General features: G+C 40.2%; 3 protein-coding genes and 1 long non-coding RNA gene across 14 annotated transcripts in view; 2 read left to right on the top strand and 2 right to left on the bottom strand.

Annotated features, from left to right (window-relative positions):
* dusp14 (dual specificity phosphatase 14) overlaps nucleotides 1–2,173 on the top strand; it is a 17,155-nt gene extending 14,982 nt beyond the window's left edge. Inside the window, 2 exon segments of the mRNA XM_036149604.1 lie at nucleotides 671–1,112; nucleotides 1,115–2,173. Coding sequence (XP_036005497.1) covers nucleotides 774–1,112; nucleotides 1,115–1,402 — 627 coding nt within the window. The 5' untranslated portion in view covers nucleotides 671–773 and the 3' untranslated portion in view covers nucleotides 1,403–2,173.
* A 21,950-nt stretch (nucleotides 2,174–24,123) lies between these two features.
* synrg (synergin, gamma) lies at nucleotides 24,124–94,470 on the bottom strand. 11 transcript variants are annotated; one of them, XM_036150144.1, is made up of 24 exons: nucleotides 94,375–94,470; nucleotides 87,632–87,672; nucleotides 84,899–85,032; nucleotides 84,384–84,511; nucleotides 82,276–82,381; nucleotides 82,079–82,190; nucleotides 79,608–80,009; nucleotides 74,720–75,001; nucleotides 73,692–73,772; nucleotides 71,335–71,531; nucleotides 70,452–70,703; nucleotides 68,797–68,936; nucleotides 64,759–64,883; nucleotides 63,191–63,253; nucleotides 62,903–62,932; nucleotides 58,734–59,693; nucleotides 46,226–46,780; nucleotides 42,480–42,643; nucleotides 42,314–42,367; nucleotides 40,901–40,997; nucleotides 35,008–35,156; nucleotides 33,468–33,578; nucleotides 33,304–33,342; nucleotides 24,124–24,500 (listed from the first exon to the last, which is right to left on the bottom strand). In XM_036150144.1, the coding sequence occupies exons 1-24, from the start codon at nucleotides 94,407–94,409 to the stop codon at nucleotides 24,369–24,371; spliced, it is 4,389 nt and encodes a 1,462-aa protein (XP_036006037.1). In that variant the 5' UTR covers nucleotides 94,410–94,470; the 3' UTR covers nucleotides 24,124–24,368. The 11 variants fall into 11 exon arrangements, with proteins under 11 accessions (XP_036006037.1, XP_036006038.1, XP_036006040.1 ...); XM_036150145.1 differs by having other exon boundaries at nucleotides 73,692–73,769; XM_036150147.1 differs by lacking the exon at nucleotides 33,304–33,342.
* An 18,869-nt stretch (nucleotides 94,471–113,339) lies between these two features.
* On the bottom strand, nucleotides 113,340–140,559 carry hnf1ba (HNF1 homeobox Ba). Its single transcript, XM_012874584.3, has 10 exons — nucleotides 139,774–140,559; nucleotides 137,597–137,796; nucleotides 133,909–134,176; nucleotides 133,592–133,812; nucleotides 123,742–123,884; nucleotides 121,733–121,859; nucleotides 121,468–121,650; nucleotides 119,319–119,437; nucleotides 118,980–119,024; nucleotides 113,340–114,362 (listed from the first exon to the last, which is right to left on the bottom strand). Exons 1-10 carry the CDS (start codon nucleotides 140,145–140,147, stop codon nucleotides 114,342–114,344), a joined length of 1,701 nt encoding a protein of 566 aa, XP_012730038.2. The 5' UTR covers nucleotides 140,148–140,559; the 3' UTR covers nucleotides 113,340–114,341.
* Nucleotides 114,339–118,973, top strand: LOC110369284. The gene is made up of 3 exons (XR_004933239.1): nucleotides 114,339–114,398; nucleotides 116,731–116,880; nucleotides 118,405–118,973. It is a non-coding gene; the product is annotated as an uncharacterized LOC110369284 (long non-coding RNA).
* Nucleotides 140,560–144,179: the final 3,620 nt, after the last annotated feature.

Genomic DNA, 144,179 nt, shown 5'->3' with positions numbered 1-144,179 from the left:
CATGTAAACATCTACTTTCAACATACCTGGTGACTAAATGCCTGTGGTCATTAGACATGACATGAACACAGTCCCTCAGTTATTGTGCCTCACCATGTGCTATAATCTTAGCACATTACTTTTTGTTTCTACATTCTATCCCTACTTGCTTTTATTCTATTTTATTTTTCTATATCTTAATCATGTAAACACTTTGCATTGTCTCTGTACCTCTGTACTGAATTGTGCTATATAAATAAATTTGCCTTGCCTTGCCTTGCCTTGGAAATAAAGTGTCACAAGAATGGAGCCTTGAGGAACTCCACATGTAATGTTTGTCTGCTCCGATTTATAATTGCCATACAAAGTGTCCAGCTAAGATGAAGTTATGCCAAGGTGGAAATTTAAGACGTATCGCCATTAAGAGAGTCATGTACTTTAAAATGGAGTAGGGCTTTCTTATTGCTGTGATGCATTCAAAAGCCTGAAAAGCGATGCAGAGATTATTTTTCAATGATCTTTGCCAAAAAGGCCAGGATGTGTTTGTGATCATTTATTATTGGGGTGTCCAGAAGGAAAGACTTTTATTCTGTGCAGTTTTCAGAGCCTGTTGAAAATGACTTCCGTCTATGACAAAACGGAAAAACTTTAATTTGGAAGACTAGTAAAATTGGGTTTTCGTGTCTTTCAGGAGCTGTCTGGTGGGCCCTACTGTGCTATGATTCTGAGAACCTGAGATTTCTTCCCTGTTTGAGAGCTTTTACGTCCCGTCCTGAATCCTGCTTGATTCCTCGATGGGTTCCCGCAGCCAGAGCTTTTTCCACCACCACCACCATCGCACCTCCATGGTGCCGGCCACAGTGCCGAGGCTGCTGCAGGAGAGCGGGAGTCTGCTGGGGGGCATCGCTCAGATCACCCCGAACCTCTTCCTCAGCAGAGGGAACGTGGCGTCCAACCGCAGCCTGCTGCTCTCCAAAGGCATCACCTGCGTGGTCAACGCCACCATCGAGCTGCCCAACTTCAACTGGCCCCACATGGAGTACGTGAAGGTCCCCCTGGCGGACATGCCCCACTCCCCCATCTCCTTGTACTTCGACAGCGTGGCCGACAAGATCCACAGCGTGGGGCGCAAACGCGAGGGGCGGTGCTGGTGCACTGCGCGGCCGGGGTGAGCCGCTCGGCCTCGCTGTGCCTGGCGTACCTCATGAAGTACCACCGCGTGTCTTTGGCCGAAGCCCATGCTTGGGTCAAGGCCCGCCGTCCCGTCATCAGGCCCAACGGCGGCTTCTGGCGCCAGCTGATCGAGTACGAGAGGAAGCTGTTCGGCAGGAACTCTGTTAAGATGGTGCAGACGCCCTACGGGATCATACCTGATGTTTACGAGAGGGACCGCAGGACCCTCGCTCCCTACTGGGGCCTGTGAGCATCTGCGCTGACTGTCCTACGTCTACAGTGAGAGACCCCCCCCCTGGACTCCAAGTTCAGGCCTGTTCTTGTCAGGTTAAGTGAGATGCGTGACTGTAGATGTGTCTGAAGCGTATTTACTGAAAAAAAAAAATGAAACAGAGGAAAATTTAACCAAACGCTGTTTGTTGATGGTGCTGCTGTTTTAGTCTTTAAGTTGGAAGCAAAGCGACTTAAAGCCCAGAATCTGTCAAACCAGATGATCTGAGGATAACGTAGATGTACTGAACTTAAAACCCAGCGCTCGGAAGATGGTTCAGTGGTCTATTTCCTGGTGTGTTTTCCCGCCTCCAGAGGAGACGAGCGATCTGAGGGGGTGTTTAATGTGCTTGAGCCTCTGCAGCGCTGACAGTGATGTCCTTTTTCTGACGACGTGGTGTCATGTGGTGATATTGTGTCAGTTTCCCAGTAATATTTAATGTGAAGGGCAGCAGCATGCTCTGAATTTATGGTAGCATTAAAGAAAAGTCTGCAGAAAAACAACACATAGACAAACTATTTTATTGCAATGTACCGATGGGGGCGGGCTTTATGGTGCACTTTATCAGAATATTCAAAGATGTTAAATCTAGCTTTTTTTTGAAGGAGAAATTTCAAAACATGTAAGCTAGACGTTAAGGTTTAGTGAAAGCTCCTGTGTAACACAGGGTTGACCTTTCCATCGTGTGACCACACTATGTTATTGTAGTGCTACTTGATGCTGTAATAAAGAGAATATCTGCTGCTTTAATGGGGTGATATCTATGTGTTGAATGTTTCTAAACTAAAGGATCTGGGTCTACGTCCGTCTGTGTTTTTAGATTAAAGTGATAGAGGTGTAAAAAAAAAAAAAATCCCGTTTCTGCAGACAGACGATGAGTGAATCCTACTCTAAAAAACATGTAAGAAGCTTTCTACGTATAATAAAACATTTATCCTGTGCAAATTAACTGAAAGACAAACTCATCTGTTAGAGGCAGATAGCTAATTTGACATTATTTAATATTTTCTAAACTTTGTGTTAAGTATCCTGTACAATTTGAGTGAAAAGAAAGTAAAGAATACAATGCTGGATTAATTTGGTTGCATAAGTCTGCACACCCTTAAATTAATACTTTACTGAAGCACCCTCTGATTCACTTTCTGTTCTATTGGACCTAATTCATCTGAAACAGAGTTCAAACATGCTACTTGGATTTTCCTGACGCCAATGCCACAGTTTGCAGAAAGGTTACATAAGATCAAAATCGTGTCATATTACGAAGTATCAGCCATGAGAAAGAAAGGGGAAAAAAACATACACATGTCACAACAGTGAAGCTTGTTATCAATGATTGAACGGGACGACAGTGACTTTACTAAATTTCTCCGAAATTATGGAAAAGACAGGAAGGAGCTGCTGCCGAAAGAGCTGCAGGCGTCAGGTGCTGTTTTTTTGTTTTACTATAAGGATTAGGGATGGAAAATACAAGCCTTCCCTTCCAAAGAAAACATCAAGACCTAGTTATTCATCTGCCTAGATAAAAGCCCTAAATTGGAAGAATCTGACTGGATGAAGGTCACAAAAAGCGTTGAATTACCAGAGAGAATCTTCAACTAAATAGAGACCAGTTTAAAGTCACGTGGTCGGCAAAAGTGTTCAGACATGCATACACACTCATCTGTCCAGCGCCCCTCTACTTTGTAACATCAAAATTAGGAGGCCCACCAAAAAAACAAATCTAAAATGGAATGGGAATGCTAAAAACTCAAAAGTTGGACACGTTTTACAAGAGAATAGGTGGGATTATTACTTTTTATTTTGTAATTTATGTCTACCGTCTACACTTTTTCCAGCAACCCCTATTGACAAACCACCACTGGTCAATCATCTATTCAGCTTTTAGAGCCTCTGAGAAGCAACATTTTGTATTTGTCTAAAAATTCCAACTTTATTCTAGAAATCTAATTTTTATTTTCAACATTTCATCTTAATTCTATAACAGAAAAGAAAAAATCTACCAAATAGCATCCATTTTCTTCCCCTTCCAGCATAGCGTTTACATGTTCTCCCTGTGCATGTGTGACTTCATTCCAGGTACTTCAGTCTCATCAACTACAGATGGTCGCACAGACCATCAAACTATTTTAAGCATAGCTGACTAGTTTCTTCAATAATCTACAGTCCTAAGAGTAAAAACTCACCATGTCATACAAAAATAATGCATTTTTGTGTCTGTGAATCTGACGTAAGGAGCTGTTTATATACACTTCTTAACGTTTTCTTTTTTATTTCGGTGGCAACCTCCACTGACAGCTGCTTCAGTGTCAGGAGCATCAACTGCATATGAAGATGTTACATCACTTCCGCCCACCACTCAGAAATGAGGCCAAATGTGCTGAAAATGAGCTCCGTAATCTTTTGAGCCAGATCGTGCGCATCCTGGATCTCTTTTGAGGCGCTTGTCACTAAAATGCTACAGGGAGGAGTGTTGTTTTGATGCTCCCTGTGTGTTTGTAACCTGTGGCCCACCAGATAGATAAAGTGTCGAACTCTACGTTCTGCACATTACCAACCTGAAAATCAACTAGTTCTTTTCCATAGAATTTTTATTTGCTCTGAGATTTATAAACAACAACAAGTTATTGCAAAAACAAATGATCATCAAATGTATTAAAGTTTAATAAAGTATATAATTCAGGGGAAAAAGTATTTGCCCCCAAACAAATTTACTATGTTTTTTTTTTTTTTGTCACAATGAAATGCTTGAGATTAAACACATTTTTAAATCAAAGATTACCCCAGTAAGTAGAAATAAAAGTTTTTAAATGATGATTTAATTTATTAGGGGATAACAGCGATCCAGATCAATGTCGCCCTGTGTGAAAAAGTTCCAACCCCTTGTTAAATCATAAATAAATGTCATTAACCTTTTTTTTTTGGTGCAGTTTCACATGTTATACACTGCAAAAAGGGAACTAAAAGTAAGTACAATTTTCTTGAAATTAGTGTATTTTTCCTTGATTTGAACAGCTAAATAAGACCATTTGCCAATGGGATGAGTATTTTTATCCCTAAAATAAGATAATTAGACATCCTGCACTTGAAATAAGATGATGGAGATGAATTGTTCTTATTTTAAGTGCGAAAATCTCATTCCAATGGCAAATAGTCTTACTTACCTACTCAAATCAAGGAAAAATACACAAATTTCAAGAAACTTTTACTCACTTTGAGTTCACTTTTTGCAGTGTACACCCTGGCTTGATTAGTGCTAGACTTGTAGATTCAAGACAGCAGAACCTGTCCGACAACATGAAGTAGGCTAAAATATCTTAAACTGCAATACATCATAACCCCAATCTAAAGAAATCCAAGAACTCACTGACATTTATCCACCTGGAAAAGGTTACAAAATCATTTCCAAGGTTTTAGGACTCCTTTGAGCAACAGTGGGAGGTATTATCTACAAATTGAGGAAAAAATACAACAGTGGTGGACCTTCCTGGAGTGGACGGCCAACCAAAATTACTCCAAGGGAGCCCTTTTTTTTCATGCTTGTCTTAAAACATCTTGATAAATCCCAGAGAATTTGGGGGGAAATTCTGAGGAAGACGCTCACAGCTTAGTGTATTGGTGAGCGTCACTGCCTCTCATGCTGGAGGTGTGGGTTTGGATCCTGGCTATGCAGTATGGTTTGAGGGAATGGTAGTCTAGTGGTTAGCGCTTTGTGCTTGGGTCCTGCAGGTTCTGAGTTCAACTCCCACAGACTGCCACCCTGGGTCCCTGAGCAAGACCCTTAACCCCAGATTGCTCCCTGGGCGCCACACAATGGCAGCCCACTGCTCCCCAAGGGGATGGGTTAAATGCAGAGAACAAATTTTGTTGGAATGTATGTTGCAATGACAATAAAGATGATTATTATTAGATGTGCCTTCTGTTACATCTGGCATAAAACTAACACGCCTTTAATAGAAGCCTAATAACAAATGCAGGCTTGTAGCTTTTTTTTTTTTTTTTCCCCTATGGGATAATTGCATTCAATTTCCACAACAAAATGATGCTAAAAGTGCCAGCAATGTTTTTTTGTTTTTTTTTAGTTAAATTTGTCTGGTCATTGGGTTGGAAACTATTTGCTTCTTTTGCATCATTTCCCAAAATATCAACATCCCCTAGAACATTCAAGGAAATGTCTCCATCGTCTTTATGCTTTTCTTTAATTTAAAACCTAAAAACAGGTAAAAAAAAAATTGTGGTTCTTTAAAAATGACAACACATATTCACATTTGCAATAGCAGATATTTATAAATTGTCGTTTTCCAAAAGGTTGTGTAACATTTGTGGGTCTAAATGAGTTTTATTTATCTCAGCTGGGAGCAAAAATAGCTTGCTGAATTGGGTTGCAGACCCCTGAACCCCTGACTCATGTTGACCATATTTTGTAGAAAAATCGCTGTGACCATTTTTGAGATCATAGATCACTGCTCTTCTTGTTATTAACCTTTCAAATGCCACTCCATCTACAGCACACATCCCAGAGCTACGGAAGCCAATTTGGGCCACTTGCATTAGAAAAACTTCAGTGTGTTTTGTAATGAGTAAATGTCAAATTTTAATAACAAAATGTAAACAAATATTTTCAGGAGGGGAAAACAACTTTGTTTTCAAACTAACAAGGTGTTAACAGTGAAAAATACCTTGGCGGTTTTCCACCCTGTTTTTTGTTTCATTGTAGTTATTACAAAATAAAACTTGTTTTATTATTCTGAAAAAAATATCTCCTAGTCACCATTTTGAGTTTTCTTATATATAAAAAACCCCAATAAGATATTTTCTACTTACCTTCAAAAATAAATGAAAATTATTCATAGTAAAAAAAACAAGCATTTCTACCTTCTGTACAAAACAGAACCTGTCTCATCATTTGTGATAATTTGTTCTGCAACTGGTTGAAATCGATGGCACTGATCAGTGTGAAGGGATCTCTTCTGAATAACATTTCATTCATGGGCGAAAACTGGGCCCTGATAATGTAATTTCAAAGCATGTAATATCCCATCATCATTCTATTAAAATGGAAAAGTAAAGGTCATGTCCTGCCAAGAAAACACTTCCAGCACATCATGCAAGAATCGGTGAAACATGAAATGGCTCTTGCTGCTGTTATATGCATTCACAAGTCCACATATTGAAGCAGAAGCTAATGCACAGAAAAGAAAATCATTTTCCTCATTTAAATGAGAGCAATGCAAAGCAGGAATGTGGAAAACACTTATTCTTTATACAGATAAATAAATAAAAATCTATAGTTATATTTGCTTTCTTGTTGGCACTATAGTAAAATGAAAACGTGTTGATACCTTTTAAAAACATCCCTATTTTTACCATTTAAAAACAACCCTCAGTGTATTTCATTGGGATTTGATTCATATAATAAAAAGGCTACATAGTTTTCAATTGTTTTTACGTTTTGCTAATCTTAAAAGTGGGGCTTGCATTTGTAATAACCCCCTTTATGCTGATACCCCTGAATAAAGTCAGATTACTCTGTGAACTGAGACTATTTGTGTGTAATTTAATGTCAGTATAAATCCCACTGACCTGTGAAGGCCTCAGAAGTTTGTTGGAGAACAGACAGGGCAGGGTTGGGCTGTGAAGAAGCTGAAGAAAGATTTTTCAGTTGGTTTTGCTGGGTTTCATCAGTGCTATTAGATCAAAGGGTGCTTTATACAAAAGGGGACCCCATTGTTTAGAGTTTTATTTGAAAAAAAGGTTTAAAACCACCTATCATTTGTTCCCACTTCTTAGTTATGTCCTTCTTCATGTTGGTATATCAGATACAATCCAAATGCAACACATAACATGTGATAAATTTAAGTTTAATTTATTAGATTGGATTAGATTAGATTAGATTAGATTAGATTAGATTAGATTAGATTAGATTAGATTCAACTTTATTGTCATTACACAGGTACAGGTACAAGGCAACGAAATGCAGTTTAGGTCTAACCAGAAGTGCAATAGCAGCAAGTGCAGGATAAACAATGGTTCCATGAGTACAGGACATGGATGTGTACTGAATAAATATAGAGATGAATACTATTATAAACTGAATTTTACTGATAGATTTGTCCTATGAATATAATATATAGGTAACTAGTATTGTGAACTAAATTTACAGCTGGATATGTACCGAATATAATATACAGGTGGATATTACTATGAATAGAGTTTTACAGATATGTACAATAGCATAATATACAGATGATTGTTATTATAACAGTTTACATGTACTATGAATATATGTACAGGTGGCTATTACTATAAAATTAATAAATACAGTTTGGACAGAAGATATTTAAATTAAAGTGCAGTGGAAGGTAATTGCATATTACAGTTAAAGTACGGTATTGCATATGTATATGTTATTCATACCCCCTTTCAGACATAATCACTACATTTTACATATAAGATCTATCTATATCAATAATTTTTTACATAATTTTTGTATGTGTTAAATTTATAATTTCACTGGATTGTCTGAAATAAATGATTCATTCATTCATTCAATGCAAAAAGAAAAAAAAATGCAAAAAGTTTCAACATCACATTGTAATGGATTATGAGATAACAGAGGCAGGGCTGCGATGAACTCACGAAGCTAGGGATGTGCGGCATTCATAGACAAATGTACTCATCCTGTTATCACTGGACAGGGATATCCCTGGAGCCAAGCTCTCAGTCTAATGGTGACAACATGGGGGAATCGACCAATCCTGAGCAGGCTTTGGTCATCTATATAAGCTGACGTAACCGAGAGCGGGCCACTCTCGAGCGTCCGGAAATCTGCCCGTGTCGCATTGCTTTTGTATGAGAGTCCAGGACTGAAGCTGCAAACATCCCTCTGCTTTTTAGATTAAATGTGTTAAAATATTGTATTCGTTTTCGAGCGTCTAATGGAGTTTGCTCATGGGAAAAAGAATCAGAGGTCCACCAGGTTGTTCATCTGCCAGCGGGGTGTGGTAGCTTATAACAGCACTATATAATTATTCCCACAGGGATACACGGTGGTGGCAGCATCATACTGTGAGGATTATTTTCTTCAGTATATAGGGACAGGGATGTTGGTCAGGGTCGGTGGGAAGGTGGAAGAAGCTAAATACGGGAGAATCATAGGAGAAAACCTGTTAGTATGGAGGACTGGAACTGACAGAATAAAAAAACAAAACAAGCATTAATATATAAATGTCTCAATATATAAACTAAAAATTTTTTTATTAAAATGCACTCTGCAGTTATTTTTAATTTTCACAGTTTCAGTCCTCCATATTTGCATGTTGTGAAAGATTTGAGAGCGAGGTGGAGCTTCACCCTCCAGCAGGACAACAGCGTTAAACATCTAGAGCTACAATCAGTGGAGATTCAATTCAATTCAATTCAATTCAATTCAATTTTATGTATATAGTGGCAATTCATGAAACATGTCATCTCAAAGCACTTTCCAAAGTCAAATTCAATCAGATTATACAGATTGGTAAAAAATTTCCTATATAAGGAAACCAGTTGATTGCATCAAAGTCCCAACAAGCAGCATTCACTCCCGGAGAAGCGTAGAGCCACAGGGAGAGTCATCTGCATTGTCCATGGCTTTGCAGCAATCCCTCATACTGAGCAAGCATAAAGCGACAGTGGAAAGAAAAACTCCCCATTAACGGGAAGGAAAGCCTCCAGCAGAACCAGGCTCAGTGTGAACGGTCATCTGCCTCGACTGACTGGGGGTTAGAGAAGAATCACTCATAAGGGCTGAAAGGGTCCAGTCAAATCCCAGACCTAAGTACAATTAAGAGTGTGTTCAAAGACTTTCTATTGGATCTCACTGAGATTAAAAAGTTAAGAGGATGCAAATTTTTGTTTAGATGGAAAAAAGCTGTCAGAAACATGCTCCAAAAAACTTGCTGTAATTCCACCAAAAAGAAAGAAAGAAAGAAAGAAAAAGGATTTCTACAAAGTGTAACCTTCCTTTTATCTCAGTATTATACACTACTTTGTGTTGGACTGGCAAGTAAAATCCAAATAAAATTGTGTGAAGTTTGTGCTTGTGACATGACAAAATGTGAAAAAGTTCAAAGCACAATAAAACCAAGAAGAGCCGCAAATATGAGCTTTACTTCAAATTTACATGAGATAAAACATGAGTTACTTCTGCCTCCTGGAGCCACGGATGATCATCTATCTAAAAGCAGACTATGGCTGTGCTGTCATCCTCCCCCTTTTTTGTTTAAAACTCCGCTTGGAGGCGTCTCTGAGAGGTTTCCACATGAACAGATTGCCGTTATTTCCCTCTCCGAACGCCTCTCGGTGTCGACGCCGCACAGACGTTTCCCTCCCAGGAGAGGTCTCCGTGTGTCAAAGAGGTGTTCTGCCATTCGTTTTCGTTTGCTGTGGTTACCGAGCAGCGGGCACGGACTGATGAACGCCATCCGTCTTGTTCCCACACCTCTGAGAGACCTCTGGAGTGGCCTGCGCAAAGAAGTCCATCATCCACAGGGAGGAGGACCGTCTGATGATCTCCACAGAGATGGTCCAAGTGATGGCTCCACATCACACGCCTTTTTTTTTTGCCTCCAACACAATAATGAATCCTTCTCTGCTTCTGGCCGGTGTTAATGTGAGCGCAGGCAGGTGCTCCGAGTAAACATGTCCTTTGGCAGCGGAGGAAATATCATCTATCATTCAAGCAGCAAAAAAATAACCATTTATGGGATCCTGTAAACGGGGCGTGGGCCTGGACGCAGCGTTGCAGGCGGTGTGGAGCAAACGGCGCTGATGGAGTTTCTGAGGATGAGGGCAAATCAGCAGGAGGCATCGGACCAGCTGCAACACGCTGCTGCATGCGGCGGTATTCAGGTGGCTCCTGATGGCCTCTGGTCGGACTGCATTTCATTCATCGGTGTCGGAGTAAAAGGGAATGAACACATTTGCTTTTTCACATTTTCATCTTTTTTTTTTTACCTGTGCACAACTTTTGTTGCTCTGGCACATGTTGCCATGACTGTCCTGATTATTTTAGGTTATTTCAATTCAATTCAATTTTATTTATATAGCGCCAATTCATGAAACGTGTCATTTTGAGGCACTTTACAAAGTCAAGATCAATCATATTATACAGATTGGTCAAAAATTTCCTATATAAGGGAATCAGTTGATTGCTTCAAAGTCCCGACAAGCAGCATTCACTCCTGGAGAAGCGTAGAACCACAGGGAGAGTCGTCTGCATTGTCCATGGCTTTGCAGCAATCCCTCATACTGAGCAAGCATGAAGCGACAGTGGAAAGAAAAACCACCCAATAGCGGGAAGGAAAACTCCAGCAGAACCAGGCTCAGTATGAACGGCCATCTGCCTCGACTGACTGGGGGTTAGAGAAGAGCAGAGCAGAGACACAACAAGAGAGACAAACAAGCACAGAAGCACACAATGATCCAGTAAAGAGTAGAAATCAGTAAAGTGAGAAAAATAGGCCCTGATGTCCTCCAGCAGCCTAAGCCTATAGCAGCATAACAACAGAGGTAGCTCAGGGTAACATGAGCTACTCTAACTATAAGTTTTATCAAAAAGGAAAGTTTTAAGATTAGTCTTCAAAGTAGACAGGGTGTCTGCCTCACGGACCAAAACTGGGAGTTGGTTCCACAGGAGAGGAGCCTGATAGCTAAAGGATCTGCCTCCCATTCTACTTTTAGAGATAAGAAGTAATAAGTAAACGGATAAATAATAGAGGAAGGCACAGTTGGTAGAACTGTTGCGTTTCAGCAAGAGGGTCCTGGGTTCAAATCCCTGCCTGGGGTCTTCCTGCATGGAGTCTGGATGCCCTCCCTGTTCCTGCACGGCTTCTCTCCGGGTACCCCGACTTCCTCCCACAGTCCAGAAACCTGACTGTTTGGTTAATAATTGGTCTCTCCAAATTTTGCGTTGCCATGTGATCGACTGGAAACCCCTCCATGGTTGCACCCCGTCCCTTGCCCAATGACAATTTATTTTTTTCACTTCATACAATTTAATGTTTGTCACTGGTCTCACAACCAGTGACCGTTTCGAGGTGTTTATGATGTTTGTATGTTTTCATGATGTAAAGAACCGCCTTGCTGCTGAAATGTGCTATACAAATAACGACTGCTGGAGATAAGCACCAGCTGCAGTCTCTGCACTACCCTGCATGGATAAGCAAGTGTAGATGATGGATTGGTGGGAATGAATAACATGCTGTCTGAATACAAAGACAATTGAGAGGGATATTTTCTCACTAAAGCTCACAAACTATGTAGAGGTGGCATTGGTATGTATAAAATATCATCTAATTACATCTAGAAAATACATCTGAAGGGTAAATCCTCAATATCAGGGAGTTTAAACTGTACACAATAAAATTAAAGGAACACAATATAAAAACACATTTACACTCAGGAGCAATAATATTACACTCTAATTGCAAACCAAACAATTATATTGCCTCTAGTTTCTAAAATAATCTGTTAGAAATCTATTACTAGCCTAGTGGTGGCCCAGTGGTTAGAGAGCAGGGTGCTTGGTTTGAAAAAAGAAAAAACATAAATAAAAAAAGCAGGGTGTTCCAGGGTGCTGGAGAGGCTGCAAGGTTCTGGGTTCAAATCCCTCAGACTCTGGGTCCCTTAGCTGTTGTAACCCCACAAAGCTCTCCAGGTGCTGAACAATGGCAGCTCATTGCATGCCTAAGGGATGGATTAAATGAATGTATGTTGCAATGATGATGATAACAAGGACCATGCCATAAAAATATCATATTTATTGAAGGAAGGGATGAACAGGAAGTGAAGACTAAAAGGGGTTGAGTCTAACGTGTATGGAAGAAAAACAGTCTCATTGGAATCTGCCTTTTTTTAACAACAAATTTTTTGCAGCTGATTTTTTGCTGGCAAATTTTTTGCAGCTGATTTTTTGCTGGCAAATTTTTTGCAGCTGATTTTTTTTGCTGGTGAATTTTTACTAGATAAAAATTCAGTGTAAGGAATTCCACGTCTAAAAAAAATTCAGTGTTTAAAATTTGTTGTTAAAAAAAAAATCAGATTCCAATGAGACTGTTTTTCCTTCCATAAACGTGACACACTGTAGCAGTGGGCCGAACTGGAACAAGTCGACTGCCGGGTAATTAGACGTGTGGTTGTGGCGCGGCGTTGTTCCTGAGTAATTACCTAATCGCTATACAATCAGTCGGAGATGAAAGAAGACAAACAAATAAACCTGATATAGGATTAATTAAAGGGAATTCTAAAAGGGTTGGAAGATTTTCTCTTCAGATTTTCTCTAGCTGATAAAGATAATTATTTTTATGTTTGCAAGCAGAATGGTGCTCTGGCAGCAACCAAAAAATATTTGCTTCACCAAGGGAGGCTTTATATCTATAAATCCTCACTTGACACCCAACCCTTTAATGATTTTCTTTAGTGCAGCTGATAAAGAAGAAGAAGAAATCTTTATTTGTCATTGCAATTGTACCTTCCAATGAAATGTGTCTTCTGAAATTGCTCAAGGTTCAGTCAACTCTCTCTGCTGAAAAGGTTGTCAACAATGTAGCCACAGTGGTTCTGTCGACCCGGGTAGGTCTTGATTACTGATTACTGTTGGATGTTTGTATGGTCATGCCATTGTTTGCAATTATGAACCGAATTGTAAGCAATTTAAAAAAACAAAAAAACATGTTGGTCTGAAAGATTAAAGAGGATTAGAGGCGAATACAAACAATGCAATTGAAGTTTAACCAAGTTATCCGAGCTTTGTTGGTCCGATTGGGCACAACTTCTTGATGTTTTATGTCGATCGTTCACTCAACGATAATCTCCGTCTCTCAGTATTCCTTTTCAATCTGAGCTCACAAGAGTGGAGCCGTGCTTTCACACGTCTCCACTTTAGATTGGTGCAGGGAAAAGTAGATCCTTCGAGTTTTCAAAATCCTGGGTTCCCCTTTGGCTGAGAGAGAACCATCGATCTTCACAGCTTCGTATTCAAAAACATTGCATCTCAACAATCTGAAGAGCTCAGTCTGTGCAACAGAGGATTATTTATCTTCTTGCATTTAAATCTCTGTATACTAAAGAGGTTTCAAGGTGCTTTCCAGATGCTATATATATATATATATATATATATATATATATATATATATATATATATACATACATACATACATACATACATATATATATATACACACACACACACATATATATATATATATATATATATATATATATATATACACACACACGCACACACACATATATATATATATATATATATATACACACATATATACACACATATATACAGACAGACAGATAGATAGATAGATAGATAGATAGATAGATAGATAGATAGATAGATAGATAGATAGATAGATAGATAGATAGATAGATAGATAGATAGATAGATAGATAGATAGATAGATAGATAGATAGATAGATAAAAATTCTTGAAGTAAAAGCGACTATAGAAGGCGTTGCAGAATTTCCTCATCAAGACAATCTTTAGAATAATATGCATTAGCCGCAGTGAATTATTAAGTCACTGCTAACTGGCCTTCAATGATTCACTATAATCAGTGAGAGCTACAGCACAACTCCCACACCAGTCAGTTATAAATCCCACAGTACAACTTTAACAAGACCATGCTGCTTAGATTTCAGCTATTGCCCATGTTATACTTAGAATCTGACAACCTGATTTAGCCCCACTGCAACATATGCCTTAACTGTTGGACATGATTCATAGGCAGCACTTTTTTTTTATTCTCTGTACACTCACAAACATTAGGGGAGCTGCTGCTTCTGTGGCTGCCAGCAGCTTCAATAATGTTCCCTTGGGGCAGATTTAAATCCTGTTAGTGCTTCATGTAATGGTAATGAAAATGCATGATGGAAGCGGTTATGTAAAGGCTCCATAACGGAGCCTGTTAGACGGTATGAAAGAGGGCAAAAACAGCCTCGCAGCCAGCGGAGGCTAATCCTAAATGCGCCAGCAGAATTTGGTTTGTAATGAAACAAGTCCTTCTGTCTCAGTGGGCAGCTGAACGAGTGTTGTCTCTGTGGTGTAACAGTGACTCATCTCCCTGTCGTCTCTCGCTGCCTCAGTTGTCTGAACTGATCGATTGAACGCCGTTAGACCGAGAGGAATGAACTGTATTCAATTTTCACTGAACATCACAAAAGGAGGAAGAGTAACGTTTGTGTTGCGTCTGTTAAATGTCAAAGTGAGGCTTCAGAAATTGGCAACGTTCTGATTGTTCCGTTAGAGGTTAACAGCGCTCACATTTAGCCAATTTAGGGATTCCCCTCAAATGATAGGCTTCTCAAATTCTTGTAAATCTTGTGCTGAATCCAAGGTTGCTGTTGTTTTTTTAACAGTTTAAGGCTGATCTCAGTCTTTACATCAATTTCGGATGAATTTGTGAGTTTGCTAATCCTGTAGACCAGGAGTCACCGACCTTTTTGAAACAGAGCTACTTCAGGGTCCAAGCTCACCTTAACTTTACGTAATATAAACATATTTTTTATTACTTTCTCCATTTTAAATCTATGAAATACAAGGATGATTAAAAATGAAGAGCAACAGAATAAAATGGCATTTTAAATGCAGCTCACTGGAGGGTTGTGCTATTTCTTTGAACAGGCTTTGGAGGCACTCTGAATAATTTCAGTTTGGATAGATAGTTAATAGATAGTTAAACTCACCGGTCAACTAGTCTTTAACAACTGGTCAGAGCAGGACATGTTTAAACAACTCCAGTTTCATTGGTGTTTCAACGATTCATGTAAGGGGTTTTCACAGAGTTTTACACTAGCAACTTTTTTACACAATGTTTTTTTTTTTTTAACATACAAGTGTATGGTTTGTTACACAGAATCAGATGATGATTAATTAACTATGATGCTATGCCCTGATACCAGGTATCCAGTCATACTTGTAGATTGAAGATTTATTCTTCCTCTCTTGCAAGAGAGACTTTTTCCAGATTTAGGATTAAAGACTGAAGACTTGATTGGGGTCTAAGAGGGAAAAACTCAGGACTTGACTTTATTATTATTTACAATTGACATTGGACTGGATGAAATACTCAAGACTTGAATTTGGGATAAAAAAAAGAAAAAACCTTGAGACTTGTTTTGAGGTAACAAGACAACTCAAACTGAAGAAGGAACAGAAAACCCTGAGAGGGAGAACTTTGGACAAGGATTTTAAGTCAGGAATGCTTGAATCTTCATTCAAGAACTGGTACTTTAAGGGACCAACAGCCTTTTGTACTGGAGTGACGAGGAGCTTTCAAGAACTGAAGGACAAATGTGGACTTAGAAATCTTTACCTAGGAGAATATCTAAAATAAATGTGACAGGGAAAGTGAACTTAATGCAGTTCTGGAAATATAGCTGGCTACATAGAATCATAAAACATCAACGATTATTTCTAAATTGTACGCTTGTTTAATGGCCTGTCAGTAATGTACCACCGTGTATGTCGAAAATAAATGGGAAAAAGAAATCCCAATCACACTCTTGATGAAAAATGGTTACAGATGTACACGCTGGCTGACTGGGGAGGTGAAATCTCATTACCTGAGAATGAGTTTGTGCTAAAATAAAATGTAATGACCGTGTTTTTATAGCCCATAGACCCATCCTAACTAGTTTAAAAGGCAGCATAATAGGTCCCCTTTATTCTTGACTCGGACTTGGGACAAAATACTTGTTGAAAGAGTGAGAACTTGATTTGAAATTGGGATGAAATACTCTAGACTTGGCTTGAGCTTGGAATGAAGGAGCTTAAACTTGACATAGCCTTGAGATAAAAGGCCCAACGTGAATCTGGAAAAAAAATAAAAAATATGAATGTTCCCGGATTAGCTGTGATGAGGCCTTTTTTTTCTTCAATTGCAAGTTTTCCACACAGATTTCTGCTGCATATAAGATACTGACCTCTGATTACTCCACAGAACCCCATTGCTATAAATCAAAACTTTAATACGTAAAAAAAACGTATCTTAAAACAGACATATATACCTAACAATCCTATTTACCTAACATTAACATATTAAATAAAATCTATAGTTACCCTTCTAACCTTTTTCTGACATGAATATACTTGATCAAACATTATGTGGGTATTTTAAACCAAAGTAGCTGATCTGACGGTTTTATTGTTTTTTTTCTCGTTTTAATTTTTTTAAAACCTACTCAAGGCTAAAATGGTTTGATTAAAAAGTTAAAATCAGTGATGAATCTGAAATAATCATTATTTTTGAAAGTTTCCTATTCTAAAAGCAGCCTTTAAAAGCGACTCAGCCTCATTCAGACTTGGCTGACTGCTGCTCGGTCAGCTCATGCTGGGTAGAGAATGCGAGAAAGAAAATGGTCGCACACTAAAGATCTTCACACGCAAATGTAAAAATTAATTCACACAAACATGAGGGCTTCGCATGTCAAGAAGAACTCAAACGATAAGCAACAAACACAACAGCCCTCGCACGCCGACTAAAAGCAGATGACGTATAAGCAGCTCATCTTGTAAATGTTCTCTAAATAAAATAGTCTAAAGCTCAGCCGTTAATCTGCTTCACGTCAAAGACCTATTTTAGAAAGCCGTCAAATCACATTTTACAGCTTGTGTACCTTATTCAGCAAACAGCCTGCCAAGATTTGAGGTTTTATGTTAGTTAGAATTAGCGTACATCTCTGGTTATATGGATCTGTAAGAATCAAACTAGTCCAAGATGAAGAAAATGTTAATATGTGTTTAAAAAATAACTGGCAAGACAAAAGATCAAGTGAAGATGATAAAGTAATGTTCTACCTACATATTATAGCTATCTCTGTGTTTTCTGAGCTGCAGTAGTCACTATAATTTTAGTCTACTGGTGAAGATTCTCAGTCATCCAGGTCATGGTCATTCCAAAAAAAAGTAAAAAAACAAAGCAACTGGACTTGTTTTCCGTAGTTGAAGACGTTTCGCTTCCTCTCCAGGAAGCTTTCTCAATTCAAAAAGTCTGGAGTAATGTGGAGTACCAAGCTTTATACTACTGCCCAAACAAAGGCCTTGTAATGGCTTAGATAACACGCAAATTCAACCACTTTTTGAATTGAGAAAGCTTCCTGGAGAGGAAGCGAAACGTCTTCAACTACGAAAAACAAGTCCAGTTGCTTTGTTTTTTACTCTTTTTTTTTTTTGTAATTTTAGTCATACAAAAATAAAGAGATATTTATTTTTAAGTTAAGCATGATTCCCTTTGATGAAACTAAAAGGTCTCTGATATTGCTTGGAGAAAATATCACACAGGCCGTATTAGATTCATGTTATAATAACCTGTGATGAATCTGTTAGTAGAATATGCCTGTGCAAATTCTCAGTTATCTGGATCTTCGCAGCAGCAAACAGGCGTAAATAGGAGGCAACCGGACTTTCGTTCAGTTCTTTGTGAAAACGTTTCGACACCTATCCAGGAATCTTTGTCTATTTTGATGGCTCACACTTGAGCGACCTGCAGTTGGAGCGCTGCTGTCTTTAAAGAACATGGAGGCCCATCCTCCTAGGCGCATTCTAAGTCAGATGCAAATCAATGACCTGTTGGTCAAAAGAGAAAAGCCATCACTGACCAGACGGGGAGGATTTTGTTTCAAACTCCCCGATGTTTACAGCTCGGTCCTCCAACACTTTCCAAAGAGATTATATCAGCAGTCTCAACATCATTCAGGTGACCAAGACCTCCACTCACACCAAGCAATAGCTTCTAACGACCCAGGACAGTGAGAGCACTAGGAGGATGGGCCTCCATGTCCTTTAAAAACAGCAGTGCACCAACTACAGGTTGCTCAAGTGTGAGCCTTGACTCCTGGATAGGTGTTGATACGTTTTCAGAAAGAACTGAATGAAAGTCTGGTTACCTCTGATTTCAGCCTGTTTGCTGTTAGCAGAACCTCAGTCAACACCATGTTTTACTCCAGTCTCCACATTAACCTGACTCCGCCAGATGGATTTGCTCCGCATATCCATCTGGAAACCTTCCGTTGAAGTAATTTTGCGAAGGGGCGAAAATACTGGTTAGCTGATTGGCCTATGTTGGTGATAGACGGGCCAAATAAACCAATCAGATCAACGAAGCATATGACGTACTAACAGAGCGACGACGAAAACACAACCACAAGCTCTTGCCGAAACCAGTCAGGAGAAGAGCAAAAACATCTTTTCCTCTGAGAAAAGCCTCCAGAGCAGTGTTTTGCTCTTCTTTCAGTGAAGAAATACTCTGTAATTCCGATAAAACTTGCTCGATAGCCGCGCTAACGCTAGTTTCATCGGCTGAAGCCGCCATGTTCTTTAGACTGAACTGTCGGGCTTTTCGTTGCGTCACACCTCAACCCGCCTCAAAGCCAACGCTGATTGGACGTTCGTTTGGTGAACGGCTCCAAATTTTCTTTAACGGAAAGTAACCAGACTGATCTGCGAGTGAAACCTTGAAAGCTCGCGAGATCAGGATGGTCTCACGAGGCTATCTCCACATAGCATCTGGACAGAACTTTTTCAGATAGTTGTTTTACGGCATAAAAGCATCCATCCATCGTTTACATCTGCTTCTCCAGGCAGGGTGATGTGGGGCTGGTGCTTGGATGCAGGCTCCACCCTGGACAGGTCACCAGTCCGTCATTAAAATACACAGGACCACAAAAAAAATAAAAAATAAATAAATAAATCACACAACCACAATTTTTAGAGAGCTAAATAACACAACAGCCATGTTTTTTCAAACTCCGTGCAGAATGACCGCAGGCTGGGATTTGAACCCAGGACTTTCTTGATAAATCAAATGTTTATCTGGGGCAGATCATGAAAGGTTCTCAGCACACACTTTGACAACAAGTGCAAAATGGCCAAAAGCACAACTCCTGCTCATGGTGCTTTCAAAAACACACCGGAAAATACAGATTTTTACCCACCCAAAAATAACATATGAAATAAAATGAGCTGATATTTAGACGGTTTGACTCCAGAGTCACCATGACATCGAAACTGAAACATGTCCTTTGGTCTTTCTCATCAAACACAAGGGTGAAAGTGTTTGCCTCTCATCATAACGGCCGCCGCGCATTAATCCCTAAGAAGAGGGGCCGTAACAACGAGGGATCAACAAAAGAAGCAGCATCCATCCGTTGCATTATATCCCCTTTCAGGTGAATATCTGAGCATGATGTTGCAAACAATAGGTGTGAAAATGTCAAACACAAAAGCGTAGAAATACACGGCACATTTTGAATTCCGCAGCCCTGTTCGGTAATTGATTTCTGCTTTTGTAATTTTCTGTAATCCTCTCCCGGCGTTCGCTGCGAGAGGAGGGGAATTCATTTTCTGCGTGGAAATAAATTAGACAGCAGCGGAGGATAAAACGGATGTTTGAGGACACACCTGAAGAGTGCGAGGACCATAATGAGACAGGTCTCACGGCGCCCTGAGACATCTCATCTGATTGGCTGAGCTCGACCGCCAGCGAAAGGCCCGCCAGGCTTGTTGGAAGTGAATTTATTCCATTTTGTGGTAATGTGATGGAAATGACGAGGCCTTTTCTGGCCTTGGGGAGAGTGCATTATTGAGAAGGAAAAAAAGGTAGAGCAGCATGTGTGTGTTTGGCAAACAGAGAGAGAGAGAGAGAGAGAGAGAGAGAGAGTGAGCAGACAGAAAAAAAAAAAAAATAACAACACCTGAAAGCCATTTAATTAACTGACCATCTTACTTCGGGGGCTGAACTGGGCTTTTTGCTGAGCAAAAATACGGGCAAAATAAGTCTAGGAAACCATTTACGACACACAACATTAATACACTGCAAAACAAACATTTGCCTAGTTATTGCAACAAAATGCAGAGGCATTGGCACAACACTCAGTGTCAGGTTTGGTAAGATTTCTTTGGGACTCTAAAGAATATTTGTACAGATGTCAAATTGACTGAACTAATACAGCCTTTTCTAGTCATACTAACCACTAGCTTTACACTACACTGCAAAAAGAGAACTAAAAGTGAGTTCTCAAAAAAAAAGAAAAGATTTGCTTGAAATTAATGTATTTATCCTTGATTTAAGCAGGTAAATAAAATTATCTGCCAATAGAATAGGATTTTTGCACTTAAAATAGGAACAATTCATCTCCATTATCTTATTTCAAGTCCAGTATATCTAATGATCTTATTTTAAGGGTAAAAATACTCATTCCATTGGCAGATAATCTTATTTACCTGCTCAAATCAAGGACAAATACACTAATTTCGAGAAATTTTTACTTATTTTTAGTTCCGTTTTGCAGTGTATAACCACCCAATCGTACACCAATACGCAGATTAGTAGACAACTTGGTATTAAGTGCTTTGCCTGGAGGACTTGAACCTATAACCTTCCAAGTATAAGATGACTACTCTAGCCACTGAGCCATAGTGAAGCTCAAATGAAAATGTTGCTGATATAATAGTCGTTCTCTTGTGCATGCAGGTTTTTAGATTAAAAACTCAATTTAAGTATGAAGTTTCTTGTTCAGACGGGTTTGAAGCTGTAATGTCGGCTTCAGGATTGGCCTAAAATAGACTAGCCCTCGCTAAAAGGCTCTCAGAGCTCTCAGAATGTGAATGTTTGGGTTTTTTGCTTGTGTTCATGTTGTCAGAGGCTTGCTGTGGTTGCTACCGGTCCGCCACAAAGTACGACACTGATCGCAATATTCTGTTTTCCTTAATATGAACTAGTTATTACGTGTGTTTACTCAATAAAACAGACTTTGAAATGAGTTTTAGGGCTTTTAATACAAACGCTTAAAATGTCTGGAGTGTTTTTACTGTTCGGTACACAAAATGCCCAAAGCGCCACGGTAATCACGTCGGTTTTCAGTATTACTTAAGTGGAGTTGTAAAGCAAATATGCTGCTGTGACATAGTGTCTGGGCTTTCTCTTTCTGTCCTTGAGAAATCAAACCCTCAAACAATAAAACTGTGAGTCAGTTTAGTCTGACTGTAGACAGGATGCTTTTAAACTGGGATTCCATCACACTTATTAAGCTGCTTAAATACAGTGTTAGAAGAAGATTCCCATGAATCTTCTTTGGCTGCAATCTTCCATCTCTCCAGGACCTGTACGCCTCCAGGATTTTGAGGTGTGCAGGGAAGATTGTGGCTGATCCCTCGCACCCCAGTCACAGACTATTTTAGTTACTTCCCTCTGGCAGGAGGCTGCGGTCCATCAGGACCAGAACCTCACGCCACAAGAACAGTTTCTTCCCATCTGCTACCGGCCTTATGAACAAGACCAAGAGCTGCCTGTGAAACTGGACACGGTCTCTCTCCCCCGTTCAGTACTTACAAGCTTCTGCGTTACATTAACGCACAGTTTACTGAGTGTATACAGCTATGTATATATCCTTTTTGCTTCTTATTTTACTGTATTCTTATTTTTTGTCTGCGCCATCAATACCAAGTCAAATTCCTTGTAAGTGCAAACCTACTTGGCGATTAAACTTGATTCTGAATGTCAACACATTATTGCGCATCCTTGTTTAATTTTTTTTTATAGTTTTAGAGGTAAAGCAGGAGCTTGGTGCTGATAATCAAATGGACGCCATTCACCGATCATCAGGTTGACCAACTCTCTAAAAACAGGAGGTACGGCGGCTCGTGGAACAGTTATGGGTTAACACAATGCCAAGACAGAAACCAGGAATCTGGGAAGGTTTAAGACCTTGTCCAAACCAATCTTCCAACAAGTGGAATCTTATTGTTTGTCAGACATGCAATAATCAGTAAGAAACTATAAAAAATTCAGACGATAAAGAGCTCAGTTGACATGTTAACTGTGAAGGTACAATTAGACAGGTATGGCTTATAAGAAACAACAAATCTAATGCAACCATGTATTTTGGGTAGATGAGATCAAAGTTGAGATGTTTTAAAATCATGTCAGACCCCACTCATATTCTTTATTCAGAATATCAGTTCCTTCCATCAGGTCGACGTCTTAGGAGTCCCTGCCTGTAGATTAAACCGCTATAAGAACTCATTTGTTCTGCTTTCCATTAAAGCAACAAATAGCGTTAAGCAGTAAATTGTGGAATAGGCAACAGTACTCAACATTTAAACTGACACATGCTCTTTCTTTTTTTTTTGTATTCATTATCTCTTAAAACAGATTTTTTTAAAGAATGGTTTTTATACATCTTTATTTATTATCATTATTTTTATTTATTTTTTCTCTTCCTTCAAATTTTTATTGTGAATATAATGTAACATGCTCCTTTATGTATCTATTCATTGTCTTATAATGGAATTTTTATAGTAGTGTTTTATGTGTGAATGCAGTGTGACGCATAGTTTGGACTATGTAGCAGCCAGAGTCTGTAACCCAAATCAAATTTTCTTTGGGACAATAAAGTTAATCTAATCTAATCTAATCTAATCTAATCTAATTTTACCATCATGGTGGTAGAAAACCATCTTTTTCAACACCTGAGACCAACAGCCAACCACAGAGTTGGCCAAGTGATTATTTGGGAATGTTTTTAAAACCCAGGCACCCTACAGTCATTAACTTTTCTATATAACAAAATATTCCAAAGTCATTGGTGAGTTCATCTGCCCAACAACAAGCAACCAGCAAATTTACAAATGAATGTCTGAAAAAATAAAAGAAATGGGTCGTTACAATGATCCAAACTGGGCAAAATGCTGTGGTGGGAGCTTAACGAGGCTGTAGAGAAATAAATGTCTGCTATAAGCTAAAAAAAACAAAAAACAAAACATAAATATGAGAAGGAGAGAGGGCCAAACTTCAGCAGCAATTATATGAGACTCAAAGTTACAAAGAAATAAACTACTTCAAGTTAAGAGTCATAGTTCCCCACTGACTATTTGTTTTTTTACTCAACATCACGTTTCTGTTACTCAGGATGGATATGATGAATACAGGAATGAGCTGGATCTTTTTGCTTTTTTTTCATTTTCCAGCAGCCGTTTCCCGGTATCGAGTCCCAGTCTTCAGACTTGGACCAGAATAATCAACTCTGACTCGAACCTGTAAGCACTCTCATTTATTCACATTACACTCAGAGATAAATACAACGCTACAACATGACGACACAGAGGAATCAGCTGCTGTCTGACGTCACACACAATCAGTTCCTTCGAGACTCTCAAATATCCACACCAACAGAAAAAAACAGACACAAAACACAGCTTCCTTCAAGACGCCCCCGTTAGGTTCACTCCCATGCCATTAAATATTTATAAAATACTATTTAAATACCGTAAAGGTGCTGAAGGCTCCATTCGACAAAGACATTCAACGCAGCGCATAAAAAGAGAGACGGATGCCTTGTAGTACAGCGGTGCGTTTGAAGGATTTTCAAAGGCTTGCTTTAAAAAGGAGCCTGCTGCAACAAATGCAATTCAAGTAAAAGAGTTGACTTGTGATTAGGAGTCGTGGGTAAAATCAAACAGAACGGGGTGGAAAAAGGGACATTAAAAGCTCCAGATGTTTACGCACATCCGTTTTGCCAGTGTTTTTTAATCATATTGCACACCTAATCAATAAAATATGACTCTTTAGGTAATCATTTTTCATATCTTTATCTGCAGATAATCAGGTGAAATAAAGCAGCGTCCGCCACAGTTTTAAATACGCCCCCCCCCCCCCCCCCCCTCCACTGACCCAAGTGATTTGCATGAATGAGGAAAAACAAAAAAGAAAAGAAGATGTTAAAACAAACCCGGAGAGGATAAAAAAAATCTGAACTAAAAGCAGAAATAAAAGGTGGAAGAAGAAGAAAACAGCAGAATCCAGTGGCTCTAAACGTCCTCCGCTCGTTCTCGGCGCGAAGCGACTGACCGCTCCGCCTATTTGGAGTTAATTATTTCCCGCTCTGTTTCCATGGCAGCTCAGAGCAGGTCAGGCAGGATGAGGCCCGGAGGTTTCGGCTCCACGCAGTTGATCCAGAAATTGGCACAGCTGGCGTGGTACTGGTGGCCCCCGTACAGCAGCTTGAAGTTGTCCGTCTCCGAGTTGAAAGCCTGTTAGACAGAAAAAAGGGGTGAGGCTGTTAGAGACCCTGAGCCACAGGCACGAGGAGAGGAGGGGGGGGGGGTGGTCCGTCTCGTCCAGCTACACCCTCTACAGTGATAAAGGTAAGAGGATTTCATTTCACGGTCAGTCCACATGAAGGAAACCTCCGACGTGACGGCGGAAAGCGCATTTTCGTGGCAGTTTGTCAGCAGTGTGACGTGAAAACCAACCAGAAACAAAAGGAAGCCACTAAAGTTTGGGGTTAACGCTCACCGACAGCCCGTTAAAAGATGGAGGAAAGGGGAAAGAGCCCTGGTGAAGGACAGCACTCGACCGCTCTGATGCCATTTCATTTAACCGAGGCTGCATGCCGTTCCTGCTGTGCAGTTAGATCACAGAGATTTACAAACACAGACTTTGATCTAATCTAGGAACACCGCAAAGAGACGCAGCGATTAGATCACTGGTCTTTTTTTAATGATACAATGATTTTAATGAATTCTGTATCTCCTAAGTTTATGAGGCTTTTTTTTTTTTTTATCTGTGGATGTTGTACAGTTGCTTGTTTGGCCCCGATGTCAAAGACAAACCATCTCAAAAGGCAAGGCGAGTTTATTTTTTTAAGCACATTTTAGTAACGAGACGTTTCAAAGTGATGTGCATGAAGAGAAGATAAGAGAAGAAAACACACAGAGGAAAGAACGTTGCAGTGGAATAGTAGCAGTAGGTCGAGATAAGCTTTGAAATATTAGCGAAGAAGTTTGTTCCAGTGAAACAATGAAACAAAATCAGTTATTGTAGTTGTAGCTTTGGAAAAGTTGGACAAAATTACTTTAGATAAGAAACCCCAAAAGATTTACTTTGTTTATTTCTTATTATGAACAAAAACAATTAAGTACTGTAATTTTATGCTTTGTGTTTGTTGGTTGACGTACGAAAGAATTCTAGTCTAGGATTTATTTAGCTTATTCCTATGTTAATGTAATGATTTTCTGTTCATGTCCAGCACTTTGAATCATCCTGTTGCTGAAAAGTACTATATAAATAAACTTGCCTTAAGTAGGGCTTGATTTCTGTCATTTTTGAGCCTGTAGTTCAGTAAGCAACACAGCTGTAACACCCAGATTCCACATCCTTCGCTCCTGAACGTGTCCGTGAGTCCGTGAAAAGCATCGCCTGCTACATCTGTTACTCCGTCTTGCTCTGCTCTGAGTTCGGTGGAGCTCGATGAGAGCACGAGGCACGAGTTCACGCGATAAAAAAAGGATATAAAGGAGCCGGAAACAAAACAAACTGTTCATTGATCCTTTTAACAGTGTCCGAAAAGTTTTCTGTTGCTGATTATACATCGCGTGTTTTTACTTCCATTAAGTATGGCTGAGTACATTGGCGACCAAAAACTTTTATTTTTTTGTACTTATATACAAAGCCAAATATATATTAAATGACAAATCTGCTTCCGTGTTCGGTGAAAAACCTGTTTGCATTCAACATTTAGATAAAAGTCAACTTTATTCTGAATATTTTTAAAAAGTTGTTTTAATTTGTAGTTCCGATCTCTTGTTACCCTAATTGACCAGCCCGATGTTGTTGCCGTTCTTTTTTTCTGTTTGATACATTTGCAATTGCGGAGTTTGACCCGGCTGAAGTCCAAGGGACCGGAGCAGAAAATTGGACTTGTTCTGTATTTTGACGGTGAACGACAGAGAGCGTGTCCGCTGACGGTGACGTTCGGAGAACTCACGGAGAATGTAGAATGGTTCTCAATAATTAACGTTAGTTGCTCCGTCAGACGGACGAGAACGTACGTGAACAAAGGATGTGGAATTTGGGGGTTAAAGTATCTTGCAGACAGGGGAAAAGAAAAAAGACCCCTGAACTCAGAGGTCTGAAGACAGAAAGCATCTTCTCACAAGCTAAACTTGACTGGAAAGAACTGGATGAGATAATGAGGATGTATGATAAGTAGAGATCGAAGAAGTTAAAACAATGCAAATAATTTGGTTTTGATCAAATATCAATCAGATTCAATGCTGCTCCGTATTTCAGACACTCAGGACCTCCAAAACACTCAATAAAATGGGGTTGGACTCAAGGTAATAATGATATTCATAAAAAAAAGAAAGAGAATATGTTAATTCATAATATTTCTCATGGAAGCATTTATTTTTGTCCGAGGGACACAGGTGGAGCACAAAATGAGGAGATCCCAGTGGGTTAAGTAAGTGTTGCACAACCTGCTGTGAACATCTGACTGCATCTGCATCTGATTGTTTGAGTCTAAATAAATCCAAAGTGCTGTCAGAAGTGGTTTCAAAAGAATAAAAAAGGATTTGTCATGCTATGACATTTATAAATTTGTTGATAGAATCTTGTGGCGGCACCGCGGTCTTCAGATATTCAGCCGACTTCAGTGAATAAATGTGCGCCGCAGGAAACTCAGGTACACAAGATGCAGCCGAGGTACGTTTCTGAGGATCTCTTCATCCAGTAAACATTTAGTCAACATGCAGCAGCGCGGTGCTGGGAACGGCAGAGACTTAGGGTTAAATTTCCTTATGAAACCACATATAAGAAAAAAGGAGAAAGCATCATGATTGACGCCTTTTTTTTAGAAGTCTGAAAAACAAATTTGTGGTGATTTATCTCCATGGAGGCAGAAAAAAGGGGATGAATACAAGCTTAGCTTTGAGGCCGTTTGTCTCATACGATTAAGATGCTTTGGCAGCGATTCCTGTAAATGGGTTCTTCAGCAACAGTATCTTCCCACAGCTTTTTCTGTCTGCGTTTCTCAGACTTCATCTAAAGAAAAATAATAAAAAACGGGTCTGTTTCCCATCTTACATGCTTTTCTGACTTTGGCTGCATCTTTATAAATCAGAGTATAATGGAAATATTTCAATAATGTGCTTTAAAAAGAAACTCATAATATGGAGTCAGCACAACAGTTTCCCAGAAAATCTGAATAAGACCCATAAAAAAATGACTTTTAATAAAAGAAATGTTACGATCATAGTTGATGTTCTGAGGTCTTTTATGACTTGGTGGTGTTTGTCACACTTTTCTGACCAAACAGATTTTCATAATCAGACAAATATTAACCAAATAAATATAAAACTGTTCTTTTACATCACTGTGGAGAATTTCTGGTTAACTTTTTAACAACAAAATAAAATTTTAACAAAATAGTGTTAATTCAACCATATTTTACTTTTTAGGGATAAAAAGTCTATCTAAAGAGATTTTACAGCATCTCTGTCAGATTTAAATCTAAACTTTAACTAGGCCATATCTCAAAACCTTCATCTTAAGATCACAATGTGATGCCTGGACCTTTCCCTTCAGGAATTTCTGCTAGAGAGCCAGAATTCATGGATCCAATTACACCAAGCAGCCTCGTGGACAGCAGACCATGACACTACCACCACCATCGTCTCACACTAGATCTCATTTCATAAATGTTCCACTTTTAGAAACTTCTGGTCAGTCCACATAATATTTTCTCAGTAGTCTCGGGGATCATGAAGATGTTTTCGGGCAAACATGAGGCGGTCTTGTTTGTTGATCGGCTGTGGTTTTCACCTTGGAAATCTTCGCATGGAAGCCTTTTTTTTGTTTTTGTTTCAGCCGCTTTCTTATTGTTAAATCCTGAATGGCGAGCCTAATAAAAGGCCAGCGAGATGCACTGTGTTTCAGATTCTGGGTTCTTCTGTGATCTCCTGGATGAGTAGTCAGTATGCTACTGGAGTAATTTGGTAGGAAGCTTCTCCACTGTTCCGTATTTCATCTATTTGTGGATTACTGTCTCACACCCAAAGCTCTTGAGCTCCCTTAGATCGAGACATCACTACTTCATGGTGTCAGTCAGATTCTGGTTAAGTGATTCAATAAGTTTACAGGAGTGGCAGAAACCAGACCTGGTTGTGGCTCATAAAACTGAATTCAGCTTCATCAGAATAGATTTGTGATTTGGGAGGGGTGATTACTGTTATTTCTCTAGACATGGGAAAATTGGTTTGGATAGTTTTTTTCCCCTTTAAAAGATAAAATAATTGCAAAACGATTTTGTATTTGCTCTGGTTGTGTTTGTCTAATATTAGAATTGATCTGATAATCAGAAACATGTAAGTGTGACAAAAAATAAACTGGAGAAACATTTCGGTTTTCATTAGCTTTAAGGAATTATCACATAGAAACAATATCCTGAATAATTTTAAACTATTAGAAAACCACATAATACACGGATTTCACTTCTTTGTAGCTTGAAATAGTAGAAAAAAGTTTAATTATATTCTGATTAATTTAGATGAAAAACAAGCTTATTTTGGTTTGTTCACAGAGTCTTACTCCATTCTTTGACGTAGCAACATAGTCGGAGATCTAAACAGGCAAAAATGACTCAACTTCATTTACTTATTTGGATACAAAACAGCGACGGCCCCACAGTGAAAGCCCCCTCGCCTCATGGTGTGATCTGATTTGGTCTAAATGTAGCAATATGACCCCTGCTTGAGTCTGCATTTCCACTGGCCGCAGCTGTAGCTGTGTGTGTGCAATCAGTAGATGCTAATGTGTGTGATGTGCAGTTTAGGAGTTCGCCTCCCCAGTGGAATAATCCAGGCGAGGAATGACTCATGTGCAGTGAATCATAGAAGCAGAGAGAGAAAGAGAGAGAGAGACGCAAACGGAAAGCAACAACTGCATTTAAAGAATAAAATAAAATAAAATAAATCCGTCCCAGCGCTCAAAACACACCATTAAGTCAAATACGTCTCCACCTGCCTGAATGCAGTCTGCAGCTCAGATGCTCCGCTGCCTCCCTAATGCAGACTCAATGACATATTTTCCGCTCTTCACTTTTTCGCTCACATTTCACAAGCAGAGCGATTTCCTTTTTCCGAGCCCTTTGGTGCCCTGGCCTACTTGTTCCTGCAAAAACTACGCTCAGGAAAGCCGGAGCTGGTAGTCTTTGCAGGAAGAGAGCATGTAAGATGTAAAAAAAAAAGGAGAGAGTGGTCATCACACAGAGATGCTCTGTAGCGAATCTGCTTTCTTCTTTTCAACCGCGAAAGATTCTGCGAAGGCTTCATCTGCACAAACGTCAATCGGAGCTGATTATAAATGTTTTATTTTTAAACGGTCCACGTTTTTTTTTTTTTTTTTTACCACCGCTCTGAACTAACAATAACGAGACTTCTGTATTCAGACTGAAGTAGACGGATCAAATAGGGCATAATTATTTGTCTGACCTTTGCATCTGCTAATTAAAATTTGAGGTTCAGGACAGATGATTACCCATTTTGGCTAATCCCACCTAATTGCAAAGCTTGCTCTTTTTTTTTTTTTTTTTAATCATCATTATTTTTTGGTAGAATAAATCGAGCGGAGCAGCTGGTTGGCACAGTTCCACTGTTTTGATCTGAAGATGAAATGAGGATGGTTAGAAGAGATGCTAGCGTCATTGGCACCCCTTGAGAAACAAAACAAAAAAAGAAGTACGGTCTGTTCAAGGCTTAAAAAATAAATAAATAAAACAGAATAAAATCATCTTATCGTTTGAGAAATAAAGTTCAGAAGCCACTGGGCTCGTCGATTCCTTAAAGTCATTTCCAAAGACCGCCCCTTCTTTGTAATCTGACTAAAACAAACAAATCGGCACTCCTTCGCCAGAAGACAACGCACCAATCCGTGCCGTCTGCCGTCACTGGAGCCGTTCTTTTCACTTCATTGCAGACAAAGGGGAAGTCTGGCCTCCGTTCGGCTCTTATGCCTTCTTACCCAACGTGGCTCTGCCAAAATTGTAATTAAAAGATGCATTATTAATCTCGGGCTGGTGGCACACAGGCACAACAAATTGGTCTAAATGTCAGCTTAAGTCTGCGCACAGAGGTGAGAGACGGTGTGTGTGCGCAGGTCTATTATCCGCCTCACTCCTGACTAATGTTTAAGGCACATCTGCTCGCAGCCGAAGATGCCTCGCAGTCAGCCGTATCTCACCCGCACCATCCATCTGGCTCTGGCAGGAGCGGCAGAGGGATGACGAGAGACAATCAGCGCCGGCGTGCTGCCCTTTAAACCGAAGGCTCCGAGAACACCATTAATGGCCCGCACCGATAAAAATCACAGAGCTGGACACACACACACACACACACACACACACACACACACGCCGCGCCGTGCAGAGCAGAGCGCCCCAGCCAGAGAGCAGTTATTAGAAACAGCAATAGATGTGAGCTGGAAGGAGGGAGGAGCAGCTACCTCGAGGTGGAGGTGAGAAGAAAAAAATTTGAAACGAACCCTGTTACCTTGACGGAACCAATCCCAGAGTGCAAAAACGCACCCCGAGGAGCCAAAGTGACAGCTCTCCACTTACTCCAGAGTGTGTTGTTATCTTTTGATACTTTCTGGACATGCTTTGGTACAGAAGCTTTAGCAACAACAAGCGTATGAGTCCATCCAGACGTGAGCAGCAGCATTCACACAGGGCAGACCTGTCAGGCTTTTCAATCTCTGAATTTCTTTGGGCGGTAATATGACGGCGCTGTATCCACACAGCTTCTCTTTTAAATGGGATCCTGGATCTCATTAAGACTACTTGTGTAAATAATATGTTAAAAAAATGTGTGCAAAGCCTAAAATATCTCTTAATACCCTAATGTAAAAGTCTAACTTTTGAATTGATTTAAAAGCAGGAGTTGGATTTTATTAAGTAAACTACTGTAAAAGAGGGCTGAACAAATGTACATGCCGCACCTTTCAGAATTTGATTGCATTTTTTTCCCCTAATCACATAAAAATTACAACAAAATCCATTCAGTTTGAGGCTCTAAAGTGACAAAATGCGAACAAGTTCAAGGGGTAAAAAAAAACTTAATTTAGAGTCGAGTAGCTTAAAAAGCAAGACAAAGGGAACTGGAATGAAGTTTAATTAAAAAAGCAGCGAAATTACAATGAAAACCTTTGGAGAGGATTAATAAAAACTGGAGACGTATTGCACAAGACCACCTAGAAGTCTGGCTATTCAGACATATTCTTAATTTAAAAAAAGAAATACTTTAGTGTAGGGTTGGATAATAATTTTATTTCACTATATACTGAGCTATACCTTTATTCAATAAAGGTGATATGACATTTCCAGTCTATGATTACAGCATTTTTCACTGACTGACATTATGGGTTTTTTGTAATTGTATGTGTTTTATTTTTAAAGCAAAACATTTTTTAAATGTTGAAATGAAATGAAATGAAATTTTATTCGAACATGATACAAATAGAAAATACAGATTTTTTTTTGTTTCAGTTAACATATCATGCTCAAAATGGGGTAGGAAGAAGTGAGAACTTATAAACTCCTACCCCTAAACACTTGAGACTTTAGAGTCCTACTGTCATTAAAGAAAAAAAATCAAAATCAAAGTGGCAGTTAGAAGTAACAGTTACTAATATTTCCCTATACATTTTCCCATTTTATGCTGGTTTATCTTTCTAAACCCTTACACCAAGTTATTATCTTCAATACACACCTTATTGCTTTCTGTCCCCATGTGTGTATCTATTGAAAATTACCTCTTTGTACTTTCTTTTGAATTGTGTTAAACTATTGCTTTGTTTTAAATCTTCATGTAACTTATTCCAAAACTTTACACCTTTAATTGAAATACAGAAGCTTTTCCTTGTTGTTCTAAAATTGCGGATCTTGAAGATTGAGTGACCCCTTAAGTTATACCCCCCTTCTCTTTCAGAAAAGCAAGACACTTCTCCAATGTTATATTGGAGAAGTTTTATAAACATGGCAAAATAATTGTTATACATTTTTTACAGGCATCTGTTGTGGGCATTCTTTGCAGCCTTCCTGAGACTTTAATTTGTTTATATCGATATCATAATTATATTAGAAGTTTTGGCCATATCGTTAAGCCCTAACTTTGTATTTTTGGGACCCTCTACAAAAATACAATTGATGAACTCCTATGAGAAAAACTACTTATATTTGGCCCAAAAGTTTTTCTCTCCTTTTTTTCTCTATAAACTAAAACCTCCATAAAAAACATTTTTTTTATTCTGGCATTTAACTAAAAAAACATGAACCTAACTTCATAAAAAAAAGACACTAAAAAAAAAAAGTAAAAATAATTGAAGAAATGAGTTCACACGCACACTGACAGCCATGCAGTCGGGCTCCAGCAGCACAGAGAAAAAGCAAGCCCACCTGTTAACATCAGCCAGCCCTTTACTGAAGGGTAACATGTAGGTTTTTACAATTTCCAAGTGAAACAGGAAGAGAAGATCGCTGTTGCAGATAAGATGCGAAAATCAAACCAAGGTGGAAAAGCTGTTGAAGGATTTCCACAGTAGTGGATCTAATACCAGATCCTTCAGGTCACATGTGTGTGGCAGGGCTGATCTAACGAGACATCCTGTGTATTTATGTAGTCAATGTGCCCAGTGTTGTTTGCCTGAGAAGCAAAAGACGTGAAAGGAGGCTGTAATGAAGATGGTTTTATTCAGAAAGTCTCATAAAAGAGAAATCTGAAAACCCCTTTTTTGCACCGTTCACAGGAAAGTTCTCAGACGTCATTTTTTTTTTTTTTTAAATATTCTGCACAGTGAAAGGACTTTTATGTGAACGTGGCTGCTCTGTGTTGCTGTACTGTAATAGGGGAGGTGTGGAGAGATGGATCCTGTCACTTTGTCCTCCTCAGGGCCCGACCGTTAAGAGGAGAATACCCCCCCCCACCCCCTCCCCTGAGGACCCAAGAGACGTAAGAGAGAGAGGAATGAGACGTGGATGACAGGTTGACTGGTTCATACTCGTTTTAACAGACGTCCAATAGCGCTCCCCTCTTTGCTCTGCAAAAATGTTTCAAAGTCAAACAGACATCAGTCGTTACACGCTGCTGAGGGGAACGGCAACGTCTACGTGAAACTGTCTCTGCCACAGGTGTGTCTGCGTGTGCCCCGACGAGCGCACAAACCTTGCTGCGAGCGTCGACGTTCAGCAGACACACTCCGCAGGCCAGCTCCTTGGCGTTCTTGATGCCGGGCCTCAAAATGCAGGAGGAGAAATCCAGGGAGGTTTCGTCTGGCTACAAACATACAGAAAAAAACAAAAAACACAAACGTTGTTTATCTCTACCTGCAGGGCAACATGCAGTCGTATTTGTTTTATACGACCTGACTCAGAACGAATCCGATCAAGGAAAATCGTCTTCGTCCATTATCAGTTTCACTTTAAAGCAGGGGTGTCAAACATACGGCCCGCGGACCGGTTCCGGCCCGCCGAACTATTTAATCCGGCCCAGTGGCTAAATACATTATCATTTTTCAAAAAAAAAATTATTATTTATTTATTTTTCCCAGTGTCCTGTCTGGCAATGTGGCAATAAGAATTGTTGTCTTAATGCCAAAAACCGCTCATCAGATTTGACTTTCACAAGTGGAGCAGTATTGCTTTTGCCATAGTGCTCCGCTTGATTTATGAATGTGAATAATTTTATTATGATTCACGTGGGGATTATCTCAAATGATATGGACACTACAATGGGAAAGTAGGAGAGGAAAGGATGAACAAGAAGAAAATTATTCAATTATTGAAAAGAACATGTCGTTTAATTGAAAATCTGCAATTCCGATATTGTCCACGAGGGGCGCTGTGTTTTAATCAGCAGATGGTAGCACTGAGCTTCAGATGTGGAAAATTGATTTTAAATCATTTCTTAATTTTTATCTGTTTGATGTATTTTGTCAAGCAGGACAGTGTTTTAAGTTCCAAAAAATGTGAATAAATGTTTTCCAACATTGTACAATCACTGTGATCAGTTCTTATGCATAATGCACAAGTAAATGTTTAAATGAGTAAAAGTATTGTTGAAATTGCACATACTTTTCTTAAAACCGCTGAGGTTATTTATAATATATTGTGTAAAAGTGAAATTAATTTAATATAATAATCAACAACAAGTTTAATCTTGCAATGAGTTAACTCGTGTGGTCCTCTTGAGATCAGATTAAGCTGTATGCGGCCCCTCAACCAAAATGAGTTTGACACCCCTGCTTTATAGCAACCTTTCATCGTAAACATTTTGTTTGGGAAACTTGTTTTTCGGATTTACCGAGCTTTAAAATTCACTTGACATCCAACGGCTCAACTAGAAATAAAAACGTCTCTGATAAAAAGTAAAAAAACGTTGTTGTTCTGATGTTATTTTTAAAATAACCGACAAATAAATCCCTGCTGGTCATCTCTGTTGGTGTGAAAGTGAATCTGTCAGGAAACTCTGGCAGGGCTGCATCAAAACTGGAAAGTAAAATCAATAAAACCCTGATTTTACATCAACGGACCAGCAACACTAAGCGCGTCACTGGTGAAGTATTTTTGGCTCGACCTCCAACATTTAGTAGAAGGTCAACTAAATGTTGCACCGGTGAAGATAGGACTAAAGGAGCCTGAATTGGGATGTTTTATGTTAGTTACATGCTTTATTTCTCTGATCTGGATGTTTCTGTGCGACTTACGACGAGTTTGGCCAGCGACATGAAGCCAATGAGGTTGTTCCACACTCGGCTGATGTCCTTCATCAGCTGCTGCAGCTTCTCGGAGCACACCGCGGTCGCCTTGATGCCCAGCTCAACTCGTCTGGTCACCCGATACACCTCCACCACGCCTGGTTGACAAAATACAAAAACAAATACAACATTTTTTTTACAAAATAAAAAAATTTGCAAGCTTCACTTTAAAAAGCTTTAAAAAAAATGTGTTCCTCAGCCAGTTTGCAAAAAAAAGAAACTACATTGAGGGAGCTGGCCTCTATAAGAACAACCAGATTTTCTCCTTTCTGTTTCCATGTTTGTCAAAATGTGTCTGATTAAAAAAAAAAAAAGGATTGTACAGAGATGTTTACAGTATACTTTTCAAGATAAAACTTTAGTCGCTTTCCAATCAATACAAAAGGGCATCTTTTGCTGTGTTTCAGCTTAATTTCTACACTAAAAACAGGCCTTAGTTGCTTCATACAAATAATCTAAACTGCATTGGAGAAAGACAGAGGTGGGAAACAGGTCCCAGTTAACTCAAGAAGGTGTTTGGATGCCACTATAGAAAATAGAAGTTATTATCTGACAATTAAGATTCTGTGATTTCTCAAAAATTATGTGACAGAAAATGTAAGAAAATGCCCTTATATTTCTAAAATGTTCTTATATTTTTACCATTTATCTTTGTTCTTGAATGACAAAAACAAACTCAAAAGAACCCAGGATAGAAAATACAAGTGATTTTAGGAATGTGCTTTTATACCAGAAATAGGTGATGCTCCGGCTCCGCTGTCACTCGCCCGGACCTGCGCCCGAGGCACTCCACCTTCACCCGGACATCACCTTCCAGCCACGCCGGAGATACATCCACCGAGGATCTCGCCGGATTTCCCACCACAACGGTTCAACAGCAATAAAATCCATCTGGTCCAGCTCCCGACGGGGGATTCGTCGCCCTCCATGCTCCACCAGCCGGGCTGTCGACCACAGCGTGTTAGCCCGCCTAGCTCGGTCGGCTAGCACCACCACCAGCTGCAACAACACTGCACTCAACTTTGCTCTGCTTAACATCCGCTCACTGACAAGCAAGGGACATCTCATTCAGGACCTCATCACTGACCGTAAACTGGACTTTCTCTGTTTAACCGAGACCTGGCAACAGCCCCAAGAATACTCTCAGCTCAACGATTCCACTCCTAATGGGTTTGTTTACATCTCTCAACCCCGTGGTTCCTGGCGCGGAGGAGGTCTCGCGATAATTCATCGCGAGAATTGGAAAGTCTCGCCGGTATCTGCGCCAGTCTCAAGCACGTTTGAATCCACAGTCTGCAAGCTGTCTGGCCCAACTCCAACCATCATTGCTGCTGTCTACCGCCCCCCAAAACCGAATAGTGTCTTTTTAACAGAGTTTGCCGATTTTCTCACCCACCTATCCTCTCTATCACCAAACTTAATCCTACTGGGTGATTTCAATATCCACATGGACAATACCAATTTGCCTCTCACCAAAGACTTTACTTCCTGCCTAGAGAGTTTTGGATGTCAGCAATACACCACTACCCCCACACACTCCAAAGGACATATTCTGGATTTAATCTGCTGCTCTGGCGTCATCCCTCACAACATAACAGCTGATGAACTCCCCATAACTGACCATTTTCTCCTCTCATTTGAAGTGAATATTACCCTCTCTATCTCTAAAACATCCCGCCTCATATCCTTCCGGAACATAAAGAACATTGATCCCTCCACCCTTATCTCAAGTATCCACTCTTCCTGCCTCCTTGACTTCAATAATCTGCTAACCCCTGATGACCTGGTCATCCACTACAATACTGGTCTCCATAATATCCTTGACTCGCTTGCTCCACTAAAAAATAGATTTGTTTCTTTTTCCGTCTCCGCCCCCTGGTACACCCCAAATCTCCGACGCATGAAAACCAAAGGACGGCAACTCGAAAGACTTTATAGAAAAACTGGTCTCACTATACACAAAGAAATGTACAATAATCACATTATTCACTATAAGGACTCCATTGCCAGCACTAAATCACAGTATTACTCGAGCTTAATCACTGCCAATCAACATAACTCTAAGTCACTTTTCTCTATACTCAATAATACTATCAAACCCAAGGACTCTTTCCCCCCCGCACCTTTATACAACCTCCTTCTGCAATGACATCATGTCATACTTCACAGGAAAAATCAAGAACATTCACCAAAACCTTGGATCAACGGCTCATCTCAGCACCTCACCAGATCTTCCCTCGCCTACACAGTCGCTCTCCTCCTTCCATCTTCCCACTGTCTCGGAAATCACAGAGCTCATTCGGAAATCCAAACCATCCACCTGTCAACTGGACCCCTTCCCAACACAACTTGTCAAAACCTGCCTCCCCTCTCTGGTTCCCCTCATCTCCGCTATCATCCACACCTCCCTCACCACTGGAACTGTCCCTACACTTCTCAAAACTGCTGCCATCACTCCGATTGTAAAAAAACCTGGTGCCGACCCGATCAACTTCAACAACCTCCGTCCTATCTCCAATTTACCCTTCATTTCCAAAATTCTTGAAAAAACAGTTGCCTCCCAGCTCCATACTCACCTATCTGCCAACAGCCTGTATGAAGAATTTCAGTCTGGTTTCCGGCCACTCCATAGCACTGAAACAGCACTCATCAAAATCACCAATGACCTCCTCATGGCATCTGATTCTGGACTACTCACCATCCTCATCCTCCTCGACCTGAGTGCAGCCTTTGACACCATCTGTCACACCACTCTCCTCAGTAGGCTTTCTTCCATTGGCATCACTAACACTCCGTTGGACTGGTTTATTTCCTACTTCTCTGACCGCACTCAGTACATTCAACTGAAGACCCTCAAATCCACCCCCTCCCCCCTCACCTCAGGCGTGCCCCAGGGCTCTGTACTCGGGCCCCTCCTCTTCATCATCTACCTCCTTCCCCTTGGCAATATCTTCCGCAAATTTAACATCCAATTCCATTGCTATGCTGATGACACCCAGCTCTACCTCTCCACACAACCATCGTCCTCTCTTCCCCCCACCTCCCTCACAAATTGCATCTGTGAAATAAAAGCCTGGTTCACCAAAAACTTCCTTCAATTAAACAGTAGTAAAACTGAGGTTCTCCTCATCGGCACCAAATCAACTCTTTCCAAAACTGACAGTTTCCCACTTGTTATTGACAGTTCCTCCATCTCCCCCTCCCCCCAGGTTAAGAGTCTGGGTGTCATCCTCGATAGCACCCTATCTTTTCAATCCCATATCAATAACATTACCCGGTCTGCCTACTTTCACTTAAGAAACATCAACCGCCTCCGTCCCTCCCTTACCCCACACACTGCTGCCATACTTGTGCACAGCCTTGTCACCTCCCGACTGGATTACTGCAACTCTCTCCTCTTCGGCCTTCCTCAGAAATCACTCCATAAACTACAACTGGTCCAGAACTCAGCTGCTCGCATCATAACAAGAACTCCCTCTATCCACCACATCACCCCGGTCCTCCAACAGCTTCACTGGCTCCCCGTGCAGTTCCGCATTCAATATAAAATTCTCATGGTGACATTCAAGGCCCTTCACCACCTAGCCCCCCCTTATCTGTCAGGCCTCCTGCACATTCCCACCCCCTCCCCTGCTCTTAGATCCTCATCTGCTTTACACCTGTCTGTCCCTTCCGCCCGTCTCACCACCATGGGGAGCAGAGCATTCAGCCGCTCTGCCCCCCGCCTCTGGAACTCTCTACCACCCCTACTTAGAAACACGGACTCACTTCAAAATTTTAAATCACAACTCAAAACTCATCTGTTTAAGACCGCCTATTCTCTTTAATTATCAATTTCCCTGTCCCAGCCTCGGTATTTATTTATTTTTTATTTATTTTTTAAATGTTTTTTGTTTTGATTCTGTTCCTGACATTCTGTTTTTTACCCTTCTGTACGGCGACCTTGAGTGTCTAGAAAGGCGCCTTTTAAATAAAATGTATTATTATTATTATTATGCATTACTTACAGATCCATTAAGGCGAACATATTCAATCAGTATGGACGCGAATCAACTTTAAGATTAATTTAAACTGTGTTTTATTCCTTATATAAAACTGAACATATATATGACTTTAATGACTATAGTGTAAAGTGCTTTAAGTGGTCAGAATGACTAGAAATGTGCTTGATAAATTCAGTCCATTTACCATTAAAGTAATAATTTATGCTGCTAAACATCCAAGTCTATTCAATAAACTAGATTATTGAAAAGCAAATTTAATTCAGTAACTCCTTACTAAATTAATAAAACAGAGAGATGTTTTAATGTGTGAGAGCAGGACTAAATCCCTTCCTTTCGGTGTTAACGACAGAATTGGTCAGAGTTTTTACAGGCCTGCAGCTCCCACAATGATCAATCTTTTTAACCTCCTTTTTCTGAATACATAACGTGTTTACTACTTTCAGGATGGACCATTTCCACCACTACAACACTACAAGTGTTTCTGAACAGGATTACCAGCTATAGCTTTAAAGGAAACAAATGCTTTCAGTTCTTCCTTTTCAAATTGAAATCATTCAGTTACGGTCTATATAAAGTGGAACTGCGATGCTTTGGACTGAATTCCTTGTTGATTTAGCTCCGACTCTCAGGACCGGCCTGTTCTGAGGTTCGTCTGAGAGCAACTAGTTTTATGGTGTGGCCTCTTTAAATCTTAAAATTATTGTATTTGTCCTTGATTTGAGAAGGAAGAAAAGATGATTTGCCAATGGAATAAGATTTTTTCACTTAAAATTGGAACAACTCATCTCCATCATCTTATTTCAGGTGCAGGATGTCTAATTATCTTATTTTAGGGGTCAAAATACTCATTCCATTGGCAGATAATCTTCTTTACCTGCTCAAATCAAAGACAAGTACACTAACTTTAAGAACATTTTACTTATTTTTAGATCAGTTTTTGCAGTGCTGTCCATGGACAACAGATGAAAAATAACCTTTTGGCTAATTCTGGCGCATTTGCAGGACTGATAATTAATGTACACTGTCCCTGTCAAATAAAATTAATAAAAAAATTGCAGAGAGTCAAACTGGCGCTCCTGCAGTAACGCTCATGGCAGGCCTTGTTGGTTCTTGGGATGTTGCCCAACATCCCAACTTAAATTTTTGGTGATCTACTTCGATGTTCCATCAATTACATGATAAAAGCTGACTTGGTACTGGATATAGTAGTTTTCAGGAATGGACACCTTAAAGGGTTAAAAATGATTGGAAACCAGCGGATCTGAATGAGCTGCGCCGAGTCTGCAAAGAATAGTGCTGAAGCTTCCAGCCGACGTTATGCCAGACGCTTGTTGATGGCTACAAAAACCATGTGGTTGAGGTGCAGCTTCCTTTTTTTATTTGTTTGGAAAGGACAAAAAATAAATAAAAATAAAAAATAAAAAGCATGTGCTGACCATTTGAATGGCAGCCTTCAGCTGCACTAGATCACTAACAAGATGTTAATGGGCCGTTGTTGCTCAAGTCGGAGAACCTACCAGTGTTATCATCAAATAAAAATATTTAGGTAGAAATTAGACCCTTTTGTTTGAAGAAAATCAACAACACGCAGCCAAATTCTTTACCTTTAAACAACGATAACATTTTATGTTGTATATTCAATCCACAAAAAAAAAAAAAAAACATTTCTTGAATAAATACTTTAAAGCCCCTAATCAAAACGAAATGCATCGTCATGGGAATATGGTCAGCGGCTTTCACGCTGCTTCCTTCTTCCGTCTTTTAAAACTATAAAATACATTTAAAACCAAGGCCCCTGATGTTTTTACAGTGTGTGCGCATGGAGTGTGGTTCCTCACCCAGCAGGTACTCCATGCCCTGAGCAGACTGGATGACCTCGGTGCAGACAGACGAGCTGCTGATGCCGTTCAGGGTGTTGTTGGCCTTGGTGATGACCTTAACGTGCAGCGACAGAAAGCCAGCGTTGTGTCACACATGCTATTTCTGTTCGTCACAATCATCATTAGTGAGAGTAACATGACCAGCTTTATGACACAATAACCTTTGATGCCGACTGTGGATTATTTTTTGACATCAACCAATAAAATGAATGTTCACCACAATCTCACAAATGCAAACCTGTCGGCTGAGACATACCTCTTTTTATGTATTTATTCTAGCAGTAAGACTTTCGCTTTGCTGGAGTATTTTCCAAGACATTTTGGATTCCTCAGAAATGTTAAAACATTACTAAAGCTGTCAAATATGCTTTTACACTGCAAAAAGGGAACTCAAAGTAAGTAAATTTTTCTTGGAATTTGTGTATTTATCCTAGATTTGAGCAGCTAAATAAAACTATTTGCCAATGGAATAAGATTTTTGCACTTAAAATAGGGCTGGGCGATATGGATTAAAAAATACATCTTTTATTAATTTTATCATACCAAATCCGATTAATCGATCTTTTTCCTCCTTTTTGTTTCATAAAAAGAAACTAAAGAAATTATTTTAAAACCTTGCTTTTATGTCAAGGATTTCGTCAGGGAGTTTACCTGAATTCAAAGTGCAACTAAAAACAAGCTGTGAAATATGTTTGTAAAACAAGATGGCAGCCGTGCCATTATAAACAATGAAAATATAACAAAACATTTGCTGCTAGTGGTATTACACATTGAGCTAAAAACAGGCTTCACTGCACTTGTGAACTTCAAACTAAGTTAAAAAAAAAAGTAAATAGGTAAATGAAGTACCTCGTATTATGGTAAAAAAAAGTTTCCACTTAACAATATTTTGACAATACATTTGCCTAAACATATATTCAGCATCACATGCTGTTCTCTTCATGGAAACCCAATGAGTGTATTGGCAAAATAAAATCCAGATTTTCCAAAAATGAAATCTTAAAGAATTGTAAATTCAAATTAATCGATTAAATCGATTTATCGCCCAGCCCTAACTTAAAATAAGAACAATTCATCTACATCATCTTATTTCAAGAGCAGGATATCTATTTATCTTATTTTTGGTGTAAAAATACTCATTCCATTAGCAAATAGTCTTATTTAGCTGCTCAAATGAAGGAAAAATACACTAATTTCAAGAAAATTTGACTTACTTTGAGTTCCCTTTTTGCAGTGTAAGTCCCAGGAAATAACATCTCAGAACATCTTTAAATTAGTTTTGGACTTATTGGAGAAAATATTTTCCCATTGGGTGTACACAAGAGAAGATCTGGGAGAAAAAAAAACACTAACAAAAAGTTGGACACAAACCTCCAGAGCACTTTCCAGACACCTCTGCCACTCGAAGGCGTACCGCTCGCTTTCCTGCAACCAACCCAGAGCAGAATTATCTCACATAAACAAGAAGGAGCACAGTTTCTTTCGCAGCTTCTAACAGCCGGAGAAAAGAGCTGGAGCAAATTGAGGCGCTGCTCACCTCCACCTCGCCTGTCAGGTCCTTGTACTTGTCCCGGATGACAGGCAGGGTGGGCTTCTCGTTCAGCGTGTTGGATCGATCTCTGAAGGGCTGCTCCGGAGCTGGAGACGGAGGCGACCGCCCGATCTCCTTCTCGCCTAAGCTGTGACTGCGTTTGTGAGAGCCTGGGTGCCGCGGCAGGAGAGAGGATAGCAGATAAAAGACGTTACAAAATAAAAAGGATGACTACAGAATGCAGACAGGGCGCTTCCCAAAAAGTATTCATACCCCTTTAAATCCTCCACCTGTTGCCATGTAACAACCACAGGATTCAGCATATTCTACTGGGATTTTATGCAATATAGCAACATAAAGTAGGACATAAATATGATGGAGACGGGATTCAGGGTTCCTAAACTTTCTTAAAAACAAATAAAAAAAAAAAAAATCAGCCACTCTAAAGTCAACACTGCAAAAACGGATCTAAAATAAGTAAAATGTTCTTAAAGTGAGTGCATTTGTCCTTGATTTGAGCAGGTAAATAAGATTATTTGTCAATGGAATGAGTATTTTGACCACTAAAATAAGATAATTAAACATCCTGCACTTGAAACAAGATGATGGAGATAAGTTGCTGCTATTTTAATTGCAAAACTCTTATTCCATTGGCAAATCATCTTATTTACCTGCTCAAATCAGGGACAAATACACTAATTTTAAGAACATTTTACTTATTTCAAGTTCCGTTTTTGCAGTGAATACTTTGTAGAAGCATCTTTTGCTGCAGTATTCTGGGGTACATATCTGCCAGCTTTGCAGATTTTAAATGTTCTTTTCTAATCTTAATTTTAAATAGCTCAAGTTAGTTCAGTTTCTGTAAAGATTGATATTTAGTTTGCTGCATTCGGAATAACCTGTGTTGTAGCTCCAGCTGTATGTTAACGGTTGTTGTCCTGCTGGAAAGTAAACCTCTGCGTCTCCCAGATTTTCTTCAAGGATCGCCCTGCTCTGAGCATATTTGCTGTTGCTGCTGAGGTAAATCACCCCCCACAGCATGATGCTGCCACTTCCCTGCTTCCTCGTGTGGATCTCACGCTCAGAGTGACGGGCTATGTTATATTGTTATATTTACTCCAAGCATAACTTTTCATTGCTGGGCATAAAGTTCAATTTTAGTCTCATCTGAACAGAGCATCTTCTTCCAGAGGTTAGCCACTTCCCTTACAAGGCAGATGACAAAAAATGTCTTTGGTTTAGGCAATTTTCTTTAAAAGCCATATTTGTGGAGTAAAAATAGCCGAGATATTCTTTGCTACAATTGAGGACCTCTATATATAGCTCCTCTAATCAGAATCAAGTTTATTGGCAAGTAGGTTTGCACTTACAAGGAATTTGACTTGGTGTTAATGGTGCAGACAAAATAAAAATAAAAAAAATAAATAAAAAAGTGCGCACCAACACACCGTGGCTGCCGTCCGCGGCGCCTAATGTTGCAGAGGTGGGTAAATAATCCAAACATTTAACTCGTTGTAGTGTCAATTCAAAACAGTATTGCAAAAAAAAAAGTAAAAAATTACAGAACAGGAAAGCTACCCATAGAGGTAAAAGTTACTGCAGTAAGCGACGTAAATGATCACTACCCACCTCTGGTCTCCTTGGCTGCTTCACAGATTAACGACCTGACCGCCTGGCCGGTCATCGGAGCCAGACGAGCGATTTCTTTCCGTTTTCACATCATGAATTAACCAGCGATCTGTGAGATCTTCAAAGCTGGTTATATAAACTGAACCTACTTTAAAACGTCTCCAAAATTCTCTGCCTGACCTGTCTGCTGGGTTCCTTGATCTTCCTGATTCTGTTTGTTCCCGACACTGGTTTGTTTATTTATTTAGGAGCATTTGCGTGCATAGGAGAATACCTATGCACACAACACTTTCCAGATGTTTTTAGTAAAAAAAAAAAAATGTATCATGTTCCACCCATTTCATAATTATGCACTGCCTGGTGCTGGTTTATCATGCAAAAAATCCCATTCAAATGTGCAAAAGTGTGTTTGTAATGTCACAAACGAGGAAAGTTTCATTAGGTATGAATATTTTCTGGAGCTCTGCACATTAAAACAACTTGCAGTGGTTTGCTTGCATCAGTATACTCTCTCTCTCTCTCTCTCTCTTTCGCTCTGTGCGGCCAAACTCCCTTAAGACCATTATGGTGGAAACAAATGCTTCATTTTTGACAAATCATAATTAGGTACAAAACAAAAGCCACAAATATGCAAATAGGAACAATTGACAGCAAAACAAATCCTGGCAACGGCCCACAACAAACAAGTCCAGGCTATTGTAACGGGAGCTGAAGCTTGTGTGTTTGTGGACCGTCCAGGGTCAGGTAATCCACCCCTCACTCCTCCACAACCCACAGAGGGACGTGTCATCTTCCCTACAGCCACTCATCCCGGCACAAAGCCCCGCTGTGATCAGATTACTGCTTCACGGGGCCAAGAGACGTTAGCGAGGGCCCTCCACTTCAGACAAATTAAATCCAGTCCAGGGAGAGGAATCCGTGGGGGCTTTTATCTCGGTGCGGGAAAAGTGTAATTAATTATTTGTGGAACATAACACCGACAAACAGCAGTTAAAGAAATGAACAGCCTCAAAGTGGTTCCGGTTAATTTCAGCTCATGGATTTTCCGGCCTCCGATAATCCATCTCAGCGGTCGGTGCCATTAGAGCGGGACTGTTATGGCAACACCACCATCTAATGTCTGACGGCTCCATTACAGATCAGGAAAAGGGACGGCGAGCTGGAGGAGCTGGAAGGTGCAGGATCACCTTCAGCTGCTCCCCCTCCCAAATCTTAAAACCGTCTGCTTTCATTTGCTTCATATGGCACTCAGAAAAAGTAAAAAAAAAAAAAAAAATCTGTTGTCTGTGTTTATCCGTTTCTTTGATCATATCATGGTTATAGTGGCCCTAAGAGGGACCGCTGGTAAAATGCTAGATGGTTTCTAACCTGAAACATGAGACCGTGCTCATATCTCCAAACTTTGTTGAAGCGCCTTTTTGATTCAGGTTGGGTGTTTATTCCTCTTTGATAGGAGTCTAAAGGAGACCATTTCCTGACTTGGCAGTATTAACCCATTCTCTAGTGTAAAAGTTCTATAAGATAGTGTGGAGCCTTTGGTGGATACCAAATGATCACTTTAACAAAGAGTTCTTAAAAAAAATACTACTTAATTGTTGTAATTTTATGACTTCATTCTTATAATCCCTGTCAAAAATTAAAAAAAATTAAAAAGCCCACCCGCTAAAAGAGGGGCGCCAGTCTTCAAAACTGTAATTTTGAAGCCTGGTGGGCCGCTTATAATATGGTGGAGGAAACCTTGGCTTAACTTGGAAAGTTAATCTATACATAAGAATATTCAGTTTAAAAAGAAAAACGTGTCTAGGTGAGGATGGGGAACTGCTTCTTTGAAAAGATTGTGCAAATTGAGGCGAGACTCAATTTAAGCGCACAAACAAAAGGGCAACACACGAAGGACTGCCCCCTGAGCTTCATTGGTGTTTCAGCCTCTTAATTGCAAAAATAAAAATATCCTTCTGATCTAGGGCAAATCTAATTTTACAACAACACTAAAGAAGATAATAAAGTAAAGATTGTCGGTAAAATCCTCCAAAATCTCAGAAGCAAACAATAAAACTAAAACTCTCCATCCAAATACATCATTCATTTTGCTCACATGTGGTCGAACGGTCACGAAGGCTCACCTTGAACGGACAGGTCAAACGTTGCGAGCTCGTTCTTGATCATCTCCTCGCTGGATTTGACTTTGGTTTGAGCGCTGGCTTTCAGGAAGTCAAACTTGCCGAATTTGGGCTTGTCCCCTTGGAAGATGCCAAATTCTTCTAAGGTCTCGTTTTGGTTTCCCTCTGAGCCCGCCTCAGCGGTGACAGCGGGCGAGTCTGATTTTTCGGAAACGGTACTAGCAAAGTCTCCAAAGTCGTCGTCGTCGTCGTTGTCAGCAGGCCGGTCACAGGAACCGAAGTCAGCGAAGGCCTCGAACCTGTCACCGCCAGAAGACCCAGTCTCTGTGGTTAAAGAGGTGGTGATCTTTGCCAGGGAACCGCCTGAGATGTTTTCAGTGCTGCCAAAGCTGAGTTCGTTCTTCTGTGACGGTACTAAAGATGACAAAGAAGGCCCTTCGGAGCCCTGAGGCCTTCTCAGCTCACTGGCCAGACCTTCATCCTGAACTGACCAGTCGTAGTTGGACAAGGTGCTGAGGGCTGACGTCCCAAATGGGTCAAATTTCATGTCGTCTCTTTCTGTAACGACAACACAGACATGACAGGTGGTTCATGGGAATAGCACAGATGTGATCAAGAGACAAGGACGTTGTTGCGTTACTTACATTAATAAAAAGTGTTGCCTTTGAATGATGCCCAAACAACTTTGACTTTTAAGACTTGAGTTCAGTGCACAAGCACAAATTTAATGCTATATTACTTTAAATAATAATATATTCATGCTCAAATAATATAAGTATACCCCTAAAAACATTTGGTTAAATGTCTTTTAGCAAGTTGGAGACAAACCACAGTTTTATGTAGCCTTCAAAAAGCTTCTGCCATTATTCTGGATGCATGTTTGAGCACTCAGGACTTATTGCAGATCCGGCCTTTAATCCTGGTTTTTATTATCTACATGGAAGAGAGTTTAACATCAGCACAGAGACAGAAATTGGCCAAAACCCAAATGCCATCAGAAGAATAATTAACTTGATACGGTAATATTTATCCCAACATTAGTGAACCGTCTGATTCCGACCAAAATAAATTCACCGATGAAACCGGTTCTTGTTTTCAGAAATCATTTAAGCGGTATGCTGTATAATTATAGTGGCCTAAAAAAAAAAAAGACAATGGGTCAAATAAATTATTAAAATCCTGTTGGGGAAACTTTACTTCAAAAAGGGTTAAGACTCTCCGACACCACAAAACATTTTCCCCTTTAGTCCTCGTGATTTCAGAGCCACTGATTCAGTTTAGCGTACAAAATACTCCTTTCATTGAGTTTTAATATAGTTTTAAAACAAGGGCTGGACAAATAAATCGCATTTGCAATATAATTGCAATTATTTAATAAAAATGCAGTTCCCTATGGTCTGCAATTTTTGGCTATGTAACAATAAATGGACATGTCCTTTAGGTGTCGGTAACATCTTTAAAGTGGGTTTGCTTCACATGGAAGGAAAGAGCGTTGCAGCAGTGAGATAATCTAATCTTATTATTTGTTTTAGAGTTTATATAATCATACTTTTTAACCACAAGCTTTCAGGAATCTCACCATAGCATTAAGTACTTGTTTGTTGGTTGCACTTTGCAATATATTTTCTATAGGCCATTTTTGTTGCTTGTGGTTAATGCAGAGAAAAATCGAAATTAAATCGCAATTGCAATTTATTTATTTTTTTGGGAAAATCGTACGTCCTTAGATAAAATCCAGTTTTCACTCCTTCAACCATCCTTTCCCTGCCATGGAGATCAGCGAGGCACCGTGGAAAGCAGCACAGCATGCAAAACATTTGCTGTTACAGTGAGCAGATGTTCCATTTAGCTGCCTTATTCTCTTTTCTGCTGACCCATATGCTACCTTTAAAAAAAACCTACCAATATTCAGCTTACAGACATGGAAAAAAGAAAGTGCACCTTATTTCTAGTTTCTTTTTTTTTGTTTTTTTTTTTTGCTTTCCAGCATAATAGAGATGGCCTTTTTTTAATTAAATCCCACGTGCACAAACAGCAGATTCCACACCGTCAGTGTTGTTCAGTAAATAAAGATGCGACTTAAATCTAAAAGTGATGTGAGGGAAAATTCCCAACACCCTGTGTTTCAACAAAATATAAAAACACCTTAAGCACGAAGAAGTTCAAGTACGTTGCAGAGCTGGAGAGCTCTTTCGGTGACAGACTGCTGCATCGCAGATGCACTAAGGAGCGCTTCCGCAGGTCCTTCCTCCCAGTTGCTGTAAAACTTTAGAATCTCTGCTGCTCACAACAGACTCAATAATTGTTTACAACATGTTAATGGTTGCACGGTTTCTGATCTGATCATCAACGCTTAACACTGTCTCCCAGATGCTAAGGTAACTTGCATACGCCTAGCTACTTCGGGATGCTGCTGCACTATCATGCAAAAAGCTGGTAAATAAATTGATTTAATCGATTAATTCAAATTTATGATTTCTTAAGATTTCATTTTTGGAAAATCTGGATTTTTTTCTTTTGCCAGTGCACTCATTGGGCTTCCATGAGGAGAATGCAATGCTGAATATATGTGTAGGCAAATATTTATTGTGACAATATTGTAAAGAGGAAACTTTTTTACCATAAAACGAGGCACTTTAATTTACTAATTGTGTAACACCACCAGCAGCAAACATTTTGTTACACTTTCATTGTTTCCAATGGCAGGGCCTGCCATCTTGCTTTACAGCTTGTATTTAGTTGCACTTTGAATTCAGGTTAACTCTCAGACAAAATACTTAACATAAAAGCAAGTTTTTAAAGTAATTGCTTTAATTTTTTGTGAAACAAAACGAGGGGGAAAAAAACGATTAATCAAATTTGGTAGAATCAAATCGGAGATTTTATTTTTAAGCCATATATCACATATTGCATATTATGTTATCGTGTTTTCTGTAAATAGGCTGGAGTCTTTTCCACTGTTAAACTTAAATATTTCATCAGATTTTTTGCCATATCAATAACTGTGCAATATTTACTCTGTTATTTATTTATCTTCTATTCTTGGCTGTTCTTTGGAGCTAATTTGTTATTTTCATTGCTAATAATCGTGTATAACTGTTAGTCACGGTCACACCCGAATTTCCCCAATAAGAGACAATAAAGGAACTCTTATCATGATCTTCTGTTTGACATTAAGACTCTGACATTATTGTGAAATAATAATAATAATAACCGATTCTTCTACACAACGTTTCTTCAATAAATACGCAAACTGGTTTCTATCTATCTTCATATGGCAGACAGATGGTCTCAAATTAAATCTACAATGCTTTGATAAACAGATGAGTTCATGGTCAACTCTATGACTGCAAACATGGCGTTTTAAAGTGGATTAGTGGCAAACACTTTATTTTGGTCCTATTTGTCCACAGGATATTGTTCCAGAAGCTTAGCGGGTTATTCAGATGTAACTATACGAATCTGAGTCGTGCTGATCGTTGTGTTGTTGCGTAATACCACTCGCAAACCTTTCCAAATAAGTCATACATGTTTAGTGGGTTTCTAACTGAGCAGTCGTGAACTTTAACATTTCGCATGCCAAGCGAGGGCTGTGGAGTTTCAGATGCGGTTCTTGGTTGTTTTCCTAGTTTCCCCTGGAGGCTGTACGGTTTGTTCAGGAGGAAATTGGCTCCGACGGCCACAACGGGGAAGATTGGCAACTGGCTCAAATCTTTTTTTTATATTTTACTCCTGAACAACCTTCCTTACTGTAGAACCGGTTGCCTCTGATTGCCTGGAAACGATTCTTCCCAGACTGATAAGCAGCAACAGTTACGTCTCTGCGGTCAATGCTGACGCCGGTCCTTCCAGGCTATATAGTGTTAACACTTATCTAAACGCTCCGGAGCAGCAGACCGCCAAGAGCCCCCTGTTATAGAGGTGGGCACACCTGCTGATGATCAGTTTTTCCAAGTGCATTTGATTAGCGCCAGCTTTAATCTCAGACCTTTTCCATTTTAATTTAGCTCGACATAATGAGTTAGTAGAATCTCAATATGTTTTTTCTACACTTGAGGTTTGAGCCGTATGATATTTGGTAAAGGGCACGTTGAGATTTATTATCATAATGTCCTGATGTATAAAACCCTTTGGATTGAAGGAAGGCGTCTTCTCCAAGTACCATAATTTTACCTGCGGACCTGGTAAGAGCACAGTGGTTATGAACGAGCCTCAGCTCCTGTTGCTAAGGCGCTGAAAACAGAGCTATTTTCACATCAGACTTTCTGCACCTTTGTGTCCTAGACAGACGCTTCCTGAGGATCCCCTTTCCTTTCCTTTCCTTTCCAGCTGTTCGAAAAACGCACGCGAAGCCAAACTGTGAAGCTCTCTGATCCAAACGGGCCACGCATTTCACTTTCACATCTTTTTAGCTGTGAGAGCAACAATAAAACCGTCAAACGTTTTGCACTCTCAATAGGGGGAGACGGCATAATTTAGATTGTAGCGCACAACACCTCATTTGTAAAAGACATGCTCCCTTCCCACACAGCAGAGAATTATTCTTAATAAAATGTGTTATTTAGATCATTTTAAGGCATGAGTTGGATCATAACAGCGACCAGCCACAATTGTTGTGGCTGGTGCTCTTTATAATAACTCATAGTTGCTACAGCTACTAAAATCCTGCAGAATTTTTAGATGAAAGCAAACCTTCAATTTAATTAAATTTATTAAAGGTGGAAGAATTATGGTTTCGAACGAAATCCCAGGTGGCACTAGGGCTGAACGATTTTGGAAAATAATCTAATTGCGATTTTTTTTCTTAAAATTGCGATTTAACACGATTTTTTTCCCCAGTTTGATTTATCATGTCTTTTTAAACATATACAAACAACAAATCAATTTGTTGCCTCGCTGTGCAGATTAGGTGCTAAAAGACCCACAGCATCTAAACTCAGAGCAGAAATGATTGCGTTCTGCCTACAATATATTTCAACCAAAATTGCAATTTTGACTTTTCTCCGCATTAACCACAAGCAACAAAAATGGCCTCTAGATAAAGATGTTTGTAAACAAGGACTATTTAAAACAAGAACTTTTGATGTTTCTATTAATTAGAATATTGTTCAAGAGAACAGCTTTTAGTTGATTTGGACATCAATCCTTGTTGAACATAAAGTGCAACCAACAAGCAAGTCTATGTATTAAACTGATTGACCTGAACTTAATGCTATGTATGATTATATAAACTCTAAAACAAGTAATACAATTAGATTATCTCACTGCTGCAACTGTCTTCCCTTCCATGTGGAGGCAAACCCACTTCAAACATTTTACCGACACCTAATGGACGTGTCTAATTCCCTAATTGTTACATAGCCAAAAATTGCAGACCCTGCGATTTGGAAATTGCGTTTTTTTAAATCGCGATTATATTGAAAATGCGATTAATTGTTCAGCCCTAGGTGGCACTATAGTTTGTATCCATGCTGCTACAAACTATTACTACTACTCTGTAGAGTCACCTTTTACCAACAGGACAGCACCTAATGTCCTCTCCTATAATCAGATAATCCGATTTAAAATATTTTGTTGTTTTCAAAGATTTCATTAGTAATGCCATGATCTCTTAGAAGCTTCCCATGAACCTTGAAAGAGCAACAGGCCCACAGCATCACAGATCCTCCACACACTGGACAGTGAGCACCAGGTGTTCTTCCAAGTATTCATCTACTGTACATTCAGGTTTGTTGGTCCAAAGCCCAATTTCAGTCTGCAGAACGTACCAGGTGGTAGTTGAAGACCCAGTAGCACACGGCATACTTCGTGTTTCTTTGTTATGGCAGCAGAAGAGGCTTATTGCTCGCCCCAGGATGCTACTCTTTCCTGCAATTTCAAACAGCAATCTTGTTTTTACGTTCCATACTGTAGTGCGTACTGTGTGTGGGTCCCCACCACGCCTAGAGGCCAGTGGCCAATAGAAGTAAAGACTCTGTGTCACATCATATGTATATGCCAGGGAAACAAAGTGCTATGGGTTATTAATAAAACAAGGTTTCTACTATTTCAAGTCTTTTTAAGCAGCATCACAAGGATTGGCAGTAAATGGGACCAGCACCATGTTCATCCAACGGTTCCACTAAAGCAGCGATTTGTCTTCTTTTTTTTTTTTTTCTTTTTTTTAATCCCTCTGGCTTTAATACAACATGGACTCTGTTCTCACTGGTGACAAACAGCTTTGCCGGCAATAACCAATTGCTTTGCAACGGATGGTTTAAGGTCATCGGAGTGTCCCTGTACTCAGTTTCAGAGAAGTGTACAGCTGCTGCTCTCAGGTATCCCCCATACTTAACTATTTTCCCTTCTGCTACAATGAAAACAGTGTCGCAACTTCAAATGAAGTATTTTCCGCAAACTATGCCCTTCAGATCTTTCCAGAGGTTTTGAATTGGATTTAAGCTGGGTGGTAGATTGAGCCATGCTAGCAGCTCTGTTTCCTTTCTTTGAACCCAGTTGAGTTTCCTTTTGTCGTATGTTTGCGATCACCGTCTTGCTGGAAAATCCAATTCTGATTAAAAAATGTCCCAGTGGAATTTTCTGTACATTTTCCTCAATTTCAATCAGTTCTCATCTCCAAATTTCACTCTTTGTACGGTGCTTTGGGTGATGAGGAGGGCCATTTTCGCCTCCAACATAGTCTGTGCAATCACATCTAAATAATTCAATTCTGGTCTCATTTTACCAGACCAATCTCACATTATTTCAGTGACTTAACCAAAGATTAAACGAGTTTCAGCTTGCTTTTTCTTCAACAGTGGAGTTTTGTGCAGTGAGCTGGAATAGAGGCCATACTAGTTGAGAGCATTACCAATTGTTTAAAGTAAATAAACAATGTTTTCTTCTAATTCCAGGTCTTTCAGAAGCTCTGGACAAGTGGTCCTAGGCTCCTGGAAAACCATGCTCGTATTTGTTTGAATACTAGCCCGGAAAGCAATCAGCACCTGGTCATGGATGGTTAAAGGCTGGTTCACACGGCAGAAATTTTGGCCCAATTTTTGCCCCGATCCTCCCCTTCTGAGAGGCGGCGACTATCGTGTCTCTTAAAATAAGCTTCAGAGATAATCCTGCTGTGTGTGGTGCGTTAACAGTGATCTGGTCCGCTTGGTGGAACCTTAAATCAGGGATATTCAATATGTTGGATGTGTGGTGTCCTCCGAGGACAAATGAGTACCCAGCCCGTTAAATGTGACGTCTAGCCAATCAAAAAAGTACGGTGAGGGAAACCCAGAGAGCTAAAAACCCAACTCACCTCCTTATATTAGTGCAGCAAACATAGAGCCCCCCGGTCACATTGTCTCCGCTTCTTTAACTAACGGAGTTTCTTTTTGTTATGTTTTTTTCCTCCGTTAAAATCAGTCCACAAACTTTTAATAAACCATTATTCTTCCCCGCCGTCCATGTTTATTTACTCTGAACTCACGTTTGATCTTGAGAGGATTCGCAAGATTTCGCGTCTGATATCTGAAGGATCCTGTTTTAACTAAGATTTTTAGCGACTTTTAAAACCCTGCAGTGTGAACCAGCCTTTATGGTGATGATATTCTCTTCTATTCCATTCAAATTCTTCTCACTGGAACATCCACAATTTTAAAAATATAGCTCTAACCAAAACATGTCTAACAAGGTTTTGAAGGTCTTGAGATTGCTCTTTGCTTTTGCCCATCATGACATGCTTTTTGTGTGATATTTTGGTACTGAAAACCCTTTTTATTAGGCCATCAATGCAGACTAAAGCAGATGATATTGATTTGCACAAACAGAGGATAGAATTGGTTTCTAAATCCTGACAAATTTCAGCCAGTTTCTTGGCTTTATTTGACTAGCTGCAATTATTTTTCTCCATATATTCAACACTTACTCCCTGTCAATCTACTTTGTTACACATAACTTAATTTACGGATCATCTGTTGTCATTTCTTTGCAGGTGTACATAAATTAGTTTGTTATCGACATCAAGCCTCAATTCCATTTCTAAAACCCCGCTAGAAACATCTTTCCTGCGAAAAACATTGAAAAGTTAAATACTTTTCCCCTTTGCTAACCAAAATTGTCTTGTTTTGTTGTATGCTATTAGCTACATGAGGAAAGAACAAAACTGATATTATTGACTAGTCTTATGCGCTGTGAAGGATTTCTATTTAAAAATGACATCAATCAAAACATCTGTGTCTGTGGATCTCACGTGTTTCTTTAAAGCTAATTTTAACTGACGCCTCCACAGCTTGCAGACATCTGTCAACAATTTTTCCCTTCATTTGCACAAGCAAACACTTCCACCTTGTTGAACCCTTGCTATTTTTTGCATAACAGGGCCAGAAGTGCACCAAGCAATTTGTGAAATTGACAAGGACCCATTTAATACTCGTAGTAGCAACAAGTTACGCCTCTCAAAGAAGGAAAGAGGGAGAAATAATAAGACGGTACGCGTTTTAGCAATACCAACAGTAAAGTTTATTACGACAACATCAGTAGAGAGAAAGAGAGAAAAGATCACAAAGTACTGTGTGAAAGAAGTCTATCAATACAAGAGGTTCGTCAAACTAACACTTGTAAAATTGGATTTTAGTAATTTCTGATTACAGGAGCATGCAGAGTCAGGAGAAGAGGCAGAAAAGAAACAACAAGAAGGTGAAACGAACAAACAAAGATCCAAAGATAAAGAAGCAGAAACCAGAAAGAGAAGGCACATTCACAGACTAGAATCAGCAGTTTTTAGGGAGTTGACAAACTTTGTTCGACTACTAAGAAGTTAAGCAACATGAGATTTTGGAAAACGATTTGAATACAGAACATTTGGAAAGCCTGGTTGAGAAGATAGTCCAAAGAACAAGGCAGGAAGCAATATAACCCTTTGAGGCCCTGATCAGGGGGGGGGGGGGGAATGGCAGAGGAGTCCAATTCACCTCATATGAGGAGGGAGCAAAAAGAAAAGCTACAATTTGGTTAAATGTGAACCAAGATAATTCAAACAAGTGGAGGAGAAATCACGTTACAATATCTGCCTCAATCAGCTTGGAAATGTGAGGAAGTTCAAGCACTCAAAGGGTTACAGAAAACAAAGAGGGCCAACTTGCACCTGAAATCCCAGAGAGGGCCTGAATTACATCCAATCAGACAGATTTAAAGAGACAGTATCCTTTTTCTCTTGCTACAGTGATCGTTTATCAGAAATACCTCTATATTAGGGTGTGAAAACACTAAAATCCATTACTAAATACTTATTTTAACATTAATAGTTTGCATCACAGCTAGACCAAGGAGTCTCTCTAGCCTCAAAATAAGCCATTTCCTATTCCTGTAAGAAAAATACACTACTATATCTTTATGTATACATTTCTTCTTGGATAAAAACAGCTTGCAATTATTTTATGCATAAAATGCTCATCATCTTTTATGTTCTTGTCAATTTCACAAATTGAAAAAAGCAGGCACACTGCAGCAAAAAAGCAAGGCAGGAAGGGTAATGCTAACTTCATTATATTCTCAGAGAGCCAGACCGCAGGAGCCACGAGTGATAAATTCATGCGGCGATCAAAGTAAAACCAAAGAAACAAAAAGAATAAACGACCATCTGAGTCCTTTTGGGACTCACACGGTTAACTCGCAAAAGAAATACTGTCTCTTTAAGAACACAAACAGTTCCTAAAACACAGTGCAAAGCTTAGAGAGAGCAGCTCAAAATGCTTGGCCTGCTACATTTAACAACAGGTTAGTCCCAAAGCTCTCCAAGAACAGTAGAGAAATAAGAATGATTTTACAGAAGCATAAAGTTTCTGAGGAATGTATCAATGCATCTATGGACCAGGTTTTTTGAGATATGTGAGCTCGTTTGGATTAGCCAAGATGGCTTATCGGGGCCGTTAGCATGTTTCACATTTCTGTTTTTTTTTTCCTCTCTCAAGTGAAACGGAGCCTGGATGAAATCATTTTCGTTGCTGAATTGTATTTAGTTGCAAATGTATTCATAGCCCCTGAACTGTTCCGCACGTCGTCACATTACAGCCACAAACTTCGGTGTATTTATAGGGATTTTATGTGCCAGACCAACGGGACATAGCTGTGAAGTGGAAGGAAACGTGTGTTTTGACTGGAGAGTGTCCAGTGGGGCTGGACGATATGGCCAAAAATCAGTATTACGATATATTGAGCTGTTCCTCGATAACGATAAATGGACGATAACATTTAACAGCTGCTCCTCTTCCTCCTGGAGCAGCACTAACGGCGCTTAAACATTTGAAATTTCCTCCATTTCCTCAACCTTCCCGTCTCCTTCGCTTCTTGTTTCAGACTGGACGGAGTGGAGTCACATGACCACAGACTGTTCATGTAGCGAAGCGTCTTAAAGGGACAGGAGCACAGCCTAGCTTTACCTATAAAAACAACTTTTTTCTTGAATTTTTTTTTAAATACTGTAAATATTAACTTGGGCAAAATGACGTTGGTTATAGTCGTAAATTTTGGGCCTAGTGTCCAGAAGAGAGACGGCGGTGAAAGAAAGCCACGAGGATTCCCGTGTCAAGTTAGCCACATGCAGTGTGAGGTGCTAACGTGAAGAAGGTGGTCAGATGAGGCTAAAAATTTAAATTTTCTGGTCTACTACTAAAAATCTAAGGCTGTTTTTTGAGGAAAAACTAAGGCAGCACTAAAAACAAGGTGGTGAAGATGCTGTGGGGATGGTTTTCTTTACCGCTTGAATATCCGGACATGGTCAGAGTTACTGGAACAATGCACGGAGCTAAAGACAGGAGTACTAGAAGAAAACCTGATGGATTCACCTTCTAGTAGGAGGACACCAAACGTTCATCCAGATTTACAGATTAACGATTTAGATCAGAAGTGACCAGCTCCAGTCCTCGATAAGCGGTGTATTAGATAAATGGTTCATTACGCCGCATTCGAACTGGATTACGTACTAAGGAGATATTTAATTCAGATGTGTTGGGGCAGCAGACTGACTCTTGACTCTGACTGGAGTTTAAACCATGTGTATGTGTTCAAATGGCCTATCCAAAGTAAAGACCTAAATCTTACAGAGAATCTGTGGCAAGGCCTCAACACCTTCAGCCAAGCTTAGTTTAACTTGAGCTATTTGGCAAAAAATAGAAAAAACGGACAAAAATAAGAGATCTGTAATACCTAAAGACTTGCACCTGTAACTGCGACAGAAGGTATTTCTAAGAGGTACTTAAGAAATGAAAAACTTTGCCCTATTTCCCTTCCACTTCACCATTATGTGGTGCGTTATTGTTGGTCTTTTGCAAAAATTTCCAGTCAAACAGTGACGCTTGTGGTTGTTCAAAGGTAAAAATACATTTGCAAGGCACGGTATTTGGAATTACTGACAGCTGATGGCATAAAACAGTGCCATTGTGAAGCATTCGTCCAAGCACGATTACTTAAAATCTCAGATTACCCAGCTGAATCAGGTGAGATGCAATGAAACGTGAGCCGTGGTGTGGAAGTGAGAAGCTCGATGAATAAATAATGAGCTCTGGTGGGGATGAAGAGCAGGAAATGCTGACCTGTAAGACTACCTGAATATTAAGGAAACTGGGTTGATTTCCCTTGAACACGTCGACCACGACAACAAGCTTTGGGTGGATTTTAACTCCACTTTTGTTGACATGAGGTAGGGACTAAAACACCTCGGAGTCAGAGGATCATTCGATCTTAAAACACTGCACGGTGGGACTGGAAATACTGCAGAGTAATACAATATTTGAGACATAAATAGAGGAACCACATGCACTCACATTCAAGCACTCAGATCTGAAGTCTATATTGCATCCAGCAATAATGTTACTTTAATATAAAAGAATCACTCCCAGTTTGCTGCATGCAAAAAAAAATCTCCCATTTAAAAGGAAGGAGCTTTCATTCCCACCTGATCCAAACTGTATTTTCTTGCATGCCTTCAGCGTACGGCAGCTGAAGCGATACCCCTTCAGGTAATGCTTTTGGGAACGTTGCAGTCTATTGTGCAAAAAAAAAAAAAAAAAACCCTGTGAGCTGAATAATTCAGAGGATCATGGCCCTCCTGTACTCATCTGTATTCCACTGAACCGCCTGTTGCCCGGCGCGCGACACGGCAGCGGTGCACGGACGCCACACAGCGAGTCTGCTGCTGCCTCGGCGCGGACACGACGGGGAGCTTATTCGCTTTAAAATAAATAAGGTATGGGGCCAGGAGCTTATGCCAGCATATACAGGGCAAAGGAGGGGGAGGGGTATAAATAAATTGAATAAATAAACAATAAATAAATGAGATGGATGGCGAAATGTAACATGGAGATAATGGATCTACTCTGATATGTTATAGGAGTATTTGAGCACGTTCAATTCAGCAGAGGCCTCATTTAGTCGCTCTTTCACTCCGTGTTTGGTGATTTTTTTTAAGTGGCTGGCCTCTGAACTAGCACTATGTGTGACTGGGCGGAGCCTCACCAGAGCAGACGCACTAGTTCCTCACCTGTGGCGGGGGGCTGGTGGGCCGAGAGGCCCGGCAAATCCAGGGAGCTGTCTGACATGCCGTGCTTCAGGTCTCCGCCCATGTCCGACAGCTTCATGTCCAGCTGCACGGAGAGCGCGTCCTCCGAGTCGTCCTTCCCCACGCTGCTCCCGCCGATGGACGGCAGGTCCAGGGACTTGACGGACGCCGAGTCCTCCTTGCCGTGTTTGAACGCGGCCACCTTGTCCACCAGCGTCTTCTCCGAGGCGCCGAGCGCCGTGCAGAACTTGGACGACTGGAAGTCGGCGAAGTCGTCGGCGTCGCTCTTGAGGGAGGAGAAGGACCCGCCGCCGCTCTCTTTCGTGTCGTCGTAGGAGAGGCCTCCCTCCAGGGACAGCTGCTTGAACACGTCGTACTTGTCCGAGCTCTGCTGAGGCTGCTTGGCTGAGGAGTCCGCCCGGCTCACCGTGCCGCTTTCGCCTTTCGGCTCGCCGCCAGAACTCCCGAACGCCATGAAATCTGCGAAGTCGTCCTGAGGGGCTGCTGCAGCGCCTCCTGCTGCTGCTGCTGCTGGAGTCTGAGTGGAGTCAGAAGAGGCGCCGAAGAGCGCAAAGTCACCAAAGTCGTCGGCGCCTCCCCCCGGAGGTTTAGCTCCACCGGGCATGGCGCTTAAAGACGGGGGAACAGATACAGGTGGGAATGTGCTGAGCTTCTTCTCGGTGGAGGGAGGAACAGAGGGAGCTGCGGAAGAGAAAAGGTCCAAGTCGGTCATGTTGAGAGGATTTTTGGGCTGGGGAAGAGACGCTGCCGGCTGCTGCGGAAGTTGCTGTAAAGTCTGAGAGTTCGGGAAAGCAGAGGGGAAGGCGGGTTGAAAGATCTTGGTCTGATCTGACGGGTCTAGTGGAGAGACGCTGTCGGCGGTTTTAAAGTCTGTGAAGCTGTCGTCGGCGTTGACAGACTTGAAATCTGCAAATCCTTCCCCTGGAAAAAAAAAGAGAAAAAGACACAAGATCAGTAATAGAAATGGCAAAGACACAAAGACAATAATCTTCACTGCGACAGCCAACGATTCAGTTTAAAATCCTGTGAGAGAGGAAGCCTGTGGATTAGTTCCAGTATGCCTCCAGTCCACGGAGGACGGTAAACTTCCAGGTCCTGTGACGAGCCGTGGACAGCATGTCGGAAACACAGCACACATCACTGCACAAAGCTTTGCTACACCATTCCAGCCAGAAGTTTAGATTCACACATAAATGTAAACAGCATGAACGCCATTGATTTTGAGCTGGAATTCCAACAAATAACTTTAATGAGATGAAATGTACAACTAAACTGGTCGGACAAGTGTGACTGAAATGCAGGTTTTCTCTAATCTCAACACGGGGGTCAAAATCAAACGTACGGACTGAAATATATGCAGACAGTTCCAGAGATTTTTGGACAACAGAGAAAGTTGCGCACACTTTTTTCAACAAGGTTCAAGGCATAATTCTGGCTGAATGTTCGACCGCTCGTCTTGGCAGAAACGGTAGAGCTAATCTACCTTGGTTGGTTGCCTGGAAAAGGCCAGACCTTTGAACACATTTAGGTAATTATCAATAGCGTTTGAAGAAAAAGCTTAATCAAAAGCCTGATTTATCCCTCTCACCGCCAGTTCGGATGTCTGACTGAGATCACAACACCCAATTGTGTCCAGGTTTTAACGATCTGGCCCACAGTTAAAAACAAATTCATTAGATTGTTCGAGAGCAACCCAGGAACACCCAGAGGGGCAAGACTATAAGAATGAGGAAGACGCTGGAACACCAGTGTTGTTTTCTGAAGCTCGATTGGGAAAATGCTTAATGATCAGATATAGCACATCAAATATAACAAAATTACTAAAAAGGAGTTAAGGTAAGGCTTTCAATTTTAGGAAAATTGTATCAGGTAGGGTGTTGGTAACATGCGGAGGGTGTGTTTTCACCGCTAGTTGTACTGGTGCAATACAAAAAGTAGGAAGGATAACAAGCATTGAAAATTATGGATCAGAAACCAAATAGATGGCATCACTGTTTGATTGTACAGAAATATAAGCTTTTAGATTTTGATAGTTTTATTAAGTTTTCTTTTCTTAAGATGATTTTTAAATGCACAAACAATATAGCTCCAGCCGTACTCTGTCCTTTTGTGACAAAAATAAATACACGGAGAGTTAACACTAGGAGAGCAGCGGGTGGCAACTGTATAGCAGAGGGGCGCAAAACCACTTTTGGACAGTCAAGTTTCTCAGTGATAGGGATCCATTTTTGGAATGATTTACCAACGGAAATAAAAATAGAAACTGACCTGAAAACATTTAATAGAAAGGTGAAACATTGGCCGAAAGAAAATCAAATATGTGAACATTGAGTCATTATGATTATGTTGGATGTGAGGTGTTGTTTTGTGTAATGTTGTTAGCATTGTGTAAAATGTTAATGGTTGTCTTTTATAATGTATTTTATATATGATTGTGCAATGTGAGCTACGTTTTAGGAAAATGTATTTTATAAAGGCCTGACTGGGGACTGGGGTTGCAAATTAGCCTATAGGCTAGAAACCTTTCATGCAACACATTTACACATTTTGTTATGGCTCTGCCTATTACAATTATGAACGTAATAATGTGCGCTGCATTGTCCCTGACAAATAAACTAATAAAAAAAATAAATAAAAAAATAACCGATTCTTCCTACTTCCCTTGAATTAACAGCTAAATGTTTGAAACGTGAACACTTTTTGGTGCTCCAGCAGCACAATGATCTAAAAAGCACATCATAACTGGTTTAGAAATGGAATAATGCTGAAATAAACCCTGTTAAAATCTGAACGAGTACGTTTAAAAAGTAGAATAAGAAGAATCATTTGAATTTCATTTGTAGAAACTGTCTCTGTGGCGGCTGGTTTAAGAAAACAGCTCTCTATAGCGCCGACATGAAGGTAAAGGCACAAACAGTTTGTGTGCAGGATGTGTGCGGTCTGCTGAGAGGTTGGCTGACATTTTCCTGACCCTAGACCTGCACAAGTCTTGTCAGCTCTGACGATGCTCTCTCCAGACCTGATTGTTCACTGTAGTTTTGATCTCTCCTTTTGACCGCGCCAGTGGATCAGCCCATCCACGTTCTGTCTGTATGCAGACTCTTCATTGTGCTCATTCAGACCAATCACAGCGCTGTCATCTAAAAAAAAACTAGATTTACAACTGGAAGCCAACCAGTGTGTATGACATTCACCATTTCTGTACAGAAGAGTGGTCAATTAGCCAGAATTGTGCCAAAGTCCTGATTATAGTGACAAAGAGTGAATGGACGCTGTTGCTGAGGGATATTTAACAAAATATTAGTTGGAGTGTGTCGTCATATTTAAGCCTGTATGTCAAGGCTCTTAAGTTTGAGTCCTCCTGGGCCAGTGTGCTGCAACCTGTGGATGCGTCTCTGCTTCAGCACGCCTGACTCAAACATCCGTGCAGAAGCCGAGGTCTGCACAGATTGACTGCACTGACTTTGGTTTGGCCATTTGATTCAGGCGTGTAGGGCATGGAAACATCTAAACGTTGCTGGACACCAGCCCTCTGGGATTTGAGTTTGAGACCACTGCTGTGTGCAAGACTTTGACCGTTTTAAAAAGAGATAAAAACCACAATCAAATCAAATTAACTCGCATAACTGTAGGATTTTGTGTAAGCCTTACACCACTTTCAAAAAATCAATTTGAATTTATGAAAAAATGTCATAAAACCTCATATTAATGTCGTTTTCATTCCAGTGCTGTATGTAAACTTCTGACCCAACACTCTAAACACTAGGTCCATACAATCATGCCAAGAGGAAATCAAAATTTCATAAATTACTTATTTTGCATCAGATGAACAAAAAATAATGATCAAGAAGGGCCTTTTCTGCACTGACAAAACCAACTAAACAATATAAAAATGCCATTTTTGCTTTGCAAAAACCACAGCATGATGCTGATTTAAAGCACAAACCAAAACTCAGAATGCATCGATTTTCAGCATCTCTCCACACACTGTGTAGTAATATATGCACGGGCTGAAACAGAGAATCTGTTCACACCACTGGTGCACGGTGGAAGAGAGAAAACTAATGGGCTCATTAGAGAAGACGGAGCCTGACAATGCCAAAGAAAGGTCACAGCAAAGCATGACTTACTGGAGATGTAAGAGCAGCCCCCATCAGAAACTGTTCTAATGAAAAACGGGTGGGAAACAGACTCGGGTCAACACGGAACAGTGTAAACACAGAATAATGGTGTCATGGCGGTCTGACAGCTTTACCCAAGTAACAACTAAATGTTTAATTAGAGGGAATCTGGCCCTGCCCCCCCCCCTTACTGCACCAGGATCATTTCTTTCCCAAGGAAAATATGAAACTAGTCCTCTTTAACAGCTAGCAAAACAGAGAAATAAGCTTGCAGCACAGAGAATTTGAGCTTCTTACCAACTGTTTTCTTGTCAGCAGGCTGTTCGAGCTGCCTGAATACGCTGTATTTGTCCCCAGAATCTAAACAACGGGAAAAAAAGAACGGAAAAATGAGCAGAGAGGCAACAAGAAAACCAGCTGGTGACGAGCTCTACCAGGTCACACTGACAACACTCTTCAGTGTGGACGCTGTTACTAAAGGAAAAATACACAATGTTAGCTATTTTCTTGGTTGAGTGAGGTGTTTAAAATAAAGTCAAAGCAATCAGAGAATCCCTCCTATGACACGGCGAGACATATATGTGGTTCTTTAAGGCAGCCAGAGAGTTCAAGACTTTCAGAGGGTAACGATAAGGCTCATCGGAGGAAAACAAATGTTGATCCGCTTTATGCTTTTGAGCTTTAAAACTGCTTTTTTGTTTTGGGGAACATGCTGGATTTGGAAATGTCACCATTTTAAAAACTTCATGGTAAGATACGACATGGATTAGCAATGGAGACTGATGTTTAGTAATACTAACCACGCTAACTGCTAATATAAATTGCTCAGTCGCTCACATACTGATGTCTGCTCCTATATGTTGGTTCTTAAAGGGGACATATTATGCAAAACTCCATTTTTGCACATTTTTGTACTTCCATTTGGGTCTCTACTGCTTCTAGAAACAGTCCAAGGGCTACAAAAAAAAAAAAATCCATTCAGTTGTTTTTTGGCAACAAGTAGATGTTTTGTTGGTGTCTGAAAAACGAGCCGTTTCAAAAACCTCCCAATAATTGCCCCCACTGCCCCTCACCCAGCAACACAAGTGGAGCTCCACGCACCTCATCAGCTGCTTTTACCTCTCTATACGCTATACAACATGAACATGATTAGCCATTTAACACAAGCTAACGTTAACAATAGGCTACTGATGGCCCTGTGTCCATTTAGAAATTGTTGCTGCAACCTTGCTGCTTCTCCAAGAGGCTCCACTTACGCTTCTGGGTCTGACTCAGGGTCAATGATTTATGGTTGTACCATTGAGCGTCTGTTTGCAGCTATTTTTACGTGTATAAAGTGCGAGTGTAAATATTGAGATGGGAGGGGGGGGGCACGGCCAGCTACAGCTTATTTGCATAAAAGTGTTAGAACCCTAAAACAGCTCATTCTGAAAGGTGCTCAAACTACGCAGAACTGAGGAGGATTTTGTGCAGAAAATGTAATGAATACTTTGTATAGCACATCTATCTTAACTTGTTTAAAAGGAAGCATTATAAGTGTCTTTAAAGAAAAAATGTAACGCGCTAAACTCTGTATCAACAGGCCAAATCTTTACAATGACCAAAAATCGGCCACGAAATTCAGATCGGTGCATCTTTCAAGAGTGGAAATTAGACTACATTCAGACAAAGCCATACATTTTCTTTATGCCATGGCAAACAGTCATTTAAAATATAAACAGCTTTATTGACTCCGTCACTTTAGGATAATATTTTGTAACTGTTAAATGTCTTTATTTTTCTATGTGGCTGTATCTGTGGGGAATATTTTACACAGGACAGAGAATGCTGTAAGCATTAAACCCAAAATGAGGGGCAGACGGTACCTGAGACAGTGGGTGTGGGCTCTGCAGGCTGATCCACAGACAGCTGCTTGAACACGGCGTACTTATCGGAGGACATGACGGAGGAAGAGGACGTACCGGACACTGGAGTCAACATGGCCGGCGTGCTGCAGGGATACAGAAGCTTTGTTTAGACGTCATGAAGTTTGAACACCAATAACAGGACTTTAGGTCTTTTTTGATTAGTTCAAAGAGTTGTTTTTAGTAAAACACAATTAGGCTCCAAAAGAAAAACACCTTTTCCCCCCAAAGCCGTACATTCAATCGTTTGATGGAAGTGATCGAAGAGTAATGACGCATAATGTCATTGTAATTTTAGTTTGCGCAATATTCATATCACTCAGGACTGTTTGGAGAGCAATAATTGCTGGCTAATATATTCCACACTGCAAAAACGGATCTAAAAATAAGTAAAATGTTCTTAAAATTAGTGTATTTGTCCTTGATTTGAGCAGGTAAATAAGATTAGCTGCCAATGGAATTAGTATTTTTACCCCTAAAATAAGATAATTAGATATACTGCACTTGTAATAAGATGATGGAGATGAATTGTTCCTATTTTAGGTGCAAAAATCTTATTCCATTGGCAAATCATCTTATTTACCTGCTCAAATAAAGAACTAATACACTAATTTCAAGAACATTTTACTTATTTTTAGTTCCGTTTTTGCAGTGCAAGTGTTATGAACTTCCATTTCAAATGCTAATGTAATATTTATCCAGTTGGACAGATGTTCACAAAGGATACAAATGACCTTGTCCAAAATACTAAAGATCACGGCATTTAGGAAGCTTAGATAAGAAAGAGGAAAGAAAATATCGCTATATTGTGATAAGATTATTGCAATCTTTACCAATTATAGCCACTGCATGATTTTCTAATAATAACAAAAATGTACTTTATTTGAAAGCTTCGTTCAGAGCACTAAAGGACACTGTAGAAATCCAACAATATATCACTAATAAATCAAGATAAAATCAGCACATTAAAAAGTTTTAATGAACAGGATATTACAGTAAGCATTTTAAAACAGATGTTTTATTGAGTTTGGTCCTGAAGCGGCAAAAGGCATCAATATTGTGGATGTCTGGAGAGAGAGGGATCCAGAGTTTGGGAGCAGAGCTGGAAAAAGCTCAGCACCCCATGGTGCTGAGGAGGAACTGTAAGGTGAATCTAAGGATGCGGGAAGGAGTAGTGATGTGAAGGAGATCAGAAAGGAAGGAAGAAGTGAGGTTGTGGATGACTTTGAATGTGTACAGAACATTCTTAATCCTATTATGAATCTAACCACACTGCAAAAAGGGAACTAGAAGTAAGTAAAAATTTCTTGAAATTAGTATATTTTTCATTGGTTTGAGCTGGTATATAAGACTATTTGCCAGTGGAATAAGATTTATGCACTTAAAATAAGAACATTTCATCTCCATCATCTTATTTCAAGTGCAGGGTATCTAATTATCTTATTGGCAAATAGTCTTATTTACATGCTTAAATGAAGGAAAAATATACTAATTTTAAGAACATTTTACTTACTTTTAGTTCCTTTTTGCAGTGCAAAGTTCTGTCACTGTTTAGTTTTAAGATAGTGCTGAAGAATTTTATTTTTATTTTGGATAGGTAGGAGGTGAGGTTGGAGGGTAGGAGTATAGAATTTGGTTTACTAGATAAATAGAGCTGTGTGTCATCTGTATAGCAGTGAAAATGGATGTTAAATTTCGGGAAGATATTACCAAGGGGAAGAAGGTAAGTAATGAAATGTAGGGGTCCCAGTACAGAGGCTTGGGGGACGCCGGTTGTAACGGGATGGATGGGAACTAAAGGACTTTAGCTGAATGAACTTTATGTGACCAGATGGGTAAGAATGAAACCAGTCAAGGGGGTGTCAGTGATGCCAATTAAAGATAATATGTAGAGAAGGATGGAGTGAGAAATTGTATCAAAGGCTGCACTCAAGTGCAGAAGAATGAGAATAGAAAGTAAATCAGAATCAGCTGTTATCAGGAGGTTGTTGGTGAGTTTTATTGGAATTGCTCAGAGGCCATTGTGGGTTAAGTGGGAGTAAAGTTGAGAGGTGATTGTTTTTTCTAGTATTTTGGAGATAAAAGGTCAAGTAGAAATGGGGTGGAGGCTATTCAAAGTTTTTTGGATACGAGCCAGTTTTAAAGAGAGCAGGAACAATTCCAGTTGTAAGTGATGAGTGAATGGTGGCTGCTGTGGAGCGAAGAAGAGCCTGGAGACAAGATCAGGGTTGTGGAGATTGGATCAAGGCTGCAGGAAAGGGATTTAGATTTACACATAATCTCAGAGATATCAGAAATGTTTGGAAGTAGAAAAACTGGAAAATGGCTGACAGACAGGCAGAATTTCAGAAGAAAACAGTGGCGACACATTAGGATGCAGAAACTGCAGAATCCTTTGAATTTTCTCAATTGCAGCAGTCTGTAGATACATTTGGCGGGGGGGGGGGGGGGTGCATGCAGAGGTTGGTTGTAAAATATTAATTAACAACGAAAACAAGGTCCTGGAGTTACCTTCATTACAACAGATCAAGTTAGAATAATAACGTTCATGCAGCCCCATTTAACCGGTCAAATATGTTTATGACATGGAGAATTTGCAAGCATGGCCCTTGAGGGGGAAAAAAAATCCAATAAAATATCGCATCCCAGCAGTCCTTTGCAACAACAATATTTCACACATTGATAATCAGATGACTACAGTGATTTGATATGCCATGCAGCTCTACAGTTACCTGACTCCGCCAGATAGATTTGCTCCGCATATCCATCTGGAAACCTTCCGTTGAAGTAATTTTGGGAAGGGGCGAAAATACTGGTTAGCTGATTGGCCTATGTTGGTGATAGACGGGCCAAATAAACCAATCAGATTCGTCGTCGCTCGTAAACACAACCACAAGCCAAGCTACTCTTGCTGCTGCAGGTAAAGGCTCGTTAGCTCAGCAAAGAAATACTCTGTAATGCCGATAAAACTTGCTCGATAGCCGCGCTAACGCTAGTTTCATCGGCTGAAGCCGCCATGCTGTTAAGACTGAACTGACGCGCTTCCCGTTGCGTCACACCTCAAGCCGCCTCAAAGCCAACGCTGATTGGACGTTCGTTTGGTGAACGGCTCCAAATTTTCTTTAACGGAGGGTAGCCAGACTGATCTGCGAGTGAAACCTTGAAAGCTCGCGAGATCAGGATGGTCTCACGAGGCTAGCTCTACAGAGCAATAAATTAAAATCCATCTGACCACTCAACACAATCATCCAAAAAGCTGTGTAAAGCCACAAAGTTTGTTCAGAAACAATAGAACCTGCAAGTTGAATCTCAGCCGAACAAAAAAGAAATGCCATAGTCTTAACATAACTAAAAGTAAATGACTTTACCAGTGCCAGTAAATTTTCTCAGATATTTAGGATGTAAATGAGCTAACTTGGAAAGAATAGCAGAGTTCTTTGCAGCCTGATTTCTGCAGTACATTTGGCAGGTCGTTATAGATACCGGTTGAACTCTAGAAGACAGAAAGATCGTCTATTTGAACAAATATCTTTCCTTGCACTCCGTCTCTCTGTAGATAACTGCGTGGCAGAGCTGTCTCAATGAAAGAACAGTCTGTTGGAAAGGGCCTAGAAAGTAATAGAGAGAAATGAGCGTCTACTGTCCACTGAAATGAATTCATTAAGACGTAACCCGAGCTCATTGCTATTCTGAGGAGGTTATTACAAGACATTAAGACGGTGTAAGGCAGACAATGAGAGATGCAATTATTATGCAAAATAACTCGGCTATAAATAACCATCAGGGGCTGAATATTTGACACTTGTCTCTGCATATAATCACAGCTCTTCTTCAGAGAAGATAGTTTCAATGCAGAAAAGGAACACTAAGTATGCCATATATTAGTACTGCAGAAAGTTAAGCTCCACATTAGTCAAGTGCTTTGTAAAAACACTTAAAAGTTATTACATTTTAACTGTCGAGACAAAAAAAATGCTTTTACAAGAGCCTCGTCCGCACCTGTTTGGATGCTGATGTGAAACAGCGGTGGGAAAACTTCCCCCTGATTCCCCCTGGAAATCGGCGAAGCCCTGGTCTGCTGCTCCGGCCTTCGGAGCCTCCTGGAAGTCCTGGAATTCGTCCTCCTCGGCTTTGGTCCCCTACATGACAACATTGTTCTTCGTCAAGATGCGTGATGCGATCCGCAGCTCAAAAAAAGGCTTTACAGAGACGTGCAAAATAACCCAAACTTCTGGGTACTTTGTGGGGGGCTTTTATGACGGACCAGCATATAGAAGTGCGTAGTTCTGAAGAGGAAGATAATTGAAACATGTTTTTTTAATGCTTACAAATAAAAAATAAAAAAACCTTACCAACTATGCTTATCTCTAGAGACTTTCATTTCAATATCTTTCTTTTTTATATATACCTTAAGATCAGCCAGATTGGATGAAGAACATCTGACGCTTTGTTTTCAGATCTTGCCACCGATTCTATTAGAGTTTGTTGTGGCCTTTGACTAGGCCACTCTTACACATGAATCAGCTTTGAGCTAAACATATTATTTTGACTGGCTGAAATTTCAAACCGTTCTAAAGCCTGTAGCAGACTCTCTTCCAGGATGTCCCTGGATGTTGCTCAATCCATCTTCTCTTCAACTCTGACTAGCTTCCCTGTCCCTGGTAAAAAAGGCTACAGAATGATGCTGCCAGGACCTTCTTCTTAATCGGGTGTTCAGGTTGTTATGCAGTCAAAAATTGAGTTTTTGTTTTTTTTTAAACTCTTCCATCAATGTTAGACTTGAGAATAGCATAACTAATGGTTGTCTTTTTGACAGATCCTGTGCTGCAGCTCCTCCAGAGTTACCACGGGTCTCCCCCCCTCTTTTCCTTATTGCCTGGCTTCTCAGTTTTGGTGTCATGCTTTAGAAAGTTTGCAGCTGTCCCACTATGGCCATTTTTGGATGCTAAACTGAATAATGTCAATCCATCCATCCATTTTCCAAACCGCTTAATCCCTCATGGGGTCACGGGGGTGGCTGGTGCCTATCTCCAGCGTTCACTGGGCGAGGGGCGGGGTACACCCTGGACAGGTCGCCAGTCTGTCGCAGGGCAACACATAGACAGACAGGACAAACAACCATTCAAGCACACACTCACACCTAAGGAGAATTTGGAGAAGCCAATTAACCTAACAGTCATGGTTTTTTTTTTGGACTGTGGGAGGAAGTCGGAGTACCCGGAGAGAACCCACGCATGCACAGGGAGAACATGCAAACTCCATGCAGAAAGACCCAGGGTTGGACTCAAACCCAGGACCTTCTTGCTGCAAGGCAACAGCGCTACCCACTGCGCCACTGTGCCGCCCGAACAATGTCAATCTCAAAGCTTATTTATTTAAACTTCTAAACATACAGGTAAAGACTGCTACATGTTGTTTAAAGGCAATGAGCTGCACTGTATTTTATTTCATAGTATCAGAGTAAAAGGGATGGCAACATACACTTCTCAGATTTTTTCTGGAAAAACAGAATAATTTATGATTTTCTGTCCATTTTAGTGTTGTTCAATACTTTGTTTGGCTCTAACATTACATTCCTATAAAACTACATTAAAGTCTTTGGCTGTAATGAGCGAAAACCTGTAGAAGATCCAGTCCTCAAACACGTGCTGTACCTGTGTTGCTGGTGCAGGTGGGAAGCTGGCGATGAAGTTTGCGTTTTGCGGCTGAGCCGGTGCAGTGGGAGCCATGGCCATGACCGGTGCTGCTGGTGTGGCCATGGACATGGAGACGGGCGGCTGGGTCATCATCGGCTGCTGGTGCTGGGGGATGACGGGGGCCATGGCCATAGCCAGGGCCGGCAGGTTGGGCACGGGCGGAGACGGAAACTGACTCAGTATTTCCACGTTTAATACTGGGAGGCCGGTCTGAAATAAAGACATTTCTCCCTTAATTCAATTCAAAATGTCTTTCCCAAAACAACCTGATAAATTAATAATTTAATATAAACAATATATTAACTATTCATCTTTAGTACATTCATTTATTACAGTGGCAAAGAGGTATCTGTCTTTAACCGGTAGCTTGAGAAATAAGGGCACTCTGACAGTAAACTGTTGCTCTTGGCCAGTAAACATGTTTTCCATAGAAAATATTCAACGAAGCCAGCTTCTTTTCGGAACAGATTTGCTGCGGCACGCTCCACAGAATGCACCTTGTTTGGTTTGTATTATAAGGCCGTTGCAGATTTACATCACCAGAGGTGTCTTATTATTCTTCGGATGGAAGCGGTGGCATGCAGCGTTTCGTGAGCTGCCTGCAGATTTGCATCCTCCCAGGGGGTATGCGACAGGCTCGGGCTGAGGATGATAAGAAGCATCCTGCCAAACCCATCTGATGGGGACAGAGCTAGATATTGGGCTCACGGCTCTTTACAAGCCTGGAGCTGTCGGCTTTCTTCTTTTGTTTTTAACAAAGGTTTCACGGAGGCATGCGGGGAGAATTATCCCTGAAGTCATTATAAGGGGATCGCCTGTTGTGATCAAGAGTTATTATTACCTGTGCCACACCAATTAGTGAAAGTACAGTATAGAGCTCCTCCTTGGTCAGCATGCCAGGTGTTGTGCGATTGGCCGACGCCCAGATTTGCCCCAGCGCTTCCCTGGGCAGGCCTGACGACATCAATATCGGGTAGAGCTTCGCTGTGTCTATCCCCGACGGAGTCATCGTGATTTCAAGAACCTTCTTAAACATGTCTGTAGGAAAGAAAATGATAAACATTCGTTGCACAAAGTGACTTAATCATGTTAGCATTCATATTCATTGAACCTTTTTGACAATTTTCACATATTGCAACCTCAAAGTATAATGTACAGGACTGTCTCAGAAAATTTGAATATTGTGGTAAAGTTCTTTATTTTCTGTAATGCAATTAAAAAACATGAAATGTCATACATTCTGAATTCATTACAAATCAACTGAAATATCGCAAGCCTTTTATTGTTTTAATATTGCTGATTATGACTTACAGCTTAAGAAACCCAAAAATATTTCAGTTGATTTGTAAAGAATCCAGAATGTATGACATTTCATGTTTTTTAATTGCATTACAGAAAATAAAGAACTTTATCACAATATTCAAATTTTCTGAGACAGTCCTGTACTTCCTAAGGCTCTTATATAAACCAACACACAGCGGTAAATAGCTGGTTTTCAACATTTAAATACCATAAAAATACCCCCCCCAATACTTTGTAGAGCCACCTCTTATTGCCATTACATCAGATGGTCTTCTGCACATGTCTCTCCCTGCTTTGCACCAATATTTACTCCTTCACTGCTTTAGCTAAAGATCGGACAGAGTTGCCAAACATTCTCAGTTAGGTCAGGACTTTGATTAGGCCATTCTAATCTGTGAATGTGGTTTGACTCAAACCACTCACTGCATTGCAGCTCAGGTTGTATGGTTGGGCCACTGTGAGAAACCTTAATCAGTCAGTCAGCTGACTGGCCGTCCACAGCAACAGGTGGAGGAGGGGAGACGCTGCGCTCCATCATGCCAGAGAAAACTTTGGATACTCCAGCTTATTCTGTTCCATCTTAGGAAAAGGACTTTAAGTAGTGAAGTAGATATTACTAATGTAATTTAAAGGTAAATGTAATTTAAAACTGAAATTTAATGATACCGGTAGGCAGCTCATGTCTTGTTTAGGGTGGTCATCCTGCTGGATGGTAAGCCTCCTCCACCGTTTTAAGTCTTTTGCATCTTCTCACAGGCTTTCTCTCGTAAATTCTTCCCCTGCCCAGCTTGGTGGTTTAGGTCAGGGGTGCCTAAACTTTTCGGTGCATGGGCCAAAATTGTCAAGTCAAAGGAACTCGAGGGACAAAAAGTTAACATAAACCAAAAAAATTGTAAATTTTTTTTTTTACCTGCTCTACAAAATATAATAAAAAAAAAAATTGTCAGATTTTCTGTAGGAAATGAATGTGTAAATCATTGTAGATCCAACATTTAAAAAAAGGGTTTTGCTCATTTAAAGATGGTCATACAGTTTGCAAATTATTTTAAATAATTTAATTTGACCCTTTAACAATAATAAACTTTACTCTCTTTGGTCTAACAATATAACAGCAGTATTTGGGTCGGTTGTTCTTCGAAAACACTTGCAGCAATTAGCCGGTTTTAATAATTGAATTCAAGGCTAATTTTAATGCACCTTAGGATAGATGTTAGGATAGATGTTACTATGAAATTAGAGAGAATGTCAAAACTGTGTTTATTAAAAGATGAATACTTTGTGTTGTACTTAACATTTTTAATTGTAGGATTTTAACTTTTCTGTAATAAGTTTGCCCTAACAAAAACTAAAATCTTCTATCTGCATCAGCCACCTGTGGTGGGGGGGGGGGGGGGGGGGGGTCGCCCAGAATCAGTACAGGGGCCACAAATGGCCCCCGGGCCGCACTTTGGGCACGCCTGGTTTAGGTGGATGGTTTACAGATGTACCCCATCATCCCATCTTCAGATAAATCTTCGAAGAACAGTATTGTTTTACACCCAAACCTTTCTTTAAAACTACTTCCAACCTTTAACCATGTTCCTTACTCTGTTTGTTCATTAATAATCTCCAACAAACCTGTGAGACCCTTACAGAACAGCTGCAGTTCTAATGAGATTAAATTAAAAACACGGGCGGACACTAACAGATGACTTTTGAAGGCAAGTCACCCCTCTGAAATTTATGGCATGAAAGTAAAAAGGGGGGTGAATGCAATTACTTTACACTCTTTTTAGATTTTTATTCATAAAATAAATAAATAAATAAATAAAATAGATTTAAAAATGAAAGTACCAATTCACTCAGCAAAAAAAAAAATAAACGATCCAGTGGTGGTGTCCTTGAGGAAACGCTCACCTGGGACGAGGCTGTCGTTGTACACCCAGGCGGGGAGAATGGACTGGATGTGCTCTTGTTGTGGATACACAGCAACACCTGCTGTCACAAGCAGACAAACACACAGACCGGGGAGACAGCCGGTTAGTCTTTACGACTATCGTCTCGTCCACGCCTCCTGACACCTGAGCCCCCCCTCCCTCCCGCTCGCATCAAACTCAAAAAAATCATCCACTCGACGTCTGCGGGGCTTGCTGCCAATGAATCACAAGCGTCCCGCTACTTCAGGCGCAGATAAATCAGCCTGTGAGTCATCTCCATCTTCGGAGGAAGAGCAGAGACTTACCATGTGGCAAAAAAATCTAAATTCAACACCGACCGTTATCAGGTTTCTTTCTGGAGAGAGACTAGCACAACATTTCAGTGAAATATTTATCCGCTTCTCTCGTTTACTCTGACAAGTGGTTCAAAGCTAACGGCGGCTAAGACCAAACGTCCCTGACCTGCCACTACATTCCCCATCGATGACACAAGGAAACAAACAACATTTCAGTAGCAAAGTAGCATGCACATTCAGCCCCGGGTCACGTGGGCTCCCCGCGTCCCTGTTAGAATCAAGGCAGCAGGCGGAGGCCGTTGTCTGGGAAGGAAATACGCGGCGAAGAGGCAGACGTCCGTTTATTAGTCAGCAGGTATTACCCAGAGGCCTCGGCAGACAGTCCATCACCGCGAGCAGAGGAAGAGCCGCCGAAGGAGGCGTAAAGTATGCGGAGGTAAGAGCAGAAATCTAGGGAAGGCAGGAGGGAAACCGCTCCATGATAATCCCAGCGACGAAGAGAATCAGTCGGCTTGATTCGTTTAGGAGCTAAAAAAAAAAAAAGAGTCCCCGCTGAATTTCATATAAGCCGATTGAGTAAAAAGAGAAAAATAAGAGTAATAGAAAATGTCAGTGTTCAAATGAAGATATTTATTGTTATTTGTTAATGCTGCAGCAAAGCAAGGGCGAGTAGAAGCAGCGAGCGAGTCCGGTAAACAGGCACTTCTCTCACCGCTGTCCCCACCGCTTTGAGCGGACGGGCTGTCGGCCGATGGGAGCTGGTGGTGGGGCGAAGAGGCCGAGGCTTCCTGGGCCTTCTCCGCGACGAAGACGCAGCTCAAGTCCTCCGTGGCCGCGGCCCAGTTCCTGGCCTTGGGGCTGGCCGAGAACTGGGACGCCACTTTGGCTCTCGGGGCCATCTGAGCCAGACTTTGCTTGGATCTAAAGCTAACGTGGGCGGATTTATCGGCGGTAAGATCGCACGAGGAGAACAGCTTCTCTTCCAGCGAGGGGCCTGGAGGGGAGGGGGGGGGGGAACGAGGCATAAGCTCCTTTAACAATGCCCAGACTCTGCATCTCTTTTAGGAAAATAGCCCAAAATGTAAGTTTCACAAAAGTTGCTTAGTTTAATCCACATCGACTCAGTTACAGCTCTACTTTTAGCTAAATAAATTGGCCTTGCCAGCACATAATAACAGCTCCAAAATAGAATTTGTGCTCAATAGTTCCATCATTCAGCTTGATTCATTAACAGAGCTCCTACTTATATTCAATTAAAAAAAAAAATGTATTCACTGTCTTGATAACATTGGTGACATTTAAGGAGCATTTACCTTGGCATTGTTTGAACAGTAGTCAGTAATTATTAACTGTCTGTTCTACAAATCATTGGGCGAAAAAACTCAAGTTGTCTTCTGATTGAGTTGTAAAGAGCGATTTCACAGCTTTTTTTGCCGTTTTGATCAATCCGGATCAGTTTTATTTCAAGATCTCAATCTGATTGCTAAGATTATTTGTACTACTAGCCCTTCTGCAATCTAGAGCTGTCAAATTTCCTGATTATCTTATGTGTCTTGTGAACAGTAATTACTCCTTTGGCTCACATACTTTTTTGCCCCTATTGAGGATCAGATCTCAAAAACAAGCAAAATATCAAAATAACACCAGATATACCTCAATGAAAAACTACTTTAATACATTTAAATTGTATTTGAGTATCTGACTGCAGGTACACTTAAACATGTCCAACTGTTATAGGAACTTGGCACAAATGGTAAGGAAATTTGTGTTTGGTTAAATATATCTTTGTTTAAACTCTGTTTTTGGTAATAAATCCTGGCAGGACTTGGTAACTTCCATGGGGAGAACTTAAACTCAACTTTGCTGCTCAATCAACTAAATCGTACAAATGTGCACCATTTAAGGGGAAATAAACAGGCTTTCCTTAGACATGACAGTCACTTCCCCTAAAAACATGTTAACCCAAAAAAAAAAAAAAAAAAAAAAACATTATATATATATATATATATATATATATATATATATATATATATATATATATATATATATATATATATATATATATATATTACTAAACACGTTTCTTTACTACATTTAAGCCTTTTATTTTGAACTTTTAACACATCTAAATAGATCCCACAAGACACTGCAGAGGTTTTTAGGTTTTTGCCTAGTTAACTTATAAGAAGCAGAAATACTATTTCTTTCTTATAAATAAATAAAATACATTAAACTACACATTAATGGTTTTTGTAATACTAAAAATGTCTTTGCGTTTATTTTTAATTAACAATGATCTAAATTACATCAGAGGATACGGTATTGTGTTTTTTTATGTGTCTACAAATATGTTAACAGAACATATTAACATTTGTGAGATGATTTGGAAGAGCAGCTGTTTCCAAGCTTGCCCACTGAAAACCTCAGATGAGAAATGCCTTCTTCTTCCCCTTGTCAACAGGATTATGACCAACTCTAGATCCTGTAAACCACAGTTTGTGATCTTTCACACCTTTAATCAATTTGCACTTGGCATCTAACTCAATTGATAAGGCACCAAAACTGATTTAAATTTGTCTAAAGGCTAAAAAAAAAAAAAGCAGTGAAACAGCTCTTTCTATTTTGCGATTAGTGCATACTTATCGTTAGCTTATCAGTAACTCAAAACATGAAATATTGATCACAAACCAAATAAATGTAATTTGTATATATATCTATAAAAACAACCATTTAATGAAATCTAAATCTCTATCCTGAAAGTCTGGAAATGATTGATGTTTTAGACACTATTTTCTGTTTTCCATGCCTATCCATACTCAAACCAAGGCTTGGGCAAATTTCAGACTTTTTCAGTTTGTAGGAATCCTGCACGTTTCACACAATGCTTCATTTGACCTTTCTTATTCTAGCTACAGTGTCAAAAGAAAAAAAAACACAACAAAGCCCTGAAATCATTCATGGCTCGAGTCTTCTGTCAGTAGCCAACCTTCCTTATCCCAGGCGATGAATAAGTACTGAAGTTAGACCCGAGTCATAGATCAGAGATTTCACTGGACAGAGGCTTCATTCCCCTGATGTTTTGACATCCACAGCACATAAAGTAATTTATGAGATAATAAATGATCTTCTCGGTTAGGGTAGGAACTGATTTTTAACATCTCATCAGTAACAAAAAAACAAAAACAAAAACATTTTCAGCCTTTCTGGGGATACAGCATGCAAATCTATTTTTTGCTCACTACAAATGCAGCTCTACCCACCCTTTTAAAACGTTATCACATTACAAACGCAAACTTAAATGCGCACCATTAGGACTTCAGTTATTAGACCAACAAAAAGTAGAACATAATTGCTGATTGGAAAGAGAGAAAAAAAAATCTGCTTTTCCTGTAGAAGCAAAGTAGACCCGCATCATGACGTCGGCCACCGCTTTGTTTCACCGCAGCGATGCATAATGTTGAAACTGAGCAACAACAAAGACCTACACAGAACAGCTGTATTTATAATAAGATTCAGTGACTAAACACTTTGAATCTATTTACATTAGGGCTGAACAATTAATCGCATTTTCAATATAATCGTGATCGAAAATAACGCAATTTCCAAATCGCAGAGGTCTGCAATTTTTGACTATGTAACAATTAAGGAATTAGACACGTCCATAGGTGTCGGTAAAATGTTTGAAGTGGGTTTGCCTCCACATGGAAGGGAAGACAGTTGCAGCAGTGAGATAATCTAATTTAATTACTTGTTTTAGAGTTTATATAATCATACATAGCATTAAGTACTTGTCAATCAGTTTAATACATAGACTTGCTTGTTGGTTGCACTTTATGCACTGCAAAAACGGATCTAAAAATAAAGTAAAATGTTCTTAAAGTTAGTGTATTTGTCCTTGATTTAAGCAGGTAAAAAAGATTATTTGCCAATGGAATGAGTATTTTTACCCCTAAAATGAGATAATTAGACATCCTGTACTTGAAATAAGGTGATGGAGATGACTTGTTCCTATTTTAAGTGCAAAAATCTTATTCCATTGGCAAATAATCTTATTTACCTGCTCAAATCAAGGACAACTACACTAATTTTAAGAATATTTTACTTATTTTAAGTTCTGTTTTTGCAGTGTGTCCAACAAGGATTGATGTCCAATTAAATTAAAAGCTGTTCTCTTGAATAATATTCTGATCAATAGAAACATTAAAAGTTCATATTTAAAATAGTTCTTGTTTACAAACATCTTTATTTAGAGGCCATTTTTGTTGCTTGTGGTTAATGCGGAGAAAAGTCAAAATTGCAATTTTGGTTGAAATATATTGTAGGCAGAAGACAACCATTTCTGCTCCGAGTTTAGACGCTGTAGGTCTTTTAGCAACTAATCCACACGGCGAGGAAACAAATTGATTTGTTGTTTGTATATATTTTGAAACACATGATAAATTAAACTGGATAAAAAAATAAATAATCGCATTAAATCACAATATTAAGAAAAAAAATCGCAATTACATTATTTTACAAAATCGTTCAGCCCTAATTTAAAACTCAGGTTACTCTGATACCCCTAAATAATGGGACTATATGTCATTACTAATGCCGCTTTTTATTTGTGAAAGAAGAAAAAGAGGAAAACCGCACTTTTTTAAAACTTTTCTCTTCAGTTATGCTCTACTTTGTGTTGGTCTATCACGTAGAATCCTGTTAAAGGCATACTGTGCAACATTTTTCAGTTAATTAATGTGTTCCATATCGTTTTGGATGATTAAATGAGTCATTTCAGGTCGAACAAAGGTTTTCTCGGCTGCCCTGGGGGTCTGTGGGGGAAATAACGTACTTGCAATTGCAAGAGCTCTCGGCCCGCACACACAGAAGTCTCGCTTTACGGCGAGAACTCCATGTGTTTTTGCCCTGCCATTCACTATATGCACGCGCGAAAGCAACAACAAAGAACCGCGTGTTAACGTCAAATAAACATGCAAGCATATCGAGTTTTATTATTATTATTATTATTTTATTTATTTATTTATTTATTTTTATGTTGGCGAGACGCTACCGCGGCAGCCGCGGCTTGGCGAGGCGGCGGCGGTAGCGTCTTGCCAACATAAACAAAAAAAAAAAATAATAATAATAATAATAATAATAATAATAATAATAATAATAAAACTGGCGAGGCGGCCGCCAAGATAGAGCTGCGGGAAGCTTGATGTTCATACCTTCACTGTGTTAGTCATTGTTTGTACTGCCGTTTTTTCCACTTTTCGTTGCGTTCGCCTGTCTGCTAAGCTCAAAACAACCGCGCCTGGCTTGACGGAGAAACCAGAACAGCTGAGCATCTTTATGACAGTGCACATTTACTTTCGCCCTCTGAGGGGAGCCTCGCTGGAAAATCAACCCCGGTTGCATAGTATACCTTTAAAAATGTGTCTGTTTGCGGTTGCAATGTGACAAAACGTGGTTTAAATGCTTTCTGAACGCACTGACCCACTAAGAAGCTCAAGCGTCTGAGGACGACAAAATTAAACAGAACTACATGGGCTGGGAGGACATAGCTGAGCGCCAATGGCGGGGAGAGGGGGTTGTGAACAAAGGTGAAGAAGAGTTACCTTGAAATGAAGATTGTGAACTGGTGTTGACAGCAGAGTGTTGGGAAGCAGTGGGAATGGACACAGAGGCGGGGAGGGATTGCGAGGGAGTGAATGGCGGCTGAACTTGGCCTTGAGAGGTGAGGTGCAAACCGGAGGAAGGGAAAGCGTTTACGGGGCCCTGAACAAAGTCGCTAAACTCCTCATCGTCATCCTCGGCAAAACCACCAGTGGCGGAGGATGAAGGCTGCGTGTGGGCCTGGGAGGAGAGACTAAATGTGGAGGCGGAAGAGGAGGAGGAGGATGGAGGGAAGGAGGCGGGGGCGTCTACAGGCCCCTGAAAGTCACTAAACTCGTCATTATCCTCGGAGGAAGCAGGGGGGAGGGAATGAGCGGTGACAGGCGGGTGTGATGGCGATGAGTCTGTAAAAACGAAGACATAATGAAGACGGCAGAGAAACACAACGGTGGAGAATGAATTAAGGGCTGTGAGGGTGGATTCAATGGTTTGTGATGTAGGAAAACTGCAAAGTCAAGCAAATCTTGTCAACATAACTTAGTCTTACATTGTTTTTAGATCAGATGCAATGATTTTCTATACAAAAAAAAGGGATATGATGTGTTTGTCTTAAATGCACAGAAATAAAATGCTGGTTCAAATTTCTATAGAGTGAATTTTGTTCCATTATTGTTGCAAAGAACACATTTTGTAAATGGAAATCTGAAAAAAAAAAAGAAAAAAAAACGCAATCCAGAAATTAAACTTGTAAAAAAATGTAAATAAATAAAAAGTAGTGAGAGTAACTGTTGTTTTCTCAGATGTAATTCTTTTTTAAAACTTTATTAAAATTATTTTTCATATTTTATTTTTTCAAGAAAAGAATTCAGATTTTAGATTTTTACATTTTATTTTTTCAGTTCGAGTTTTACGAATTGCATTCTTTTCAAATTGCTCACATTCTCGTCCGTGCAGACCAATAGAAATGTGTCTTCGCTTGAAAATATAAAACCTGTAAAAAAAATATAATTTTAAAAATAAATTATGGGGAAACAGCAAATTTACTCTCAAAACCTTTTTTTTTTTTTTTTTTGACTGGCAAGTTTTTAAAAGTTTAATTTCTGGATTGCATTCTTTTTAAATGTCCATTTACAAAACGTGTTTTTTTGCCTGTAACACTAATTGAAAAAAAAACCTCACTCCATAACTTTGGGTTCATACTGACTTGGTATTAATCCTACATCCATTTTTTGGACTTTTATTGATTTTTCACATGCATCTCATAATAAAACAACTTCAATGATTCTCACACCAACAATCAGGTACACAAGTCAAGAACTTTTTCTAATCCAAACAGGTTCAAAATTATATAGCCATCCTCAAATGCAGGCATATATGAACGCTAATATTTGTATAAGTTTACTTTAGCAAGTTGTGCCTCGACCACAGGCTTTCTGCAGCCACCCACAAGCTTCTGGCATAAACTCTGGGTGGATTTCTGACCACTCTTCCCAACGCAAGTAAGTTGAGTTAAAAAAAGTTGAGGTCATGTTCCTTTTAACCTAACAAAAAAAGCCCCTGCTTCAAAATGAAACCTTCAAGCTTTGCTGAAATTACTCCACTTTCACTCTAAAGCTGAACCCTGGACACAATCAGGTTCCCCAACAGGACAACGATGTGGCTCGGGGTTCCCAGTCAGAGGTACTGGAGTATTCCACAAAGCAGATTAAACTAGGAAGGACTACTTCTAATGTTCAGCTTAATCTGAAATCAACAACAAGACGATTAAAACTGGAAGGAACATGTGATGATCTGAAAAACAGCAGATAATAATTAACCTTTTGGAATGGCCCTGGCCTAAAACCATTAATGCACGCCAGGAAACCTTCTAATTTAAACTGCCTCAACCCTTCTGATAACAAAGGTTCAAAGACGCCACAGGAATTATGCACGTAGCGTATCAATGGCTACAAGAGGAGTTTGGTTTCTCCACCTCTGCCTTGTAACTATTAATCAGAATATAAGTGGGGTTGTATGTATAATTCTTACCCTGTATGCAAATTCAAACCTGTGTACCCAATTCCTATTTTTACAAATCACTGAAGAAGTTGTAAACCTCAAAAACAAAAGCCCTAAAACATTAAAAGCCCCAAAATAACAGGACTTTCTGATCAGAACTGAATGGGTTTACTTAAGCAGGATGAAGTAGAGATGTAAAAACAGATGTTTGCCGTAACAACCCAATACTTACAGGGCTACTGGTCATAGAAAATGTGAATAAGGTGTTAAATGTGGTGCTTTTTGTTATGCGTGGTAGTTTCAGACTGAAAATCCTCTCAGCAGCAGCCACGTCCTGGCTAATGTCCCTGCCAGCTGACCTGTCTCCAACAAATCACCGCTTCTTTTCACACTGAGGTGCTTCGCCAAAGCTACGAGGGAAAGATGAGCGTGAAGTGGCAGGAATTACAACCAGAGAGATTCACGGTGAAGGTACCTGGCTTCTTGGTCTGTGACGAAGGAGTCGGGTGCATTTTAGCGTCCCTGCTAAATCCGTCCAAGTTGCCTTTGATCGCCTCCAAGGCGTCGTCCCGACTCTTCTCCCCTGTCTGAGTGCACCCCAGCAGAGAGTTACAAAAGGCAATCTGTGGCTGAACGACTGGGGAATAACCATGACATGAATAGAGGAATCACCTTGGGTTTGACACTGCTCAGCAGCCTCAGCTTCTGTTTTTGCTCTTCAAATTGTCTCCTTTTCCGGTCCTCATCCAGCATCTTTTGCTGCTGCTCCAGACGCTTTCTAAAACAACAAAAAGGGCACATGATTTACTGAAAAACTTAGGTTACATAAAGAACGCAAGGAGACACTGAGAGTGAAATTAAATACATAAAAGAATAGCTGGATCTAGCTGATGCGTACTAATTGACCAAACACGACTGATTAAAAGGCAGATGCATCCATAGGCAGCAGTGCTGTTAAAATATGCTCTTATTTCAAAGAGCTTTCATGGAGTCTGAGAATGGCAGACTGAGGATTGTTATGCTCCTGTATTTAAGAGGAAGAATTGTAAGAGCTTTGTATCTTCCAGAATCTTCTATGGCTAAGACAGCTTTATTAGTTTTACAAAGACATTCATGGCAATTTTAAGCTTGGAAATCCATTCATGGCAAGCCTAAACCAGTGGTTCTGAAAATGTAGAGGTATGAGGGCACGGGACACAAGAACAGCCTTGCCTTTCGTTTTTTCCCATAAAACAAAGCGCAGGTGGAACAATTAAAAAAAAGGGTCCATGGACATTATAGATATAAATCCTGCTAAATGGCACAACAGCGCCATCTGCTGCTTGGTCTGTAACTGCAGTCAGTAACATAAGTTGCTACGAATGTCTGGACAAATATCTCCAATGAGCTCCTGAAAGAGTATAAAACTTAATGAAACTGTTTTGTCTTTGATGTTGTTTTCGTCATATTTTCAGCAAGTCTAGTTAAAGGAGCAATAAGTGAAATTTCACCACGAGGCGGGCCGCTCTGTCTGTAGACCAAAACAAGACGTGTGGCAAGCCATGCCTCTCTCTCCCTCCACACACACACACCTCTCTCCACCTCTTGCCTCCCATGTGCATAGTTGCCAGGATAAATACAGAGAACAACGGCATCATCTTTCGGAGGAGCATGTCTAATGAGGAAGTAGGTAACTTTATACTAGAGTAGGTGAGAGAACGTGTCGATCCGCTGGACGTGCTCTGCGTCATTTAGCCCCTACGCTACGCTGCTCTGACGGTGGCATTTTATGGGGAGGGAGCGGCTACGCCCTGAGTGGCAGCTCCTCCCGTGGACGTACGCCCACGCCCGGCCAGCCTGGCTTTGTAAACGAGAAACTAGGGAACAAAACAGATAGACGGTGTTTTTTTAGTTCTGTCTAAAACAGGGGTGTCAAACATACGGCCCACGGGCCGGTTCCGGCCCGCCGAACAATTTAGTCCGGCCCGGTGGCTAAATGCATTATCATTATTCAACAACAACAAAAAAATGTCTTAATGCCAAAAAGAGCTTATCAGATTTGACTTTCACAAGTGGAGCTGTACTGCTTTTGCCATAGTGCTCCGCTTGATTTAGGAATGTGAATAATTTAAATATAATTCATGCGGGGAATATCTCAAATGATATGGACACTACAATGGAAAAGTCAGGAAAGTGAGCTTCATATGTAGAAAATTGATTTTAAACCATTTCTTAATTTTTATCTGTTTGATGTATTTTGTCATGCAGGACAGTGCTTTTAAGTTCAAAAAAATGTGAATAAATGTTTTTCAACATTGTATAATCACTGTGATCAGTTCTTATGCATAATACACAAGTAAATGTTTAACTGAGTAAAAGTATTGTTGAAATTGTACATGCTTTTCTTAAAAACGCGGAGGTTATTCATAATATATTGTGTAAAAGTGAAATTCATTTAATATAAAAATCAACAAGTTCACTTTTATTAGTTCTATTTAATCTTGCAAAGAGTTTACGCGTGTGAACCTCTTGAGATCAGATTAAGCTGTATGCGGCCCCTAAACCAAAACGAGTTTGACACCCCTGGTCTAAAATAACGAATCATTGCATATTGCTCCATTAATCTTCTGTTCTTTTTGTCTTTTATTTGATTTCCTGTAAAGGACTTTGGGTCTCCTTGTGAATGAACAGTAAATAAACATCCATTCAAGTCTTTTCCATCAGGCTGCCTGGAACAAAAATAAAAACACACACACAAAACAGATGAGAGAGCAGAAAGAACATATTAGCATGTAGCTTACTGGTGCTCCTCTGCCATCTGTTTCTGCATGTCAGCTGTGTACTGGGGTCCTGCAGGTCTCATGCCCATGAACTGTGGTTGACCTAAATATGGCATCCCGGGCGTCTGCATCCCCATTGCCATCCCACCCTTCACGATAACAGAGAGAGAGAGAGAGAGAGAGAGAGAGAGAGAGAGAGAGAGAGAGAGAGAGAGAGAAAGCAGTTGAGAAATCGCATTAGTATTCCTACTGTCACAGCCTTTTTCCTTGACATTAAATGGTCTCATTGAGATAAAACTGAATGACATTAACGGCCTGCGGTCTTGTTTAAAGTTTTAATGCTGTGAATTCTTGCAAATGTGTGCAGCAGCTTGGGAAGATTGTTAATGCACAATTAAGTGGCGATAAGAGGAGTAATAAATGCACCGGGGGGAAAAAAATATATATATATAGTTGTACAAATTTATCAGACAGAATATTAGTCTGTTAAAAAAAGAAAACAAAGTTTCCTAAATACAATATGAAGGGAGGCTTACCTGCATTTGAATGGGGCCGGGGGGCATCTGCCCCCCAAAGTTCATCCCCATCATTCCCTGCATGTTGGGCTGCATGACGGGGACCATCGGGAAGCCCTGCTGCTGCTGCGGCTGCTGCTGCATCGGGACCATTCCTGCAGAGACACACGCAAACCATGCCATCGGCTGCAGACGTGTTGCAGAAGACCGTGTTCAATTGCTATTTGTGGCCCGGCCCCCCAAATTACACGACGTGACGGATAATAGAAAACCAGAGTTAAAAAAAAAAAAAAAAAAAAAACACAAACAAACTATAATTTAAAGTCTGGCATACTTGAACATGATTCAATCTTGCAAAACAGTTTTCTGAACAGCTGAGAACACACAAATAGACACAAGGACAATCAAATCAGATATTCTGGTGACAGCTTGGAGCAAAACGAGAGGAATGAAAAGGGGGGGTTGGAAAAGTGTGCGTTCATGTTCACAGATGCTGTGCAAGCTGACACACAGAGCTGAGCAGTCAGCTCCTGCAGGAGCCTCCTGGTGATTCACCATGTCAGGGCTGGATAAATGGCTCGCTTTAGAGGCTGCTCACATTCTAATTTGCCTGACTAAAATGACATCGCTAAAGGGAGCATGCAAAGACCCCACCAGAGACCCCCGTCCCAACGGAGCGTGACGGCGTCTCCGGAGGTTTACATCATCATCGACCGTCTAAATAACCTGAGCGTGTACGGTTAAGTGACCGTCCGTCTGATTATTCATGGATAAGTGCCAACATTAATGCTCTGTGGTGAGGTTAAACTTTTTTTAAAACACAGACGTGTATTGTTACTCTTTAATTACAACACTGTGGGTAAAAAAAAAAATATATACAAACATAAATGTAAAAATTATTTATATACATAACTATAATCCGGCTCACCAAAATTTAATCAAGATCACTCCAATTCCTTTCAACGCAATCCAATTGTGTGCATTAAATCTAGATTATTGTACAATTGCCTCAAGTCAGTTTAAACAAATTAGAAACAGAAGCCAGCAAACGGCCACTGACACTCTAAATAAGGGACTATGCATCTGTTAAAGAAGCAGACTATTCACACACGGCTGTGTCACTACCCGATCCGTACCGGTAGCACGATCCGTACCATCAGCTCATTTGCGCGTGCGCGAATAGAATAACTTCCGGTAGGAAATATTTCGTTTTTTCTTACATTTTTATTCTTTTGTATTTTTTCGAGGCAGGGGGTTCTTTTTATATATCTTTGTATTTGCGGCAATAATGCATATTCTAAAAAATAAACAACAAATACATAAAAAATACATTGTTTTTTTAATAGCAAAAATGTTTCCCAGTTGTGGTTAGGGAAATACAAATATATAAACCATTTCTTAAAGTACATAAACCCCAAGCTATAAACACATATAGGAGTACAGAGATGTATTTGATTTTGTTTTTTTTTTAAGTTTGTTTTTAATCATTTATTTGATTTGCATATATCTATTTTGTGCTTAATAAATGTATTTTAATAAGGTATGCCTTCGCTTTGTGTGTGTTCTTTGTTCTATTCCCTGTTCGTTTTTGTAAAAAAACAAAAAAACAAAAACAATGCGGCCACAATAATCATGAGGTCTTCTCTAGTTTATGATGTGTACACCAGAGGGCGCTAATTTCTCAATCGATAATTTTAACTTTCTAATAAAATAAATGTTTAGAACAAGATTATTTGTATAACGAAATTCACCGTATAATTAAGGATTATTATTTTTTTCCAGTCCTGTTTGAACAAGCAATAAAACTAACAGAGTGCATTCAGACAATACAGATAAACAATATGCAATGATTCCCAGACTGGAGTATGCTGGAGCATATCTGATGATGACGTCAAGCAATACTATGGAGAGAATGTAAAACGTATAAATTTCTTTCAGAAAAGTATTCAATGCCTTATTTACGATATAGTTTAGCATTATTTAATGATTTAAGTATAGAAATAAGTATTTTCAGTACCGTAATTAAATTATTTTTTTGGCGACCCGGAAGTTATTCTGTTCGCGCTTGCGCAAATGAGCTGATGGTACGGATCGTGCTACCGGTACGGATCGGGTAGTGACAGCCTGTGTTCAAACATAATCATGGAAGGTTGAGTGGAAGGAAAATACGGAAGAGGATAAGGGCCATTCAAAAAAAAAAAAGTTTATTCAATTCTGACTTTTTTCTCTGTATTCTGCGATTAAAGTCCGAATTCTGAGAGAAAAAAAAGTCAAAATTCTGATATTAAAGTCAGAATTGAATAGACTTTTATTTTTTTCAATGGCCCTAAACCATTGAAGTGTGGAAGAAAAAGGAGCAAAAGCGATGGGCATAACTGCAGCTGTGAGAGGACAGTGAAAAATATCAGACTAGACTTCATGTATCTTGTAGAAATATGTGGCTAAAGAATGACTTATTTATTATTTATATTAATAATAAAAATAATAATGATGATGGCTGTAGCTGCTTAGTAAAGTTATTTCGTTATTGACTAGGGGCAGACAAAATAAGATTTTATCTTCTTTCTGATCCTTTTTGCTCATGGGAAAAGTAAGACAGAAAGGGACTGTTTTTGTATTTTTTTGCCATGAAGCAATAAATAATAATAATAATAATAATAATAATAATAATAATAATAATAATAATAATAATAGCATAAGAATTCAAATAAAATAATTCCAAAATAATGATAAAAAAGCTTTTGAATGACTTACCTTGTGGCGGTCCCAGGCCCCCACTGACAGGATACATAAAGCTAGAGAAATAAAGAAGGAAAAAAAAACAATTCAATAATTTGGGTACAGAAGCATTGTGACTAAGCTTTCTACATACATTGTGTTTAGGTAATTATTGGTATCAGAGTCCATAGCTAAGTCGTTTTGAAGCAAGCTACACTACTCCCAACAACTTGTACAGCCACGTTAAACATAGTTGGTTCTTCAAAATCACCGCCTGCTTTTATTTAAATGGCAGAAGAAGAAAAAAAACTATATTACAGGGGAGACAAGAATCAGAGACGCCATTCAAAGCAAAGCACGGAGATGATGAAACTAGAATCACGCTGAAATATGCCACAAGACTTGCTGCTAATGACTCATATCAAAACAGAGAGGAAATATGCTAGTGTTAGCTTAGCGCTCCATCAAATACAGCAGCTCCTTAACTTAATTAAAGTCTGGAGCTGTAATTGTAGAGTCAGATACTAGTTTAGAAACAGGCCATGCAAGTTCTAGGTGATTATCAGAACATTATAGCAGGATTTGTATTAAATTGTCTACATCATTAAATAGGACAGCTTCAGAATAATCTTAAATGGCTTAGACTAGTTTAAAGGCTTAGATCTTAACCCAGTAACTCCAAATGTATCATTTTTGATACAAATATTCCTGAGACTTCTACCTCTTCAACAAAATCAGTATTTTTCTGAACATAAAAATGAATATATTTTACACAACTCTATAAACAAATGCAAAAAACATGAGGAAAATTATTTTTTTTGTTCTAACGTCTCCGTTACGATACAAAGAAAATTGGAAAGCCTTACGGGGTTGTTATTTTTTTTTAAAAGCAACCAAAAAATATTTTCTTTTTTAAAAATTCTAAGTTTCTGCACAATTACCGGTATCAGGTTTTAAAGGGTTAAAGTGGCAAAACAAACTGCATTAAATGATGGCGTCCATCTCTGCCAACCACTTTACAGTTTTTTTTCGATTGCTTACACACATTTTCTGAAAGAATGCCTCATATTCTCAGAACTCTACACACAAATCGAAAAAACACACACAGACAATGGGCAAAACCCCTTAATTCTCCTGCAGAATTAGCTTAAATTTTACATTCAAAACAATGTCATTTCTACTCAAAGTGGTATTTTGTTTTCAAATGACACACACCAACCATCATATGAATAGACATTCATAAGAACCAGTTGAACACTGATGTGCTCAATGCAAAACAATATGATGACTAGAAAACACTTCTCCATTCATTATAATGCCTTTTTTTGTTCAGTGTTATACTTACTACAGACAGTACATACATAAGTGTGTTGTAAAATATATTTTATTTGTCCCACAAAATAATGTACACCAGTGTACATCCCATTCCCATCCAACACAAAGTTGCACATACAAAACAGAAGAATTTACTGTACACAGAGTAAAAAAAAAAAAAAGAAAGAAAATACTATGCTGCATCCTCTCTTCTGTTGTGGTCTGGCCACAGCATCTCATCCACATCACAAGCAATGTTTTCCCAGGCCAAGATGTGGGGGAAATATCCCCTGCATGGTGACTCCAGCCATGAAAAGCATCAGCAGCTACACCTGTTGCCCTTTTATGCTAAAGCTCTGATTTCTAATTGGAAAACTGTGTGACGGGTGTTTGTCCTTGTGATGAGTCAGTGTGCATATTTGAATGGCTGCGTGTTCCTCGTGAAAACAAGATATTTTCTGCATGAAACTTGTGCCAAAAGCTGAGAATTTGTGTGTAGTGTTTTGAAAAAAAACAACTGTGTTTTAGAACTGCAATTTGAGTGCAAAAGCAGGAATTGTGCTTGTAGTGCAGCAGAATCGGTCCAGTGGTTTGGTGAATGAGTTACATGTTGTGGTATTTGTGTCTCAAGTAGCAGAATTTGTGTGTAAACAATTGAGAAAAACTGTAAAAAGCAACGCGTCTAGAGACTAGAAGACATGTGTCCGCTTAAATTCGAGCAAACCTGCTTAACGTCTTCTTAGACACAAGAAAGAAATCAAGGAAACACCTTGATTCGTTTTGATCGATACAACTTTCACAACGAGAAATAGTTCTTCTCGCTAGTTATGGATTTCATCTTGCCTTCTAACGACAGAGCGAGGCCGGCCACAGCCGACTCGAACGCCAATGAGCATCTGTAGCTCCCTGCTGGTGCTTTACTGAGTGAAACCTGATCAGAAAAATGCACCTGGTCGGATCTCGCCGCACAAACCCAAAACCGCACATAATGAATTCTCCAACAGCAGGCCCGGGGTGAGAGTTTTCACATTTAAAGCCTTTTAAACTGTAAACGGCTTCACCAGAAAATACAGAGCAGGGGGAACAAGCGCGATGGGGGATCTCTGCAGCCTGGCTGTCTCCTCGTGTCCCCGGGCCTCTTGGAGTCTGGGCGCTGGCGGGGTTTGTTTTTTTTTGGGCTGACAAACAAACCCTTCAAGAAATAATCAGCGGAAATCGCTCCAAGTCGGCTAAGCGTCCCACTTTGCCGGAGCCAAACTAAACAAGCCTTCGGCTATTTGTCGAAGAACTTATTCCCACTCAGTTGTACAAGCTGAACGCAACAAGCCAGGAAGGAAAATGAAGAGAGAGAACCAGGAGGCTCCCTGCTTCAACCAAACCTCCATCTACGTTTGAACGGTGCGCTTACTAGGGCTGGGCGATATGGATTAAAAAATAAATCTCCGATTTTATCATACCAAATCCGATTAATCGATTTTTTCCTCCTTTTTTGTTTCATAAAAAGAAATTAAAGAAATTATTTTAAAACCTTGCTTTTTATGTCAAGTATTTCGTCAGGGAGTTGACCTGAATTCAAAGTGCAACTAAAAACTAGCTGTGAAATATGTTTGTAAAACATGATGGTAGCCGTGCCATTATAAACAATGAAAATATAACAAAACATTTGCTGCTAGTGGTATTACACATTGAGCTAAGAACAGGCTTCACTGCACTTGTGAACTTCAAACTAAGTAAAAAAAAAAAAGTAAATAAGTAAATGAAGTACCTCGTATTATGGTAAAAAAAAGTTTCCACTTAACAATATTTTGACAGTTATTTTGCCTAAACATATATTCAGCATCGCATGCTGTTCTCTTCATGGAAACCCAATGAGTGTATTTGCAAAATAAAATCCAGATTTTCCAAAAATGAAATCTTAAAGAATTGTAAATTCGAATTAATCGATTAAATCGATTTATCACCCAGCCCTAACGCTTACTTCGCCTTTCATTGGAACTAAATCACACACGTGTTAAATACAGATTAAAAGTAAAAAGAAAGCATGAGAATAGCTGTAAAAGGTGACCTAAAAGCAGGCGGCCTGACTCGGAAAACCTCTGAGTTTGTTTTGTTTTTTCCGCAGAGTCAGGCGTCTGCTCCCTGTAAGCTTTGCAGCTGGAAGAAGCTTTTTATAAGAGCACAACAGCCCCGCCGGCCGCCGGCCTGCGGCAGATAAAAGGTCACGGCTGCGCAGATTAACGTGGCAGGGGATAAGCAGCTCCAGCAGCTGTGGACACTGAGCAGCTCCGTGTCTTGGGAAGAAAAAAATAACAGAGGTTGTTTCATTCTCCAGCCACCATCGTACCCATGTGATGAAAGGAAGACGGGGCTAACATAGGCTGAAACAATCAAAAACCTTTTGCCTCGGCTTTAGTCAACGATTCCTAATAAATAAATGCTTTAGAATGAGAGCCACTTGTTGTCCAACAAACACAAGCTACGTCTTGCACATACAAATGCAATCGCAAAAACGACGAAAAGTCTGCAAGTAAAGACAGGCGTGTACCTTGATAGCGTGAACCCTTTCATCTAAATTTAACTACGATGCTTAAAAACAAGATGAAACATGCCATTCTCGGCAGTTTAGGATTAAATCAGAGGAAACACATAGGTATAAGAAGCTATTTTAAAGGGCAAGCGCATCTTCTTCTCTCTAGGAGATGATTGGGGGTTCATTCAGGGTGCAAGAGAGCAGGAGAGAGCAAGACATTTTAGCAGATAACAGGAAGGCTGGACAGACTACAGCAAAGCACGATAACCCCAAGAGTGGGTGGTTTATCAGGCTGCTGAAAAAAGAACAAACTTTTACTCAACAATGTGGTGTTTCTACTGTAGACCTCTTTAGGAGTAAAAAGACTCATGAAAATATAATTATATCTACCATATTTAATCTAAAAGGCAGAGAAAGGCTTCAGTTCAGTACTATTTGTTGACGAGTACATGTTGACGAAGTAGCGTCGGTCTACAGCTGCTGTTTTGCAATCAAACGGCTTCATTGTAGTTTCTTCATTATTTTTAGCGGAACATTTGTATGGTCTTCCAAACAAATTCAATTAATACTTCTGGTGACATTTGTTTGTTTAATATGCAATAATAATAATAAAAAAGTTTGATACAGGTAAAGAGGTGGTAACGTTGATAAGAAACTACTGCCAAGTTGTTTCACTGCCAACACATCACAAGTCGCACAGAGGCAACCTTTTCAGTAAAACCTTCTGTTTGAGGTGCAAATGATGGATGTTTTTGGGTTTTTTAGGAGCTGAATATACTACTCACTATCTCGGGTCGATATTTGCTATGACTCTCAAGCAGAACGTTTTCTTTTCTTCATTTATTGCAAGCTATATCATCGTTATTGCGACATTTAATGAAATTATTGCATACTGCTACTTTTCCTATTATCGTGCAACCCCAGAGCACATATTGCAACAACGACACATTTGTGATTTATTGTTTGGGCCCAAGTGAGTTTTAACCTGGCCAGCCGGACTGATCATGTGTAGCACTCTCCCTTCTGCACATTATCCATCAGGGAGTGCTCTTATTAAATCCGTTTGGGGGGAAAGGAGGGACCTTCAGCAGAACTCTCCGAGCTGATTGGGTGAAGCGACAGCTAGCAATGGCTGGTTTTAGCCAATCACGGTGTCAAATTAAAAACGTAAGCAGCAGCTGCTATGGCAAGACGGTGAGCTAGTCAAGACGCTTCTCGCTGTTCCTTCTTTCGAAGAAGAAATTGTGGATTCCTACAGATGTGATAGCAGCAGCTACAGCTTGTTTATGTTTGTTCAACTATGGACTCAGCAGCTCTCGCTTTCGTCACACCGGTACACGCAGTGCGTCTTTGGTTCGTTCACAGACGTCTACACTGCAAAAACAGAACTAGAAATAAGTAAAATGTTCTTAAAATGTATGTATTTGTCCTTGATTTGCACTTAAAATAAGAACAATTCATCTCAATCATCTTATTTCAAGTGCAGGATGTCTAATTATCTTATTTTAAGGGTCAAAATACTCATTCCATTGGCAGATAATCTTATTTACCTGCTCAAATCAAGGATAGATACACTAACTTTAGGAACATTTTACTTATTTTTAGAGCCGTTTTTGCAGTGTGAAGCAGTACAAAATGTATTCCCGTGTGTTTGTGAGTGCGCAAACGCCGCAGGAATTCGGCTTGTAGGCGAGGTTAGACTGAGATCATTGTTGTTTTGTCTTAACGCCATCCGACTGAACAGTGGCAAATCCCTGTTTTACACCAAGGCTGTCTCATACATCTGCGTGGTGTCACCTTGTAGCAAATGATTGATGAAAAGCTGCAGCAGAAAGGCCAGATGTTTTCCAGTACACCTTCTCAAATGAAAGCTCTTGGTTGGATTTGCTACGAGCCGGTCCAAGCATTGCAAAGATCTCAGACTGGAAAGGAGGAGGATGCCGTTTGCCGTTCCACCTGAGATTACCTGATCGGTCGTTAAAGTGAACCGCTTAGGTGCTTTTGGAGGTGATTAAGACTTTTATTTTTGTTGTAAGGTGACTCAAAGGGACGTTGCCCGCTCTTTACTGAAGAGAAAACACATTACTTGCCTAATTCAATACATATTCATCGGCGTTAACCACATTATTATAGTGGAGATTTGGCTCCTTTCTGACCACTTCCAGTGTTGAAGTCTTTGGTTTCACAGCTTGGATCGGTGTCACCTGGCTAGTTGAGATGCTCGTAGCCAGAGCACATTTATTATTCAAGCTGCTTCTTATGAATAAATCATAAGAGTGGCCCTTATTCATCCCCCGCCACAGAACATCCTAACACCAGTTTTAAACAGACTTTTAGGGTTTCCTTGTTATCCCGTAGCCGCTGTACAGGAGATTTATGTGGGAAGCTGTGGCATATAAATTAAAGTAATTACCCCGGTTTTATGAGAGGCCGGAATAGAAACGTTATACGCTGCCTCGTCGAAAATACTCCAATAGTTTCAATGGAAGGCGTCATAAAAAGTGACAATATGTGCAAACAGGCCTGTCAACATACCTGTGGGAAGCTAGAGGCTACAAGGGATTAATGTGGATATCTCCTACAAACATGGCGTCATATGCCCGGATCCTACAACGTCAGGGCTGATAACCCATACAGACATGATTAAATCTGTAAAATATATATATTTATATACATACATCTAAAACTGGGGTGTTGTTTTGTTCATCTCTTGACTACAGCCAGACAAGAGGCAGAAGGCTAACGCTAGCTGTGACACCTGACAACCAGCCATCTCATCTCACCCCACTGCCTCGACAACAAAAAACGCCGCCGCCCCCGCAGACACGTCCACGGGCCGCGACACATAAAGTTTAGCGACACGCAGCAGAGCGTGTTTTTACAAAGATAGCATTTCCCCCGTTCGTAGGGTTCTGTTTCCAAAAGGCTAAAATACCTGCTGCCTCCCCCAGATCCTGGCCGCAGCGCCATCTTGATAACAGCAGTCACTACTGAGGGAATGACGTCAGCGCTGACGAAGGCGGAACTGGCTGGTGCCCTGGGCACTGTCTGACAGGCACAGCTGGACGAACAAAGAGGAGGAAATAAACCCAATGCTTAGGCTGACAGGCTAGGCCAGGTGAATGGATCCTGATCAGTTCTGCACCAGTTTCATAGCATGAAAATAAGCGTATGCACGCAGAAGAATACTAACAACATTTTTGTTTGGGTTCAGAATAATAGAATAAAGGGTATAATTAAACAAAAAGCCAAAGATAAGTGGCAAAAGTTATGGAATGAAGAAAAGAAAGGAATGTGGCTTTATAAAATACAAAAGAGAATTGGACAAATGAGAATAACAGAAAGGAACAGGAGAGAAGAGATAATTATTTCACGGCTTAGAATGGGACACACTGGATTGAATAGATCATTATTTTTGATAGGTAAGCATCAGACAGGGAAATGTGAACGTGGGGAAGATGAGACTGTGGAACATGTCATTTTGAATTGTAATAAATATTGGATTCAGAGAAAGAGGTTGACAAGTAAACTTAGTAACATGAAAATTGAACTTGATATTGTTGATTTATTGCAAAAGGAATAAGGAAGCAGAGGATACCAGGTCATATTTGAGTTTTTGAAACAGAGTAGGTTGTAAAATAGGATATAGGTTGTTGTTTTTTTTAAAACTTTTGTCAACCGCCAATAAAATTAAAGAAGAAGAAGAAGAAGAATACTAAAAAAGCAGAAAACATCCTGAAATAATTTGTTAGATGTGGGGTTGGGTGAGGCTATTTGTGTTTTTCCAAAGAATTTGTATTAAAATCCATCCTCCTTACAACTGCTATTGAGCATTTTTCTCACGGATAAACCTTTCATACACAAGCACACTCTCACAAACACCTACATGTGCTTGGATTCAGGTACTTACAGACTCACTTCCGTACAGAAAACTCCTATTATTATCTTCTCCTGTCACTTTATACATATTGTATTGACTAACACTGTATATTCTTCAGTTATCATATCAAGGCTTTGGTTGATTGTATCTTTAATACTTTATCGGCTGGTTGTGCTGTTCTTTTTACATCTCTCTTTGCAGGTGGAGAAGCAGATTGAGGAAGTTGTATCGTTCTCTACCTTTTTTGTCCTCTTTCACCTTTTCTCCTTTTTTTCTCTTCTACCTGCTTGTTTTAGTGTCCATATGATATGAAATATTCCCTGCATAAATTCTAATAAAGCTTCTTGCATATATAAATCAAGCGGAGCACTATGGCGAAAGCAGTAATGCTCCACTTGTGAAAGTAAAATCTGTTGGGCTCTTTTTGGCATTAAGACAACAAATTTTATTGCCATATTGCTGGACAGGACACTATTAAAAATAAATAGATTAATAAATAAAAAAATAAAAATAAAATCCATCCACTGTCTTCCCTTTGGTATGTTTTGTATGTTGTCCAACAGGACGACAAATTGACATGGGAGGAAGACGAAGTACCTGGAGAGAGCCCATTCCTGGAAAGAATATATTACAGATTATAAAATTCTCCTCAGAGAATATTATAATCTATATAAAAAAGTCAATTCTGGAATTAAAATCCATAACCTTCTTGCTACACAGCAACAGTGCTAACAAATGTGCCGCAATGTAGCTCCCATTAAAACGATGACTGAAAATATTCTGTGCGGAATCAAAACGACAATTGGCTTGAATTACTTTTCAAAGTAAAGCTTACATATAAATTCTAAGATTACGCTGCAAAAGCTTTTCAACTTTTGATGGGAACTGAGTTTTGCCTGGGCCAATTAAGCATGTTCTCATTTATGCAATCAGTTTATTGTCACCATACGTGTGCATGAAAACATCCACTAACAGTCTGTTTGGTAGTTTTAAAATATTCCACTCCTCTCCGTCAGAATAAAATTTCAACAATATACTTCCCCAGCTATGTCATTAAAATAACGTAAACCAAAAAAGGTAACATCTGAAAATCTCAAAGCCCCAGCCCACACCAGCAAATAACAATATAGCAGGTTATCAGGTCCAGGAGGCAAACCCAGAAGTTCTTGTTCTCAGTTACACTCTCCGGGTAATTGTTGGGGTGCAAAGAAATCCCCAGGCCAGAGTGGATTTATGTTGTCCCTCAAGGGGATCCTGGTTATGCCCCAGAGTCTTCAGCCCAAGATTTGTTTCTTGACAAACATCAAATTGAGGTGTCCATGAAGCATCCCGATCAAATGCCAGACAACCCTTGACTGACTGCTTTCAAAGCAGAGGAGCAGTGGCTCTACTCTGAGCTCCCCTCAGATGACGGAGCCCCGTGACTACCTGTGGAGAAAAGTAATTTTTATCAAGAATGTAGTTGTTAAAATTATGATTCATATCTCAGGACAAAACGTGTGGGTGGGAACATAGAGAAAACAGCAAACTGAGAGCTTTGCTATTAGGTTAGCTATGTTTCACCACAAAAGACAGGAGGAGACAGAATGAAAATCCCACTGCAATGAATACTAGACTGGATGCTCTAGTTACTAAAGAAAAAAAGATTTAAAAAAAAAAACAAAACGAAAGAAAGAAAGAAAGACACAAACAAACAAACAAACAAACAAGGAAAGAAACAAAGAAAGAAATTGACTGGATTCACCGTCAGCAGTATTTGCAGTACATAGTGTCACCAGCAGATGTCAGTGTTTATCTGTCTTTGCTGGTTTGGTCATGAGTTATCGCCTCTCATCTACTTATGTGAAGATCTCTATTTTTTATTTGTCTCGCTGATTTTTTTATGTTTTTGTTGAAATAACGAGTTTAGCAATAAATATCATTCATTTAGAAGGCCTGTTGCTTTTCTGTTAAAAATTACTACATTTATAAGAACAATGCATTTGTGGGTTGAGCAGCAATCATGAGCATGGGCAATACCCAAGAGAAATAAAAAATAATCTCTGATCATTTCAAAACAGTGTGAGGCAGAGGCAGTGCTAGTATTGAAGGCAATCTTGATGCATAGTGATATACTTGTGAGATTCTACAACTAGTGCGAAGTCCATAAAGGATTTTCACTTCTGGGTACTAAACTCTATCCTCCAAGATGTTAGTAGAGGTAGTCTGTGATAAGCCTGCAGGATTTGGTAGTGGAGAAGATGGATCGGGCTTCCTGGAGTCCTGGCCTCCTTATATCAAATTTCTTCAAACTGAAATCATCCAATATAAGACAAAAAACATGAGTCAATAGCAGACCTTAGCTTTTTTTGCAATGGCAGAGAGCATTGGGCAAGGTTTTCACTTACTCAACTCTAGTGTTCAGTTTACAAATGTATTTTCCTAACAAATGTGGCATAATTTACAGTTAATTTATCAAATTTTGCAACAGTAAAATGTGTATTGCCAATAAACCGTGTTCCAATAAATAGTCAACATAACACAAACTTCAGTAGTTTTTGGCCTCCACAGGCACAGGATCTCCATCCAACAGAGCGACTTTGGGATGTGGTGGAAAGGAGGATATGCATCATGGAGGTACAGATAACAAACCTGCACAAATTGTAGAACACTAGCAATATGGCCAAAAAATTCAGAGGTTTTCCGTAACTTTGTCGAATCAAAAGGAATGAGGAAGCTCTGAAAGTAAAAAAGGTGTCCAACTCAGAGCCAGTCAAAAACAAAAACACAGCAGTTTCTTTTGCTTACAGGTGCACCTTTTGTGTGTGTGGCTGTAAATAATTTATCCTTTTATCCTGTGAACAAATTCCTGCAGGGAAAAAAAAAAAAAACGTGTTGCAGTCGGTTCATGCAGGCCTACGGTTCTGCAGACCAGTCTTCGTATCCAAGCGCGAGACTTTTACAGCGCCCACAGTCGGCCAGTTTACCCAGATGGTGGACTCTTTGGGAGCCGGTTATTTAAAAATAATAATAAAAAAAATCCTACAGCAAGAGAGGTGTAAGCAGTCTTATTTTTATGATTCATTTCATCATGTTTTCTTGTCAGACATTGCAGTAAAATCCTTTTTCCTCACTTGTATATGAGCAGATCTCGCTTAAATTATTATAACTTTCTTTATTTCAGCTCGGCATTTGCATCTATCTGCTTGTGGCTCCCACAGCCCTGCAGCTTGAAGTATTTGGGGCTTTGTGAGTCATGATGAAGTGATTGAGTTTCATTGTCACACTGATGACAAGGTGGAGCAACGAGGAGCAGCCTCTCTGGCTTTGTCTTAGTGGGTCTTGTTGCTGTGAAGGATTTACAGCTTAATCCATCACATCATCTGCCCTTAGACTTTCCTCCGCCTTGGCACCAACTATTTAGAGTCCATATGCATCACAGAGGAAGATATTTGGACTTAATTGTGACAATTAAATAGAATGAACCTAAGCAAGCTTTTAGTTTTAGACTTATGTAATAAGTTGGAAAATGTTTCTAGGGCGCCACACAGTGGCAGCTCACTGCTCGCCAAGGGATGGAATCGATCTAGAGGGAAAATTTAATTTGAATGTATGTTGCAATGAGAAATAAAGCTAATATACTTAATAACGTGATTCTATCCATGAAATTTATCCTAGAATCAAATGTATGTCAGGCATCGATGTATGAAATTTGCAACTTGAATAAAATTGAATTCATACATAACAAGGAAAAATGTGTTGCATACAGTGCTTTGTAAAAATTTTCACACCCTTTTAAGTTTATCTCATTTTGTCACATTACAGGCACAAACTTCAACGTATTTTATTGCGATAGACCAAAGACTGCATAAGTCAAGGAAAGAGATGCATGTTTTTCAAACTTTTACAATGAAAAACCTGGAAGGTTTTTCAGCGATCAGCCAATAAACTGTACAACCGTATCGTTGCTGCGATTAGAGCTGCCGGTGTTTTGTGCTCGAGCTCAGTCTGATCCAGCTCCGTAGGAATGAGTTTATCACTAGGGCAGACACATATTGGAAACCTGAAAGATCTGTAAATGGTGCAAGCAGAAATATGCATCATGGAACAGCAGTGTAGTGCACACCTATATGTATATACAGTACATGTATAATACATGTATGTATGTTTTATGAGCTTAAGACGTGGGCAAACCAAGCAGAAAAAAAAACACTTCTCCCTCTTCCTCTTGAACAAAAAGCCTCGAGTCTTTAATCACACATAATGATTATGTCATTTCAGGACTGTGGCTTACTTTATCAGGCTGCAGCTCTGGTAATAGCGAGCTAAATATTTCAGTAGCACAAAGACAATTTAGTAGCACACACAGGTGCAAAGTTTAATGTGTTCAATTAGTCGAAATCCATTCGAGATCGGTAAAAAAAATGCATTAACATAGGTTGACTGCCAACGGAACTGGTCCTTTACATAACTTTGTGATATGAAAAAAACCCACAAATAATGGCAAAAACAAATGATTAAGTTTTTAATTTCAAATTGAAACACAAAACTGCTATGTTGTAACATTATATGAGGATACTCCTCCTTAGTGTTATCACTCTTGCTAAAAACCTTCAGCATGAAACAACTAGTAAAATAGACCTTCTCAATTTGAGACGCAGCAAATTGGCCAATGAAAAAATTTATAATAAACAAACTTGGTTCTTTTATAACAACTTCAGGTGGTTCAGTGCAGCAGTTTTGCCAACAAAAATAAATAAAAGTGATACCTCCACATCTAATAGACAAGCTTAGCGCCTCACTTAGAACTCAGTGTGCTGCTGCATTTTAAAGCCCTGCATTCCTGTTAATTGCAGCCACTACTGCTTGTGAATTGACGCTTCGTTCATTAAGTTACGTTTATTCCGATGGACGTGACACACAGCAACATTGTTCAATTCAATTAAATTCAATTAAATTGTATTTATATAGCGCCAATTCATGAAACATGTCATCTCAAGGCACTTTCCAAAGTCAAATTCAATCAGATTATACAGATTGGGTCAGATTATACAGATTGGTCAAAAGACTTTCCTATATAAGGGAACCCACTTGATTGCATCAAAGTCTCAATTTAGCATGGTTAAGTCTGTTTTGAGTAATTGTTGACCAGATTCAAGTTTTGAGCCTGCGGAGGGTAAAACGTCTCTCTGCCTCAGGGGATGAAACAGGAACTACCAAAAGCAACCTGACCAGGTCTACGCATCTCTACATGTAATCCACCAGCAATCTGATGTGGAGCATCTGTGAACATTTTGAGATGTTGCCAGTGGTTCAAAATTAAAGTTAGTACTGGACTTTTACAGGGTCATTCTGACATATAAATATGGTTAGATCTCAGTCATTCCAGGGCAGCTCTGGCTGGATGTTTAGTGCCACTGTAGAAGCTCTCTCAAGTCTTTTTCAGCTTCTAACATGTTTTCTTTAGGATTATTCTGCATTTAGCTACTGTACATCCGTCTTCATACTAAATCTGTCCAGCTTCTTTGGCATAGTGGGAAAAATGCAAATCTCTGATTTAAACCTCTCTACAACCCCTGACCTGTCTGCTGGGTCCTTCGGTCTTTATGATGCTGTTTGTTCACTAATAATCTCTGACAAACTTCTGAGGCCTTTAAGAAATAGCTATTTTTACAATGAAATTAAGTTATATTATTTAACAAAAACTGTACATACTAAGTTTGATGTGTATGTGTGTCATGTTATTTGTGTACATCCCAAGCCGGCGTCAGCCTCGAAGGTAATTTTACCGTGGTAAAACACGGTGACAATAAAAGATTCTTCATTCTTGATAATTTTGTGTCTTCTGAAGGGAATTCTTTGCATTGGATTTCATTTAGGTAATAATAATAATAATAATACATTTTATTTAAAAGGCGCCTTTCTAGACACTCAAGGTCGCCGTACAGAAGGGTAAAAAACAGAATGTCAGGAACAGAATCAAAACAAAAAACATTTAAAAAATAAATAAAAAATAAATAAATACCGAGGCTGGGACAGGGAAATTGATAATTAAAGAGAATAGGCGGTCTTAAACAGATGAGTTTTGAGTTGTGATTTAAAATTTTGAAGTGAGTCCGTGTTTCTAAGTAGGGGTGGTAGAGAGTTCCAGAGGTGGGGGGCAGAGCGGCTGAATGCTCTGCTCCCCATGGTGGTGAGACGGGCGGAAGGGACAGACAGGTGTAAAGCAGATGAGGATCTAAGAGCACAGGAGGGGGTGGGAATGTGCAGGAGGCCTGACAGATAAGGGGGGGCTAGGTGGTGAAGGGCCTTGAATGTCACCATGAGAATTTTATATTGAATGCGGAACTGCACGGGGAGCCAGTGAAGCTGTTGGAGGACCGGGGTGATGTGGTGGATAGAGGGAGTTCTTGTTATGATGCGAGCAGCTGAGTTCTGGACCAGTTGTAGTTTATGGAGTGATTTCTGAGGAAGGCCGAAGAGGAGAGAGTTGCAGTAATCCAGTCGGGAGGTGACAAGGCTGTGCACAAGTATGGCAGCAGTGTGTGGGGTAAGGGAGGGACGGAGGCGGTTGATGTTTCTTAAGTGAAAGTAGGCAGACCGGGTAATGTTATTGATATGGGATTGAAAAGATAGGGTGCTATCGAGGATGACACCCAGACTCTTAACCTGGGGGGAGGGGGAGATGGAGGAACTGTCAATAACAAGTGGGAAACTGTCAGTTTTGGAAAGAGTTGATTTGGTGCCGATGAGGAGAACCTCAGTTTTACTACTGTTTAATTGAAGGAAGTTTTTGGTGAACCAGGCTTTTATTTCACAGATGCAATTTGTGAGGGAGGTGGGGGGAAGAGAGGACGATGGTTGTGTGGAGAGGTAGAGCTGGGTGTCATCAGCATAGCAATGGAATTGGATGTTAAATTTAGGTGTATTAGAGCAAATGATGCTGGATACAAATCCACCCTTTTGAAGATTTTAATTGTTTTGTCTTGGGGCTGGGTACATAGCAACTCAATAAAACACGTTTTAAGTTCAAGAGATTTGAATGCGTTTGCAAGACACTGCAACACGTCTCCTGTTTGGTCTTATCAACGTGATAAAGGAGACGCCCAGAAAAGAGAAAGAGGTGACTCATACAGCTCTTTCTATAAAACAAAGGAGATTATTGTCACATTTCAGAGAGCTCACGCCCATCTTTGTTCCCTGATCATTTAAGACGCTCTCAGCAATACGTTGATGTGCAGAAATGAAACAGGTGATCTTTCCTGGAAACCAGTGCCACACGAACGACAGAACCAGGAAGGCTCACCAGTGTCTGTTTCTACATATTACGTTGTGTGTTTGTCTAAAAACTGTTCATCTATATGAATGTGGAAACTGAAATGCATAAGCTGAATTTAAGTCAGCTCTAGGCCCTGCCAAAATTAACTATAAAGAAACTACCTGTTCCTGCTCATACACCCAAAACAAGACCTGAACGCGTAAGGAGACAACAAACAAGAAGGGCACATTTTGCAGTCTGGGAGCTCACTACAACTGCTTAGTGTTTTTCTTTTCTTTCATTTTTTTCTTCTTTTGACAAGCAATTAAAAGACACGATTGGGCTCATCAGTCTCCCTTTTTCTCCTCCTCTGAGGCCTCCCTCCCTGCCGTGAGTGCCGGGTTTAGCTGGAGGCCGGTCGAATCGGTCCGTCCGTCAGCTCCAACTCGACGGTTAGTCTGAGCTGAATGTGGGCAGTCCCCACCACCACCCAGAGAGGAGGTCCAGCCACAAGGTGAACATTAACCCGTTTTTTTTTTTTTTTTATTTCAGTTTTTTTTTTCCGGGTATCCCACTATTCCCCATAAATCATTAACCTGTCCAGCATCAGGCCAGTAAAGGCATCAGCATGACAACAACAATCCATCAGGACTCCTGTGAACCCGGGACTCTTACAGTTTGCTTCAGCCTCAGATGCAAATGGGCATCTGAGAACAGACTCAGGCAGATCTCCCCCAAAGCATAAAACCCTGATCATAAGTTTAGTGCTTCTTTATTCTGTTTGCTACCTAAAATCCATGTGTTCATGTTACAGAAATAAATCGGGTCCAACAAGATTGCAAAAAGAACTAGAAAGAAAATGTAAAGATTTCAATGAATAATCAGTGAGGGTAATATTTACATTACTTTTAAAGTCACTAATAGTTGTGTAGCTTAATTACCCTGGTAAATTGGACTGAAGTTATATCAATCAGTCTTAAAACCCTTTAGAAATCACACTAATAGCAATCAGTTCCTTAGCAATTAATAGTTTTTTCCTTAATTGGTTAACACTAATTGCCAGCTTTATAGAAAGGAATGTGATTAACATATTATTTAAAGAAAAATTATACTCGGAGTTAAAATGCGGACACTTTGAATCCAAAATGAAAGATTATATTGGAAAAAAACATCTATAGATTTAAAAAAATATCTCATTAGTCATCACAGTTATATGTAAAGAAGCAAAAACATTACAGAAGCAAACAAACGTGATTCCTGGTCAAATGAATGAACATCCATCCATTGTCTATATCTGCTTATTTTTGCAGGGTTGATGCCTATCTCCAGTGATCATTGGGTGAGGAGTAGGGTACACCTTGGAGAGGTCAAGCCACACATGCACAGGGAAAACATGAAAACTCCATGCAGAAAGACCTCAGATTGGGATTTGAACCCAGCCCAGGAACTTCTTGATGCAAGGCAGACACCAGTGCTACCAGATATACCACTGTGCAGCCAACAGGCCTTCCCTGCCTCGGTTAATTTCAAAGTTAATGATTCAACAAGATGGAAGATTCTGTAAAAAAAAAAAAAAAAAAGATTCTTATATGGAGGTTCTGGGAAAAAGTCCCTGTTGATCATAACAGAAAACAGAGGCACATCTCACTTACCAAAAACATGTTGATGATCCCAAAGACATTAGGAAAATATTCTGTAGGCTGATGAAAAAAAGGGGGGAGGTTTGTCCAGGTACGTCTGGGGTCAAACTAACAGCATTGTGGTGTAACTGTCAAGCATGGTGATGGTAGTGTGGTGATCTGGGGTTGCAAGACATCCATTGACAGACCAAAGAGTTGTGCTCTCTTTCAGAAAATCCCAAGGCCATCAGTGTGTGACCTTAAACTGAAGCGCACTTGGGTCATGCAGCAAAACAAAGATCCAAAACACACCAGCTGGTCCAACTCAGAATAGCTAAAAAAACAAAAAAAACAACAACAACAACAAAAAACAGACTGAATGAATGTTTTGGAACGGCTTTGTCAAAATTCTGGACAGAAAGCCCATTGAGATGCTGTTGCATGACCTTCAACAGTGTGATACTGAAAAGACTGAAATTGTGACTGAAATAAAGTTATTCTATAAAGAAGAGTGGACTACAGTTAGAGATTAAAAAGACTAATTGGTTATGATAAATGCTTGATAGCAGTCATTTCTGCCCAGGGAGGCACAACCAATTATCAGCGTCAGGAAGGAATTACTATTCACATATAGGACCAAGTTGTTTTTCAAAAGGTGTTTCATCCTAAATAAATGAAGCCATCATTTGAAAAGCTGCTTTTTTTGCATTTACTACACCATCCATATCAGTAGAGGTGGCCTAGTGGGCAGAGTGTTGCGCTGGCGTTCTGAGAAGGCTCCGAGTCCCTGGTTTGAACGCTGCAGACTGCTGCTACGGGTCTCTGAGCAAGACCCTTAGCCCCAGATTGCTGCCCACTCTCCCTAAGTAATGGTTTGAATGCAGAAGACAAATTATTTTTGGAAAGTGCAATTGCAATGACAAATAAAGATTTCTTTCTGTGCGTAAATTTATCTGATCATCTCAAAAATGACAGAAAAAAAGACAAAAAAGAAAAAAATCAGTAAGAAAGCAAACACCTTTTCACGTCTCTCTGTATAACATCCTCAAGAAAAGAAAAACCTTTTATTGAAAAAGGGAAATGTTAATGAATAGCAGAGAGCTGACAAATAGGATAAGTGAAGCTCAAAAGCCACCAAGCTGTCACCGTAGGTGGTATCGCGGTGGATGTACGGCGAAGGCCGCTGACTGATTTCCCTGCCTGTTGCAGGACACAACAGAGTCCTTCTTGATCAGAGCTTTTGATGGAGGAGTCCTGTCGGAGTGACTCCATACATGTGTATGTATTTCTCCACAGAGAGGTTGGAGAAAACTCTGGTCCAATTAGGCCCGCAGAGAGCGGCCTCTCGACCCCTGCCGCCTGCTGGGTAGTCTTATCCATTAACCCTTTTGGGCTCAGCTGGAGTTGATGTAGCGTCCTTTCTTCTGCCGCTGCTAAACACACGGCTACATTCAGCCTGTAGCTTCCACTTTCTGTCTCTTTGTCCTCGTCCCTCTGTCTCCTCGGTTCTCACGTTTACCTCACAGATAAGGCTGATCAGCTTCCAGCTTGGCAGCAGAAAAAAAAATCTGATCTTCTAATGTAGGGCTGTGTAACTTGTGGCTCTGGAGCCAGATGTGGCTCTTTATGGGAACGTATCATGCAACACTCACTGTTTTAGCAATTAAATACAAATTGTTGCGTACTTGGGAGTCTCAAGGAGTGCAGAAATGTACAAATGTAGTCTGTCCAGGTGCTGCGTTGATATCTTTATATTCTTTTGGGGTCATATTTTTTAAGCCACTTAGTTTTTTCTGTTTTCCATTACGTTTTCTGAACTATTGCGTCACAGTATTTGCTGCAGATCTGCTAAACAAGGTCATGGATTTCTAGCTTTACCTGTCTCACATATCTGCCATTTTCATGTCTTAGAGTGATTTTGTAGTCCAAGATTAAGGGTGCTGAAGCTACAAGTGAAAATGTTCGGTTGTTGGGTATCTTGACCCACATAACTTATAACACCGTTTCCCTGCTTTCTACAAAACTGGCCAAAGGGGGGTGGAATGCCCTGCAACCTGGAGGTAGGATGCAGGGTGTGAAGTCCTTTAGATTTAAAGAAACAGCACCAAAATGAGTTGCTCTCAGACAAACCTCAAAACACGGGTAAAAAGGAGGAACGTAAAGGTAAACAGACGAGGAGTTCGGAACAAAGTATTGCAGGTTCTTTTTATACAATTCAATTCAAGATTCAAATTCAAAAATAGTTTATTTAACTCAGATGGGAAATTAAATGTTGATGTAATTCATTTGGTCCAGGAGTTGTTATAGATGGTGATGGCTGTGGGCAGGAAAGATCTCCCGTAGCGGTCCGTTTTACAACCAATCTGACCAAGTCTTTGACTGAAGAGTCTCTCTTTTCCAATGACAATGTCATGAAGAGGATGTTGAAGATTGTCCATAATTTTCTTGATTTTATGCAAAAGCCTTCTTTGCATCATCGTCTCCACTGAACAGAACCAGCCTTCTTCATCAGGTTGTTGAGCCTTTTCTGGTCCCTGGCTCTGATGCTGCTGCCCCAACAGATGATGGCAGAGGAGATGACGCTCTCAACACACAGACTTATAGAAGACATGGAGCATATTGTTGCAAACCTTGAAGGATCTTAGCTTCCTCAAAAATTACAGTCTGCTCTGTCCTTTCTTGTAGACGGCTTCACTGTTGTGTCTCCTGCCCAGTTTGTTGTCCAGATGAACACCAAGGTATTTACATCCCTCAACCACCTCCACTTCTTCTCCCATGGTGAAAATTGGGTTTGACCTAACCCCGTTTTTCCTGAAATCTACAATCATCTCCTTTGTTTTGTTCACATTCAAGATGAGATGATTGCTTCCACACCATGCCACAAAGAACCACAAACTAAATTCAATGTGGAAAAGAAAAACTGAAAAACATAATAAGTCCCTTTTAATGCCTACCTCAGTGGCCCTTAATAAATGTAGCCAAAATAAGGAAGTACTGGCCAGTGTCTTTAAATATTAACCCTTATTGGTTTCTGAATAACTTTGCGATAAAATTGTCATTGACTGTTCTTTTGAGAAACCTTACTTGAGAACAAAGACAGCCAGTGTTACAATACATTCATAATTATCAGGAAAAACATTTTACAACGTTTTTGTACACAGTATTTAGCACAATAGGCTCAAACAGGTACAGAATTATCCTAACAATTGCTACTGTATGTTCAAGAATTACCTTTAACCTCAAAAGACTTAGGCCTATCAACTTAATGATCATGACTGAATGTAGCTGGTAGCACTGAAAGGATTAATTTGGCAGCACTAGTTGGATCCGGACAGCAATTGGAGTGTCAGAGGTTCATAAGGAAAATCTAATAGGGAGAACATCAGATTTATGAGCTGAGAAGTCTTTGGAGGTTGTAGCTACCCATGTGGAGAAGCTAAATGCCTTCTGGATACAAGGACAGCTGAGAGAAAAAAGGGTGGGCTATTTAAAATCACAGGAAGTCTTTTTGGAGGGGTCAGTGTCATGCTTTCAAATCTAAGAACGTTTTACCAAGCTGTTCAAATTCCTGACATTATCCTTCAAATCAGTGGCTACATTGTTGAAACCTGGACAGCAGTGGATGTTCCAACGGGGCAACAATCCCAAAAACATCACAACCCTGTTAACATTGGTGCACTAAACTTTACTAGCCTGGCCAGCCAGGCTGACTTACGCCATGTGTATTTATTCACAGTTTATCAGTCGGAGCAGGCTTGGACTCTCTGGTCTAAAACTGAGTGGACCAATCACAGCGCAGGAGGCCGGTGTTTACAATGTGTCACTCTTTACCCATAATGCAGCAGCGATTTTCTGTAACCATAACAATCAAGATGGCGGCCCCAATGGAGCAATGTTTTCATGATGCCCTTTATCATGTGCTGAATGAACTGGATATATCTTTAAAAACTCAACAACTGGCTGTTCTAAGAGCTAAAACAGAATGTGCTTAGAGTTACATCCGTAGTTATCTGATTGGTTCTGTTTCCACTGACTCTGCCAGTCCCACCTTTGAAATCAGGCTCTACCGGCAGCTTTCTAGACTGATCTGCCGTGTTTGTGGTGTAAGTCAGTCTGGCTGGCTAGGCTTAAGCTTTTCAGTCAGGTTTGTGTCAGGAAACCAACTCTACTATTCCTGCCAAGAAAGGAGACTAAGAAGTGTCTGGTCTGGACAGTTGATAAAATAGAAGAGGGGGAGTATGTGTGGTCCTGACACTGAGATATGTGCAATAGGGCCTTTGGGTAAATTAGAAGTAAAAAAATAATTCAAAACAGGAAGTTCTTTCAATGTGGAAACATATGTACTTTTACCTCTGATTTACACATTTAATCAGATCCTCTGTGATTTGTTTTCACAATTTCTTTGCTTTTTCTCCATGGTTTGCATGTTGCACTTTAGAAAATAAAGGCCAGTTGAGTCGTTTAAATACAAATTACTATTCATGAGGTGCTTTGAACTGACCATTTATGGTTGAATATGGGCGTGTAGAGGGCTGAACCTGAGGCGGAACGTGGTACCCAAACGATCAGGTGCAACTATGATCTATAAAGGAAAGTTGCATGCTGGTGTGCACATGGTTTTATAAATCTGAATTCTTTTTGGCATACGTACATTTTAGTATGGATTCTGTGGTATGTTTTATAAATGAGACCCATGGATCCTACAGTGGTTGCACAGGCAGTCCAACTGCATGAGGATGGCACATCAATACGAACCATTGGCAGAAGGTTTGCATTGCCTCACAGAACATTTAAGAGAGCATTGAAGAGATTCCAGGAGACAGGCAGGAGAGCTGGACAGGGCCATCAGAGGTCCTTACCCCATCTTCAGGACTGGTATTGCTCTTTTGTGCAAGGAGGAACAGGGTGAGTACTGTCAGAGCTCTACAAAGTGACTTCCAGTGGGTCAGTGGTGTGAATGTCTCTGGCCAAACTATTAGAAACAGACATTAATGCACAGAGGTCACTACAATGTACAGCTGTGAAAAGTATGTTTTTCTCTATGTATGCCTGCAAATTTGGCCACTCTAGTGGAAGCTATTGCATCATCCCATTCAAAAAATCCCATTGGCTGGTCATAGCAAGTAATTTTTCAAAACGATTATTTAGCAACATTTAGAGCAAAACATTTAGTGTCATGATGAGTGTGTTACATGTAATCCTGACTATCGCTACCCTTAAAATATATATATATATATATATATATATATATATATATATATATACACACACACACATGAAGTCAAGTGATTGCACTGAACAAGCACACTTCCTGAGAGGCTTAAAGAGTGATGATAGGCTTTAGGGTCGGATGACACTCGTACTTAGCCGGTCCCTTTGCGAACGATATGAATTACTGTGTAGTTGCATAAATGAATCCTTCAATGCTCCCTCAATGATACACTCCTGCCTATGATGAATCAGATGGGATGTTTAGAAACTCTAACAGATGCAAACAAGGCCCCTTGTATTTTAGTGTCCCTTGAAATAAAAGAGTCTAAAAAAAGGCACAGTCGGATGTTTAGTGGCTTCCCGGGACTCCAAATCAAAGGCCTCATTGAAAAGCAAATGGAGCAACGTCAGTGGATTACAAGGCTTTCCTCAGTGGGGTGCCATGCTGCAGGCTGCAGGTCGACAAAGTTAGTCGTCTAAAAGTAAGTGACTTGATGCAATCTGCTGATTTTTCTCTGACAGGAAACTTTTCAAACAATTTGAATAATAAACTTAATTGTATTGTTTGATAACCATTAGTATGTATGCACTGACTTGAAACCGATCTGCGTGATTGGATTGAATTGACTTTTGTTAAGTGCCTTGAGATATTAAATGTTATGAATAGGGGCAATTCATGACATGCGTGTTGGTCTTTTCGAGATTAAATAATTCATTTCAGGTAAAGTGGAAAGGGTAACAGGTCTATTTTTTTTTCTTAAACTGATCCGCGTTAAAACAATTTAGGGAGATAATACTGATATTTGCACCTCTTTGCTACTCCACAGTTTTATTGGTGAGCATAACCGGACATGAGGAACTGAAAACCCCTAATATGAGTAATAAACTTTATTTAAATAATAGTAAACGAATCAGAGCAGAAGTGTAACAACTAAATAAAAAAAATGCAGTTTATTTAAAGTAGAAATCGTCGTTATTGAAGACAGCTGCTTCTGTTGTTGTCCTTGAACACCTTCAAAAGTGTCAGAAATGGTGACTCAATAAAATGTGTTGTCTTCCCAGGTTCATAAAGGAGCTCATTGCTCACAAAAATGTTTTCCACCCCAAAAAAGTTTTCTACTACTGTTCATCTCACGCATTAAACTTTGTCAGTCAGAGAAAAATATCTAACAGGTCCATGGTAACTCTGGAGGAGCTGCAGAGATTCACTGTTTTTTTTTTTTCTTTTTCGCTTTTTTTCCTTTTTTTCTAGAAAAGAGAAAAAAAAGGGGAAAAAGGGAAAAAAAGAGAAAAAAAAAGAAGAAAAAAGAAAAAAAAGAGATTCACTGTTTAGGTGGAAGAGCCTGGTGGCAGCCTAACACTCCACAAGCTGACCTAGCATTGAATGGTGGCAAAAATACACTGTTGAAAGAAAACCAAAAGAAATGCTGTTTTCAATTTGCTACAACCCATTTAGGAGGCACAGCAAACTTGTTGAAGAAGACGATCTAATCAAACAAAAAAAGAAGAAAAAAGAACATTTTTGTCGACATGCAAAACATTAGTTGAGGGAGATGCAACCCTGCAAACCCGTATGAGCCAACCATTCCCAACATGGAGGTGGCAGCATCGTGCTGTGGGGACGGATTTCTACAAGACAAGCGGGTTCGAGTTGGACACGAGCAGGATGAAGCAAATTACGGGAGACTCCAGAAGAAAACACATCTGAGAGGCTGAAAGAGATTTGAGACTGGCGTGGAGCCGAGACGTTCAGACTAAACAGATACACGAGGCTACAATGGTAGGTTTAGATTAAAGTTTACTGTATTCCCGTATTAGAGTGGCCCAGTCAAAGTCCAGACCTAAGTCCAGCTGACAAAATGTGACTAGCTCTCTACCCAATTAAACTGAGCAGGAGGTATAACACAAAAAACGATTTGTCTAGAATGTGGTCAGCCAATAGAAACATACCTAAATGTATTAGCTGAAATGTTTGTTCTGCAAAGTATCGACTGAGGGTGGGCAATCATTTGTGTTGGTCCATTATACTGAAATACCAATAAAATCCAATGCTTGTGGTTGACAAATATGAAGATGTTTAAGGGGTATAAATACATTTTTAGCACGGTACTGTAATCACTCTCAGAACCCTCTTGACTGCGTGAAGAGACTTTCAGCGACAAAAACATGCAGCTCACTTTAAAAAAAAAACGTCCTCTTCGATTATAATGTATTGCTGTGCAAATATCATACGACCGCTCCTTTTCCAAGTTTTCTTCCTGAGAGCTATCATTTTGTGCTATCTGGTTGCTGGTTGACCAAGTTTTAAAGAATCAGAATCACCTTTAATTGGCAGGTTTGTGCACAAAAAAAACAACTAATTTAACTTTGGTTGCACTTTGCTCTCAACGAAGAGATCAAAGTTTCTTTTTTCTTTTTAGAGTTGCACAGCTAGTTACGTCAACTCAGATACATACAAAGTTTTTGTTGCCTCTGCTGCAGCTTTAGATAGAAAATAGAAACTATAGTAATTATATTACACCTACATCACCGAAATGAACTGAGCTCAGCGAGAGTTTTCAACCTGACTGTGTTTAGGAAGATCTTAAGTTCAAATTTAAATAGATGACAATTACCTCAGTCTGATACACTAACAAAGAGATGCCTCCCCTCAATGGGAACTCTACCATCTATGAAACCCAGGGCAGAAAACATGAATTCAGAGTCATAATGAGGTAAAAGCTGAAGTGGATCATGATGTCGGGGTCACTGAACCTGCAGCCTGAAATGAAATGTGCCCTTTAGGACCATGAACCTCACAGGTGTAATGTACTTTTCACAACCTATTCGTGGAGTTTATAAACCATCCAAACCGAACTACCTCTTCTATCTGCTGACAACACGTATTTACGGGCCTCGTCACAGTTTTCGGCAACCCTAAATATCTAAGTCAGATGCATCTGACTTAGATATGTGCCTAGGATAGGTGTTGAAACGTTATCAGAAAGAACCGAACGACAGTCCGGTTGCCTCCGATTTAACCCTGTTTGCTGTTGCAATGACCCGGATAACTGAGAATTTGCACAGGCAAGACACGAGAGTTTTAGTAAGTAGAAAAACAAACTGAAAAAAATGTCTTTTGAATAAATGCATTGAACTGGAGACTGAATTTCTCCAAGTGTGACAGTGTAATTTATAGCTAAGTCAATAAATGTGCTGGGGGTCCGTCCTACTAAACTAAATCTTGTCCATTTTCTCCTAAATACATTTCTACTGTGCTGATTTTTTTTATCATTTTTTTTTGACAAATGTAATAAAACTGAATTTGATGAAGAGAATTTAATCACACCACTGAACATCGCTCGGCAACATGCATAAGAACAACCACACGTATTATATATTTTTTTGAAAAAAGAAAACTTTTTACTTGAAATACCAATATTTTCTCAACAAGTATAAATAATCATTTATGATTGATTTCAATATTGTACAAAAATAATACATTAGGAGGAGGGAGAGAAAAAAAAGAAAAAAAAAAGAAGAGAAATCATGTCTGGTCACACAGGTACGAGTGCCCTCTGATCACGTAAGCCAATAACAGTCACAAAAAAACCAAGCGTGACTACAGGATGACCTAATAAAAGAGCAGGAGACCGGACGAGTCCACATGTGAGGAGTCGAGTCACAGCGAAAGGGAAAGTGAACGCGGGGCGATAAACTTGGCCTCGCTGTTGCCCAGCTCTGGATGCAAAATGCTTTCTGTCTGAACACGCCGTAATACTGTCACCGTGGGCGTTATGTGGGCCCACCTCACAGATTCCCTCCATTCCTGCGTGATTCCCCCGAGCTCTTTCAACTTTGCTTGCTTTCTGAATACTTGTCAATATTTTTTTTATTCTGAACCGACAGGAGGGAGGGCGCTTTAATGGTGAGCCGTGATTCATGACGAGGAGTTATTAACAATATTTGTCCTGTTTTTTTTTTCTTGTTTTTTTTTTTCCTTTGCGGGAAGGAAGCGTGGAGGAGATAAAGGCCGGCTGCAGGGTGAGTCCCATTCCTGAAATTCACCTGTGCTTGTGCGCAAACAACACCCAGAGGTTTCCATGGAAGGGAAAGGCCACATTTAAAGCGTGAAAAGTGAGTCTGGCCTCTCCGGACAGAGGCAAAAAAAATCAGCTTGGCGTAGCCATCACACACACAAATCTCTACTTTTTTTTTTTTTTTTTGTTATTTTTTACAACTTATATCATACAGTATACAACAGCTGTGTAGTGCATCTTCCTTTCCAGCCTCAAGTGTGTGGAGTTTTTTTTTTTTGTGCAGAATCCAGTTATACAACGCATTGCATAGTCCCTTTTTTTTTTTTTGAGATTGTCAAAGTCTTTTCAAATCACAGTATACACGATGGACGACTCCAAGCAATCATTCGCAGTAATGCTGGTACAGTAAACCGAGTGTGAAAGAAAAAACATGGAAGACTCCTTTAAAGACCAGTAAGAAATCTATGCAGAAGATCAATAGTGGTCGTTGTGATTGTCACAGGGGGTCGCTCGCGTGCAGACAAGTCCTCTCCTCTTCAAACGTCTTCATATTTGCAGTTTAAGTCATCCCAGTCCCTTTCTTAAGGTCCACAAAGTTAATTCTGGTGCTTTTTTGTTCCTTTATGTGATCACAGAAGATGACTTTTTTTTTCTTTAAACTGAACACTGTTTTCTAAGATTTGAGTTGGAATCAAAAACATCCCTGTTGATCATTCATGTGCTGCAGAGGTGCATCCAGACTGTCCCCCCCCCTTCCCCTCCCAGGCTCCCACTTCCACGGCCTCGCCTGCTCCGCCGCCGCTCCTCCATGTTTGTTGACCGAGCCGTCGTCCAGCACGCGGCCGCGGCCCATTACCAGTTGTCATGTTAACCTCGGTGGGAGGGTGAAAAAATGCGCTCCGGTTGCCGAGCAGCGGGGAAGTCGGTCGGACGCTCTCACCAAGCTTGAAGGGGACACTGGAAAAAAAGAAAGGCAGGGAGGAGTCAGGCAAAGTGAGCCGGCATTGCTTAAAACACAGAAAGGCAGACGCGTTTACCCCGGGGTGGGTCTCAGGGGCGCAATCAGGGGTTTTTATTAGGAGGACTGGTGCTGCAGTTCGACGCGGCTTTACAATTCGAAGTTCATGAACTTGTTTACTTCACGCACTTTTTACAGTTTGCAAAACTGCAAAAAGTGTGCATAATTTAAACAAGACAACGTTAGGTCCCTAATGACCTTCTACAATTTAAGCGTGCTGCCCATAGAGTATATTACAGAGCTCGGAAAAATAAAAATGACTAAATTTGTGTGGAGTGGTGGGCTAGTGGTTAAAGCACAGAGGTTCAGGCCAAGAGGTTCTGAGTTCAACTCCCACAAGCTGCCATTCTGGCTCCCTGAGCAAGACCCTTAACCCCCAGGTGCCACACAGTGGCAGCCCAAGGGGATGGGTTAAGATGCAGAAGTGAATTTATCCACTGTGAGATCAATAAAGTTCAATTATTATTAAATAAGGTTCAAATATTTAGTTTGAACTGCTCCTCTCCTTCTGCTGCATCAAAACATGTCCACTTGATGGCAGCAAAAACAAGTAAGATACAAATTATTATTATTATTATTATTATTATTATTATTATTATTATTATTATTATTATTTGTTACTATTTTTTATTCAGGATTAGCAATGAAAGTGTCCTTTTACTATTACTATTATATTACTTTACAGGATGTATTGTATTATAATACTAAAATGTTCATGTAAAATGTGTAAAGAGTCCTAAAATTAAACCAACTTTTACCGTAGCAGCATAACCTCAAACCCTACATTGTAAAATAATCGTTTTAACAATTCACACTCATAACAGTTCCTTTAGAATAACTGTAACAACAATGTTTTTTAAAGTAAATCAGGGTAGTTTAAGGACTCTTAATTAGTCGTCAGGACTTCCTATTTAGCTCCAGTATAAATAAATAAATGATGGGACACTGAGGCGCATTTCCCCTAACCCCCACTTTTCAAAACCGGAAAGACAAGAGAACATGCTGTTCAAGTGAGGCAGAGGGGCGTTAATCTTCCTGAGGCAGGAGAAAGTGCTGCTCGTTAATATCTACTTGTTATTATCTACAGTCAACGCGGTAAAAACAATCCAAAGTGTGAGAATCATCCCTGAATGAGGACTAAAGATTTTACCAAGGATAGTAGGGGATATAGAAAAACGAAAAAGAAAAGCCACTCCCAAAGTTCCCTGTTAGAAAACCCTAACAATGCCTAGTATCTAGAGAAAAAAAAAAAAAAAACTACAAAGTTAGCCTTTGCTTTCTTATTCATGACCATCTTAAGCATTAGCAGGATTCATCGTCTACACTACGGATATAATTTTACTTTGCTGAGTACTTTTGTGTATAGGAGATGTAATTGCTTGTTTATATGTAGCAGTGATATACACCGGTTAATGTTATAATCAATCTATTCATGCTGTTGTTGTAATTATGTGTATTTAGGTTATGGGGACGTACATTATGATGTATTGCCTGAACCCTGTGGAGGGGAAACATCTCCTCGTCTTCTATTTTATTTTTAACTTTATGTTTCTACTAATTTGTTTTGTTGTTGTCTATTTATTTCTTTGTATTCTTGGAGTTTCCAAATACTGTATTCTGTTTTTATTTATGTTAATTTTTGTTGGACCCCAGCAAGATCTGGAATAAAAAAACTAAACTAAAATGTGCCATCTGAGACCAGCTACTGACTCTGGGCATTTGATATAAGATAAAACTGGAGTCCAAAATGTGTCTTTATCAATTAAACATCCTCAGAAAGTCTTGCTGCTTTAAAGAGGATTCACGCTAATTTATGTAGTCACAAGATTTTAGGAGGAGAGCATGTAGAAGAATACATTTACCTGAGCAGCTGTTTAAACTGAATGCAGGGAAGAGCTAAACGCCATGTTGCTGCATTGAAAGGATGTTTTTATTTCTGTTTAAACAGTGAAGGGAGCTTCTATCCGAGGCACCTGAAGGCAGCGTTTAGCTAGATTACACACCAGCTAATTCTGCTGATCAACGTTTTGTGTGGTAAAGTGCTAAAGAAATTGGAATAAGGCTATCCAGACTCTTCTTTTATCTGATCACCAGCAAGTTTTTTTTTTACATTTCTGGTTGTTTTTCGTGTATTTTAATAGGAAAAATGTTATTTTTCTAACACATTTCTCTTCCACGTAAATGTGGGATCTCTGCTTCAAGCAGCCCTGCCACACCTGACCAAATACATTCCCCATTCCTCTTCCCCTGACTCTAACAAAACCTGTTTCCACTCTCTCTCCCCCCCCCCCCCCCCCCCCCCTTTAGGACTGTTGGAGGGATTTACTTTTCACCTGCCTCTCTGCGGAGGGAGACAGCTGACCCCGGGGCGACCCCGCAGCCAGCAAACAGCCTCACCTGATAAAGCTGACCCGCATCCGAGACCTGAGTCATCAGACCGCCGCGCTCTGAGCAGAGGTGAGCTGAGCGGGCCCGGGTATAATGGAGGGCTCCAGGTAAACAGTGGGTGCTATAAAGCCCAGGACACGCAGGTCGTTTCATGAGAAAGAAGTTCAGCCCAAACGAGTTGCTGATAAGAAAATATCGGGCTTTTCTGATGATTGCTCAATAAATAGAAGGGTTTGGGAAAATGCCAGACAATAATGCTGAACAAGCAGGAAGTAAGGTTTTCTGATGCTCGTATTTTATGGTTTGTTATTTCTTTTTTTTTAAGGGTGCTCATCTGTTTTTTTTGTTTTTTTAAAACAACTTTTTAGGAAATATGTGTTTGTATAGTATTCTTGCTTTTTAAAAAAAAACATTATTCAGTCAAACAATTTCTAAAGAAGGGTAATTGAATAAAACATGAAAAACAAAAACTCTCAGGGATAAAATTGCATTCACAAATTTAAGTTTAACAGATTTGTATCTCGTTAAAACTATTTAAATCAGTTTGAGGTACCTCAGGCTTACAGATGTCATGCAAGACTTTTTCTATTATTGTTCTTTTTTCGGTCCATTGTATTATGATGTTTAGTTTTGTAAAATTCAATATAATATACACTGTATGGTATATACAGTTAAATATTATACTGTACATACTTTAATAGGTTGTGTCACTTACACATTATTGTATTATAAAATAAGGTATGGTGTTGCATTGCACCATGTAATACATTAAAACAAAACATTTTTAAAATATGATAGAAAAAAAGCTTATTTTATTGTATTATAAAATATATTATGTCGCTTATAGCAGTATATAGATATATAAATATATATTGGAATTTACTATGCTATACACCACATTATGTACTTTACAATACAGTACTGTACAGTATAGTATTATAAAATATAACACAGTTCAGTATTATACAATATAATGCTCTTTCCAATACAGTGCTCTCAATACCATATAGTACAGTTTGTATAGTAAGCTCTATTGCAGGTGTTGCATTTTGAAGCACTTAATATCAAATAATCTGTGTTTTATAATACATATATTACCAAACAATACTGTCTAGTTCAGTACTATACAGGACAACAGCACCGTGTTATATTTGCAAACACTGACGTAATTTTGCTTGCAAAAATAAAATCTTGTTGCATTTGTTTGTAATGTATAGCAATGTTTTATTTTTCCATGATTCATTTTAACATACAGAATGCATCACATTCCTTTATTGATTGCTTTAAACTTTTTGTGTGTTAATAACTAGAGGTTATTAATTCTGGGGGGAAAAAATTTCAAAATAAAGCATATAACTAATTTTGGAGATGTTAATAAAACAGAATGATCGAAAGAGTCACTTTAGGCACAAAGAATATTTTTGGTTTTGGTGTGTTTTTCAAAGCATATCACCTTCAGTTTGGTTGCATTTTGGGCAATTTTAATTTGTTAAAGGTTCTCAGCTCTGTTCACTTTCCTTCCAAGGTGCTATAAACGACAAATCTTCTTAATACAGATCGTGCTTTATTAATCTTTTCCCAAAACAAAAATAGCACCCGACCTCGTCTCCCATCATCATCATCATCATCATCAGTGAGTACGCTGCGAGAGCACCCGGCCTCAGCGTGGGAAATTAAGCATGTGAATGCACAACATTTCAGGCTAGAGCGATCACGGAGCAGAGCAGAGGGAGAAGTAGGAAAGAGGAAGAGGTGTAATTACCAAAAGGAACGAGAAGAAAAAAATAACCCCCCCCCCAGCTGACTCATTTCATCTGCAGCCGCACTCTAGCATGGAGGAAAAGCGGCTGCTGAACTTTGATTAACAGCTCCCATTTCCTGATTGCAGAGGTGACTCTCACAAGGACGATGAAAGTGGAAAAGAGGGAGCGTTAATCAAGAGGTGTTCAGGTTGAGGAAGCGTGTGACTGATTGGAACAAAGGAAATAGGAATCGTGAGGAGTGTCCTATCCATGCATCCATCTAGTCTGCTTGTCTGAGACCGTCAGGCCCAAACAAGAAGTGAAAGGGTTATTCTGCACAGCTACCCCTGGCCTAAATGATTGGGTTTGAGTTGGATTTTAGTCATTAAAGCTGCATGGGCTGAGCTAATAAAGTAAAGTATTTACCCAGGAGAGACCCCCGAGTTGCATCATCTTGTTTACAGCAGCGTCCTAACAGGACAAGGAATTAAACAAGTCAACAGAAAACCATGACACACGCACACACACACTCACACACACACAAACACTTTCTACCTGTCTGTGTCTACTTCCTGCTGTAGGTGTGTGCGTCAGCGTATGATTTATTTTATTTTTTTTTAAAAAGGAATTAAGATAAGAATGTGCAGCACATTTAACTCTGATTCTCATGCAAATGCCCCAAATAATCACTACGAGAGCGAGAGATCAGGAGGCGACCCTAGCTGTGGTCTGCAAGACGTGACACGGTCGGAGGAGAAGACTCACCGTCTTGCTCGAGGACATGGAGCTGAGGGTGCTGATGCTGTTGGCGTCCGTGACCACCATGGCCGAGGGGAAACGTGACGGGTGGGAATATTGGGGGGGCTCTTGTTTGTGGGAATACACTGCAAAAAAAAACAAGAAAAAAAAAAACACTTTTAATAAAGGAAATGTGTAAAACACAACTTTCATTGACAGAAATATTTGCATTTTCTCTGAAATAGATGTGGTAGAGCTGTGCAGTTAATAGGAGGTTCCAAATATTTTTTTTCTCTACAAACTTTACGCTTTAGCAATTTTTAAAAAAAAATATATTTAATCCTGTTTAATCCTGTTTTACAGAGGGGTTCTGTTACCCAACTCTCTCAGCTTTGATGAAACAGAGATAAGGAACTATCCCTTCGATTTGTTTGGTATCACTGTCAAACCATCCAGGTTCTTCAGCATGTAGCTCTGGTGCCACGTTTGGCTCTTCACTGCAAAATTTATGACCGCAAAAAACAAAAACGAGATAGAGATGGGCATGGTTTTATGTAAAAAGGCATTTTTAAATGCTAGTTTGTTTATCTGAAAATCTGCATAGAAATCACGTAACAGATTGGTACAAGAATTGCTTTCCCTTCAACAATTTGTTTTTCTTTCACTTTGATGTCATCAGGTGGAAAATAATACCGGTTTTTGTTTTTTAAAGTTGTCCGTCTTCCATAACTTACATTTGTAAAGGAAGCACTCGGTCTTCAAGAAATTGTATTGTTTCCCGCGTTCCAGAATGAGTTATATTTTGATTCAAGGATCAAGTGAGGTTTCAGGGTTGAAGGCATTTGAAACCAAACTGAAAACTGCTTTTGACAGAAACACTCTGGATGTAATTTTTGGTTCTTCTCACATCAGACGTGGGCTATACTATCTACCTTTTACTGCTGCTAATTAGAGAGCTGCTAAAGGAGCGTTGTCTTTTTCAAGGGGAGAAAATCAAGCCTGTACAAAGAGAGGGGTTAAATAATAATGCTGCGTTTGATTTGTCTTAGCAGTTGGAATGCAGAGGAGGAAACGTCTTCCCTCCTGCGTTGAATAATTCATAATCACAAGCTGGAAAAGCAACTGGACTTCCTACCTGAGCTCAGTGGTCATCATAACCAATTTTTAGCAACATCTAAGTCTGCACCTATTTCCTGTGAGCAGCAGCTATATTGGATAATCAGTGTTACTTCATAGATAGATAGATAGATAGATAGATAGATAGATAGATAGATAGATAGATAGATAGATAGATAGATAGATAGATAGATAGATAGATAGATAGATAGATAGATAGATAGATAGATAGATAGATAGATAGATAGATAGATAGATAGATAGATAGATAGATAGATAGATAGATAGATAGATAGATAGATAGATAGAATCAGACTAAGGAAGTCGAAAGGGAGGCAAACGCAGGGCCGGATTATCCATAAGGGCCAGTGGGCCACCAACCATGGGGGGGCACCACATGACACATGCTTTAAAAATATATTTTTCATAAATTGTTATATTATTTACTTGAAACTGTTGAAAGACCAAGCATTATTCGTTTTGTGAACACTGATGTCACACTAATAATAAATATTAAATAAATCAAGATTTTTTTGATTTCAACATTTTAAAATGAGATATTTGAATATTGCTCACTGCTCATATGCCTACATGTAGTTGTGTAAGTTAGTAAATACTAAATTACATTACAGAAATCCCCTTGATTATGTCTGATGTTTTTGACCGGAGGACAGCACAGGTAAGGGGAGGGGGAGGGGGGGGGCTTTGAGGTATAGTGCCCAGGAGCTCCACATTGTCTTAATAAGGGCCTGGGCAAACGTTGGACTTTCCGAGTTCAGAGGACACATTGAATGCACCGTGTGTCAGCCTGGATGCTGTTACCATGTTTTAAAATATAAAACATCGTAACTGAGAGGTAGCTGCAGCCTGGGGAGAGAAGGGGAACCGATACGTTTACGAACTGTAAAACCAGAGGGTCACCATGGCGGGGAGTCTTTTTTGGTTTTGCACTGAAACTTAAACTTCTTAACACACGCTTAATGGTGCTAATAGCTGTGAAAGGAATCAAGACGGGCACCAAACACTGGAGCAGAGAGGAGGAAAGCAGAGAGTTACTGACTGTGTGAGTGCGTGACTGTGGCCATGAAGGGCTGCTGGCTCATGTGGCTGGGAGACTGCTGCATCAGGCTCTGCTGGTGGGGGCTGTGGAGCTGCTGGGAAAACTGCACCGGCTGGAGAGCTGCAAGGCTCCCCGCCACGCTGTTGATCACCGGCACCGTCTGAGACTGTGACGTGTTTAAACCTGATGAGATCACGACAGCACGTCACTTACACCGAGGAATCAATACGGAAAAAAAGAAAAGAGGAGATCACATCAGACTTACTCTGTGCTATGGCCATGACTCCAGACAGAGGCATGATGAGGTTCTGTGTCTGCTGGTGGCTGTGATGGGAACTGTGGATGTTTGTCAGCGTGCTGACGGGAGGAAGTCCTCCGCCTGAGCCTGAAATCTGGGGAAAGACGAAGGAAATATGATAAAACTTTATTGCTGTATTATTTGCTTTCAGCTGAAAACAGCCTCTCGGTTATGAGAGCTTGAGTATCTGCTATGTAAATCATGTTCAAAGTGAAACAGATGTTGCCTGCTAAAACAAACAGCAGACCCAAATGTTGACTCAGTTCAGATTCTTTTGTCTAACATTTCTCCCGTGTAACTGGTCGTGTGGCGTAGCACACAAGGAAATCATAAAAAAAAGAGAAAATATATTAAAAGGAACATAAAAGACAAAATAGCAGTGAGTGTGGGAGTTGCAAACGGTTCAGACAGCTGGCGAGGTCCCTGTGGATCCTCCCCTCGTTAGGGCCGACGTTAATTTGAATACGGCTCATTTCGTGACCACATGGTGAGAAAAACGAAAAACGGACAGTGCAGACCGTCACAGCACAATGTCGGCCCTCATTTCACAGAAACCCGCTTGGAAAGGTGGAAGTGCCCTGGCAGGGAAGTTAGGTCCGTTTAAACAGAGTCCAACGATTTAGTGTGAACAACCGATGGCTTAAAATCAGTTTACACGTCATATAAATAAGTTTGTTGGACTTTTGTAGATTCTTCACTCCTTCTACATCTGGTTCAACACCTGAACGCTACAGAGTAATGTTGTTGTTTCAGGAGTGGCTGCATTAACATAGAGCTGCCCCCTCCACCACATGATGCCAAATGCCTACGATCTCCTTGGATTTATGCTTGGTAATACCAAGCCTGGTTTTGTTTTTTGTGTTGATCAGAATAGGAGACACAATCAGCAGTTCCAGTTGACTAATATTAGGATAGAACAAGATCCTAAAAAGTTACAGTTATGAAATTAAAGCTGCTGATAGTTTGTGTTGCACTGTTCCTATAGTTTGAAGTCATCTAAATGAGACGCCAGAAAAGGCGGCAGACCAACAGCCCATCCCCCGCCTATGGCTGCTTGCTGCCAGTCAGCTGGCTGAAAGAATAATATGACACCTTTAACCCAACTTTTACAAAAAAAATTAAAATAATAATAATAAAGCCATATTTGATTGCTCAGAATTATTTCTGGTTGTGGAAAAACATCAAGAGCTACATGTGGAAAGTACACGAGCAGCACCCATAATTGTTTTAAGGCAACGCTGTTTTAAGCTGCCAGGGTCCAAGCAGCATGTCTGACTGGAAAACCTCAAGGATATTGATATTTTTTCTTATTTTGCTTAACAAAATATGTTATAAATGCTGGTTTTTGACATGCTGATGCGTGTGTGTGCGTTTTTCTTGTTTGGGCCAGTTATTTTATTTTTAAGCACGCGCTGCACAGTAAGCTGTCATGGTCAGGTGGGAGGCCTGGGCAAATATGAATGAAAAAGCAGCTAAAATTCAAAGACAAACTCTGAAAGTTCTTTGGAAATTCTGAACAACTGTTGGTCGAGGCCACTTTGTCATCTTGCATGTAAGTCTGGCTCCCAGTGAGCGTAAAGCATAATAAAATTAGGGATGGTCTTCAACCAAAGTTCTTTAAAAAAAAATATGTAATAGGAAAAGAGGTTACAGGAACTATAAAAGCGAAAAGAGAACCAGACATGGTCAAATGGAGGAGTCATTCCTCCGCCTTCAGCTCCTCTTTGCTTGGCATTTAATCAATAAGAACAGAGCGTAGCATTGTGAGGTTTGTTGGCAGAGCGCTGAACATACCCGCCTGCTCAGGTGAAGGCTGCCTGCTAAAACGCTGCCGCCCATCTGAGCTCAAACAGAGGCGCACAATGCGATAATTGTTGGCCCGAGGGTCCATGGGAGAGCAGAATCAGGGTTCATGCTGAATGCACGCCATGTCTTATCTAATCTGGTACCGCGGAGGCCCGGCTGTGCTCACTCACCATCTTGGCGTCAGGTGACAGCAGACTGTGGCTGTGATCCAGTCCTCCAGGGGACACCTGCTGGAGCACCGACTGGCTGTTGCTGCTGTGGTGACTGATGGCGGTGGAGGAGGAGACTTCGCCAGGACCTTGGCCATAACGCACTGACGGAGAGAGAAACACACACACACACACACACACACGGCGGGTTACTTTCATGATGCATGGACCATGTGACGTAGGACAGAGGGTTAGAGCCGCAGCCTGGCTCTGCTGCTCTTTGACTCAGACAGGGTAGGACAAAGCAAACAAACACACTCTCTCACACACACACACACACACACACACACACTGACCTGTCCACGGCTGCTATCTGGCGCAGCACAGCCAAGGCCATTCCCTGTGTGCACGCACTCACAAGAGCCCAACTTCCATCAAACTCTCCGATCAGCACACAAACACGGCTGACGAGGTGCCTCGTTACGTCAGTGCGAAGGTTCACCAGCGGTGGAAGGGATACTGACATTCAGTGTGAGGTTTGCTTACTATTCCCAACCCCCTGAAGCTTTTCCCATTTCGTCATTTTAAAACCACAAGTGTGTAAAAAAAAAAAAAGGGGTTTTAGTGTGATTTTAAGTTATAGACCTACACAAATGAATGCACAATTGTGAAGCAGGCAGGAAGGAATATGCAGTTTTCAAAAAGGATCCCAAAAGTGTGCTGCGCATTTGTATTTGCTCCCCTTTGCTCTAATACCCCTAAACAAAATCCAGCACAAGCCAACTGCTAGCAGCAATCACCCAGATAACAATGTCCACCAATGTAACCAGCGTCATGAAAACCAAGAAACACAACAGACAAGGGAGGGATACCTCTGGAGGAGCGGCAAAGAGAGCAAAATTCAGGAGAGGCAGCTGACATGGTGACTATCAACCCCGCATTTCTCAAATCCGGGCTGTATGAAAGCAAAAAAATAAAGCCATTGTTGGAAGGAAGTCTGATTTGTAGTTTCCCCCATAAGCCATACAGCAAATAATATATGAAAAAAAGTCCTCCAGTCAGATAAGACACAAAGGTAACTGTATGGTCTTAAATAAATCAACGTCTCTGGTGGAAAATGAACACATCGACCTGAACACATGATGAACACAGTTAAACATGGTGGTGGTTGCATCATGCTGTGGGCATAGGTCTCTTCAGTAGAGCGTGCTCAGGGTTTATGAGAAGATAGACGGAAATAAAAATGGGGAAATCCATGAAGAATGCCTGTTAGAGTCTGCAAAAAAAAAAAACCAGACTGGGACAAAGGCTCACCTTCCAGCGGGACAATGAGCATAAAGCTGCAGCTAGAGCTAGACTAGTATGGTTTAGGTCAAAGCATGCTCATGTGTTCATGTGGTCCAGTCAAAGAACCGCCCTAAATCTAGCTGTGAATCTAAGGGAAGGCTTAGATGGTAGAGATAAGCCAATAAGCCAAAGGCGGTTCTACAAAGTGTCGACTCAGGGTGCTGAACGCAAATGCACGGCACATTTTTCACACTATATTTACAAAAAATGTTGAAAACCCCATTCTCCTTTCAAGTTTTAACTATGCACATCTTTCATCTGCTCTCACTCATTTAAAAAAATATTGAATCGGCAATAAGACCAAATGTGGAACGGCTCAAGGGTCACGTATCTGGAAGTCTACTGCACAAATTAGACACTTTAATGATAATTTGCACCATTCATTTTTCCACCATATATTCACATACTTACATACAACACTGCAATGAAAGGAGGTGTAATAGCATCCCTAAATCCAAAAGACTGGACTTTTAATTGTCTCTCTAAGGAATGCTAAGCCAATCCTTCAGCACCCCCAACACACACACACACACACACACACACACACACACACACACACACACACACACACACACATAACTGACAATCTAATGCCTGTTTGCTGATGCAGGCCCCCTCTGATACCAACAGAGTAAACATTACACAATTACAAGCAATGTCAAACACATTCTTATCCTGTGGTCTCAGCCTCACAGGGACAGGGAGAGCGTCCCCTCCCTCAGTGACAATCCAGAGACGGACTCTGTTTGCACTCAGACGTCCCCGTCTTCCCCCAGATACCCCCACCCCCTCCCCCTCTTCCGTCCCTGACCCGGGTGTGACAGCCCCAGAGCCCATCCGAAGTCGGTCTGACATGACGGCAGGTATTGATATATAGAGCCAGTTTTGAGATAAAAGAAGAAGAAAAAATAGCAGGGAGAGGCACTGACAAGAAAGGTGAGCAATGAGGGAGGCATTGATTTCCTAATGAATGCTGCTGGAACCTGGAACAGGATGTACACAGCTCTGTGTGTGTAGTTTCTGGTATCATTTTGAAAATCCCATAAATTCATCTTTCATTTGAGTTCTTGGCTGCGGTTTCTAAACACCAACCAACACCTATTTTGTAGGATTATATATTCACTGTATATGCATATTTTCCCAATTCCTTAATGAGGCAACAACCTTGACATTAACAATGTGCCAAAAATCTAAAAAATAATCTAAACGCCAACAGTTACGAGACAAATAACCCTTGTCACTGCCGATCTCGACTCTCAGACAGAATAGCATAGGCTCTTCATATAAACCACAACGCAAAATGAGTAAAGATACCATCTAAACAACCATGACAAAGAGCATGCACGCTGTTTGTGAGCATAAAGTTATTTAATCAAGATTATGGGGCCATTTGTCTGCAGGTCCTCCAAACCAGCGGTTTTTTATCCTGATCCTCGGGACCCACTGTCCTACACGTTTTAGATGTGTCTCTGCTCCTGCACACCTGAATCAAATGATCGCGTTACCTGCTCAGCAGCCATCAAGCCTGTTAATCAGCCATTTATTTAGGTCAGGTGTGTGGAAGCAGGGAAACTCCTAAAACACGCAGTTCGGTGGGTCTTGAGGACCAGGGTTGAAAACCACTGATCTACACAATGGGTCTCAAACTCCAGCCCCCGAGGGTAAAATATTCTGCTTTTAGATGTATTCCCAGACCAAAAACCTGAGTCAACCAGCTTTAATTACCTCCTCAGCATTCGGTTAAGTTTTGCAGCGCTGCTTAAAGTGTCTTTTCACGGCTAAGCAACGTGCTGTTGGGAGACGAGGTACAGATTATTAAAAAAACAGACGGGATAAAAGCGAAGCTGCACAATCGCTGCACAGCTCGAGGTCCAGAGGCACAGAAGTTTGGAGAATTGGGAGGGCGGATGCCCGACTCATCAGAGTAAAGCTGTCGAGCAATAATAACGTCTTTCTAAATGCTTCCAGAGTTAATGTTTTTCTGAAGAAATTTTTAACTAAAAGCGGCCATTTGTTGTGATTTCAGGCAGACTGAACGCGCAACAGGGAGCTTGTGAATATCTAGGTGGGGTGCCGGTTTGCTAGCTCTAAAAAAGGTTGCTACTCTTAGGCAACCTGGTTCCTGTTGTCCTGCTCGCTAGAAAAACTTTTCAAATAAATCTTCAGTTTATGAATCGAAATTCATGCAGTAAACGTTACTAGAGCAGACATTGTGTTGTGGATCAAGTTTGGTGATACAAAAGTAATGTTGCCACTCTCCTGCAACTTTTCAAAGCATATTCCTCAATTTCTTTTATGAAAATGTATATACCTGTCATGAGCTACATGCATGGACAGCGCTGAAACAGGAACCTTGTAGAAATTAGGTTGTATCCACATTAAAAATATCTCCCTTTGGGACCATTTAATGCGAATAAAAGGTGGGGAGAAAAGAGAAAATGTATACATTTCCGCAAATTCATTCATGTTACTGTGGACAGGGAACAGTCTTTGGCTATAATTTAAAGCGATTTTGTCCTAAAAGCGCTGAATTTAGGCAGCTTCCTTCCACAAAAACTGTCAAGTTTGTTTTATTTTTTATAGTTAAGATCCTTCCTGCTTCAAGTTTACTCATCACAACCCGAATATCTTCAGGGATCCTACTTAAAGGGGAAAACAAGGGTATCAAACATTTCATTTCACTATCAAAACCAAAGGTAAACACATTTTAACCAAGCATGCCTCTGATAATGCCCAGCTGTTACTTTGAATACAGATATGGAAAAGCTGCAGTGTCATATTTCACCGGCCTAAAGTACCTGTCGTCCATTTTGTCCAGCCAACAGACTTCATATTGTCTCCTGTGACATGCTATCAACCCCACAACAGCCCGCCGTGCCTTGTAAACACTGCCGCAGAACAATAAAGCAGTCCATTGGACTCATGACCCCCGTTGCGACACAATGAAGGAGGACTCATAAAAAGTCAGTTATCTTGGAGCGGGGCGACCTCTCTAAGTGTCACAGGGAGTAAAGGATGCTATTCAGGGGCAGTTTGGTTTCTTTGGATTTGGCAGGAATTTGAGCGGCAGGGAACCAGAGACTGAGTTAGGACAACTTTCCCGACTGAAACTCAAAAGTTAGCCGGTTTCCCCGAGTTGCTTTTTTAGCGTTACATAAAGAGCTAAAATATGCTTTTGGTGCAGTTGCACAAACAAGCAAAGGAGCTTTTGCTTGCTCTTTGCGAGTGAGGGGAGGGCGGGAATCCCAGAAGGGGAGTGGCAGCGGAGGAACTTCAGCAGGTTTAAAAGGCCCACGCTCTCTGTGTGACCCATGTAATATCAAAGCCTGCCTCCCCAACCCCAGGCAGTGGCCATTGTAGAGCGGCTGCATACGACAGACCTCCTGGGTCTTTGCAGGACGTATCCGGTCCCCTTCTTTGTGGCTCTCTGGGAGAGCGGGCAAAAGGAAAGTGCAGAGCTGGGCAATCTTTTCTGAGTCTGTATCTGTGTTTTCAGCTAGCCTGAGGCGAAACCAGAAAGCAGCGAAGCCCACAGATCATACCCCCCACTCAGCCGCTCACTACTGTATCCGATCTGGAACTTCTGAGTCTGCCGGTTTTCTAATGAGCAGAACAACGCAGGAAGCTCGGCTACCAGAGCATGGCTTTTTAGTTTCATGGCGAGTCCAAGTCCCAAATCAAAACATAAAATACTTGATAGTTAGTAGAAGCTTTTCTTTCCAAGTCAGGCTTAAAACAAATGCAAAAACAACGCTAAGAACATGCAATTTGACCTTTTGGTTTAAAGGTTTTGCTAAAACTACACACACATATAAATAACCTAAGTTTTAATTTAGTTGCATGTTCTTAGCAGGGCTTCTGCATTAGTTTTAAACACAACTTTTATTAATAAACAAGTGTTTTAGGTTGAGATTTTCCACTAAACTAAAGCTAAGAAATAGCTATATATATATATATATATATATATATATATATATATATATATATATATATATATATATATATATATATATATATATATATGAATTTCCCACTTATTTACATCTGTAAACACGCCATCGACCTATGTGTTCTTAAAACTGTTTCTATTTCCTGTGGGATTGAGGATTGAGGACATTTATTGAAGTAGTAACATTTTTCACTTTTTATAATCTAGCCTTCTTACATTTACTTACTGTAATAAAGGAAAGTTTAGAAAACTTACTCTGCTCATATTGAGCGTGCTTCAGCTCAAGGTTTCTTCCTGTTAAAGGGAGTCATTCCTTTTCACTGTCGCCATATGCTTGTTTGAGAAGTGGGATTGACACACAGGTAATGACTCAATGCAATTTGCAAGGCGTCCTCAGACATCTCATCAATTCACATTATTTGAATGGGAGAACTTGATTGTGTGATATTATGAAGTGAATTGTATTAACTAGATTTGAATCTGAATATATGCCTTCACCAGTTAGAGTACCGTCACTATTCTGTACCTACAGTGTCTTTAATTTTATAATCACAAACAAGTTCATGTACTTTGAATATTGCACGATATTTTTTTTCTCTCTATAGTTATGTATTTTCATATACTATAAAAAAATTATTTTAGTTATGCGTACTTTTTATTGTTGTTATTGTTATCTGTAGCCAAGTTTATTTCAGGAAAACTGAGAGCAAGACTGGTATGAACTGGAACGCTGTACGTTCATTCAAAACATCCTGTTTTTGGTTTTATCTAGTCTAAAGAGGACTGGGCATTAATTTGTACAAGCTTTAGAGATGTTTCGACCCGGACACTAGCAAACCAGTCCCCATTAGGGTCCAACAGCAATGAAATATTTCCCTGGCAAAGAGGAATCGATGCACGGTCTGGACAAAATATCTGATGGCTGACAGCTTCTTTTGATACCCGAAAAGAATCATACATTAATTAATCCTTGCTTTGCAGATTTTGTTTTATCTGATTGATACAAAAATCCTCCCCAAGGGAACTAAACAGATACAAAAGAACCCCAAGGCAAAAACACACTGGATGCATGGTTGTAATTAGATGTCAGATGTCAAACCTGAGAAAATGACGCTACATCATATTAGTACTTGCCTTGGAGAGTTTTTATTCCCCAATGGATGCACACACAGGAAAAAAAAATATCCCGAGTGGATCCAAAGAGAGCCAAGAGGACCTAACAGGTATAAAAAATCCTGAAGGTAATTAGGAATCGCTCCACGTTTGGTACAGATTTTCAGTGAGTTATAGTTGCACACAAACAGAAAACCATGTCCCTAAGGGGGCATTGTGAAGACGCTGACCCGTACCCTGCTTTTGGTTTGTTTGTTGCACATATTTGATGGTAAACTGGTTGTGCAGTAGCGCGTTTTGGATGTGCTCTAAATTACATCAATATGTAACAACTTAAAGCAAAAACCGTCGGCTGACTTATTCTCACGGCTGAATACGTTTGACGAAGGTGCGTTGGTGCCAGCACAAACAGAATTGAAATAAAACGGATTTCATGACCAGACGTTATCAGGAGATTAAAAGTTACGGTGAAGCAAATAAAAGAGCCCAGCTAATCTGTACTGAAGATCAGTTTCAGTTGCCGGAGAAAAAAAAAAAAAAAAAAAAGGAAAGCTCACCACTAAAAATGCACGTCACACTGTTTGACCGTCCATCCAGTTGTGACTGACTGATCAATGAAGCAAAGCAGAATCAATAAAAACTCCCCGAGTGAGAGGAGTATGCTTGAAATGACCCAGGGGTGACCTCTCACGTATGACTGAAGGTGAGCAGGCTGTATAGGCGGAAAGAGGGGTGGAGGTGGTGGTTGAGGAGGGAGGGAGGGAGGGGTGAGCTGGCTTTCTCTGCAGGCAAAGAAGAAGCGGTGATCAGTCCTGTCTGGCCAGAAAGGAGCCAATACCCCGGTGGACAGCTCCTGCTGCTCCGAGTCTGCGGCCAGGCTCAGCAGCTACGCCGGCGGAGGCCCCGGCCGAGATAAATGAACCTGCGTTACAGTCGTGGCAGTCCTCTAATACACCGGAGACAATGAAAGCTCCTGCTGAGGCGGAGTATAGAGAGCTGAAGTCAAGGAGCCCCTTATCAAAGGCCTGGGAGATGTAGCAGCAAAGGATTTTAATTGTCCATTAAGCATGCATAATACAGGCCGTGCCCTGGCAACGCAATGAGACGACCTGCTGGGACGTTATTGTCGGTCCAGAGCTGACGCTGAAAAACAGCTGATGCTGTCGGCAGGATGCCAGCGGGACACCTTGTAAGGAGGCAGCTGAGTCTCTTTTTTTTTTTTTTTTTTTGTGTGTGTGTCTTCCACCAACCTTTCCCCTTCTGCCGGACAGCCTCACCGCTGACCCCTTCCACGGCGTCGCAGCCGGAGGTCATTGCCTGGTCAGGTGTTAAGGTGAGCCGCAACAAGAAAAAAAAAAAAAAAAAAAAAGACCAAACGCAAACAGGCAATCCACAAGTGGGACCAGTTTATCCGAAGGTAAAAGAGCAAGCCAAGGCAAACAGTTTGTTTTCCCTTCAAAGGTGGCCTCGTGTTCGAACACGAGAGGACAACAATGGGCTCTGAGTGCGTCTCTCAAATCCCACTTTTATGGAGGTTGAGTGATGGTGCGGAGGGGGGGGGGCATAAAGCTCCGCGCGGCCCTATCAGTTTGGTTTTTATACCGCGGAGGTAGACTCAGTCAATACTAATTACTCTGCACGCAAACAGCAGGTCAGGGTAAACCGCTCAGAGCAATAACGAGCAGCGTCTGGCCGTTCAGGCGGCTCTCATCATCAGCAGAGGTGGAAAGCGCAGCCCGACGTCGAAGGTGTTCTGGATCCGTCGGTGCGCCGCCCTCCCCTACCCACTCCTCCCTGACCCTGGCCTGACCCTGGCCTGTCACAGGATTGCTGCCCTTTGTGTCATGCCTCTCCAGGCTGACTTTGGAGTGGAGATTGCAGGTACAATGTGGATTGTTCCCAGTGTGTTTTCAAAGATCAGAATAACAATGGCATTTGCTCAGCTCACTCACTCACACTCATTGATCAATCTGGGCCTCTCTCTCTCTCTGCCTCTCTGATCACATCAAGTCTGCCTCGGAAAACCTTTTTCTTTTTTCCCCCACCAGACACAAGTTTCGCTCTAAGGGAAACTGAAACTAAAACGTCACACGGTGGGTCAGCGTACAATCACTGACTTTGGTGTATTTTCGTGTGAATTGTATGCGTTAGATCAAAACTTACTGGGACAAAATTGTGAATAGGAAAAAAATTTAAAAAGGACAACTTTTCCAACTGGGTCTCAAGTCTTTTTTCGGACTCTAACAGGTTGTCCTGGATTTAACTCCATCCATCGTCCCGTCAACTCTGACCAGCTTGTTTGTCCCTGCTGAAGAAAAGCGTTCCCGTAGCATGATGTCGCCACCACCTTGCTTCACCACGGGGACGGTGTGTTCAGGATGACGTGCAATCTTTCTGCCAGACAGGCCGAAAAGGTTCGATTTGGTCTCATCTGACCAAGAGCACCACATGGTGTCCCCCACATGACTGGAGACAAACATTATGCTGGAGTTCTTATAGTTTTCCAAACAGTAAATTTATTCTTACTACTTTTCAACGAATGGCAGATTTTAAGAGTGCGTGACTACTCATTTTTTGTGTCGATAGATTCTCCTACCTGAGCTGCGTATATCTGCAGCTCCTCCAGAGTTACTGACGGGGCTTCTTAGCTGCTTGTCTTGCCCTGGACTGTCGCTCTGCCATGCTCTTTTTGGGGTACTGAACAGCACTTACAGGAGAAGTTCGAAGCTGTTATTTTGCAACCTGGCTGCTATACAATTTTATCCCCGGGCTGTCTGCTGTGTTCTTTGGTCTACATGACCCTGTTTCTTTACCCCGGTGTTGGTTCTTATTTAGGGGTACCAGAATAATAACCTGACCCAGGCCAGATGAATTTCTTTCCGTTCATAGATGTGACGTAGTGGAGAAGCGACCGTGACGTGAGACTGTTTTGATTCATTTAGCAATGGCAGCTCACATCGAGGAAGCAAGCGTTAGCATTGATGCTGCTATTTCTTCCGTGTTGTCCAATCTACCTAATATTGTTTCATTAAAAAGAACACCAGAGAACGGGTCTGAAGGCTTTTGTTGGTGGAAACGATGTTTTCGCCCTTCTCCCGACCGGATTTGGCAAGTTTTGTTTTTTCCTGCGCCGCTCTCATCAGCGTCACGATTTTTGATAAGGCCCAGCCTTCTGAAACGCCATTCCTATGGATCTGTTCCAGATGGACGGGTGGAGCTAGGCGAAGCGAAATTCATTTGGCTAGGGTCAGGTTACCAGAATAAAGGGAGCTAAACACAAATGTGGGTTACGTTGATTTGCAAAAACAATGTTTGAAATCCGTATTCTTCCTCCCACTTTACAGCTGTGCAAAGCTTTGTGCCGGTACATCTAAAAAACATTTGTGCCTGTTCTGTCGCAGAACATTGTTTCCAGGGCACCGGCTCGGAAGAGGTTTCTGATCTCCAGAGGAGAACGCTTACTTGGAGGGGAAGCGCTGGTCTGATGGTGCGGCGAGCTGTGCGACAGCAGCGGGTTGATGCCGTGCGACGGGGCGGTGATGGCGTCCATGGCCAACTTCTGCCTGAAGGCTTCCTCCTTCCGTCTGTTGGCGAACCAGTTATAAACTCTCACTTCGGTGACCAGGTTAGAGCCGAGTCCCTGGGCTTTGGAGGGAGACACGCCCCTCTGAAGACACTCAGCTCTGCGAGAAACAGCAGGAAGGTTGAACATGTTAAAACTCTACAGAGGAATCATCCAATGCTGAATCCCAGAAGTGTTTTTTTTTTTTTTATTCTACCTGTTGCACTCCTCCACCAAAGCCTCCCTCTCCTCTTTGCTGGGATTCTTCTGCCGCTCGTAGGCCTGGTACAGGATTTGTTGGGAGGCAGGCCCCCATTTGAAGCGGTTACGCCTCATTTTCTTACTCAGGGGCTCACTGCCGACCTCTTCGTTGGACTGACCCATGCCCGGACCGGACGTGTTGTACTCCGGGTAGAAAAAGGCCGGATCCTGGCTGCCTTTGTCGGACATACTGCCGATGGAACCGTGTGCTGCTTGGTTGAACTCTGCAAAAAAATAAGAAGAAGTCCCTCAAAACAGTTAGAAAAAATTATATCGACTTTTTTTTTATGTGCTTGTTGCAGGGACAGGCCCAAGGTATGAGCAAACTTTGCAGTTGCTGCTCATCACCTGCATGCTGGCCTGAGAGAACTTGAGTTTAAACTTACAGGTTGACAGAGACAAAAGGTTAACACATCACATACCAGACATGATCCGGTATGAGGATTTCATTGTGTGATAACGTTCAGTAAAGAAATAATGATAATAAGAAATAAAATACCACAGTTTCATTGTTTTACGGTATTTGCACAGAAAAAAAAAGATCGTTTAAAACATGATCTAGTTGCTTTCAAGTCCTTTTCTACTTTCTATCCCTCCAGAACAACCTTTGGTAAGATTAATATGGAGCATGCAGAAAGTTTTCATACATTCACTCTGTGTTTCTTGGCCCATTTTACCTTTTTTTTGTAAGAAGAAGAGTTCCATACAGCCTGAGAAAATCCGTTTTCTGGACATCTCTCTTAAAAGGACTTTTTTTCACGTGTCCTGTCTGGCTGTGCAGCAATAAGAATTGCTGTCTTAATGCTAAATAGAACCCAACAACAACAGAGCCTCACTGCTTTTGCTATAGTATATGCAGAAAGTTTCATCAGATTTTATTTTGGGACTATTTCATGTTAAATGGACTCAGAAAGAAGAGAAAAAGATGAGACAAGACGCTAAAAGGGAGAAAAGGAGCTTAAAAGCACTTTGAACTGGATTGTATGACGGCAAACTGGCCCATGCCTGATGAACGATGGTGAAAACCTTTCATGAAGTTGTCACCAGTTTTAATTTATACCTAATTTAATCAATTAATGCATCTGAGCTGGGACACTTTGCATGTGTGAGGTTTATGGTTATAAATACATCAGCGAGTCAGGGCCTTTTTAAATTAATTAGCAAATGGCAGCCCATTTTGGAAATAAATCAAGTATAAAATAAAACATTTCACCTTTTCACATTTTTCTATTCAACTTCATTGGAGACATTAAGAATCAAGAAACGTTTCTTATACATTTTTTTCTGGGACATACTCCGGCTTAGGTTACACACAATAAACAAGAACCAATAATCAATGGGTATTAAGAAAAAGTATCGCCAAACGCCTTGTAAGCTTGAATTCCCTATAAGGCAACAACAGACTGTCCTGTGTTATAATATTCATCCTGTGTTAAAGCACCCTGTGTTATCTTCTGTGCTCAGCTTTACAGAAGCATTATGGGAGATCAGTAGTGAGGATAATATAAAGAAAGTTTCAAAATGTTATCTGAAGTGCTGTTTATTTAATAAACGATGAAGAGGGACTAGGCAGGGGCCCGATATTGTTATCAGGGTGGATTACTGTTCGAAAAAGATTCAAAACTACAACAATTTTCTTCACATAATTTCTATGGTTTAATTTTATTTGAATATGATGCAAGAGAATGTGACTCAGTGTCACTGAGTCAAAGTGACTCTTTTCCAGCTGTTTGGGACACAGATTAAAGCAACTCCTTCTCTAACCGCTGCTGCGCACTGTTAGTCAGATGGCTGAAATAAGGTTTTCTTTACTTACACTACTATAGTCACACAAAAGAGAGATCTGAAGTAATTTATCTGGAGGATGAACCATAATGAAAATAGTTTCTTGGCTTTCTTGCGTCTTGATCCTTGATAATGATACTTGACTTTCCAAGCTGTTTGGGTGACACGACACCTAGTGCCTGCCTACCAAAGGTTGGTTTTAGCCAATCAGCATCCAATAATAACGTAAGCAGCAGTCGCCATGAGAAACCACCGCAAGCTAACCAAGTCAAGTTACGCTTATTTTGGATGGTGACATTTGGGACAGTCGTGGATTGCCTACAAAACAGATGTGATAGCAGCAGCTACACATACGTTTTCCTGTGCTGCCCCGTTTATTTTGGTGCGGCTGGGTGTTTGGGGCCTCTATTGCAGCAATATGTCCCGCCTTAAACCATTATACTGCAACGTGATTGGCCCGAACCACTTTGGTTTGGTAACGACCAGTTGAGGCGGGAGTGTGATCAGACAGGTGCTTGTGTGTTTGTGAACGCACAAATAGCGCGAGAATTCAGCTTGCGGGACAGTTTAAATTAAGATACTGGGGTTAAAGTGTTTGAGAAAGAATTTTCTCTGGCTATTTGACACGACAAGCACGACTATTTGGAAAAAACACGAAACACAGAACAACGCAGCGCTTCCCCGCCTGTTGTGGTTCACCCGTGCTTACGTAAAAGAGAAATCTGACTGTTCCCTGTCGTGCAAAAACACACAAACAGTGTATCTATCAATCTCATCAAGGCAGAAGTGCGGTAGGCAAGCGGTGAGCAGCGTCTAATTTAAGATGCTGACTGCAGGCTGTAGCAGAGCAGACAACCCAACTAACTGACCAGCTAATATCAGCATAATATTATGTACAATTAGCACATTTTCTCACAAACATATGCTGAATTTTGCAGCTTTTTTCTGGATTTTTGCTTTAGTTTGTGTATCTAAATGACAATATTTTTTTCTATTAAATATGGTAAATTTTGTCATGTTGATCTTGTCGCTCCCCCGTTCAGGACCTACAAGCTACACCAACGTAACATCTCCACACCTTCTGCGGTACATTAACGCACAGTCTACTGTGTATATATAATCTATAGCTATAGATTATATATATGAAGAGTTCATTTGCAAAAACAGATAACTCCGTTTTTACCCAAAAACCCTAAAATGTAAGTGGGGGTCCTTTTGATAAAGGTGTATTTTTGAGATGCCATTATTTTGTTATGTCACTGTTACTTGATCAAATTCACCCAGTAGGTTAGTTTGACTAGTATCACTCTAACAAAATAATTAAAAAAAATGTTTTTTTGGAAATTTATAAATATGGAGTTATCTGTTTAACTGTTTTTGCAAATGAACTCTTCACATATATATATATATATATATATATATATATATATATATATATATATATATATATATATATATATATATATATATATATATATATATATATATATATATATTTGTATGTACCATCAGCATCAAGTCAAATTCCTTATAATTGCAAACCTACTTGGCAATAATTCTGATTCTCATTCTGATTATCATGCATGTTGTAATTTTAATACCTTCCCATTTAGGAGGAAATTATGTGGCAAAAACAATACTCTGTTGGCTCTCTGCTTGATTGTAAAACCCGTTTAAGCATGGACGACCTGATGTAACCTTGAGCCGGCTCTGCTCAGCGCGCACACCGGCGGGATTAATGCGCGCTCCCGCGTGGTGCGCAAACACACACACACATTAAAAGCTGCGCACTGCTCGTCAGCCGCGCATGTTCACCGATCCAAACGTGGACGCCGTGAGAAACTCAAATATCAACTTACGTCGAAGAATTTCCCGCTGCTTCCTGACGTACCAGGTGTAGAGAGCCGCTCGCTTCTGCGTCTTCATGGGCGTGCCTTTGTTGAGGTGCTGCGAGAGGTGGGACTGGTTGAGGCCCGTGATGTCCACCACCTCCCGTTGGGGGATGTTGTGCTGCTGCATGTAACCTTTGATCATACGAGCAGCGCGCCATGGGTCCTCTCTGGCGAGCAGAAAACAAACTGCGTTCAGGCATTAAAGGTGACAGGCAAGTAGAGCAGGGAATAACTCCAGCGTTTTTTTTATTTTCATTGTTGTTAGCCAAAAAGATATTTTATAAGCACCTGCTAAGGGAAAAAAAAAATCAGTTTTGATCATTGCAAAACACATTGCTTCCTTATAATGCAAGGCCTGGAGTTTAAAGAGGTCTTTGCAGCCATTATGAGTCTGTTTATCGCTGAAGCACACATTCCACCGGCTGTAAAAAAAAAACATTTTTCTTTTTTCAAAGGTTAGTTCAAGGAGATCCCCAGAGTTTGAGAAACGTATAGACTCAGAAGATTTTACATTTAAACTTACTTTTTTAGCAGAACCCATTTTTGATTTCCACGTTTCAGTTCTGAATTTCAAAATCGAGCATCATTTTACAATCAATTCAGATTAAGCTATTTTATATTTGTCTGGTTCTTTGGAAATAACACCAGAAGCCAATTTTATGTTGGATTGAAAGTACAAGTCGCAAGTAGTTAATAAAGTAAAAAAGACTAACAAAACGTTATAAACTAACATTAAAACTCATCTCCTTACCTGCACCGTCGCCATGTTAAAGGCTCCGTTTTTTGTTTTTTTTTTGTTGTTGTTTTTTTTGCCCACTCTCTCTGTATGAAATAGCGGCCCTGTAATCAAACATGAGCGCCGCAGACAGACGAACATCAGCAATTATAAAGCTGATCTGCGCTCCACTGTTTGTTTTGGAGAATGTGGAGGCCCGCGTTTAAAGAGTAGCGGGTTAAGTGGGGGAGATGTTAGTTTATAACTTTTGACAATGAATAACCAGATCTCCATTCACTCTAATCACACGCCACTGTGTGTCTTCCAGTTGATGATTTATAGAATAAAATTAATAACAACTTTACTACACGTGGGTTAGTTGGGATATTTGTCCCGTGAATCCTGATCGTTTCTAATACGTTCATAAATATTTTGGTAATAAGCAGAACCAAAAAAAAAATGAATCTAATGGCACGTAGGATACGGGATAAACGCGTTCTTTCATTTTCAATAAGCGTTATAATCAAACCAACGCCATTCACGCCAATACATTGTCATAATAGGCCAGTTCAGATTTAGTTCAGCAATTTAATTATTATTATAATAAAGACAAATTCAGCTAATTATATAATGCAAATTACAAAAGTAAGGATCACGTCGTTAAGTATTAGTGTTAGTAAAGTGGAGAGATTTTGGGACTTATCTGTTTGAAATATCTTACATTTAATTGGGTCACGCTTTTTAAACAGCGCCTGCTTCTTTATTTTATTTATTTGTTTTTAATTCAGATGTATTTGCTTTATCTCATCTGTAAATCGGAATTGTAAGAGATATTGAACTGTGCTATTAATTTATTGCAACGTGATAATTCTTTTGTAATTGTGTTTATTCTGTGTTTAACTTTGTTAAACATTTCAAGCTGCATTCGTGTTGTAACAGTGCTATATAAATAAAATGGAAGAATTAAAAAAATATATTATTATTATTATTATTATTATTATTATTATTATTATTATTATTATTATTATTATTATTATTATTATTATTATTATTATTATTATTATTATAAGCGCTTGGTGCTTTCTCCGCTGTTTGTTGCCGGCTTTTTTTTTATCACTGAGAGGTGGAGTATAGTTAATTATAAATAGATCTAAGCTCAGCTGATATTTTCCAAAGGTAAAGAAATAATCTATTTGGATAATTAGTAACCAAAAAAGCGTGGCGCGTTATTTTAAATTTGTAAACAAACTAGTAAATTTGTTTTTAGGCGAACAATGGCCTATTTTTCTGCTAATTTAAAGTTTTCCGATCCTCGGATTTTACCCATAAGTTAAGAAAAAGTGCGATTATTTGTTTCTGTGCTACTTTTGTCCCTATGGCGTAATTGAAAACTTAAGCGTAAAAACTTTTTTTGAGGAGATAAACTCACGCCAACATGCGGTCCACCTCCGCCCGCTGCTCCGCGGCCTCCTCCGTGTTGAGCGACTGGAGCTCCTTCAGGATGGGCGGGGTGTCGTAGTCGTCCCCGTCCTCGGAGCCCTCGTCGCCGGACAGCTTGCCCTTGCCGTGCCCGTTGGTCAGCGTGTGGAAGACGGGCTTGGAGTCCGCGTCGGCGCCGTTCATCTTGCCGGGCGACACGGGCATGCTCTCCATCTTCACCCCGAAGCCGTGCGGCGGCGGCGGGCTGGGGTCCATGTCGTCCAGGGCCTGGATCAGAACGTCTTTGGTGACTCCTGAGTCCAGCAGGGCGCTGAGGAGCTCCTGCTGCAGGGACGTCAGCTTTGACACCATGTTGGAGAACATTAAAAACACGACATAAGCACTGGGGAGGACGCAGGTTGAACGGATCTTAAAAGTAGAGGTGGGGGGGAAAAGTTTAAAAATAAATAAATAAAGGTCCAGGATTTTTGGCTCCGGGGCTGTGGGGGGGAGTTTCTTTCTTTCCGCGACACCTGCTCCGATGGTCTGCTTCACTCACTTCCCTGCTGGAGGGGAGGATGGAGCCGCTTTGCCATGATGCGCTCTGAGCGCAGGGGGGAAATAAAACATGGTAATGAGTGGGCCGGCTGATGTAAATCCGCGGAATAAGGGCCGCTCCGGGCAGAGGTAGACGTGTTTACACTGCCGCTCTGCTGCTTTTATTGGCTCTTCTTATCAGCAAAACTTTCGTGGACTTCGGACCCTGTTGTAGCCTCTGTGCCATAAAGCGTTTTAAAGGAAGGCCGAACTGCGCACATTCATGCTTTTATTCCATATGAGCGTCAGAGAGAGAGAGAGAGAGAGAGAGAGAGGCCAGTGTTCAGACCTTTAGATGACCGAGACGCTTCTCTGTCTAGCCCAGTGTGTTCAACAACCAAGTAATTAACCTGGTTTATTTTTTTATTTTTTTAGACAAATGTTCTTAAATTGCGAGCATACATCGAAGCGTTTTATTTTATTGTTTGCTTTTCTTCGGTCACGATTTTACCTTTTTTTTTTCAAAGATGTGGCGCATCTGGCCTGACCCAGAAAGCGTTCATATCAGGATATCTTCCAGTCAGCCTCAGCAGCAAAAACAATCCGCTCTATAATCATGAATGATAAGCGCAGAGCCAGGGCAGTAGATTAGAAGCCTAAACCCTTTTTTTAATTATTGCACTTTGCATCTAAATAGTAGGAGGAATAATTGTAAATAAATGTGGATCTGCTTATTCCATCCCCAAAAAAGAGAGTTTCAACAGAAAACAGGTTAAAGATGATGCTGGAGGATGTAATTTCTGCAATACAAAAATGCAATGAAATGTTAGGGTCGTCTGCTAAATGACTAAGTAGACGGAGGCAGGAATTTATTCTGATATTGTGGATTTCACTGCAGAGACCAAGGCTGACTCCGGTTTCTCGCTGTGGGGCTGCATCACTTCACCTTCAGATCACTCCGCCCCGCTCATGTTGTCCATGCTGGAGAGAAAACACCCAATTAAAAAATTTTAAAATGTAAAAATAGTTTTCCTTTTGGTGCTTCTGGGAAACTGAGACATTTTACATGTGACATTAAAGTGTATTTGTGCGGCAAATTATATATATAAAAAAAAACACTTAAATGAAACGTTTCATTCGCTGAGTCGCTGTCTTATAAATTAAACATTATTTAATGGATTTCAGTTTGCACAGTTTTTAGTGCAGTGTCACAAACGTGGATTTTTGTGTTCAAATAGTTATTTTTTGTTAATTAAAATAGGCTTCGGTGACAATAATCAAAAAAAAGAAACGACCTTTTCTCTATTAAAGCCACTTAAGCCACACTATCAGTGAAAATCTGTAATGTACAGTTCCTGTAAATGAGGGATGAGCTCATTTCTCACATTTTTGCTCCACTGTTTAAATTAGTGTTTGCTGTTAATATGTTCAGACTTATACAACAATGGACTTGAAATGTATATATAACTATTATTATTTCTTTACTAGTATCATACTGCATGTCAATATATCAGTTTACGGTCAAATTTCCTCATTTGTCATTTTTCAAATTCAAATTTTTAGTACTAGTTACTGGTCAAAACACAGAATCCACAGCAATAATAAAAGTGATGAGGACTAAAGCCTCTAGTAAAGGTCATTTTTAAAATGGTAAAACTTTAAGGCTACTGTAAGCCCACTGAAGGCTTTTTTGATACTATCTGCTCACTGGACACAGTGGCGGATATAAATGTCCTGCAAAGATGACAGGTCTCAAATAATGTTTTCCCTACAGTCAATTTATGCCTATTTTAGTTTGTTCTATTTGTCCAGTAGCTAAATTTGTATTAGTTCTTCTTGATCAGAGAAACAGAAATTAAAGCTTCAATGACATCCTGTTGTTTGCATGTGGCATATTTTCTAAATGCGGTCAAACCTGTGCAGTAAATCCCTGCAGCATAAACTCAGAAACTGCACACCTCCTCTGTGAATACGACGGTTTACAACAAGACTCCGAGCCAGTTATTGGTCAGACAACCTTTTAGTGTAGTATCAATGTGGTTGATCATTAGTAATATGCAGGATTCGCTTATACTTATTAGCTATAATGATGCAGAGAGACTCCATGTGATGGTAAAATGTAGCAGAATGGTCTTATAAAGAAACACATTATGCCTTAAAGTCAGAAGAGACGAAGAGACACGGGATTCGGCAGCAGACAGAGTCGAGGCCTCTGCAGGAATGTTAATTGTTTTATTACAGTGATGTTTTATTAATGGAACTTGCTGTTCTTGTGAGACTTCACGGTTGTTTCTCTCACCTGCAGCTGCCGTGTCATTACACAGATTACAGGCTCGCTTATCACCGGCTACCATACCGTCGTATGATGTTTCCGTCATGAGCTGCACACCTGAGGTGCCCTTCGCTCCGCTGTGTTTAATAACCCTGTGGAAACAGATTAATCGCAGGCTGTCTGCAGCTCCGTCATCTCCGGAGACGCCTTAAGGACTCGAGGGTTGGCTTTTTGGGGAGGGGGGGGTCCTGTTGAGACCGACTGATTTTGCGAATAACAAAATAAAAAAGGCCGATTCATCTTCTGATGGCATTTCACACACCGGTTTAAAGTTATACACGTTTGCTTTTATGTAACTGCTGTGAAAGACACGCTGCCAAGCGGAATAAAGAGACTGACCATAACCTGATCCTGTAAATGAAACCCGCACCGTGGCACAAAGTTTCCCTGCACTTTCTCATGTCTCGGTTTAAAATCTGTCAACCATTAACAACAAATAATAACAAGCAGCAGAAAACATTTTAATCCAAGTACACGGCACCTGTTGTGAAAGAAGCCGGCGCACTGAAGCGTGGAGAGGAACACGCTCCCTCCGTCATGGTTTCACACAGGTTGAGCAACGAGGGGACCAGCCCAGACCCCAGATGACAGAGGCCTGTTTCCTCTATGCGCACCTGCCGCACCTGCAGCCATGCTGCGTAGTGCATTTTGTGCTTTTGCATGTGAAATACCAGCACAAACTGTGCATGGGGAAAGAAAGTAACGCGTTGTTTCCAGAGATCCTGAGCAGAGAATCGCAGCTCAAGTGGAAGAATACAGGAATGTCTCAGAAAATTAGAATATTGTGATAAAGTTCTTTATTTTCTGTAATTAAAAAACATGAAATGTCATACATTCTGGATTCATTACAAATCAACTGAAATATCGCAAGCCTTTTATTGTTTTAATATCGCTGATTATGGCGTACAGCTTAAGAAACCCAAATATCCTATCTCCAAACATTAGAATATTGTGAAAAAGTATACTAGTAGGCTATTCAACTAATCACTTGAATCGTCTAATTAACTCGAAACACTGCAGGGTTTCCTGAGCCTTGAAAAACACTCAGCTTGGTTCAGTAAACTAAATCACAAGTACAGTATGGTAGTGGTTAAGAGACGACATCAGATTCTCACAGTAACTGGTGTACTGACCATGGCATTACTGTCCTTGATTGGCCTGCAAATTCCCCTGACCTGAACCCCATAGAGAATTTGTGGGGTATTGTGAAGAAGAAGCTGAAAGACACCAGACCCAACAATGCAAATGAGCTAAAGGCCGCTATTGAAGCATCCTGGGCATCCATAACACCTCAGCAATGCCACAGGCTGATTGCCTCCATGCCACGCCGCATTGATGCAGTAATCTGTGCAAAAGGATTCCCAAACAAGTACTGAGTGCATTAATGGACATTTTCAAATGTTTGATTTTGTTTTGCTGTTATAATTTTTTTTTTACTTGGTCTGAGGAAATATTCTAATATTTTGAGATAGGATTTTTGAGTTTTCTTCAGCTGTACGCCATAATCAGCGATATTAAAACAATAAAAGGCTTGCGATATTTCAGTT

This window comes from Fundulus heteroclitus, chromosome 18 (genome assembly GCF_011125445.2).
Source record: "Fundulus heteroclitus isolate FHET01 chromosome 18, MU-UCD_Fhet_4.1, whole genome shotgun sequence".
NCBI classification, from domain to species: Eukaryota; Metazoa; Chordata; class Actinopteri; order Cyprinodontiformes; family Fundulidae; genus Fundulus; species Fundulus heteroclitus.
This window is presented reverse-complemented; position numbering and strand designations above follow the sequence as displayed.

Excerpts from the sequence above, each read along its gene's own strand:
- synrg (XM_036150144.1), bottom strand. The coding sequence starts at position 94,409 with ATGGCGCTGCGGCCAGGATCTGGGGGAGGCAGCAG. Across the intron at positions 42,368-42,479 it reads ACCTGACAGGCGAGGTGGAG|GAAAGCGAGCGGTACGCCTT; the intron begins GTGAGCAGCGCC and ends GGTTGGTTGCAG. Across the intron at positions 33,579-35,007 it reads TGTCGCTGGCCAAACTCGTC|CCAGACGAAACCTCCCTGGA; the intron begins GTAAGTCGCACA and ends GTATGTTTGTAG.
- hnf1ba (XM_012874584.3), bottom strand. The coding sequence starts at position 140,147 with ATGTTCTCCAACATGGTGTCAAAGCTGACGTCCCTGCAGCAGGAGCTC. Across the intron at positions 119,438-121,467 it reads CACAGTCACGCACTCACACA|TGTATTCCCACAAACAAGAG; the intron begins GTCAGTAACTCT and ends TTTTTTTTGCAG. Across the intron at positions 119,025-119,318 it reads CCATGTCCTCGAGCAAGACG|GACGCTGCTGTAAACAAGAT; the intron begins GTGAGTCTTCTC and ends TTGTCCTGTTAG.